Below are 144179 nucleotides of genomic sequence, written 5' to 3'. Positions count from 1 at the left end.
ATAAAGCAGTGAACAAGGTGGATGCAGTCCCAGCACTTGTGGAAGCTTCTGGTCTAATAGCCCAGCAGTGTATACAGAATGAAAGGAAGAGTGCCTTTGCTCATGATCAGCTCATTGCCCATGTCTTTGGCCTTGCATTTCTCCTGTCTAGAAAATCCAATATCTGACCTTTAACCACATCTTTTACCCATCCTTATCCCATTCTTTTTTCAAGGTCTGGGTCAAATAGCTTATTCTCCATTAAGCCTCATACACTAATAACAACAGTAATGGTAGCTAAACATTTATTGAGCAGGATGCCAACCTCTTCACTTGAATTACATCATTTATTTGTCACAATGCACTATGAGGTATTTATGTATGACTCTTTAGAAAACTAATTGATGGGAATATTAGGAAGATTTAAATTATCTAACTCGATGTTTTGTGACAACCTAGAGGGATGGGGTAGGGAGAGTGGGAGGGAGACGCAAGAGGGAGGGGATACGGGGACATACGTATACATATAGCTGATTCACTTTGTTGTACAGTAGAAACTAACACAGCATTGTAAAGCATTTATACTCCAATAAAGATGTGGAAAAAGAATAAAATATTGAATTCAGTATGCTCAGAATTATTGAGATCTTTATTTAGAATTACCTAGAATCTAAAATATAGGGTGGGAAGGAAACAGTTTTATATCTGACTGTGCCATCAGAATTGCCTTGGGGGACCTTTCAAAAAATAGAGATGCCTGACATTCTCAAAAATTCCCGTTTATTAAAAACACACAAGCACACAGACATAGAATACAGCACACAAAAAATCACCACAAATCCCATCTTTTTAAGATAATCGCAAAGAGCACTTGGTATGTTTCCATTAGGTCTTTGTTTTTTGTAGCTATAAACTTTTAAACATAACTTTGGAGTAAATGTTACCTTATCCTTGAGATCTTCACTGAGCACCTTATTTAAAAGTATAACCTACTTCCATTCCCTCCCCCATTATGCTTAAGTTTTTTTCATAGAATTTCTTACCTGTTACTTATTAAAGACATTTTAATTCATTTATTTTTCTCCCCCAGAGTATCTTATTTCCTCCTGCCCTTTCCACCCTTGCCACTAGAATGTGAGCTCCAAAAGGGCAGAGAGTTTTTGTCCGCTTTGTTCATTGCAGTGTCTACAGCCTCTAGAAGAGTGCCTGGCATGGAAAGAGGGCTTAATACGTCTTTGTCGAATGATGGATAAATGGATGAATGAAATTGCCAAATTGTTCTTCAGAAACGCTGCACTATTTCCACTCCTACAAGAAGTGTAAGGCAGTGTCCACGTTAGAGAAATAGTTTTGCTCAGTAGGACTCTGAGGCCTTGCTTGAATGCTTCCTAGGATCTCTGTGGAGGACATCAGGAGTCAGGAACCCTGCAGTACTAAAGCAGCAGGCGGTGCCTGGGGCCGCTTGGCCGACAGCAGGGGCTACGCACGGGGCAATGCCATGCGGAAGATCACCCGCCCTCAAACGAGTTCAATAGGAATATTTTTAAAAACATGTTCAGCCAGTTATTGGTTTCAGCATTGGAGAACATAACTTGTCCACATTATAAATTTTGAGACTTGCTCAGGACTATGTCCTGGTTCCTTTAGTTCACTTCTTTCTACCACCCAGATTGACTAATTTTTGAACTTTGGTGAGTAGAGTACTGCTTTCTGTGCTATTTAGTCATTTCCCACCACTCTCTGTCGCTTTAGAATAGCTTTTAAAGTCACTTGGGCCATTTCAGTAGAGTACGTTGGATGACTATTTTTGTGCAACTAAATAAATGGGAGGCTTCTTGGTATTAGTAATGTTCAAAACATGCAACCCACACTCATATTATTCAACTGGAGGCTGTTTTGAGGGCATTCTTTAATTACAGAATTTCCAAATCAGGATCTATATCTGAAAATAGAAATTTGGAACTAATTACACAGAAAATCATGAAGGGCTTTTTATAAGAATTAAGAGGGGTAGCAGAGTTTAGTGGAAAATCAGCAGGGCTAGGACTCAGGAGATCTGAGTTCCACAGGCATCTCTGCCCATTATTAGCCCTGCAAGTCCCCCCATTTGGTTGGGAAATGGGGCTGCTTATCCTAACTCGTGAGCTTTGTTGTGGGGGACTTTATAGTTCCCCATCCACATATTTATATATGTGAAACACATGAAAACTGTAAAATTATGTTACATCTGAAAGGCTGCACAAATTTTCTTAAACACTGGAGAATGATGGTAGGATGGTAGAAAGAGGAATTTTGAAGGGTGTTAGAGTTCATTTTCTCAAACTGCTTTGCATGGCACACTACTTTAGGGAGACGTGTTCAGTCAGCTTTTGCTGACTGCCAGCCTCAATATCACAGTGGCTTATCCTCCATGAACATTTATTTTTATGCTTACGGTCGGCAGTTCAACAACAGTTAGGCTGATCTAGACCGGGCTCCAACGGGTGGCTCTACTTCAGAGTTCCAGTCACCAAGGCTTCATTCCAAGCTACTGACTGGTTGGGTTCTGATCTTCTCTGTGTATCTGTCATCATTCTGGACAAGTGGCTAACCAGGACAGGTTCTCAGGGCAAAGGGAGAAGTGCAAGAGGGAAACTGATCTATGCAAGAACCATCTAAGGTCTCTGTTCTAATCATATCCCTAACATTGCATTGATCAAAGCAAGTCACATTTCCAAGCCCAACATCAATGGGTTTGGAAAGTATACTTTAGCTACAGTAGATGCAGAGGGAGTGACTGTTTGCTAAATATTAATCCAAACTTTCACGGATGTCCTTTGGAAAAAAAATGGGAGCGTGTTTGGGAATTTCTTAAATATTCCCAGTATACAATGGCATATTAAGTTTCTGAGGACTCCTGGTCTAAATAAACTTGTTTGCTTTTGCTTTGCATAGTGCTTCCCAAATTTATATGACCATAGTATCTTTCACCTGTACTTCACAAAGCCCATTTATAGTTCATGGACTAGATGTTTGCTGAATCACTTTGGGAAATGCTTTTCCCAAGTATGCAATTAAACAATTATCGAGTAAGCTAGCTTTGGATCAACTAGACCTTCCTTTGACTCCTGGCTCTGAAATTATTTCAAGTATCTGGAATTCTTGCAGTAGACAGTAGGTTGTAGTAGAGTTGAGGGGTTTGTTTTTGTTTTTGTTTTGGAACAGAGAAAGGTTTATTGCAGGGTTATGCAAGGAGAATGGGTAGCTTGTGCTCAAAAATCCCCAAATGCTTTCAGCAAAGCAATTTTAAAGGCAAGGTGAGGGAGTAGAATTGAGTTTTGATTCTGGGAAGTGAAGATGGCTGTGTAACCTGTGCTAAAGCAATGAAAAAGAAAAAAAAAAGAAGTTAGCTTTGGTAGTTTAGACCAGTGTTCTCATGATAGGTTCTGCACAACCCTAGTAAAAAATACTCTGCCATCATGGGGTTAGGTCCTGACTTAGGTAATATGGATGATAAAGCCTCATCTTGGTAGGAGAAATTATATATGTGTAACTTGTAAGATTATTTTGACCTCTTTCCATTCCCAAATTTCTTTCACACATATTTAATGATGCCTGAGATTCCTTTACCAGGAAGACAGAGCTCTAGATAGTATAGTGAATAAGAAAAATTTGATTTCATAGTATGACTAAAGCATTCATACTATATACTAAAATATAATTAGTCAATGAATTAATTGGTACAGGAACTAGCTCAATTTTGAGAAGAAAGAGTAGTGAGATGATAAGGAAAAGGATCCAGGAATTTGAAATGGAAGGTGCTATGGAGTAAATGTTTATGTGCCCCTGAAATTCATAAGTTGAAACCCTATGCCTCCAGTGTGATGGTATTATGGGGGTGGGGTCTAGGTAGGTAATTCGGATTTGCTGAGATCACGAGGGTGGAAACCTCATGAATGGGTTCAGTGTCTTTATAAGAGTCAGGAGAGAGCTTGATTCCCCTCTCTGCTCTCCTCCATGTAAGGATACAAGGAGAAGTTGGCAGTCTGTTGGCAGAAGTTGGCAATCCAGAAGAGGGCACTTAACCAGAACCTGACTATGCAGGCACCTGATCTCATACTTCCAGCCTCCAGAATTGTGAGAAATAAATTGCTGTTGTTTAAAAGCCACCCAGTTTATGTTATCTTGTTATAGTGCCCCAAGCTGACTAAGAGAGAGGGAAAGAACCTCAGAGAGGAGATAAGGAAGAAGTTGAAAAAGAAAGACGTACTGCAAAAGCATCATATGTTTGATCAGGGCCACTTGAAGACAAATAGGACTTTGTATTAAAGTACTTGTCCCAGGCCCAGTTCTGCTTCGTGGGATTTAAAGACAAGTTTGTTGAATACAGACTTCTTATAAAGGATCTCCGTTCCCAGAGGATGCATGAAACTAAGCGTTGCTATAGCTTCCACAGAATCTCAGTATGTCAGAGTAAGCAGGATTTTGAAGATTATGTATCCCAACACCATAATTTTACAAATGACAAAATTAAGGCACAGAGATGAAAATAAAGCTCAAAATAATAAGGTACAAACTTCCATTTATAAGATAAACAAGTACTAGGGATGTAATGTGCAACCTGACAAATGTAAGTATAATAACTTTAGACACATCCTTCAGGTATTTACTGCTACAAAAGAAAAACAAACAAACAGAAGGAAATAAACTAACAAGAAAAAGGGGAATGTAAGAATTATCAGGAAAGAGGGAAATTTTAATTATGAGGAATTTATAATTGGTACAGAATACAAATTCATTACTAAAATTGACTACAAGTTTAGATAAGCTGTTGGATAAAAATTAATATACAAAAATCTGTTGTGTTTCTGTACAATAGCAACAAAAACTTAGAAAAGGAGTTGAAATTAAAAGGTACGGTTCTATGGGGCTTCCCTGGTGGCGCAGTGGTTGAGAGTCCACCTGCCGATGCAGGGGACACGGGTTCGTGCCCCGGTCCGGGAGGATCCCACATGCCACAGAGCGGCTGGGCCCGTGAGCCATGGCCACCGAGCCTGCGCGTCCAGAGCCTGTGCTCCACAATGGGAGAGGCCACAACAGTGAGAGGCCCGCGTACTGCAAAAAAAAAAAAAAAGAAAAAAAAAGGTACGATTCTATTTGCAATAGCAATTTTACGCACAAACATATCCCTGGGAACTTTATTTTAAACAACTAAATGCTTACAACATTTAATTCCTTTCATAATATGAAAGAATTGATACAAGATTATTTGTGTCATAAAATGACCTGGGCTGCAAAAAATCACACTCACACACTGTTGTGGCAAATGTTGCGTGTTATATGTTATGTTATAGTAATGTGTAACTGCATGGTATGTATGTATATAGTTCATACACACATATATATATAGTTCATACATATATATGTTATGTTATGGTAATGTGTAACTGCACTATATATGCATGTATAGTTCACACACACATATATAGTTCATACATATATATGTTATGTTATAGTAATGTGTAACTGCGCTATATATGTATGTATGTAGTTCATACATACACATATATATAGTTCATACATATATATCACATGTATTTGTGTGTGTGTATCAGGCAATCAATTACATAATTAGTATTCTGTATTTCTACAGATCAATGAGAGAAAGACAAAACCATGAAAATGTACTCAAACTCATTAGTAATCTTGGGGATGCAAATTAAAACCACAATAAGATATTTTTTCAAGCAGAAGTCTGGTGTTAAAGATGCCAGGCAGAGAGAATACGCTTGATGTGGAGCTGTATTCAGTAGTCAGAAACTAGTCAACTTTAAACTCCTGGTTTAAAACTTCTTGGGTTGAAATTCCAGTTCTGTCACTCCCCATCTGACTTTGAACAATTTACTGAACACCTCTAAGTCTCAATTTTCTTATCTATAAAATAGAATAGAGCAATAAGAAAATGTAGGCAAAGCTGTCAGCACATTGCCCTGCACATAAAAAGAACACTCACTGCATGTTCACTATTATGTAAATTTTGTAACTAGAGTATGTTGAGTGCTTGCCATGGACCAGGCACTGCACTGGGCTAAGTGCCATAGATGTATTATTCTCTTTTAGTCATGTGATGTAATTATATCCATTCTACAGATGAGGAAACAGGCATAGAGTAGAGAAGAGGGAGCCAGGACTCAAACCCACATCTGGTGGCTCCGAAATCTGCGTGTAAAAATCTTGGCTTTTTGTGCCTTCCACTGTTGCCATAGAGAGCATTGCATCTTAGGGGTTACAGATGATCTCCAAGGTTGCTTACGTAAATCCTTTATTACCATCACATGCACGCCCGTGCACACACACACAGCCTATTTCCCTTTCTGGTTAGAAGTTGTGTCATTTTTCAGTATTGTTCTAAAAACAGATTACTGACAATAGATCCTATAGTGCTTCTATTACCAATTTGTAGAGTCAGCCTACAACATTACTCATAAAAATGTTGTTTTGGAGCCACTGTGGGTCTCTTTGAGCATATCTGCAATGCCGTCTGTACAGAGAGTACATCTGAGAAGAATGAGGATGGGGAATAACATAATTAAGCCTGTTGGGAAGCCCTCTCTCTGAGGTAAACTGGAGGTTCAGATGTGGGTATTATGATTGTGAACTCCGTTCCCTGATGCTCCATTTTGGAATTTTAGAGTTATAAGGGACTTTAGCAAGTATCTTAGCTCAACTTTTCTCCTCTGCCAGATCGCTTTGACAGTATTCCTGATAGTTATGTCACCACTTGTGATAGCTGGGGAGGGAGGTGCAATCTCATGGGATTTTTCATTTCATTTCTGGACTCCTCTGATGGTTAGATAGTTCATTCTTCTATCTTCATTTCTATAACTCTCACTCTCTGATGAGTTTTGCCTTCTAAAGCAGCATAGAATAACTATGTATTTTATACATGACAAACCTTTAAAATTTGAAGACAACAATCAGGTTTTGATCGTGAGGCAGGTTTCCTATGTGAGAAAGTTGGGTCTCATTTTGTGCTCCATTATAACCACAGCAACTAGAACAGTGTGGGAAATAAAGTAGGTAGGTACTCATGAAATTCCTTGATGAATGACTGAATGAGTTTTCTCTTTTCTACACTAACAGCCTCAGAGTCTTGAACAATTCTTCATGAGATATGGCTTCTAAATTTCTCATGGACTTAGTGATTCATTTATGAACATGGTCTACTTTCTTGACATCTATTTCTTTGAATGTGAAACATGAAATATGACCATTAACTCTTCTTAAATGTGAGCTCTACGTGGTGAGGGAACAGGTGAATGAGTGGTTGAATGAATAAATGCTTAAGGGCTCTAGGCAGTTATTGGGTAACTTTTAACCCTGCCATGCTTGGCCACAACTGGTTGAGATAATGGTAAATATCTAATTTTGTTTGGGCCAATTAGATTCCTTTCCTGGGAATTTGGAATAAAGACCTATCTCTAAGGAGAGGACCTGAAAGGCCTAGCATTGAGGCTGAAGTAGAGACATGACTAGTTACAGCCTCATGGAGCAGAACCAAGAGCAACAGTGCGGTTCGACAGGGAGAAACACAGGAGAGACACAGCCCTATTGAGAAAAGACCACATAGCTGCCTACAGACCACGTGGCTCCCCAGTGCCTGGCTCCAGTTTCCATGAGAGTCAGCTCTCTCCACTTTGTGAGATCTCTGAATTCTTGCAGTAATCACTGTCCCACTCTGACAGAGGGATACACACACACACACACACACACACACACACACACACACACACACACACACATGCATTTATTAAAGGTTGCTTAGGTTAATTCTATTCCTTCCAAACTAGCATGGAACAGTTTATTCAACCTAATATAACATGAATTCTTTTTTAAAAAATTTTTACTGGAGTATAGTTGATTTACAATGTTGTGTTAGTTTCAGGTGTACAGCAAAGAGAATCAGTTATACATATACATATGTCCACTCTTTTTTAGATTCTTTTCCCATATAGGCCACTGCAGAGTATTGAGTAGAGTTCCCTGTGCTATACAGTAGGTCCTTATTAGTTATCTGTTTTACATATAGTTGTGTGTACATGTCAATCCCAATCTCCCAATTTATCTCTCCCCTTCCTTTCCCCCCGGTAAACATAAGTTTGTATAACACTAATTCTTGATTCATATTCTGAACACAGATAACTAAAAGGTCCAGGTTTTTTCACATGAATTGCTGCTAAAATAATTGTGTATTTGATTTTTTGGGAAAGTTTGCTCATTCACCCATTCTTTCAGTAGCAGTATATTAAGCTATTTACTATATGCGAATGTACTCTTTATAGTTTAGCTATTTGCCTGTCAATTGTCACTTTTTGCCGCTGACAAGGACTGTTGCCTCTAATTATATTCCCTTTCTATTAACTTCTTATCGGCAGTGGAAAAACAAACAAACAGGTTACCAAATACCGAGGTCGTGAGCAGTAACGAGTAGGATAAGAGCTCTTAGTGTGGGCACGCGCAGGGATGACACAGTGCTCAAAGCACCTGATGTTTACTCTATTTATTTTGGGTGCAAAGAGAACATTTTGCCTACTTCCTGTTTTCCTTTTAGATTTTGGATTGTTGAAAGTGTAGTAAATAAATAGTGGATAACTGGAGTGTTATGTGAGATTTTATACATGCATATACATACACACATATTTCATATAAATGTCTACCTAAATGCATACACGTAGTTAGGGAAAAACTGAGTAAGGTTTCTACCAGAATCCAACAGTGAGGAAGTTTCAATCACATTTAAATAAATTAAAATGGTTACATTTATGGACCAGCAGATGTACTTGGGACTTTTCCTCTTTTTTTTTTTTTTTTGCGGTACGTGGGCCTCTCACTGTTGTGGCCTCTCCCGTTGCAGAGCACAGGCTCCGGACGCGCAGGCTCAGCGGCCATGGCTCACGGGCCCAGCAGCTCCGCGGCATGTGGGATCTTCCCGGACCGGGGCACGAACACGCGTCCCGTGCATCGGCAGGCGGACCCTCAACCACTGCGCCATCAGGGAAGCCCACTTTTCCTCTTTGATTATGCATCTTGAATAAAACTGAAAATTCAACTTGGCCCTTCATACCATTCTTTACTTCAGTCGAATTAACCAACATTGAAACACCCATTTCCAAGCTGCTTTTCAGCAATTCCAATTTGTATGGGACCCTCCTGGCCCCCATCACTTGTAGGTTCAGTTGTAGGGGTGAGAGGGACATGAGGAAGAAGTCTTTTTTTTTTGTAGCCCAAATGGCAGTGCAGTAGTCAAGCTTGTACTTGGTCCATCCTTCATTTTCATAGCAATGAAAACAGTACCGTGCTGAGATAAGAGATGAATCCTAGCTCTGTTATCTCTTAGCCATACAGCATTTCTGCAGTTCTCTTAATTTCTTCACACTTCAGTTTCTTTATATCTAAAATGGAGTTAACACTACCAACTTATAGGAACTGCTATGAGGGTTAAAAGACTTCATGTTTATAAAACACTTAACATACTACCTGGCACCAGCAAGTGTTCAATAGATGGTGAGAGTCTGCTGTCAGTGCCCCCAAAGATAAATATAGAAAACACCATGTGAGGTAGAGGACTAAGAGACACATTTTATAAGAGGATAGTACATTTTCTGATAGTCCTGATGTTAGTTTAGAAAATCTTAAAAATTTGTCAGTGGTAATACAATTTATTTAGAGGCCCGTCCTAGGGATAATGTGAATTCTCTTACGAGGACTGTCCCAGGCTTCTTCTTCTGTGAGAACAAATTCCCTTGTGCTTCTTAAATTTCTGTTTTTTGGTAGAGAGTCTGTTTTCCCTAATGCACCATGGGCTTTCTCAGTGTTTCTCTTTTCAATCTTAGTAGTTTCAGCCTGTGCTGTGGCAAGAATGATATTTAGAGGAAAGAGGAGAAATAGCAGCTCTTTACCATGAACACTGTCTTAAGACCCCACATCATTTTCTACTAATCTTTTATCCCTTCTTAGACATTTTGCAGGAAATGGCCTATCCTGTGTATTTTTAATCCTTGGATCTAAGAAAAAGTTCTTACCAGCTAATTGCTGTGCATTTCAAGGCTGAAGTGCTTGTATTTACGTTTGCACCCTCTTGGATGACTTGTGGAAGTATTTTCCAACCTCCTGACGGAGTGAGTTTCCTCAGACTTCAACTAAGAATCAGAAAGGACTGTGATGATGTAGTTGATTTCAGAAGTGTAAATAATTGATCAAGTTCTTGGAATATTGGACCAAACTTGTAGGGGAGGCTGAGGAATCTGGATGTCCCTCGACTTTTAATAATAGGATGGAACACTATTTGGAACGCAGGGGATTGGATAAACCAGATGACTACAAAGTTACCACTACAAGATAAAAACTGTTGGTTGAGCAATATACAATCATATATATGGGTGTATCATGTGCTTCTGTTCCCTTACTCCAAACAAGTCCTTGCTGCTGGCAGGGAGATCAGCCTGGTCATCAAAATTTGCTGCTGCTAATTCAGATGTGAAGTGGTTAATATTTGTTATGCACTTAAAATCGCTTTATGGTAAATGGTACAGGGAATTAATTTCCTATATACACAGAATGTATCAAGGAGATCAAAGAATTTCAGAAGAGGTCCCATTTCCAGCTAACAGGTCTGTATCTGTTTGTGCTTAGATTGTAAAACTTCAGAGAAACCTCAAATTTCTCATGTTACTCTGAAGCAAGAAATGTGCTTTCTTCGTGAATATCTCACTAAGTAACTCACTTTTGCTAAATAACAGACTCTTAAGATAACCTTCACCTGCCCTTTAGTTTAAGACTTCAAAGAGAAGTGTCGTCAGATTTATCAATGTGATTCATTCTCTAACATTTTCTCTGCTAGGAGAGAGCCCCATTTTCCTCTGACTGACTGCCTAGGGGGATCTCTGGTATAAAGAGCAAACATCCTTTTTAGCAAATAGCCAGATATGACGGTAATGAGTATGTAGATCATCTTGCTTATTTTGTCATCCATCAGGGCAGAGATGGAAACATTGTGAGCTGGGAACGTTGAGTTTCGTTTTTACCGGTATTCTTGCCTTTTAGAAGGTATCTGTTAGGAGTAGTTAAAGTAAAATGGATTGCTTCTAAAATTGTGAGATGAGCTATAGGGCAGCATTTCTATTTAATTAGCTTTTTTTCTTTTTGTATTTTCTGCTGAGAAAAATGGGGTGGGACCTAAGCTATCTATTCATTGAAACATCCAGGTTGCTTAGAATCCTTTTAGGTTAAAAGGTTAGGTTCTTAAGTCAGCTAGGAACACTGTTTATGGGCACTCTAAAAAGTGTAGCTAGACAATTTGTAAATTCAATTTCATGTCAATTATAATCTACTTTTATGCTTCTTTCTGTGCTGTAGGTATTTACCAAGCTCAACCAGAGTTTCTACCTCTAATGAGAAAGATTAGAGGTAAAAAATCTTTTCTACCCACAGGTGGAGATGGAAGACAGCATCTTCTCCCTTCCTTCTCAAAGCATCCAAGCTCCTAATTTATTTATTTATTTATTTATGGCTGCCTTGGGTCTTCATTGCTGCGTGTGAGCTTTCTTTAGTTGTGGCGAGCAGGGGCTACTCTTTGTTGTAGTGCTCTGTCTTCTCATCGCGGTGCCTTCTCTTGTTGCGGAGCACGGACCCTAGGTGCACGGGCTTCAGTAGTTGTGGCACGTGGACTCAGTAGTTGTGGCTCGCGGGCTCTAGAGCACAGGCTCAGTAGTTGTGGCGCACGGGCTTAGTTGCTCTGCGGCATGTGGGATCTTCCTGGACCAGGGCTTGAACCCATGTCCCCTGCATTGGCAGGCAGATTCTTAACCACTGCACCACCCGGGAAGTCCCCAGGCTCCTAATTTCAAAATCATATATTCTTTCTCCACTTCTAATCTAATATTAAATTACATTGATTTTGTCAATATTTTTTCTATTTGTTCCCCCACTTTCCATTACTATTGTCATTATCTTAACCCAAGCCCTCTTACTTCATCCATTAAATGTGTACTCTGCATTAATTTATTCATTCAACAAGTATTTATTATTTACATACTATGTACTAGGGATTAGAAACTGGAAATACCAGCAATAATCAAGATGAAACCTCATATCAGGTACAATCTTCTTAACTGAGTCACTGCAAAATCCTTCAGATAGGTCATTTATGTAGTCTCTCTCCCTACATTACATTAAAAATACTACTGCCAGTTTAATTTTGTGTAATGCTTCATTCTGGCTTGCAGGACCAAGAGTGTGTGGCCCTAGTGTTCTTTCCAGGGTAATCTGACATTATTCTCTTAATTTTCCTACATTTTGGGTAAATTCATCTGCTAGGTATGCCACCATGATCCGTGGCCTTTCCTGGTTTCAGCGGTTATGTTGTTCTTTTCATATGGATTTCCCCTCTCGCATCCCATACGACAAAATCCATCCACTTTTAAAGTTCACTTTAATGATCACTTTCTTCAGAAAGATTTTCCTGATCTCCTTCCTCCTTCCTCTTTGGCAGATCCTTGGGATTTGTTTTCCAGCATTGGTTTTTATTATCTAGCTACCTAAACTCTGTCCCGACACATTCTGAATTGCTTACGTAACAACCTAGAAAGGAAGCTAAACTTTCCCTAAGCAGTTGTCAGCGACTGCCCCAGCAGTTTTTCTCTTATTTCTGGAACACTCTTGTTCTCTGCCAGTTCTCCTCAGACTCTGCCAGTTCTTTGCCCATCTCTGTCCTCTTTTCTCTGCACCTCTGGTTTTTTTTTCTCTGGTTTTTAGGTATTTCTACTTGTTCTCTTGGCATTTGATAGTTGATTCCCCATACTAGATTTTGAACTAGTTTGTGTGTCATTTTTTTCTTAAAGTGGATACTCTTGGGTAAGATCCTCGTTGTCTTCCAATCTCTTCAAATTCCAATCTTCCTTGGAGCCAAACCAATGCTAACCTTCCCCTCTGTATTCCCCCAAGGTGGGGAGGTGGTCAATCAATTATCTTTTTCTTACACTCTTTTCCCTCTTTTAAAATCAAAAAAATTAATTGTGGGAAAATGCATGTAACATAAAATTTACCATCTTTATCATTTTTAAGTGTACAGTTCAGCAGTGTTAAGTACACTCACATTGTGCAACCAATGTTCAGAACTCTTTTCATCTTGCAAACTTACTTTGTATTTTTAAACAGCTATTTATTTGCTTGCTTTACCTCGCTTATTAGACTGGACATTTCTTGAGGACAAGGCTGTGTTACTGACTCTTGTATGCCTTATCAAACTACCTGTTATAATCAATAAATAACTGCTTCATAAAGTTGAATTGACCCAAGCTTCCCCTGTGTTCTCATCTAATGTGCTCTCCACAGGAACGTTGCTTTGCTAACAGACCTAGATTCTGCCATCAGTGAAATAGAGTGCATCTTGAAAACATTTCCACTTATGTAAGAAAGGGAGATGAACGTCAACAGAGTTAGAAGTTGGCCTAAGCGGTATTGCCTCTGCTTAGGAGGTTTTGCTTTTTGGCTTAACTGTTACATGGCGCTGTTGTGTTTGTTCTGGAAGATGGGAAGGCTGTTTTATTTATTTTAAGAAGGCAGAAAGCCAGGAACACATAATTGAAAGGAAGTTTCTGTGCTGACATCTTATTATTGTAACTAAGATGGTTACAAATAAATTGAAACTTCCTTTTGTTTGAAGTGGTTGATGTGAACTGGAGTTTAATATTTTACACTCGTGAAGTTGCCAAGTGACAAATACTTTCATGATTCCTGTTTTTTAAAAAAGCCTCTAAATTTACACTCTACTAGTAATGTGTTTCTTTACATAACAGCCTCACAGAATTATACTGTACACGTCACCCCTGTTCTCCAGACTTAGGGGAAACCCGTTATCTCCCTGCTTCCTGTCCATATCTTTGAAGGTACTCAGAGGGCTTATGTCTCACATAGTCACCTCTAGTTCCGTATTACTGCTTCTGGAATTCTTTTTTTAAAAAAATAAATTTATTTATTTATTTTTGCTTGCATTTGGTCTTTGTTGTTGGGTCTTCATTGCTGCATGAGGGCTTTCTCTAGTTGCGGTGAGTGGGGGCTACTCTTTGTTGCGGTGTGCGGGCTTCTCATTGCTTTGCCTTCTCTTGTTGCAGAGCCTGGGCTCTAGGCACACAGGTTTCAGTAGCTGTGGCACACAAGCTCAGTAGTTGTGGCTCGTGGGCTCTAGAGCGCAGGCTCAGTAGTTGTGGCACCTGGTCTTAGTTTCTCCACGGCATGTGGGATCTTCCCAGACCAGGGCTCGAACCCGTGTCCCCTGCATTGTCAGGTGGATTCTAAACCACTGTGCCACCAGGGAAGTCCCTGGAATTCTTTTTCTTGTCTGCATTTTGTCTCTTGTGGCTTTGTTCTCTTTCCTCTACCCAAAATGTGCCCCAAAGCATCCCATTTTCCTTGATTTCTCAAAAATACCAGGCAGCTGTCTAGAAGAGGTATTTAAATGGAGAAAGAGGTAGCACAGAGGTGGAGGTTACCTTACATAATAATGGTGCAAAACATTTTAAAATCAGATTTTAGGCACGATGTTCTTAAAATTCCTTAACCATTTTTACCACTGGAAATATTTTGGGGACTGGCTTCACCCTTCAATTTCCAGGGTCTCTTGAAATATCACTGATTTCTGTCCACTTCCTTTTTTGCTCACCTCTGGACCCCTAATCTCCTTCTGCAAGTTGGTTCTTGGAATATCACTCCCTCCAAATTTTGTCCTCTGTTTATCTTGCCCAAATTTCTATCTATCATGCCCTGGGACTATCATTCCATAATTATAGTGGCAAATATTTTTTGTTTGTTTTTACTAAAAAGATAATTATCTTCCTGAAAGGAATTTAGTTTTAAAAAACTTTTGTTTTAGAACAGTTTTAGATCTAAAGAAAAATTGCAAAGATAGTACAGAGAGTTTCCGTGTACCTTGCACCCAGTTTCCCTTATTATTAAGATCTTACATTAATATGGTTCCTTTGTCACAATTGATGTGCTGCTATTGATACATGATCATAACTTAAGTCCATACTTTATTCAGATTTCCTTAATATTTTCCTAATGTCCCCTTTCTGTTCCAGTATGCCATCTAGGATACCACATTACATTTAATTGTCACGTGTACTTAGACTCTTCACAGCTATGATAGTTTCTAAAACTTTATTTTTGATGACCTTGCCAGTTTTAAGAAGTACTGGTCAAGTATTTTGTAGAATGTCCCTCAACTGAGATTGTGTGATGTTTTTCCTCATGATCACACTGGAGTTATGTGTTTTTTGGGGGAAGACCACAAAGGTAAAGCGTGATTTTCATCAACGTGACTATCAGTGTGGATGTTGACCTTGATTACTTGGCTGAGGTAGTGTTTACTGGGTTTCTCCACAGTAAATGTACTCTTTTTCCCCCCTTTTCATATTGTACTCTTTGGAAGGAAGTCACTATGTGTAGCCTACACTTAAGAAGTGGGGAATTGTGCCCCACCTCTACAGAAATTATTTAGAGTCCTTCTGCATGGTAGATTTGTCTCTTCTCCCTCATTAATTTATTTATTCAATCATTTATTTATATCATTTGGACTCATGGATATTTATTTTATGCTCTGGGTTATAATCCAATGCTATTTTACTTATTTTATTTACAAAATTTTACTTATTTTGTTGCTTAAATTATTCCATTTTTAGCCATTGGGAGATTTTTCCATTGACTCCTGGGCTCCTGGTTCTCTTTGACATGCTCCTATCATTGTGGGGTTTTTGGTTTTTTATTTGTTTTAGGACTTCCTTACTTTCTGGTATTATAAGATGTTCTGCTACATCTTGTACATTTCCTGCTCCAGCTACAGAATCATTCATTTCTCCAAGGATTCTTGGTTCCTTTTATTGGATAATGGTATTAGAAACCTAGATCTAGGTGCTAGGTGAGTTCATTGCTACTGGGTTGTCATGGCTTCTAGGCCCTTTCAGCTGACAGAGCAAGGAAAAATATGTGTGTATACTAATACTTGTGTATACTTATATCTATAAATATTTATGTTTGTATCAACCTATATCTGTATTAAGCTAACCATGAGTTCATACTGATGTCTCCAGCTCTAATCCATTACCACATGGATCATTCTTGATCATAGATCATTCTTCTCCTCCCACTCTGATGGTGAGAAACCTGGCTCTTGCCATCTGCTGTACGTTTACTTAATTGTTCATGTATAGTAGTTTCAGAATTGTTAATCTGTTCCCCCATGGAATGCAACTTTATTAGCTAGAGTGCAATGTTTATGTTCAATTTCTTTTGCCTTTAGTATTAAGCCTCCTCTCACTTCCAAAGATACTTAAGGCTGTACCTTTCTCCCTAACTCCCTTCAGTGAGGTAGTTTCATATATTTGTAATATAGTTAGATTGTTTTTTCACATTCTGAATTCCTTTCTGAGATCACCTAAATAATTTTCTAAAATTTGCACACATAAAAGTTCACTCATCATGCTTAAAGTTCCATGGATTTTGACAAATGCATAATCCAAATGATATCCATGAGTACTATCATAAAGGATAATTTTAATGTCCTAAAAAGGTCCTTGTGTTTCACCTATCCATTTCTTGTCGCCTGCCTCTGAACCCTAGGAAACACAGATTTTTTACCATTTTATACTTTTGCCTTTTCCAGATGGCATATAATTGGTATATAGTATGTAAAATTTTCAGACTGACTTTTTTTACTGAGAAATATACATTTGACATTAGTCTATGTTTTTTTCATGACTTGATAGCTCATTTCTTTTTACTGTTGAGTAGTATTCCATTGAATGAGTGTATGTGTATCATTTGTCTTTTCCCCTGAAGAACTTGTTATAATATTTCTTGCATCTCTAGTTCTGCTGGAGATGAATTCATTCAGTTTTGTCCATTTGAAGTCTTTATTTCTCCTTCACTTTTGAAGTATAATTCCACTGGATATAGAATTCTAGGTTTTTGGTTTTTTTCTTTCAACACTGAACTATTTCATTCCACTTTTTTCTTGGTTGCATGATTTCTGATGAGAAGTCCTTTGTAATTCTTAACCTTGTTTCTCTATATAGGTACATTGTTTTGTCTCTTTTTGCTTTTTAAAGATTTTGTCTTTGTCTTTGCTTGTCTGTAGTTTGAATATGATATGCTTATTTTTTAAAAAAATGTTTTCTGCTTGATACACTCTGAGCTTCCTATGTTTTGGTCTGATGACCTTCATTAATTTTGGAAAATTTTTATCCTTTAGCAATTTCTTCTGTTCCATTATCTCTTTCTTCTCTCTCTGCCATTACAATTTCACAAATATTACCCTTTTGAGATTGTCTCATACGTCTCAAATGTTCTGCTCTGGTTTTTTATTCTTTTACCTCTTTGAATTTCAGTTTAGGGAGTTTCTATTGACCTGTATTCAAGCTCATTCTTTTCCTGGCTGTGTTAAGTCTGTTGATATGCCCTTTGAAGGCCTTCTTCATTTCTATTACAGTGTTTTTGATTTCTAGCCTTTAAAAAATTCTTTCTTAGATTTTCCATCTCCCTACTTATATTACCGACCTTTGCATGTTGTCTGCTTCTCTTTTTCCCATTATAGCTCTTAATATATTGTTCATAGTTGTTTTAAATTTCTGGTCTGATAATTTTAACATTTGTGTCATATTTGAGTCTGTTCCTGATAATTGTTTTCTCTCTTTAGACTGTGTTTTTCTTGCTATTTGTCATGTCTTGTAATTTTTTGTTGAAAGCTGGACATGTTATATTGGGCAATAAGAACTGAAATAAATAGGCCTTCAGTGTGAGGATTTATATTAACCTGGCTAAGATTAGGACTGTTTTCAATATTTGCCATAGCAACATGTACCAGAAACTTCAAATTCCTCTAGTATTCTTGTTTTTGTCTCCACACTTGATTTAGGGCTTCCCTAACTGCTGCTTCTCATAAAGAGTGTGTTGTGCAGCCATGCCTCTGGAAGACCAATCAGAGACTTGAAGCAAGTTGATTATATTGTACTTCATTCATCCTGGAAGGAGAGCAATTACATATTTACTGTAATTGACACATAGTCCAGGTATTGTTCTGTCTTTCCTACCTATAGTGTGTCAGTCAGCACCACTCCATGAGGGCTTAGAGAGTGTTTAATACACTGACATAGCAGCTAATAAAATACTGCATTGGATTAATGGACGCACTTTACAGCGAAGAAGAGGTGGCAGTGGGCACATGACCATGGGACCATTGGCTCTTTCATATTCTGTACCATTCAGAAACTGCTGGCCTGATGGAGTGTTGCAATGACCTTTGAAGGGGCAGCTGTGGTGACAGCTTAGAGATGATATCTTGCAACGATGGAGTGTTATCCTCCAGGATATCCTGGATATCCTCCAAAGTTCACTGATACACACCCTGCAGTAATTATTATTATATAGTGCTGTACTCTCAGTCAGTAGAATACGTGAGAAGCAAGGGGTAGAAGTAGGAATTTCCCTGTTTACCATCACTCCCAGTAATCCATTTGGTAAATTTATGCTTTTACAGGGCTAGAGTTCCTGGAGGTCACACAGGGAATAATTTCTCAGCAAGTCCCTTTAAATGTTATGCTTCAGTTTACTCTGGCCGCTTTAGGCTTCTCATACCAGGAGACAAGCAGCAAAAAAGAGACACCATCCTGGTAGGGATGATTAACTCCTGGAAGTGGTAGGACTGTTAATGGTGACGTCAGGGAAAAATATATTTAGCATCCAGATAAACCACTAGGTTTCCTCTTGATACTCTCCTGCCTAAGTTGATAGTAAATGTACAAGTGAAACAGCCATGGCCTGAGAAGGAGGTCATGGTAATCAGCGGCTCAGACATGTTAAGAATGCAAGTCTGGGTCACCCACGAGTTAAGCTACCTAGACTAACAGAGAGGCTAGCTGAGTAGAGGGAATTTAGAATGAGAAGTAGAGGAGGGTAATGATAAGAATCAACTGTGGTCCAGAAACCACCTGCAGTAGTGGAAGCTAGAGTCTGTCTCACAACCCTTCATCTTGAAAGTTTTTCCAAGAGAAAAGACTAACCAGAATTCTGGAAGAGCTCTTCCCAGGTGACGTAAATTTATTACATGAAGCAAATGGATTCAAGCAGCACAAGATGTGGACTGTAGCAGATGCTGTGTTATGTTGTGCAGATTATACCCTGAGAAACGAGACTCTCATCTCTCCAGCTGCCAGGGGTGCTGACATCACACAGCTGAGTCCAACCCTAAGACTAGCCATTGGAGAGAGGAAGCCAACCCAGCCAAGATTACACCTCCACCTCAGGAGCGACCGCATCCCATGGCTGATCGATGTGGACAGTATAAAGCCCTTTCCCCTCTCCTCTGTGAGGAACATCTCATATAGGTCACCCCAGCTTCACAGTTCCTTTTTTTTTTTTTTTTTTTTTTGCGGTACGCGGGCCTCTCACTGTTGTGGCCTCTCCCGTTGCACAGGCTCCGGACGTGCAGGCTCAGCGGCCATGGCTCACGGGCCCAGCCGCTCCGCGGCATGTGGGATCTTCCCGGACCGGGGCACGAACCCGTGTCCCCTGCATCGGCAGGCGGACTCTCAACCACTGCGCCACCAGGGAAGCCCCAGAGTTCCTTGTGAAGTTGTCTCAGGCATCTGTGGCAGCTGAGTTGCGCTTCTTTCCCAGCTGTCCAATCCTGTTTCCCTCATTCCTTTGCAGGCAGTGTTCTGTGGATCACTCCCCAGTAAATCACCTGCATATCAATCTCCATCTCTGGGTCTGTTTCCCAGGAAACCCAATCTTTGATACACAACGAGGGGACCTGAGAATATATAAAGATATTTCAGCTTACCTTAATCTTTTCTTTAATGAATGAGCTTAAATCTTATATGGTAGGAATGGTGGGTTGAAGGATAGAAAATAAAGATGATATAGGGAAATGACCAAAGTATTGGACCCTGTGGTAAGAATGAGACAAAATAAGAGGATATTAATCAAAAATGGGCCTAGTGGTACTGAGTCTAGAAACACAGATAAAATATGATGGAGATCATCCAGGGAATTATTGAAGGGATTGAAAAAGAGTAATAGTGAGGTGCTGTACAGACCAGATTGTTGAAGAAAGAAATTTCTGGGTTAACTTTACACCAAAACTGAACACACAAGTGATATCAGCCTGCAGTGTCTTCCCCTGAGGTCTGTCTGCCTATTTTTTGCTGTATGAAGGATTCTAAAGGGTCTAATGGGAAGTCTCTGTCCCATCTTACCAAGTGGGGGTGTGTGTGAAAAGGGTAGGTCAGCTGGTCGGGTAGTGAGTAGGTGGTGTTTTGAGAGTTTCTGTTTTGTTTGTAGACATTGGGGTGATTTAATTCTTGCTAATATCATACTTTCTTGGAGTGGGGTGAAAAGATAGCCTGTCAAAGTGTCAGGGTCATGCTGTCCATCCTAATGGAGCCAAAACTCCTTGGAAAATTCAGCAGTGCTCTTCTCTGCACTTGACACTTCAAATGATGGACAGTTTTCCCCACCTTTTCAATTTCACTGTCATTGTCATCAGTTTCTCCTGATCATAGAGTCTTTGTCTGATAACTCAATGGGCTAATAGAAAATGAGATTTATCACATGGGTGTGCTGTGTACTATTCAGCTCGACTGTAACCTTTGGAAAGCAGGAATCATGTCTGATTTGTTCATTGCTGGTTGTCCAACCCTAGGCCAGACCTTGGTTATGAGTAAGTGCTCAATAAATTCATTGTAGGACAGTGAATTTTGGGCAAGTCATTTAATGTCTAAGATCTTCTGTTTCCACATCTGTTGAAGTGAGAAGAAAAGACTCATTTTACTTTCTTCATTATCTATGTGCAGCATTTTAATATTTAAAAGAAACAACCACATGTAAATCAATTCTTTTATAAAAAGCCCTGAATCAAACCATTTAGATTTGAAAGGGAACATGTAGCCCACTCTCACATGTGGTGCAGAAATACTTTCTATTGTATTCCTGACAAATTGTTATTCAGCTTCTACTTAGTAAATTGTTCCAGTAACTGGCAACCCAGTCTGTCCTAATGAGCTCCACTGTCAGAGAATTCTAGAGCAGTGATACATGAGATGTGGTCCTAGGACCAGCAACACCAGCACAACCTGGGATCTCATTAGAAATCAAGAATCTTGGGCCCTACCCCAGGCCTGAGTCAGAATCTGCATTTAACAGGATCACCTGGTGATTCATCTGCACATTAAAATTCGAAAAGTATTGCCCCAGAGTTTTTGTTTATAATATCAATCTGCAAGTTTATTCTTTATAGTCTCCCCTCATTATCAGTCTCAATTTAGTTTCTCTTAACTTTATATAAATTGTCTATTCCTTATTCCACATGACAGCTGTTCAAATATTTGAAGGCAGAATTCAAATTGTCCTTGGGCTGGACTCTTCTCAGATTGTAAAGGCTGGAACCCTTCCTGTCCTGAGCTTTCCCATAGTACCTTTGTCCTGCAGGATTGTTTTAACAAGACTATCAGTCTGTAACTGAAGCATTTATGAAAGGAAAGGCAGGCTACCTCATCCCTTTGCCTTCAAGATTGGCGGAATGCAATGAACAAGAAAGAACATTTGAGCTGATTGTTTATACACTCAAGCTTCAGGGCATATAAACAGGATGAAACCACTTATCTCACCCTACCTCACCCGTACTGATTGTTTCCTACAGATTGTGGCATTTTCCTAAATTTACTATCTTTTCAGGGACAGTTGTTCGAGTTCAGTCTTCTCTTTTCTAAACTAAAAACACCCTGTTTATTTAAGTACCTCTTGTATAGCAGGATTGGAATGGAAACTTTTTGAGAGAAGGGATAAAGTCTTACTCATATTTATATTTTAAATTTCAAGTTAGATCAGTGCACTTAGCACATAATATGCTATTAATAAATATTTTTTGAATACACAAATGAATTAATGAATAGGGGAATAAATGTAGCTGTAGGCCTTTGTTACCATCTTGCAAAAACATGTTAGTGTGTTATGGCCGTGAAAAAATGTGGCATCATGAATTGGGCAGAATACTCCAATGTGTTGCATGATTATTTTAAAGTAGTGGTATTATTAATTCCCCTAATTTAGACTTTATGCTTTGATGAGCTCAGCCTAATAATGACGAAAGAGAATAACTGTGTTTAGAAAGCCCTAATAGACCGCTACAAAGTTGATTTAGCTTATCAACAAGGTGAAATTTGCTTTAAAGGGCATTTTTAGAGTTTTTTCCTTTTGGATCTGAGGGGGCTTTCCAAGATTAGGAATGCTTTTCTGGCTAAACAAACTGCTGAGATATTTCCCCTTACCTCCTTCTTTGCTTCCTGATTCCTCTGTCTGCAACCACTTCCTTCACCTGAGATCACTTCTTCACTAAGTATTAACTACGAAAAGAAACTGTGGGGAGAGTAGTAAGTGCAGAGCAGATGGGTAAACATAATGGTTCAAGAAAGGTGATGATGAAATATGACATTTTCTGGTGTTGGATATAATAAAGAGTAGAGACAGAGGAACGGGAAACAGACTGGCTCCTTTGCCATGGCAACAATAAGTGCATTTATTATATAAACAGAAGGAGGAAAGGCAGTTATTTGGTCCCTATGTTTTTCTTTCCTAATCCTGTGTTTCTCTGGTTTTTGGTTTAGTTTAGATTCTCGAAAGATAGCAGCCAGTTACCTTGCAATGACATTGATCATTTCCTTAAATGCCCAAGATGTGCAGGTATACACTTGACTTTAATATTTTACTATTAAAAATAAATAAAGATTTCTTTAAAAGCTCATCAAAGAATAGCTTGTGTCCTATGTTGTCAAGCACAGAAGAGTACCCTCTTTAAAAGTTTGTATCTTTATTTTGATACAATAAACTTACAAGCAGAAATCAAGGTACCTTTTTCTTTCCAATTCAACATCATTAGAAAATTGTCTGATTCATTCAAGTATGTCTCAAGGTTAAATGGTCATCAGTGAGTGTGCAACAGAGAAACACTAAGTGATTCTAGTTTAAAAGGAAAACCAATGTGCATTGAATAGCTGCACTTGATAGATAGTTCAAAAATGTACTTTCCTTTGCTATGTCAATATGCACCTGATGCTCTGTGGTACCAGTGGGAAAAGGAAAGCTATTAAATGTTTATGATAGTGAAACACTGTATTTTAGGAGATCGGATAAATGATGGGGACTGGGGGGTATACAGCAAACCAACTGCAATCCAAGAATACAGTACGTTTCCCAAAGAGAACTGGCATGTTTTCACAATATTCTTCCCTTCCTAGAAGGGGCTGTGCAAAATTGAAAAATGTAATAAGTTTTCTGAATAATTCAAAATTTGCAACATGAGCTGTAAGATAGATTGGGGTAAGTTTCTCACACAGCTAAATATAGTATTACCATATGATCCAGAAATTGATTCCTAGGGATTTACCCAGCTAATTTGAAAATTTATGTCCACACAGAAACCTGCCTGTGAAAGTTTATAGCAGTTCTACTCATAATCATCAAAACTTGGAAATAACCAAGATGTCCTCCAATAGGTAAATGGATAAACAAACTGGTATGTACATACAATGAGGTACTATTTGGCAATAAAAAGAATGAGCTATCAAGTCACACAAGATATGGATGAATGGTAACTGTATATTTCTAGGTGAAAGAAGCCAGTCTGAAAGGGCTACATACTCCATGACTTTATATTCTGGAAAGGCAAAACTATATAGACAATAAATAGATCAGTTATTACTGGAGTTTTGGTACGAGGGAAGGTTAAATAGGTGAAGTACAGAGAATAATGGTGGTGAAATCATTCTGTATGATACTGTAATTGCGGTACCTGACACAATGCATTTGTCAAAACTCATAGAACTCTACAGCACAAAGAGTGAGCCTTAATGTATTCAAATTTAAAAAAATATTTAGGAGGTCAAGGGATCTCAGGATGGAATTCAGACCATGACAAAATAATCTAACTATGTTATAAAAGTATGAATAAAACCTCAGTGTAAGGGGGTTAGGGGAAAAGTTTGCTGACCTAAAAAACTTTGGAAAAGAGTGGAGTAAAAAAACCAATTGTGCATAAGCACTGTACTCCAGTTGATAAAGTCTTCCATGGGGGAATGGGTTGACAATTCTGAAACTACTATGATTGTATAATGGAATTAAAAAATTAAGTAAATGGATGTCAGCTAGTAGGAGCCAGGTTTCTCACTGTTGGAGTGAGAGTTTATGGGCAAGCAAGGGGAGGAGGAAGGAATGATCCCTGTGAATATGGCTTAGATTTGGAGACATAAGTATGAATTCATGGTTACCTTACCATAGATACAGATGTTTACATATACATGTGGGGATTTTATATATGTGGATTAGCTATATACACATATATTTTATTTTTTTGTTCTGTCAGCTGAAAGGGCCTAGAAGCAAGGTCACGTGTATCACCCATATATTTGATTCTAATACTATTCTCCAATAAAAGGAACCAGGAATCCTTGGAGAAATGGCTGATTATAAGGAAATATACAAGATGAGTCAGAAGCATCTTAGAGTGCCAGAATGTGTAGACATGCCAACAAAAAAATTACCAAGAGTAATGGGGCATATCAAGGGAGACAAGAGCCAATGGAAGCAATTCCTAATGGCCAAAGATGGAACAATTTGAGTAATAAAATAAAGTAGTATTGGATTATAATCCAGAATATTAAATAAATATCCATGAGTCCATGCTAATGTAAATAAATGATTAACTAAATAATTGTGAGAGAATAGATAAATCTCCCAGGCAGAATTCCAAATAATTTATATAGATCCTCTGTCCTTAAGGAGGTGGAACAAAGCTCCCTAGTTCTTAAGTGTGGGTTATGCATATTGATTTCCTCCCTAAGAATGCAGTATGGAAAGGGGGAAAAAGAGAAATTTTATAGTGGAGAAACCTGATCAACACTATGTCAACCAGGTGCTCAGGATGGTAATGTCATGTTGATAGTATGTACTCCTGATATGATGTGATGAGGATAGCCCTTTACTTGTGATCTTCCCACATAACCTATAACCATGGTCTAAGCATGAGAAAAACATTAGACGGATCTAAGCATGAGAAAAACATTAAACAGAGGGATATTGTACAAAATAACTGACAAGTATTCCTCAGTACTGTCAAGGCCATCAAAAACAAGAAAATTTTGAGAATTTATCACAGCCAAGAGGAGCTTACAGAGATGTGGTGACTAATTGTAATGTCATACCCTGGGTGGAATCCTGGAACAAAAGAAGAACATGAATTAAATACTAATGAAAGCTGAATGAAGTATGGACTTTAGTTAAAATTGTCTATCAATATTCATTCATTGATTGTGACAAATGCATCGTACTAATGTAAGATGTTAATAACAGGGAAGTCTGAGTATGAGGTATATGGGAACTCTACTATCTTTACAACTTTTCTTTAAAATCTAAAACTGAAATAGAACATTTATTGAAAAATTCCTATTCCAAGTTTCACCCCATAGTGTTAAATCAGAATGTCTGGGGTGTGAGCTAGGCATCAGTATTTTATTTTTTAAGACCCCAAGTGATAACAGCGTGTAGCATAGTTTTGGAACCTCTGGGGTAGAAGTCTCTGAGGCATAGAGGCTGTATTTTGGCATTCCTTAATTTGCTCAAAATGTTCCAAACTAAATAAAAGTGTTGAGTGTTGCTTCTATTTTATACCTACATGAAATTGAATTTTTAATAATGAGTGTGGTAAAAATAAAGTACTGGAACAAGTTGCCCATTTGAGCACCACTTGATGTCACACTATTGACTATGGAGCCACTAATAGACAAATGTATCAAGCATATAATTACAAACAATATTATATCTTAAAATAAAATTTCTCTTGTAATTTTCCTGCAATTGAAGTGAAAAAAGAAATTCACATGTATACCCTTTCCTCTGTCTGGCCCCAGTCCCCCTCACCAGCGTATTATCATTATGCTCTAGTGGACCCATTTCCCACCCTTTTTTGACTTGTTCTGTGCTCCCTGAGGCTGACTCTATCGGTTGCAATAGGCAGGGCCCCTTGCCCTCTGATTTCCAGTTGGGTTCATGCAGGATGGAGGAGATGGATAGGTTATTGTGAGCCCCACTCTTTCCCTTCCTCATCATGGTTCTGGCAGTGGCTGCGTTTGTCCTAAGTCCAGTTTCTGTCATCTCCAGCTCTCACTTGGCTCTGGGGACACTGTCTTCTTTCTTCAGCCCTTCAGGCCCCAAGGAAGTAATGGCTTCCTGCTGTGGCTAGTCTCTGGGTAACTCATCATCTTTTGTTGGCTTTTTAAAAATTTTTGCCTGCACCTCAGTAAATAGTCTCTTCACTGAAATATTTTTAGTTTAACCCTTAGAAGATGCCATCTGTTCCCTGTCAGAATTATGATGGAAACAGTGCACAGTTGTCTACTCTTTGTACTTGGAAATGATGACCACTGCCCCCTTTTTTAAAAAAAGTTGGTATAATGTCCTGCATACTACTTTGGCCTTAAAATGTCCTTTATTTTGTGAAGGGATGTGAATAGGAGAGAACATTATTTTCCCTAAATCCTTACTTGGCAAAGAAAAAGTTGGCAAACCTATGCTGGTTCACCACACATTTTTGAAATTTCACTTTTGAAATCCAGAGTCTGGGAACCATTGATCTAAATGAGTATTTGACTTTGAAACATTCAGAGAATTCAGCTGTAACTCATCTTACCACAAGAATCTACAAATCTAGTGAAAGTTGCCAATGTGAGAGTTGTCATGGCAGGCACTCAAGTTACTGGGGTTCTGTTGTTTGCATATCTGATTGTCCCACTCCTGATAAAGAGGGAAACAGTATCAGGGGAAAATAGAAGGAACGATAAAAATTGAAGTGGTTATCTTCTGCATCTTTCAGTATCGCATGTCATTGGATATCTGATTGGGGAAGGGATAGAGGAAGAAGATATGGGTGCATCTGGAAGTTTTTGCGAGAAGTTGAAAATACTCTTCCATCAATTGTGGAGTTTTGGTGATAGTGACTTAGAACTTCTATCTTCACAGATCCAGAAACATTTGTATTTGTTTTATTATAAATAGTTATGGAGGCTCATTTATAAACGACTCCATCACTAAGCAAAACGCATTGGACATTTGTGTTTATTGGTGTTTCAAATGGAGTATGTTTCGTGATGTCAAGTACAGCCAGTATATAACTGAAACACGATCTTTGAAGTGCCCTGTGCTTGGGCTAAGTAGAGGAACATAGGGTATATATTTATCACAGTTCAGTCTCCTTAACTTTAAAATTATTCTATGTTGGGAATGTGATATCCTTCTTTGTTGTATTTTATTACATTTAATTTGGACTGCGAAGGCATTAACATGTGATTGGGGTTTCGTTTGCTTGTTTGTTTTCATCCATTTAAAAACATTCTTTTGTTTTTATTCTCATTACTTTCTTTTTTCATTTAACATAGGAAAAGACACAAAGCAACTTTTAAAATTCATTCTTTGCTTTATATACTTTTTAAAAATACATCTTTATTGGAGTATAATTGCTTCACAATGCCGTGTTAGTTTCTGTTGTACAACAAAGTGAATCAGCCATAGGCACACATATGTCCCCAAATCCCCTCCCTCTTGAGCCTGCCTCCCACCCTCCCTATCCCACCCCTCTAGGTCGTTGCAAAGCATCGAGCTGATCTCCCTGTGCTATGAGGCTGCTTCCCACTGCTTTATATACTTTTAAAAGGGAGCTTTAGAAGAACTTTGTCATAGAGAAGAATTTTTTCTTCCCACACAGTTAAAATCCAAACACAAGCTATTGTTCACATAACATGAAAGAAGAATTGTTAAACTCAAGGATTTTCTTTCTCTTTACATTTCTACCACTGAAACAAATGAATAGAAACTTTAACCCTTGATATATTTCCTCCTTCATCTGGTGGCAAAGACCAATAGATGCAAAGCCTGGAAATGTCAGTAACTATGCTTCCTACCTTGCAAAGAGATTTAGTCAGTAAGAGGGAGTGAAGCCCACCCCTGTTGGGAAGCAGAGATAAGACATAGAGAAATTACTGGTGGTTTTAGGGTTCTTGAAGACCAGCTACGTGTCTGCTCTTTCTATTATTTGACTGTTCAATTCTACCTGATTCCATGAAATAAAAATTCCCCTTCTTGGCTAAGCTATTGTGTTGGATTAGCTAATTTAGATTGAATTCGTGTAAGTAAAAAGAGAGACTTAAGGAAAGATCCTGAGGAAGTTCACAGAATTAAAAGAAAAGTTGATCAGCGAGGCTTCAGGAAGACAGGAGCTGGCACTCATGGCGGGGACCCAGTGCCTAGGGCCAGGAGTTAGGTACCATCAAGACTCACTTTTCCCTCATGTGGCCTCTGTGGAGGAATAGTTTGATATATTACCTGCCGTGTTTTTTCCCAGGTATTTACCCCTTAGCCCTCTTCCATTCATGGGCATTTTTGTGTCCATTGCCACAGAAGGAGATGTTATAGCAGGCTGTGTTTGAGTCTCAGAAACACTGACCAGGAACCAATTCAAGCTCTGAACATTAAGAGAGCTTTCCCAAGTTAGGGGGAAAAGAAGAAGAGGGAAGCAGGGAGAGCTAAGTCGGTGTACCCCTGAGAAAGAGGCCCTGCACCCAGTAGATGACTCCATCGCTAAGCAACACACAATGACAATTTGTGTTTATTGGTATTTTAAATCAAATATGTTTCATCCTATCAAGTACGGCCAATCTATAATTGAAACAAAGATTTTGAAGTACCCTATGAAGTTTATACCAGAGGATTGAACCCTAAGGAAGAGCAATAACAGACACTCCCAATGAATCTAGGGGGACTCCAAGAACGGAGGAATCACAGAGTAGGAAGAGCCATTGCCCTTTAACCTAGATAGAGCTGGGGGTGGAGAGAAGGCTGTAGGGCTCTTGGCAACTTGGGGCAGCATGGGGTAGTACATAGGAATTGCTGTGTGATAAGGCAGTCAAATCTAAAGCAGCCTCGTAGAGTTCCAACTTGACTCACTTAAGGTATAGGAGCAGTAGAATAATTCCTGAGAGTAGCATAGATAATGGTTCTGGGATTCGTAAAGCCTCACCTATAGCCCAGAGTGGTATTTGGTGAACACCTCTTAGTGTACTTCAGAAAGGCTTCAGGGGCAAAGCAAGGAGAGTCATTGATCCTGAAGTGACCTTTGGCATGGACCCACATAGATCAACACCTGACAAACAGACAGGATGACGATTCAACAGATGCCAAATTCAACAGATGACAAAGATCAGGACCTTTGCTTATCCTGGGTCCTGTTTTCCTTCCCCTCCAAATTGTCCCCTGCTTAGAAGTTAAGAAAAGGAAATAGGACCCGCAGTTTATTGGGGTTTAGCTTCTATTAGTTGGTAAAACAGGACTTCGTTGAAGAAATTAAGCTCACTGGCATAAAAAGAATGGACACACTTTCTCAACACCTGCTTATGTGGCTTCAAATTCAAATTCTGTCTTCTACTGTAGACTGTGTCCAGTCATAAGGCAGAGAACCTGGCTGCTGGCAGCTGCAGCTCACAACCACACAGATTCACCATCTGAGGCGAAAAAGCTCTCGAACACCCCTTTGACTCCCACCCCTGGAACCCCCATCCCAGCTCCTGTTGCAAAGCCTTAGAGAACAACATTGACTGCCCTTTCTCTAGTCATGTTCCCACCCCACTGACCAATTACAGAGCCAGGAGTGTAAGAGTCTATGATAGATCCAGCTTGGATGACATGCTATGTAGCCTCTGAAGCCAGGATGCTATGACTGGCAGCCCCAACTAGATGCACGTGTCTGGAGTCGGGGAAGAGCAGTTCCTCTGCCAAAAGGAAATACTTTGACCAGAAGAAGAGAAGGGGAGCTTGCTGATAAAATAGTGTGTCCTCTATAATCTGTTTGTATTGGGTATCTCTCTGGTGGGACCAGGCTAATAAAGGTTTCCTGACTGTTACATTGATATGATCAAGGCAAGTAACTAAAATAATGAACAGGATACTATGTCTTTTACAACCTAGTAGCTCAGAACTAGAATCTGGGCTCTGAAAAAAACAAACAAAAAATCCCACAACACTTAGTCTTTTTCATTGTAAATCTGTAAACTTTGCAACAGCTTAACTATGAGACTTGGTTTATAGGCCAGCGAATACCCTGGTGCTGTTTGCTCTTAAATCCCATTATACTCCTGCAGAGGACAAAGTGCTTTGTGCTATGTGAAAATTGGCCTATAGAATGTGAGTACCAATCATCAGGATTACCACATATATTGATCATTTTCCTTTAAGGTCCATAGGAACTTAAACTGAAATGCAATTCTATGAAAACGTCATTTAGTTGCATGATTCTGAAATGATTCTAGTCAACTGTTCATTCATAGCAGCCTCCCTCAGGCAACGGTCGAGGAGTAATTTCTCCACGTTTATTCTCTTAACTTTACTTCTTATTGTATTCTTTCAGATGCAAGGAAATAATTACTTTGGCTTAAGCATAGAATTTGGAGAACTTTGTAATTTCTCTTACACCCTGATGCCCACTTCTGGTAAAGAGGTAAATAGATAATAAATATGAAGATATAGCATGAAACACTGAAAAAATGTAAAAGATAAATTCCTTGAGGAAAAGTCATATTTTAGTCCAGGTTCTGGTACTAAGTTAAAGGTTGGAGTGAAATAAGTTTTATTCTTGGTAGTAAATTGTAAACAAATAATCCAATTGATTTGCCTTTCAACTCGTAATAGCTTTTAGGTCACAGTTTAAATAGCTGCTGTGAAACTATTGGGGTTTAGATAGGTGCAAGGATGTATTGTACAGAACAAGGAATATAGCCAATATTTTGTAATAACTGTAAATGTAAAGTAAATTTTAAAAAATGTATAAAAATTAAAAAAAATAAAAATAAATAGCTGCTGTGAGTTTCATTGGTGTTATATAGCTTTTTAGGTAGTTGGGGGTAATACAATTCTCCCTTATTTATGCTGGTAGCATTTTAAAGAGAAAAAAAAAATGTTCCAATAGATTAGGAGCCTAAAGGAGTTACAGATTGGGTCTGCTAGCCAGTGAACAGCACCTGACAGTAACTGGGCTACCCCAGGCCTTAAGGATCATCTGAATGGCTCTAGTTCTCAGGAATAGTTTTCAAAGAACACATGATCTTACATTTCCTCTGATCATATTATCCTTTTCAATAACTTGGAAAGGTACAAATAACTAAGAAAACAATCTCCTAAATTAGGTAATCTAAAGATAGCCACTGGAAACATTTCGGTGTATTTCTTGTCTTTTTTCCTATGCATATATAATTTAAAATCCATTGAGATCATGTTACATATATAATTCCTATAATATATATGCTTTGGAAATTTAGAATAAAAATCTCCCTCTGGTATGTGACTTTTAAACAGTGCAATAGGTCAATAATCATTGTAAAGTACTTATAAAAAAAATTTTTGTTTTTGTTCCTTTTAATTATGCAAATGAAAAACTACAAGATTTGCTTCTTATACTTCAGCCCAATGCATATTAATTGAGCAATTTCTACATCCAAGATAATGTGAAAAACACTTTGGGAGATTAAAAACAGAACAAAACATTTATAAGACACAACTTTTGCCCTCAAGGTATTTTATATAGATATATGCGCAACTAACCATTAGATGAATCAGAGAGTGTTTCTTTATAAAATAGAGACTAAATATGTTTCCAAATGATCATAGGCCATAGATAGAAGAGCTTCAGTTTGGGAGATTACAAAGATGGGTCAGTTGAGTTGGACCTTGGTATATGGCTAGGATTTCAACCCACAGATGGTGTTGATGGGTAATGGTTGAAGGAAGGGTGATGTGGAATGAAGGAAACATTCAGGATGGGATAGCATGAACAAAAGCAAGAAGTGAAAAAAAATGAGTTGACCTCTGTAGTAGAAGAAAACACTGGTAAAGTAAGTCTCAGACGATACACTAAAAACAAATTTGAATGCCAGACTGATTTTATATGTATGTTTTTCCTGTAGGCAGTGTAGAACCACAGATACTTTTGAAAAGGGGCATAAAATGATCAGGGCTATACCTTAAGAATATTATATGGGACATAAAATTCCTAGAAGGTATGATATGTCATTTGTGTGTAGGTTGGTGTTCATATAATGGTTTTCTAAATACCCTTTTAATTTTTTATTATAAATTGATATGTTTTTTTCTTTCTATACCCCAAAAAACTTTTTTAGAGCTACTTAAAAGAGCATAAGAATTGCCTAAAATATTTTAATGTCTAAACTTCCTTGTCATTAGTATTTGTTTTTTATAATTTGCAACTTAACGATGAAGTGTTCATTTTTTCTGTATATATTTATTCCCATTGTCTCTCTTTCATGAAATGCTTCATTCACTCAAAAAGCATTTTTGGACAACTATATGAATAGAATATTGTGTTACATAATGAGTATTACAGGAACTATGTGCCCTGGATAATTTGGGATAAATTCTGCCTGAAGATAGCATTTTAGTAAGGGGAATTTTGAATATCATTCATTTAAGGAAAATGCTAGCGCTTGAGATAACCAAACCTTATTAGTTGATACTAATTATCCTGGTTATTAAATATTTGGAAATTTAGATTTCTCTTATTTGTTCTTTAATTTCCTTTCTAAATTTTTAAAATGTTTTCTTTCATTGCTTGTTAACCACTTATGATGCATACACATCATAAGTTGTCAAATTACTTAGTGGTTCTTTGAATGCTGGACTGAACTGGTTAAAGGCAAAGCCTGAGTATGTATGTTTAAACAATCTGCATCAATTAATTTTCTTGTTTTAGGTTTACTGATTTACCCCAACTCAATTGAAAACAAGACAGATAGATAGATAAATGGATAGACCTAGATACAATGAAGAGCAGATGCTGGCGAAGTAAGTAAAGCAATCGTCACCTTTAGAGGGAAAAAATTGTTCATGCTTTGTGATTCAACTGTACTGTGGGTGGTAGGTAACACTTAAATTATGTAACATCATTTATACACAAAAACTTCTACATATAAATACTCTGAAGTTGCAGCTCCAAATCATAGATTATTTGGTGTGCTGGGGGCCTTAATTACCATCACTCTAGTCTAACCTCTTTCCCACCCAGTGTTGTCTTACAATATTTCTGATGGACAGTCTTTTAGTCTCTATTTAAAAATATCTAGTGATGAAGGGCTTAATGTCCCACCAGGTTGAGGGGCCACTAGGAGTTGGTGCTCAAGCCTCTCCTATTTTCTCCCCAGGTGGCACTGGAACCTCTCCTTGCCCTCAGCCTGGGCCTTCCCCAGTGGTGTTAAAGATAAGCATGATTCCTTATCTTCGGCTCTTTTCAGAGGCATTCTGCCCACAGTGCCCAGTCCTCAAGGGGCTCCAGTCAGGTGGCCAAGATTATCACTCATGCAGTTCATGGGGAACCAAAAACTAGCACTAAAATAAAGCTGAATGGTGGAAAAAAAATTTTTTTGAATGTTTGATGTTTTTATCATTCCTTTCATTACCATCCTGTTAAGCTCAGTTTACAACTGAAAAGAGAAAGATAAATATATATTATGCAGTTAACTTACTGAGCATTACCTACAGAATACGTATGTACCTGTATCTCACATAAGAAAAATGTGATTTCTCAGTATTCATATTGACAATTGTTCCATGTAGGAATAATAGTCAACATAAGTACAACTCTATTTTCAGGCCAATCATGCATATTCAGATCAGAGCACTCATGGGACATTGCCTCTTAATCCCTAAATTTGCAGTCAAAATGTTTTCAGAAATAAATACCATGAAATTGATAAGCTAAAATAAATTCTTAAGACAAATAGCTATGAAACCTGGACAGAAGTCTCCTTAGTTTCTCATCTTCTATAAACAGCTTCACAAATCACTAGGAAAATCAGCCTAGAGATAAACATAATAAACCACATTTCCCATCCATTCTTGAAGTTGATCTTTCCTGAGATGTGATCAAACAGTACTTCTTGTTGAAAACAGCAAGGAGGCCGGACCCTGATACTCAAGCTCTGATTCTGGATCAGTTTGTTGGCCTGCACTCACCAGGAAGCCCACTATCACTTCTAATGGCTGTGAGAACTAGAAAGTTATTTCTTTGATTTGGTTTAAATCTAGCTACCTATGCTTTCTATTCACTGATTTTAGTTTGATTCACAGGAGCTACATACAGAAAAATCTACCACATCTTTTGATGATTGTCTTTCCAGTGTTTGAGGTAAACTGTAATTCTTGCTTGCTTCTAAAAGCAAATTTTCTCTAGTTTCATTTGGCGTGCCTATTAAAATACAGAGTTCTGGGGACTTCCATAGTGGTCCAGTGTTAAGAATTTGCCTTCCAATTCAGGGAACGCAGGTTGATCCCTGGCTGGGGAGCTAAGATCCCACATGCTGCGGGGCAATTAAGCCCATGTGCCACAACTAGAGAGAGGCCTGGGCTGCAGTGAAGATCCCACGTACTGCAACTAAGACCCAATGCAGCCAAAAATAAATAAATAGATATTAAAAAAAAAAATACACAGTTCTGTTTCCCCATCTCAGGAGGCTTTTATTCATTAGGTCTGTGGTGGGCTCCAGGATTTTTGTATGAGCTGTGTTTGCAACTGAGTAGTTTTATCAGCCTGTTTCCTGAATGTAGTAATTTGGAGGTCCAACAGCTTTCTTCCATTTTGTATGCTGTCTCTTTAATTCCAAGCTGGTAGTGTTTCTACTGATATAAAATTGTCAAGAATCTATGAGGTCTCCTGCATATGTTAAAGGAATTCACTCCAGAAGAACAGAGGCTTGTCTATAGATGTTCCCCAGATAATCCCATCTCTATATTGGAGTTTTGAGGGGAGCTATGAGTCAATCTCTCCAGAGAGATATGTGGGACTGAATACTCTGATTTATTAATCTTTCTGAAGTATTAGCCAAAGGTTGACCAGCCACATTCTTGGCTTTTTTTCTGCAGAATGCTTTCCTGGTAGTGAATCTCTTAATTTTTGTGGTTTTTTTTTGAAACTGGATAAGCTGAGAACTTCTCAAATCAAGTCTTGGTTGCATTTTTTTTTTTTTTTTTTTTTTTTTTTGTGGTAGGTGGGCCTCTCACTGTTGTGGCCTCTCCTGTTGCAGAGCACAGGCTCCGGACGTGCAGGCTCAGCAGCCATGGCTCACGGGCCCAGCCGCTCTGCGGCATGTGGGATCTTCCCGGACCGGGGCACGAACCCGCGTCCCCTGCATCGGCAGGTGGACTCTCAACCACTGCGCCACCAGGGAAGCCCCCTGGTTCCTTTTTGTTTGAGTTCTTTCCTCAAGTTGGACAGCCACATGTAAATCAATGAAGTTAGAACACACCCTCACATCATACACAAAAATAAACTCAAGATGGCTTAAAGACTTAAACATAAGACATGACACCATAAAACTCCTAGAAGAGATCACAGGCAAAACATTCTCTGGCATAAATTGTACCAATGATTTCTTAGGTCAGTCTCCCAAGGCAATAGAAATAAAAACAAAAATAAACAAACGGGACCTAATCAAACTTAAAAGCTTTTGCACAGCAAAGGAAACCATAAACAAAATGAAAAGACAACCTACAGACTGGGAGAAAATATTTGTAAGCAATGTGACTGACAAGGGCCTAATTTCCAAAATATACAAACAGCTCATATGACTCAACAACAAAAAGGAAAACAAACAACCCAATCAAAAAATGGGAAAAAGGCCTAAATAGACATTTCTCAAAGAAGAAACACAAATGGCCAAGAGGCACATGAAAAGATGCTCCACATCACTAATTATTAGAGAAATGCAGATCAAAACTACAGTGAGGTATTACCTCACACTGGTCAGAATGGCTATCATTAAAAACTCTACAAATAGCAAATGCTGGAGAGGGTGTGGAGAAAAGGGGAATCTCCTACATTGTTGGTGGGAATGTAAGTTGGTGCAGCCATTATGGAAAACAGTAAGGAGGTTCCTCAGAAAACTAAAAATAGAATTATCATACGATCCAGCAATCCCACTCCTGGGCATATATCCAGACAAAACTGTAATCCAAAAAGATACATGCATCCCTATGTTCATAGCAACATTATTCACAATAGCCAAGACATGAAAACAATGTTAATGTCCATTAACAGATGAATGGATAAAGAAGATGTGGTACATATATACAACGGAATACTACCCAGCCATAAAAAAGAACAAAGTAATGCATTTGCAGCAACATGGATGCAGCTAGAGATTATCACACTAAGTGAAGTAAGTCAGAAAGAGAAAGACACAAACCATGTGATATCCTTTATATGTGGAACCTAAAATATGACACAAATGAACCTATTTACGAAACAGAAACAGACTCACGGACATAGAGAACATTCTTGTGGTTACCAATGGGGAGGGGATTGGGGGAGGATGGAGTGGGAGGTTGGCGTTAGTAGATGTAAGCTATTATATATGGAATGGATAAACAACAAGGTCCTACTTTATAGCATAGAGAACTATCTTCACTATCCTATGATAAACCATAATGGAAAAGAATGTTAAAAAAAGAATGTATATAAATGTATAACTGAATCACTTTGCTGTACAGCAGAAATTAACACATTATAAATCAACTATACTTCAATAAAATAAAAAAAGAGTTCTTTTCTCAATTCAGCTCTTTCTTTCTGCAATTTACTATAGGCAGTAAGAAAAAGCCAGGATGCATATTCAACACTTTGCTTGGAAAGCTCCTCAGTTGTATGTCCAATTTCATTGTATACAAGTTCTATTTTCCACATAACTGCAGGACACAATTCTGCTAAGCTTTCAGCCACTGTGTAAAAAGGATCCCCCTTCTTCAAATTTCCAATTACAAATTCCTCACTTCCTTCTTAGTCTTCACCAGCAGCCACTTTAACGTCCATATTTCTACCAACAGTCTATAAGTGATGATTTAGCTACTCTCTAAGGTGATATATGTTTTTTTCTGTCATTTTCCTCACTTCCTTTTGAGTTATCGCTAGCAGAGTTGTTAACATTCATGTTTCTACTAACAGCTTTTTTAAGGCAAGATAGGTTTTTTCCATCATATTCCTTGAAATTCCTCCAGTTTCCGCCCACTGCCCAATTCCCAAGCCATGTCTACATTTTCAGTCTTTTTAATAGCAGCACACTGCTTCCAGTTACCAAAATTTGTTAGGGTTCAGCTAGAGAAGCAGAAACAGTAGAAGATACATAGTAAGATATTTATTGCAAAGCTCATGTGGTTGCAGGGCCTGGCTAGGCAAGTCCAAAATCCATAGAGCAGACTGCCAGGAACAGCAAGCTAGAACTCTTGGTCATGGTCTGAAGCTTCTGAAGCTTCTGTCCACAGGTGGAAGTTTTTCTTCAAAAGGGAAGCCTCAGCTCTGCTTTTACGGCCTTTCAACTGACTGAACCAGGCCCATCTTGATTATTTAAGGTAACCTGTCTTACTTAAAGTCAACTGATTATGGACTTTAAACACATCTACAAAATATCTTTGTGGCAACACCTACATTAGAGTTTGATTGCGTAACTGGGGACTGTAGCCTTGCCAAGTTGACACATAAAGAAACCATTACAGTATACTGTATATACTGTATACACATATACCCTAGTAATTTTCATTTGGATATTCATGCTTTAAAAGGATTTATTCTCAGAGATATTTTAAGGATCAAAGTAAAACAATTCTACCTTATTAGCTTGTTGTACGTAATAGTTCTTCAATTGGCAGTTGTATAAGCTGCCAATTATTTCTCCATGAGGATTTAGAAGTTTGATGTCCATTACATATAAATTTCTTTTTGTTGGCAATGGCATTAGTGGTATTTAAGTAGTCTGTTGTCCTACTGGGGACTAGCAGTACTGACATCACCTGGATGCTTATTAGAAATATAGACTCCAGGGTCTCACCCCAGCACTCCTGCAGTAGAGTCTGTGTTTTAAATATCCCAAGTTTGATTCGGTTGTACATTGAAGTTTGAGAAGCACTAGTCTACTGCAATGGCTTAGTTTCTTCACTGTCATCCCTGGCTCTAGGCTTATCTTCTACCTTTTCCGCCATACTTAACACACCCGGGATGTGCTTTCCTTCCTACAAAACTGAAAACATAATTCCTAAGTCTAAAAGTTTCCAACATTTCATCATGCATAACAGTTAAAGTCCAGATGACCTTAAAAATCCACATGACCTTCAAAGTTCTTCCTATTAGACTTCTAAGTACTTTTCCAGGTCTACTTTTCTGAACATACCCTGAGGTCTCACTATACTGCTTCAATTTCCCTAAGGTACCATGCCTTTCCTCCTCTGTGCCTTTCTTTCCACACTCTGTTCCCCTGCATGGAGTGCCCTATACCAACCTGGTTGAACTCTGGGAATCCTCACTTTACTCTTTTTGGGATTAAAGGACACATGCTCTTTATCTTGGTAATTGTACCTGATACACAATAGATATTGATTATCTATTAAGGGAAAAATAAATTATCAACGTACAACAATGTACCAAAATGTTTTCCAGAGATGTTTGAAGACTAAATGAGATGACTAACAAGCAAGCATAATAGAGTACTAGGTAATAAGTACCATTCTAAAGGCATAGTGGCTATCTCATTACTTCTGATGACATTTCAGAGAGGTGGTTATTATCATCTCCATTTTACAAAAAAGGAAGCTGAGACAGAAAGAGGGTAAGGAACTTATTCAATGTCTCATAATATGTGTGCATAGAAACTTAGGCAATCAGATTCCAGAGCCCACGTGCTTGACTCTATGGCCTCCAATGCATATAAGAGCATTTTTCAAAGTCCTTGTAACTGTAAAATTTTAAGATTTGTGTGGTAATCAGACACATAATCAATAGTCACAATTGTCATTTCTTTAAAAATAACTTTCTATGAAACATTTAGAACACCATAAAAAGGGTGAAGTGCCAACTGTTTCAATTAAAACTATGTTCAGTTCACAGCAAAACTTTTTGAGTGTCTACTCTAGTGGATACGTATCTGTGCTTCTTTGCCCACTGCTCCTTCAGTAAGATCACCCTAATTTTATTTTGAGGTACCACTTTTCCCCCACTGTAAGTTATTTGGTTAGAGTGAGATCAATTCTCTTCCCATTTCTTGTTTTCCAGGAGTGCACAGGTGACTCACACCTGTACGGTCATCATATTCGAAGTTACTGGCCACCATGACTGATTCAGAGATGGGCTCATGACCCAAGTAAGCCAATGAGTGGGACTCAGTTTAGTAGATATTAACATATTGGTTGATGGTTTATAATTGTAAGAGTAGAAGAGTAAGAAGGAAACTCAAAGAGGAAAGAGGTGAACCAGAAGAGAGTGGAGTCATTGAGATCATTGTAAAGAGTTTCAAGAAGTAATGCATCGATATAATGAAGTTAATAGTTGAAACGATCAACCAAAATACTTGGACAAAATATTTTATTCACTTTCAGTAACCATAACTTCAGTTATGATTGATTGTTCCCAGCAGGATTTGTATCTGTGTAAATAGGCACATATTGATTTTTTTAAAAAAGAGAAGATAGGTGATCTCATTATTTTCTTTTTTAAATCAAAGGTTTCCTTTTAGGGATTTTTCCTTCACTCAGGAAAATACTGAATGAGTCACGGTGTTAATCTGTTTTGCTCTAATGAATCTTATCTTCTTATTATGGAGATGGTTTTCAGTGTGGTGATAATTGCCTAGTTGATGGGTAGTGATTTATTTGTACTCATCTCTTCATTCAATAACTCTTTATCAAGTTTCAGGTATGCATCAGACACTGTGCCAGAGGAAATGAGTTTCAAATGTGTCCCATAACCTAGAATGTAAGCTGCATAGGAGCCCATGACTCAGAGCCTGGTGCCTAGCAGACATTCAGTATTAGATCATACTATCAGAAATCCATACATATGGATGTGGAGTGTATGTCTGTATTAATTTAACAATGGTAGCTTCTGGCAAGCTATGCTTGGCCTTCAAATATTTCCTATGACTCAGATATGAATTAAAGGCTTGAGCCTCTGTACTTCTTTTCCTTATTACAGTTACTCCTCATAAGCCCAGGTTTAATGACACATTTTTAGAAGTTCACAATAAAATCATTAATTATGCTTAGTATCAGTACAATTTTGAATAGTGGTCCTGGAATGGCACCCTGATTCCACAGTAGGCAATGATTTTGGCCCCTATTAGTTTACTAGCTTTAGTGGGTTGAATGGTGGCTTCTTCCCAAAATATGTCCACATCCTAAACTCTAGAATCTGTGAATGTGACCTTATTTGGAAAAGGGGTCTTTGCAGATTTAATTAGTAAGGATTTCGAGCTGAGATCACCCTGGATTACCTGGATGGTTTCCAATTCCAATGACAAATGTCTTTAAAGGAGACAGAAGAGAAGAAGACACAGACACAGAGAGGAAGGCCATGTGAAGATGGAGGCAGAGGTTGGAGAGATTTAGCCATAAGCCGATGGAGTCCTGGAGCCGCCAGAAGCTGAATGAGGCAAGGAAGGATTGTCTCCTAGGCCTTGGGGAAGTCTATGGACCTGACGACATCTCGCCTTTGGACTTCTGGCCTCCAGAATAGTGAACAAATATATTTCTCTTGTATTAATTGTTGAGCCTGTGGTCATTTGTTAAGGCAACCCTAGAAAACTCATATGCTAGTTCATAGCAACTATCTAATTAAGGATTCTCTTGGGTTGTTTTATTTCACAATAATTTGAGGAAGTCAGTATTTCTACTCCAATTCTTATTTTCATCCATTGAAGACATCTGTCTCCATTAAAGTGACACTGACCCTGGGACAATATTCCTCTGGGGGAAAAGTTCCGTTTACAAAGCTCCACAGGTTGGCCAAGTGTCTGGGTCAGGGAGCAGGGAGACATTGCTTCTGGCTCTACCCATCTCTGGGCTAAGTTCTTTCTGTGTCTCTGATGCTTCTTCCTATGAGGATGTTAGGCAAGTTCCGTTGAAAATTAACCATTCACCCAATCCAGAGTACTCTACTCCCCTTTATTCTTTCTTCCTCACTCTGTTGGTTTCTTTCATATCATCCATCACAACTGGTAATTATATGATACTTGCTTGTCATAACTCCAAGTTCAAGGAACATAATAATTGCACCTAGCATATTGTGTGGCACTCAGTAGGGCCTCAACAAAAATGTATTAATGAATAAATCAGTGAGTGAACATGTTGAGTGGAGAGCAAGAAAATGATTATTGCTTTGGGGTCAGAATCAGACTGTTCAAGGACGGATTTTTTTTTTTTTTAACTTACTACGTCAAACGCCATTGAATTTCAAGATTGAAAAGAATCATGACTTCCTGACAAATATGACCAAAATGCTTGGCTGAAACATTCTCGGTGACAGGAAACTCACTACCTCACTACTTCTGGTCTTTTCCATTTCGCTTTCCTTTCCCACTCCTCCCGATTTTTACAATCTTTATTGCAGCATTTTGCACACCTGATGCACAGAGGCCTGTTAGTCTGTAAGTGGGAGGGACAGAGGGAACCCCAGGGCCCAGTGCAGGGCCTGAGACCCCCGGACTCAGAGTGGGCGCGCGGTAGCTGACAGTTGGGTAAGGTAGCGGCGCCACCTTTCTGCCGAGTTCGCCTCGAGTCTCGGCTTCCCTGCGGGCAGAGGGTCCTTCTCTCCGGACTCCTCGCTTTTCCTCCCCCAGGCCCGCCGCCACGCGCAGCCGCATCCCCGCCGCCGCCCCCGTCACCTGCTCGCCAGCCCTGACGGCTCGGGGGCCACTCCTGCCGCCCCGGGAGCGGTGGCGGAGGGCGCGGGGCGCGCGGGCGGCGACCCGACCTTTCCTCCCTTCTCTCCCCCAACTCCCGCCTCTCCCTCCGCTCCCCCTCAGCCCCTCCTTCCACACTCCGCTGCCTCCTCTCTCTTGACAGCTGCCCGGCACCTTCGGCAGGGAGTTTGGAGCCGCCCCACCGCAGAGCCTACAGCCGGCCGAGCCCCCGCGCCGCCGCCATCTCTGCCTCCGCCTGGGTGGGACCTGGGCCTCGAGGTGGGACCCAACTCTCTCTCTCCTCTACCCGCTTCTGCCACCTCTTCCGTCTCCCGGCCACGCGAGGAGCCGGGCGCCGGGGCGCGCGTGGCTGGCCGGAGCCCGCTGGCCAAGTGGGGACCGGGAGGCCGGGGCGGGTCAGCCGGCGCCACCGGAGGGGCCCGCGCCATGGGGGGAGGGGCGGCGGGGGCTCTCGTTCCCCCGGGGCAAGGCGCATCGGGGCGCGCGCCCGAGGGCAGCCAGCCCAGCCTGGGCGCGCACCTGCCGGGCGCCCCAGAAAGAACATGCCACCTGGCCAACTTCTTTTCCAGGTCTCCTTCCTACTTTGGAAACTGAAGGGACTGCGACGGAAACCAGTAAGCCCTGGGGCCCGGAGGAAGGATTTGTTGGTTTGGATGACAAAAGAAAAAAAAATGTGCTCTAGGAATGGTTTAGCCCGGAGCTTCTGTTTCCACCATCTCCGGCTTTCCCCAAGCAAATTAATAAAACAAAACAAAAACAACAAAACCCAATCCCAACCAAAGCACTTATTTAAAGGGACTTGTAGGGATGTGAAAAAGAGACCCAACCGAGGAATCATTTTGGAAACCCCAGGTAGGATGAGGCCATTTGAGAAAGTGGGAATTTGGGGGTGTTATTTCTAGGACTTGGGTTTGCAAGCAGAAGAGGAGACTGGCTCTTGTAAGCCTGAGGGAGTTCCTTATATTGAGGGACTGCCTGGAGTGCTCTCTGTTAACTTTCATTTCCTTAAGTATTAAAGTATGTTGAAACAAATAGCTCTTTCAGAGCTCTGGACTTGGAGTCAGAACATCTGGCTTTTGGTATGATTTGCCATTTATGGTGACAGCTGTGGTTAGTTTAATTTCTTTGGGCCTCAGTTTCCTCATCTGTCAAGTTCTGAGGGCCTTTTAATAATATCTAAGATGTTTCCCAACTTAAAAATTTATAATTCTTTAACTTTTTAACATGTTACAAACATTGCTAGATTCATAATTTCATGAAATTTTAAAAATCTATACTGATCTTGGGATTTTTGTTCATATGCATTTAAGACTTATGATTTTAGGGTTTTCCAACCAAAACTTAAAGAGAAAAACACTTATAAAAGAGCTCAGAAATATGTAGTTTATATGTAAATATTTAGATCATCTCTGAGTCTAGCTTGAAGAATCATGTTCAACTTGAAGTTAATATTTGCAACACTGCAACAAAAACATGTGGCTTTAGTATAAGTACTTATTCACTTTCAGTATTGTATATTTGGAGGAAATAAAAATTGTTTTGGAGGAAAACAAAAATTGCACCTTTCCTATCAATTTCTGCTCTTGAACAGTGTTACTTTTTAGCATGAAGTTGTGTGCAGGATATTAAAAAAATGGTTTCAGACCACTTTAGAGCCTCTCTGAAATTAAGTTCAGTAGCAGAGGTGCCAATTTTAGTAATGCATTTTAGTTGTCTTGGGATGAATCCTAGAAAAATAGCAGAGTTAACTAAACAGATAAACCAGAAATTAGGAATTGACACACAGACACTCACAAAGTTGTACAACAAGTATGTACTATAAAGTGTCAGCGAGATTTTTATTTCCTTTTGATAAAAAACAACAAACAACTGTTGACTTGTTTTAGCAGACAGAATGTTAGAATAGCTTTTGTTGTTCCTTGTAATTCAAAATTATTTGAGACTTAGTCATCAGTAGTTGGGATAGGTTTAGAAGTGTCTCTGGCTCTTTTTGGTGGCTTTGATCTAAAATAAAACAATGTGTTCCCACCTAGTATGTGCTTTGTATTCCATTTGGAAGAGTAGTATAGATTTGAAGTACTCTTTTATGAACACATTTAAATTTATTTTCATTGCCTTTTCACCTTTGGACTGGAAGTGTCATCAATTATTCAGGCATTTGTCTTCCATGATAGCCTCTGGTGACGTAGATGATCATCTCCTTTGAAAGAGATGCCCAGAATGTTAAAGAAATTGGTTGTTGAATGAACAGAGAGTAGTAGAACTCAAATATCCCGGCTTCTAGTCACTTGTTGGAAAACAACTGAAAACAGTGGATGGATCTGCGCATGGTCCAACTCATTCATGGCTTGGGAGAGCCATCATGGTTGGCAGAAGCTCTATTCCTCTTTTGTAATGAACTTACCGAGAAAAAAACAGTGTCTCTTCGCAGTTAGATCACTATTATATAACGAAAAGTTTTGTGTTTGTGAAGTGCAGTATCCCAAGGGGGTCTTAGCAATAAAACTTAAAAAATATCCAGAAAAAGAAAAGAATTGCCTTGGCAGATATTGCACTGCATTTTTCCTACTGAGAGCCAAACACATACTAAAAAACATGTCCTGTGGAGTTAAAAATGAAGAAAAGGGCTTACAGTCTGCCCTAATTCTTTTGAGATTTTTATGTGATTTACAAATTCCACTCTTAATTAAATCAGAAAGGCACAAGTGTTCGCCTCCTGGCCAGACCTAGTACATATAAACTTTTGGAGTTTCAGTTCAAATTTGGTCTGCTTATAATTTGAAATATTCCTCCTCAAATATTTTTTAAAACTTCTGTTAACTCCATAGTGATATTACACTATGTTGTCTTTTGGAGCACATGATCTTATTAATCTTTAAATTTTTTGAACTATGACATATACAGGGAGAAGAGTACATAAAACAAATGTACTGGTTGACAAATAATATAGCAAATCATCATAACAGATAATTACAAGGCAAATACCCATTATTTACCATACAAGTAAGAGAACATGCCAATACCCAGAAACCTCTTGCTTGTTCCTTCCTAATCACAATTTTCCTTTTACTTAAAAAAATTATACGAATATAGGAGGCACTCTTTCATAGATTCTTTTGCTTAACATTATGCTTATGAGACTAAGCCATATCCTCTCCATTTGAAAGCATAAACTTTTAAAAAGAGATGTCTATATTCCCTATCATTGATTCATTTCTTCACATTCTCTCTTAAACCTATTTCTATCACTCTTCTGTTTTCAGTACTCTGCCAAAACTGTTCCTGTCACTGTCACTGGTGACATCACCTCTCCCAAATCCAGTAGTCAGTTGTCACCTTTGATCTTACTTCACCTGTTGGTAGCATTGTCACAGTTATCACACTCTGCTCCTTGTAATATTTCTTTGTTGACCTCCAGGACACCATGTACTCTTTTTGATTTTTCCTCCTTCTTCACTAGCCATTGCTTTCTGTCCCCTTTGCTGATCTCTCTTCTGCTCTCAGAGGTTTTAACCTTAGAATATCTTAAGCTGTGGTCCTTGGGAGCTCATTCCTTTCTACGCTCTTTGATGATTTCATGCAATCTCTATATTTGTACACTGATGCCTCCAAAACGATAGCTCAAGCTTTGAGTTATCTCCTTGAACTTCAGACCGCTATGTCCACCTGCCTGCTCAACATTTCCATTTGAATGTCTAGTAGACACCTCCAGTTCAGCATGCTCCAAATGGAATCTTCATCTTGCCCAAGCCCACTCTATCTACAGCCTTCCCTACCTTCATCCTTCACGTTGCTCATGCCCCCAAACTTGGAGTCATCTTTGATATCTCCCATTCCCTCATACCTTAGATGTCATGTGTCAGGAAGTCCTCTTTGCTCTATCTTCAGAATAATTCCTGAATATAATTACTTTCATCACCTGCATGGCTGCCATCCTAGTCTGAGCTGACACTATCTCCCACGTGGATTATTGCAAGAACCTCCTAACTGGTCTCCCCATTTTCATTCTTTTCCCTCCATAATCCAGTCTCAAAATTGCAATTAGAGCTTTTTCTTGCAACATATGTCAGATCATGTCACTGTTTTCCTCCAAAATCTCCAGTGCCTTTCCAGTTCATACAGAGTAAAGTCTTAAAGGACCCAAATCCTTAGAATTACCTATAAGGTGCTACGTGTTTTTTTCTCTCCCATTTACCTATCTGATCTCATTTCTTGCTGTTTTTCTCATTCACTCAGTTCCAGCTACACTGATCTCCTTGGTATTCTTTGAGTATATCGGGGACCATCTTTCCTCTGGCTGGAACGCTCTTCTCCCAGATACCACAGGACTTACTCTGTTACTTTCACTTCTTTTAAATCTTTGTTCAGTTGTCTCCTTTTCAATGAAGGCTACTCTGATTATCACATTTAAAATTGTACATCTTACCTTGCAAAACACTTTCCCCTTTCCTTTGCTTTTCCGCATGTACTTACTACCTTTAAAAATACTGTATGACTTAATCATTTTTCCTGTCTCATTTCTATTAGAATGCAAACTCCATGAGGGTGGATTTTTTTTTTCCTGTTTTGCTCCAAAATAGAGCCTAGTACCTGAAATAGAGCCAAGCATATAAGGGGAGCTCAGTAATTTTTTTTGATGATTGAATGCTGTTGCTGACAGTGGATGTTGTTTGTTTGTTTTCATTATTGGATATATTTTATTATATGAATATAATACCTTTATTTTTTACTCATTCTGTTTCAGGATATTTGGGTCATTTCTGTCCTTCTCTCCTTCCCTTCCTCCCTTTTTCCTTTCTTCCTTCTTCTTCCCTCCCTCCCTTCCTCCCTCCCTCCCTCCTTCTGTCCCTTTCTTTCTTTCACTACCATAAATAAACCACCTATGATTCTTCTTCTACAAATGCCTTGGTGCTTAGATGCAGGAGTTTCTTTAGAGTATAAAACTGCTAGTCAAATTACTAGAACACAGGGCTTGCAGATATCAGCTTTATTAGATAATGCCACACTTTTCCAGCATGGTTCCACCAGTTTATATTCCTACTTTCATTCCTCTACATCCCTGCCAAAATTTAGTATTATCATGACCTTTAATTTTTGCCCATCTGGTAGGTATGTATTATATCATTACTGTTTGTTTCCTCAATAACTAGTGAGATCGAGCCTAGTATCTGTAAAAATAGGCTAGGTTATGCTGCGGTAACAGATTATCCCCAAATCTTATTGACTTAATGCAATAAAGGTTTATTTTTCATTCAAGAAAAGTTTCCTCTGGATTAAGGCAACTTTCCAGGGCAACTATTGTCAGGTCTAAATTCAGGGAACCTCCGTCATTCTGTAGCTGTACAATCTGGAACACAGGACTTTCCCAGTTGGTATAGTATGGGAAAAGAAAGTGGGGGTAATCATGAACTAGCTTTAAATGCCTCCATCTGGAAGTGACATGAATGATTTACACTCATACTTTAGACGCAAAAGAAGTCATATGGTATGCCTAACTTCAAGGAGGTGGGCAAGGTTAACCTCTGTTCTAAAAGAAAAAATAAATCTGAGAATACTGGTGAGCAGCAATGTATTAGTTACCCATTTCTGTGTAACAAGTTACCCCCAAATTTAGTGGCTTAAAACAACAAATACTTACTGTTTTCAAATATCAAGAGTTGATAATATGTTGGGTCTGTTTTTGGGCTCTGTATTTGTTCCTTTGACCTCTTTCTGTAATTACTACAGGTTTAAATTGTCTTGCTATCTGGTAGGTAGGGGAGTAAATCCTCCCACTTGGTGCAGTTTTTTCAGGAGTGCTATAGCATTCCTTGGCCCTTTACCTTTCCATATACATTTTTTCAATCAGTTTGTCAAGTTCTAAAAAATTGGTTAGGAATTTAATGGAGATTCTATTGAGATTGTTTTGAGTCTATAAACAATTAAAAGGAAATTGATACCTTGTAAATATTCAGTTCTAGAATCCATGACTGTCTCTCAATATATTTAGGTCTTCTCTAATATGATAAATGTAAACATAGTCTCATTTTTCCCTTAGGAGTCCTTGAACATCTTCTTGTTTGATTTATTCACAGGAACTGCATATTTTTGAAGTTATTTTAAATGAATCTTTTCAAAATATTCATTGTGTTTCTGTTACTGCCATAGAGAGATAAACTTGACCTTTAAAAGTATTTTAAAAATAATAGCTTTATTGGACTATAATTCACATATCATAAAATTCATCCTTTTATAGTGTACAAATCACTGGTTTTCAGTACGTTAACAGAGTTATATAACCATCACCACTATCTAATTTTATAGCATTTTTGTCACTCCCCAAAGAAACCCCATACCCCTTAGCATTCACTCCCCATGCCCCCTCTTCCGATCCCTGGAAACCACTGATGTACTTTCTGTGTCTAAGGATTTGCCTATTCTGGACATTCTGGACGAATAAAATCATGGGGACTTTAGTGAACAGATTCTTTCACTTAGCATGTTTTTAAGGTTTATCCATGCTGTATCATGGATCAGTACTTCATTCTTTTTATGGCCAAATAATATTCCGTTATATGGATATATCACATTTTGTTCATTCATTCGTTAGTTGATGGACATTTGGGTAGTTTTCACTTTTTGGCTATTATGAATAGTGCTGCTACTAACATTTGCATACAAGTTTTTGTGTGAATGTATGTTTTCATCTCTTTGGGGTATATACCTGGCAGTAGAATTGTTCAGTCATATGTAACATTATGTTTAACATTTGAAAATCTGCCAAACTATTTTCCAAAGCAGTTTTCATCATTTTACATTCCCACCAGCAAGGTACAAGGGTTCCAATTTCTCCACCTCCTTGTCAACATTTGTTACAGTTCAGAACCTTGATTAAGCTATCATAGTGGATGTGAAGTGATACTCATTATGGTTTTGATTTGCATTTTCTGATGACTGATGATATTGAGCACCTTTTCATGTGCTTATTGACCATTTATATATCTTTTTTTTTGAGAAATGTTCTTTGCTTATTTTTAATTGGATTGTTTGTCTTTTTATTGTTGTGAGAGTTCTTCATATAGTGTACAATTGCTTTTAAGATATAGGATTTCAAATATTTTCTCCCATTCTGTGAGTTTTCTCACTTTTTTGATGGTATCCTTTGAAGCCCAAGGGTTTTAACTTTGTCTAGTTTATCTATTTTTATACTTAATTTCAGTCTAAGAAGCCATTACCTAATTCAAGGTTGCAGAGCTTCATTTCTATGTTTTACTTATAAGAATATTAGAGTTTTAGCTTTTAGGATTAGGTTTTTGATTACTTTGAATATATGGAATGAAGGAAAGGACCAATTTCATTCTTTCACATTTGGGTATCTACTTGTCCCACCACCATTTGTTGAAAAGACCATTCTTTCCCCATATCTAAGTGTCTTGTCAAAAATCATTTTGCCAAAAATGTAAGGGTTTACTTCTGGAATCTCAACTCTGTTCCAATGACCTATACTTCTATCTTTATACCAGGTACCACACTGTCTTGATTACTGTAGCTTTGAAGCAAGTTTTGAAATCAGAAGTGAATCCTCCAAATTTGTTCTTCTTCTTCAATATTGTTTTAGCTATTCCCTTGCATATATCAATACATATGAATTTTAGAATCAGCTTGTCAATATATATACAAAATGTAGCTATAAATTTGGAGGGATTGCATTGAATCAATTTGGGAAATATTACAATCTTAATAAAATTGTTTTTCAGTCTATGAACGTGGGATGTTTTTCCATTTATTTAGGTATTCTTTAAGTTCTTTCAGTGATGTTTTATAGCATTCAGTGTACAAATAATTGCATTTCTTTTGTTGAAAATATTCCTGAGTATTTTATTATTTCTGATGCTATAGGAAATGGAATTATGTTTTAATTGTATTTCAGATTGTTCATTGCTCATGCACAGAAATAGAAATGATTCGTGTACATTGATCTTGTATTCTGCAACCTTGCAGAACTTACTTATTAGGTGCAATATAGTTTTTGTGAATTCCTTATTATTTTCTACATACAAGATCATGTCGTCTGAGAATAGAGATAGTTTTACTTCTTTGTTTCTAATCTGGATGCCTTCTATTTCTTTTTCTTGCTCAATTGCCCTGGCTAAAACCTCTAGTTGAATAGAAAGTGCAGGTGAATAACTTTGTCTTGTTCCTGATCTTATCAGGGAAGCAGCCAGTCTTTCACCATTAAGTATGATGTTAGCTATGGGTTATTCATATGCAGCTTTATCAAGTTGGAGAAGTTCTCTTCTATTCCTAGTTGAATGTTTTTGCCATGAAATGGCATTGGAATTTGTCAAACCCTTTTTCTATGGACATGTCATGTCTTTTATTCTATTATTATGATTGATTGATTTTCACATTTTAAATCAAACTTGCATTCCTGAGGTAAATCATATTTGGTCATAGTGTATAATCCTTTTTATACATTGCTGGATTTGGTTTGCTAGTATTTTTGCATCTATATTCATAAAGGATTTTGGTCAGTAGTTTTCTTTTATTGTGATGTCTTTGTCTGGTTTTGGTATCAGAGTAACACTGGCTTCATATAATAAGTTGGGAAGGGTTTAAAATGCTTGGTTTTAGGTAGTTATATTTTCCACCAGCAATCTTGCTAAGTTTTGTAATTAAGTTAAACAGCCTACTTCGGGATTTTCCACTTTTCTTGTCATTCATGAATAATGACAGTTTTGTTTCTTCCTTTATATTCCTTAAACCTTTTCCACTTCTCTTTCTGCCTTGCCTAGGACCTCAGGTATAATGTTGATTTGAAGTGCTCACAGGTGAAGTCATGTCACATTAAGAATGATGTTTCTTTCTTTGAATTTCCTCTCAGTACTGCTTTATCTGCATGAAATAATTTAAGTTTTGAGATGCTTTTTTCACTATCATCAGTTTAAAATATATTATATCTTTTTTGCCCAGTGGCTTACTTTTTTTCTTAATGTCCTAGTATATGGCATTTGTGTAGTTATATTTTTGCTATTTTTTCTGTTTTAAAAACACCGTGGACAGAGAACATGGTCTGTATGATTTTAGTCCTTTGGATTTGTTTGTAACATACCTATGGCTTTGTACGTGGTCAGTTTTTGTAAATGCCCCATTGGTGATTAAAAAATAATATGCAGTCTACAGTTTGGGGGAGGCAGAGTTCGATCTATGTCAAATTTGTTAATGTTTTTGTTCCAGTATCATTTGTTAGTATTATTTCAATCTCATATATCCTCATGTATTTGTGTCTGCTGTTCTATGCATTCTTTAGGAGAGTGTATTAAAATTTTCTACCATATATGTGGATATCTGTCTTTTTCCTTGTGGTACTCTGAATTTTCACCATATACATTTCAAAGCTACATTATAATAAATATATGTTATTTTGAGGTTATACTACATGTACACATTTAAAATTATTATGTATTCCTGCTGAATGGATGCTTTCATTAATTTGTAGTGATTCTCGAGTTATATTTCTGTTTTTGTAGGGTTTTATTAAAGGGATACTACTTTAAAATATGTATTTATATGTTTAACAACCTTTTTCAGTAGTTCTGACTTATGATTATCCTCATGCTTCCTGTTGGCTTTAAAATGAAAACCAGAAATATCCACTCTTGTAACCCTTCAATCCACATTGCTGATGTGCCAAACTTCAAGATGTGATTAATGCCATTGTAATATTTTTAAGTGAGATTCAGTAGATGTTTATAAGAAATATCAGACACAGAAATACTGGTTAGGTAGTAAAACATCCCTGTCAAATTTAAGTGCCATCAACTTGGAAGTTTAAAATCTTTTTTTTTAAAAAAATATTTATTTATTTATTTGGCTGCATCAGGTCTTTGTGGCGGCATGCGGGATCTTCACTGCAGCATGCAGGATCTTTCGTTGCGGTGCGTGGGCTTCTCTAGTTGCGGTGCGTGGGCTTCTCTCTAGTTGTGGTGCCCAGGCTCCAGAGCACTTGGGCTCAGTAGTTGCAACGCACAGGCTTAGTTGCCCCGTGGCATGTGGGATCCTAGTTCCCCGACCAGGGATTGAACCTGCGTCCCCTGCACTGGAAGGCAGATCCTTAACCACTGGGCCACAAGGGAAGTCCCTAAAATCTTTTCCAGAATGTGAACACTGAATATGTCTAAGGTAGGCTATGTGAAATTTTTGTGGATATTGATTCTCACTGAATGAAAGTCAGCAAGTCTCTTATTCTTCCATAGAATTGATAGGCTAGATTCTTCCCACTTATACAATTTTATCGTACCAATAAAGTGTCCTCCAAAGTGAATACAGCCCACTTTCAATTTTGCCTGGCATCAGCATCTTTAAGTGGTCCAGTCGGCTGGGTTAAAGCTGTGGCTTTGCTGAGCGTAGATGGAGACTCGCTGAGGAGAGAACAGAGCTGTGGGAACCATTGTCTGTGGATGGTCTTAAAGGAGAGAGTCACGCATATGAGAACTATTTTAATGAAATTTTCTGGTACCCTGTGGACCTACTTAAATCAGACTAGAGTACTATGGACTAGCAAATAAAAATGACCCAAATGGAGACACCCTAAAGGGGCATTGTGATGTTGATATTAATTTTTAAGTCTTTGCCAATTAGAGAGAAAATTCAGAAACAGTACAGACTTACAAATCTGTATATATATATGTGTGTATAACAGTGAATGAGAAAGATAAAGAGAGAAGGAGGAAGGGAGGGAATGGGGGGAAGAGAGAGAGACAGACAGATTGATGGACTGACTGACCGACTCTACTCTTGGGCTAATAATTTCTATAATGTTTATGGAAATGTATAAATGTTTTATCTAGTTGTACTAGATAATAGCTAAAGATGTGAGCCAAGTAAGGATTCTCAGCGGCGTCTATAATGGTATTATAATAGGCTTTAAAATGTGAACTCATGTTTAAGAACAGCTGTTACCAAATAGCTGTTTGGTGAAGGCATAGGACAACTTAGTTTTTCTCAGAATTATATTTTCTCATTTTACTTTAACTAGCACGTGTTATTTGGGTGTCTAAACCTATGAGATAATCAAATAATTAGACTTCTGTATGCACCAACAAAGTTTCTGAACCAAACTGGTCAGTGTGTAGGAGATGAAAGAGAAAATAAATTATACACACACATATATGTGTGTGTGTATATGTGTTTATGCATAAACAGAGAGAAAACATACTGGCACATACATAATAAGCACCTGATAATTGTAGTTGCTGTTATATTATGAAGATGTTATCTGTTAGGATCATGACCTACCCAGGAGGTAGCTGAGTATTTCTCTAGTGACCTGGGTGTCTTGCAGTAACACTGCTGGTTACAGGTCTGATCTGAGAGAACAAAAAGTTCTATAAGAAAACCTTTTAAAATAATACTTACGATATGCTTCACATTCCTCCCCATTCTTCAAGAGGCAGTTAAATCCTCACTCCTCTCTGAAATCTGTTATGATTTATCCAAATTAAAAATAATCTCTGATTCCTCCTAGTTACCGCTCTTTCTAGTTAGTTGTAATTCTTTAAGACATTGTGGATTTTTAAGATACACCACTGCTTTTGCACTGCTAAGAAAGAAAAAGCTCTGCCTATTTATTTTACAATGGTTTCTCATTGTTTAGAATTTTTGTTTTATGTCTACTGAAAGAGCTCTTTTAGAATTACTTAGGTAAAGATTTTTGTTTAAATCATATCACTCTCATAAGGAAAGTAAAAGTCAAAGAAATCCATTAAGGAATTCGTTTTCTTATTCAGAATCCGGTTTTTCTGAATCATTTTTCAACTCAGTGTTGTTGATGTCAGTATTTTCCCAAATGGTATCATACTCTGGGTTATCAAGACTATTTGTTATATAGCACTTCAAAAAAGAATGCTTCACTATGGTTTCTGAGATTTTCTTTTTTTTTTTTTTTTTCCATCGGTTCCCTTGGGAGAGGGGGACTGTGGCCCAGGGGAACGCTGTTTGTGGGCTCTTATTTTTTTTTGAATTTTGTTTTATTTATTTTTTTATACAGCAGGTTCTTATTAGTCATCCATTTTATACACATCAGTCTATACATGTCAATCCAAATCTCCCAATTCATCCCACCCCCACCCCCACCCCCCACCGCTTTCCCCCCTTGGTGTCCATACATTTGTGCTCTACATCTGTGTCTCAATTTCTGCCCTATAAACTGGTTCATCTGTACCATTTTTCTAGGTTCCATATATATGCATTAATATATGATATTTGTTTTTCTCTTTCTGACTTACTTCACTCTGTATGACAGTCTCTAGATCCATCCACGTCTCTACAAATGACCCAATTACGTTCCTTTTTATGGCTGAGTAATATTCCAGTGTATGTATGTACCACATCTTCTTTATCCATTCATCTGTTGACAGACACTTAGGTTGCTTCCATGTCCTGGAGATTGTAAATAGTGCTGCATTGAACACTGTGGTATATGACTCTTTTTGAATTATGGTTTTCTCAGGATATATGCCCAGTAGTGGGATTGCTGGGTCATATGGTAGTTCTATTTTTAGTTTTTTAAGGAACCTCCATACTGTTCTCCATAGTGGCTGTATCAATTTATATTCCCACCTACAGTGCAAGAGGGTTCCCTTTTCTCCACACCCTCTCCAGCATTTCTTGTTTGTAGATTTTTTGATGATGGCCACTCTGACTGGTGTGAGGTGATACCTCATTGTAGTTTTGATTTGCATTTCTCTCATGATTAGTGATGCTGAGCATTCTTTCATGTGTTTTTTGGCTATCTGTATATCTTCTTTGGAAATGTCTATTTAGGTGTTCTGTCCATTTTTGGATTGGGTTGTTTGTTTTTTTGATATTGAGTTGCATGAGCTGCTTGTAAATTTTGGAGGTGAATCCTTTGTCCGTTGATTCATTTGCAAATATTTTCTCCCATTCTGAGGGTTGTCTTTTCATCTTGTTTATGGTTTCCTTTGCTGTGCAAAAGCTTTTAAGTTTCATTAGGTCCCATTTGTTTATTTTTGTTTTTTTTTCCATTACTGTAGGAGGTGGGACAAAAAAGATCTTGCTGTGATTTATGTCAAAGCTTGTTCTTCCTGTTTTCCATTAAAAGTTTTATAGTGTCTGGTCTTACATTTAGGTCTCTAATCCATTTTGAATTTATTTTTGTGTATGGTGTTAGGAGTGTTCTAATTTCATTTTTTTTTTTGTGGTACGCGGGCCTCTCACTGCTGTGGCCTCTCCCGTTGCAGAGCACAGGCTCCGGATGCGCAGGCCCAGCGGCCATGGCTCACGGGCCCAGCTGCTCTATGGCACGTGGGATCCTCCCGGACTGGGGCACGAACCTGCGTCCCCTGCATCAGCAGGTGGACTCCCAACCACTGTGCCACCAGGGAAGCCCTCATTCTTTTACATGTAGCTGTCCAGTTTTCCCAACAGCACTTATTGAAGAGACTGTCTTTTCTCCATTGTGTATCCTTGCCTCCTTTGTCATCGACTAGTTGACTGTAGGTGTGTGGGTTTATCTCTGGGCTTTCTATCTTGTTCCATTGATCTATATTTTGTGCCAGTACCATATTGTCTTGGTGATTGTAACTTTGTAGTATAGTGTGAAGTCAGGGAGTCTGATTGCTCCAGCTCTGTTTTTTTCCCTCAAGACTGCTTTGGCTATTCGGGGTCTTTTAGGTCTCCATACAAATTTTAAGATTTTTTTGTTCTAGTTCTGTAAAAAATGCCATTGGTAATTTGATAGGGATTGCATTGAATCTGTAGATTGCTTTGGGTAGTATAGTCATTTTCACAATGTTGATTCTTCCAGTCCAAGAATTTGGTATATCTCTCCCTCTGTTGGTATCATCTTTAATTTCTTTCATCAGTGTCTTGTAGTTTTCTGCATATAGGTCTTTTGTCTCCCTAGGTAGGTTTATTCCTAGGTATTTTATTCTTTTTGTTGCAGCAGTAAATGGGAGTGTTTCCTTAATTTCTCTTTCAGATTTTTCATCATTAGTATATAGGAATGCAAGATATTTCTGTGCATTAATTTTGTATCCTGAAACTTTACCAAATTCATTGATTAGCTTTAGTAGTTTTCTGGTGGCATCTTTAGGATTCTCTATGTATAGTATCATGTCAAATGCCAACAGTGACAGTTTTACCTCTTCTTTTCCAATTTGTATTCCTTTTATTTCTTTTTCTTCTCTGATTGCCGTGGCTAGGACTTCCAAAACTATGTTGAATAATAGTGGTGATGGTGGACATCCTTGTCTTGTTCCTGAACTTAGAGGAATTGCTTACAGTTTTTCACTATTGAGAATGATGTTTGCTGTGGGTTTGTCATATATGCCCTTTGTTATGTTGAGGTAGGTTCCCTCTATGCCTACTTTCTGGAGAGTTTTTATCACAAATGGGTGTTGAATTTTGTCAAAAGCTTTTTTGCATCTATTGAGAGGATTGTATGGTTTTTCATCTTCAATTTGTTAATATGGTGTATCACATTGGTTGATTTGTGTATATTGAAGAATACTTGCATCCCTGGGTTAAGTCCCACTTGATCATGGTGTATGATCCTTTTAATATGTTGTTGGATTCTGTTTGCTAGTATTTTGTTGAGGATTTTTGCATCTATATTCATCAGTGATATTGGTCTGTAATTTTCTTTTTTTGTAGTATCTTTGTTTGTTTTTGGTATCAGGGTGATGGTGGCCTCATACAATGAGTTTGGGAGAGTTCCTTCCTCTGCAATTTTTGGAAGAGTTTGAGAAGGATGGGTGTTAGCTCTTCTCTAAATGTTTGATAGCATTCACTTGTGAAGCCCTCTGTTCCTGGACTTTTGTTTGTTGGAATATTTTTAATCACAGTTTCAATTTCATTACTTGTGATTGGTCTGTTCATATTTTCTACTTCTTCCTGGTTCAGTCTTGGAAGGTTATACCTTTCTAAGAATTTGTCCAGTTCTTCCAGGTTGTCCAGTTTATTGGCATAGAGTTGCTTGTAGTAGTCTCTTGAGATGCTTTGTATTTCTGTGGTGTCCGTTGTAACGTCTCCTTTTTTTTTCACTTTATTTTTTTTTTGTGGTACGCAGGCCTCTCACTGTTGTGGCCTCTCCCATTGCGGAGCACAGGCTCTGGACGTGCAGGCTCAAGCGGCCATGGCTGACGGGCCCAGCCACTCCGCGGCATGTGGGATCTTCCCGGACCGGGGCACGAACCCATGTCCCCTGCATCGGTAGGCGGACTCTCAACCACTGCGCCACCAGGGAAGCCCCGTAACTTCTCCTTTTTTATTTCTAATTTTATTGATTTGAGTCCTCTCCCTATTTTTCTTGATGAGTCTTGCTAATGGTTTTTCGATTTTGTTTATCTTCTCAAAGAACCAGTTTTTAGTTTTATTCATCTTTGCTATTGTTTTCTTTGTTTCTATTTCATTTATTTCTGCTCTGATCTTTATGATTTCTTTCCTTCTGCTAACTTAGGGTTTTGTTTGTTCTTTCTCTAGTTCCTTTAGATGTAAGGTTAGATTGTTTATTTGAGAGATTTTTCTTGTTTCTTGAGGTAGGCTTGTATAGCTATAAACTTCGCTCTTAGAACTTCTTTTGCTGCATTCCATAGGTTTTGGATCATCGTGTTTTCCTTGTCATTTGTCTCTAATATTTTTTGATATCGTTTTTGATTTCTTCAGTGATCTCTTGGTTATTTAGTAATGTGTTGTTTAGCCTCCATGTGTTTGTGTTTTTTACGTTTTTTTCCCTGTAATTCATTTCTAATCTCATAGCATTGTGGTCAGAAAAGATGCTTGATATAATTTCAATTTTCTTAAATTTACTGAGGCTTCTTTGTGACCCAAGATGTGATCTATCCTGGAGAATGTTCCGTGCGCACTTGAGAAGAAAGTGTAATCTGCTGTTTTTGGATGGAATGTCCTATAAATATCAATTATATCTCTCTGGTCTATTGTGTCATTTAAGGCTTGTGTTTCCTTATTAATTTTCTGTTTGGATGATCTGTCCATTGGTGTAAGTGAGATGTTAAATTCCCCCACTATTATTGTGTTAGTGTCGATTTCCTCTTCTATAGCTGTTAGCAGTTGCCTTATGTATTGATGTGCTCCTATGTTGGGTGCATATATATTTATAATTGTTATATCTTCTTCTTGGATTGATCCCTTGATCATTATGTAGCGTCCTTCCTTGTCTCTGTTAATAGTCTTTGTTTTAAAGTCTATTTTGTGTGATATGAGAATTGCTACTCCAGCTTTATTTTGATTTCCATTTGCATGGAATATCTTTTTTATCCCTTCACTTTCAGCCTGTATGTTTCCCTAGGTCGGAAGTGGGTCTCTTGTAGAGCATAGCATATATATGAGTCTTGTTTTTGTATCCATTCAGCAAGCCTGTGCCTTTTGGTTGGAGCATTTAATCCATTCACGTTTAATTATCAAAATGTATGTTCCTATGACCATTTCGTTAATTGTTTTGGGTTTGTTTTTGTAGGTCCTTTTCTTCTCTTGTGTTTCCCATTTAGAGAAGTTCCTTTAGCATTTGTTGTAGAGCTGGTTTGGTGGTGCTGAATTCTCTTAGCTTTTGCTTGTCTGTAAAGCCTTTGACTTCTTCATTGAATCTGAATGAGATCCTTGCCAGGTAGAGTAACCTTGGTTGTAGGTTCTTCCCTTTCATCACTTTAAGTATATCATGCTATTCCCTTCTGGCTTGTAGAGTTTCTGCTGAGAAATCAGCTATTAACCTCATGGGAGTTCCCTTGTATGTTATTTATCGTTTTTTCCTTGTTGCTTTCAATAATTTTTCTTTGGCTTTAATTTTTGCCAATTTGATTACTGTGTGTCTCGGCTTGCTTCTCCTTGGGCTTATCCTGTATGGGACTCTCTGCACTTCCTGGACTTGGGTGGCTATTTCCTTTTGCATGTTAGGAAAGTTTTTGACTATAATCTCTTTAAATATTTTCTCCGGTCCTTTCTCTCTCTCTTCTCCTTCTGGGACCCCTATAATGTGAATGTTGTTGCATTTAATGTTATCCCAGAGGTCTCTTAGGCTGTCTTCATTTCTTTTCATTCCTTTTTCTTTATTCTGTTCCGCAGCGGTGAATTCCACCATTCTGTCCTCCAGGTCACTTATCCATTCTTCTGCCTCAGTTTTTCTACTATTGATTCCTTCTAGTGTAGTTTTCATTTCAGTTATTGTATTGTTCATCTCTGTTTGTTTGTTACCTTAATTCTTGTAGATCTTTGTTAAACATTTCTTGCATCTTCTTGATCTTTGCCTCCATTCTGTTTCTGAGGTCCTGGATCATCTTCACTATCATTATTCTGAATTCTTTTTCTGGAAGGTTGCCTGTCTCCACTTCATTTAGTTGTTTTTCTGGGGTTTTATCTTGTTCCTCCATCTGTTACATAGCCCTCTGCCTTTTCATCTTGTCTATCTTTCTGTGAATGTGGTTTTTGTTCCACAGGCTGCATGATTGTAGTTCTTCTTGCTTCTGCTGTCTGCCCTCTGGTGGATGAGGCTATTTACGGGGCTTGTGCAAGTTTCCTGATGGGAGGGAGTGGTGCTGGCTACAGCTGGCTGTTGCTCTGGTGAGCAGAGCTCAGTAAAACTTTAATCCACTTGACTGCTGATGGGTGGGGCTGGGTCCCCTCCCTGTTGGTTGTTTGGCCTGAGGCGACCCAACACTGTAGCCTACCCAGGCTCTTTGGTGGGGCTAATTGCTGACTCTGAGAGGGCTCCCGCCAAGGAGTACTTCCCAGAACTTCTGCTGCCAGTGTCCTTGTCCTCACGATGAGATAGAGCCACCCCCTGCCTCTGCAGGAGACCCTCCAACACTAGCAGGTAGGTCTGTTTTGGTCTCCTATGGGGTCACTGATCCTTCCCCTGGGTCCTGATGTGCACACTACTTTGTGTGTGCCCTCCAAGAGTGGAGTCTCTGTTTCCCCCAGTCCTGTTGAAGTCCTGCAATCAAATCCCACTAGCCTTCAAAGTCTGATTCTCTTGGAATTCCCCCTCCGTTGCCGGACCCCCAGGTTCGGAGGCCTGACGTGAGGCTCAGATCCTTCACTCCAGTGGGTGGACTTCTGTGGTATAAGTGTTCTCCAGTTTGTGAATCACCCACCCAGCAGTTATGAGATTTGATTTTATTGTGATTTTGCCCCTCCTACTGTCTCATTATGGCTTCTCCTTTGTCTTTGGATGTGGGGTATCTTTTTTGGTGAGTTCCAGTGTCTTCCTGTTGATGATTTTCAGCAGTTAGTTGTGATTCTGGTGTTCTCGCAGGAGGGAGTGAGAGCACATCCTTCTTCTCCGCCATCTTGAACCAATCTCCGAAATTTTCTTTTAAGTTGGTTCATTTTGCAAATTTTATGCTGGCTCTATATTGATCTTAGCAAAAGATGTCCACAGAAGGTTTTCAGATAGCACACAGGGCTCATATTCCTTCCTTCCTCAAATGGTCTTTCAATAGTTTGTTAACCGAAATATTGATGGATTAAAATTGTCCTGTCTGTCATTAGAAAAGCACCCCAGGTTTCTGTGTATGCAATCAATGACAACGAGATCACAGCTGCTACCAGGCCATCAGTGGTTGTAAGATGACATCGATTTTAACAAGGATACTGGTGTCAGAGGTGTTAAAATATTGTGAATCTTAGAATAGAGGAAATACAATACTACTCTCTCCCTTTGTATTGTATTTCTTGGAGTTCAACTAATATGTCATTTCTGTGAACTTTTAATTAGCTCCTAGGACTTTGTTAGTAGCTACTTTCTTTGAAATCCATTAGCACTTAATTTAATTAAAAGGACAAAATAATAATTCTGCATGAAAAGAATCCATGCACGTGGTTACAAAAACCTACTGTAATAAAACACAGTGGTTCCGTTGCCCCACTCCCTTCATTTTTTATTCCTGACTTTGAGAACAACTAACTTTAATCATTTCTGGGTTTGTTTCCTCCATTGGCTACCTCTGTAGGGCTAAATAATATGCTTATATTGACTTTTTTTCCTTTTATTTTCATTTATCAACTTTAAACAGGTACCATAGTAGGAAAGAATTTAGCTTACTAATTTCACCTTCTTTCTCTGACCCTCTTCTACATATAATTATATTAATTTTCTGACCTCTTTTATTGGTTCCGTTTATAATTCCATGACCATTTCTTGTTCCATTCAGTACAGATGGTTTCTCTTGACTCCCTACTTTATGAGGTTGGGATATTTCACCCTTTGCCTTCTCACCATCTCTCCTTTTATAATTATACTACTCCAATTTTGACAGCTGTACAGTGAGAATATTGATAATATTTTATGCTAAATATTTGCAATTAAATTTTTCATTTTTGTCTATTGGTTAGGCCAAAAAGTTGAAAAATAAATAAATAGCAACATTAATGTTATTGTGACTTTTTAAGTATTACTCATTGCAGAACTAGGAAGAGTTCTAGGATTATTTCATTCAATGTGACTTCTCAGCCACCCAAAGGAGAATGTTCCTAGAATCAAGGTTAAGGGGATTCTTTCTTCTTTCAAATGGATTTTTTAATTTCAGCATTTGCTCAAAATTGTGCCATATTTTATTTCAATTCGTATTTAGATCAGGACTTTTTAATAAGGCTTTTTCCATTAAGCTGAATTTTTTCTTATTGTGAGAAGATATGTGAGCCTTGTTCATTATGTCTTTAATTTTAAGTTTTTTCCTCATTTCCTTTATTTTTTGGAATCCATTTCATTCTTCTTTTTGAAGCTTATTGAATGCATATTCTTATTTGGACTAGTGGCTTCAATTTTGAACTAAGGCTTCCTTTTTTCCCTCATGTTATTCTGGTTTTTTGTTTGTTTTATTTTCAAATTTTTGCAGCTTCAGAATCATATTATGCATTAAGTTGCCTTCTGTCCTCACCTTTTTCTTGGCCATTTCCTTTCAGTGGTCATCTGTACCCCATCTACTATCTGGACAGTTCATTCTCAAGCCTGCAGAGTCATCAACTGAGTCGTAGTCAAGCTTTCCTGTATCCTGAGTCCCTGAATCCCTCTTTGTTGGTTTATTCCTCATTTTGCTGGAATACGTCATAAAATTACCTCTGAGAAAGAGATTCACGGGATATAAATTTTCTAAATCATTGCATTATTGAAAATATATTTGTTTTGCTCTGATACTTGCTTGATTGGCTAATAGAATTTTAAACTATAATTTTCCATCAGCCATTACTGGATTGTTTTCTAGAATTCAGTGTTTTGAGATGAAACTGGAAACTCTTCCTATCTTCTCTTCTTCTTTGCTCTTCTGCAATTTCTTAATGATATGCTTAGGAATGTATTTTTTTTTCCATTCCTCTTTCTTGGAAGTTGGTAGAATTTTTTTTTTTTTTTTTTTTCAGTTTGAAGACTTATGTCTCTTATCAGCCCTGGGAAATTTTCTTATATTATTTCGCCGATCATTTTCTCTTTATTCTTTTTTTCTGTAAATGCTATTGGTTGGATATGAATCACTTGACTTTATTCCCCTCCCCCCACCTTGGGGAGGAATTAATTATGCAAATATGTTTTCTAATCTTTCCATTGGAAAAACTTTTTCGCAACTCTTCCTTTTTTTTTCCCCAAAGCTCTTTCTTCCTCTGATATTCCTTTGTCAGAACAATCTTTGAGTTTATGGGTGCAAAGTCTTTTGACACGTCCTCTTTAGCATTTGTTAAAGCTACTTTTTTTCCTCTGATTTATCTCTGTGTCCCCTGTGGTAGGTTTTCTTTTTTCTGTCTTTCTTTATTCAAAATTTTTCCATTATACTGAAGACTTTCTTCATGTCTTAGCTCATGTCTCCATTCAGGGTGGCTTTACGTGAAGAAATAAGAATGTGAATTCTGTGTGTATGGGCATTGTTTGCCATCTGACAGGCTTCATTTTAGGCCCTTGAGTAAGGAGCTGCCATTTATGCTGAAGGCTTATCCCCTTAAGTATCAGGATGTGTAAAGTCTTTATCATGTTGGTGCCAAGCCTATACTAGAAGCCCAAGTTCTCCTCAGATAACTTGTATTTCCCCCCCTTTATCATATAGGAGTATAAAGGACAATTATTTATTTTCTTTGGCCATTTGACACCTTTGAATATTTTGCTTGTCTTTGGGAATTCCCCACATTATAGATCCATATTTTACCAAGTTTTCTGGCTGTCTGAAGGTAGATTGTGAATTAGGTTTTACCACTTAGAGGCATTCATGCCAGATTTTAGTTGAGAAGTGTGGGACATGAAGGGGCACATGAGCTCAGAAGAACTCAGAGGTAGTAGGCACTATGGTTTCAGTCATAACATACAGTGTCCTGTTGTGGTGTCAGGGCTGTCTTTTCTAGAGCAATTCTACATTAGATGTTGGGTATGGTTCTTGACTGTGTGCTTTACTGGCTGGGTTCTCTGGTCCTCACTGAGGTTCTGTGAGGTACCCAGTAATCTTTAGTAAGTTCCTTTTCTACTGTTGACTAAAAAAAATGCACAATGTGAGAGTTGTAAGTTAAGTTTTATTTGGGGCAAAATGAGGACTATAGCCCGGGAGAGAGCCTCTCAGACAGCTCTAAGAAACTGCTCTGAAGAGGTGTGGGGGGCAGTATATATGTGATTTTGGTGAAGAGGGTACATGCAATCAAGCACACATTTTGGCAGAGGGTAGCTGCTAGTCACGAGGATCAGATGTCTCTGTTAGTGACTGTGCTTTTCTAGATGTGAGAAGATGCAAGAAATTGGGCTCATAAAGTCTTCTGAAAATATCTAACTATCTGAAGGCCTGTTCTGCCAGGTTTTCCCAGAGCACAGAGTGCCTCATTCCTGATCTCCACCCTGAACTCACTTCAGGGTGTGTTGAAGGTCAGCGACTACAGTGGCTAATGACTTCATTCCAGATGGCAAGTGACAATTTTCAGTTGGCACTACTTAAACTAGGCAGAGTTGATTTTGGTTGTTTGTAAACCACTCCACTGACAGTTACAGAGAGCTGGATTTTGCTGTTTATGAGGGGATAAAAAAGTCAAACATTACATATAGAGACCAAACTATCCAACATCCAGGGTTCTCCCAAGCAAGTTTGTTTCCTCATTGATGACAGAGCCTTACCCAAATGTCCTAGGTAGTTCCTTCCTTCATTCTACTTTGTTAGTCTTTGTTTCATCTTCCAGAAGTTTGTTTAAATCTCTTTTTTGCTGCTGGTCCCGTCATTCTCTCGTTTTAAGTGGATTGACTTTACTATAATTCTAAAGGCATCTCAGGAGGAAAAGAAGATCAATTTGTTTAGTTTGCCATCTTGAATCTGAAGTCCCATGGCACTTTATTCATACTGGAATTATAGTACTTTGACATGTAAAATAATAAAATAAAAATTAAAAAATAATATTATTTCTTAAAGTAAATGATGATTTCTTCTTAATTTCTGTATATGTAGCACCCCATGTAATAACTTACATTTTACCAAGTATTCAACTAATATTTAAATGAGTTGATTTATGTACAGATTTTAAGTTACTTTGTATATTGGTAAGATGCCTATTTTGACTCAGCTGTGTTGACTTTGGTACCTAGGTTAATAAATCATAGCTTATTACTCTAATTTCAAGGAATCAATTTGCAACAAGAACACACAGTTAGAGTCATATCAGGAATTAAACTCAAAATTATGTCTTCAAAGGGACAAATGCTTATACCAGGATGAAGGAAGAAATTTATTGTTTAATTAAAAAACTAATTTAAGTCTATAACAGCTACTTAATGGGAATAACATGACCAATTTCCTTCCTAAGTGAAGAAATAAAAGTAAACATACTTAAAATAATGAGGTTAATAGAAATAGACCAGGGTATATTTGCTAAATTTTGACACTTTAAGAGTGTTTTTCATTTATATTTAAATAAAATGCTTAAATGTTGTTATTTAGGTGAAAGATACATGGCTGCTTCTTTAGCAGAAAGTAAAAGCAAAAATTAGTGGCAGATGGAGCTCATTGAGTTTGTTCATCAAAACAACAGTATTGCCAGAATTGCTTTTCTTACTTGTAAAATTTTCTACAAATCTAGAGACTTTTTGAGATCATTGGAGAAAGTTGTAGTTAATTTCTTTTCTGCCCAGAGATTCATTCAAACACTAATTGAGACTATTCTGTTTATATATAAGTAGAATTTGATACATAAAAATAACACAAAAATTCTCTACAATAGATATTAAAGTCTGATAAAATAATTTATGTAGAGTACAGATTTTAATTTTTCCTTTTGTTTTAAGTTTAGTAATAACTGAAGAGTTAGTGATATGTTTAATATGCTTTACTATGTTTGGTATATTATGCAAATTGAATTAGTGCCTGTACATCCAGATATAATGGATGTGTCGTTTAGATCAGACTATGGGTGAATCTTTGTATAGTTTACTAAAGATTTCTTCAGATATTTCAGATAAGACACATTACTCCTTTTAACTATCAACGTAGAATGATTATATTCCAGGAGAAATGCTAGGCCGTATCATCTCAAGCTCCTCATAACTTGATGTCTATCAATGACTCAATTCATGGAGCTATAATTATAGAGGGATGTGCACTTCATTTACCTACATTAGGAATTCTTAATCTGGGAGCTTTGGATAAATTTCAGAGAGTTTATTAACCCCTTGAAATTATAGCCCTAATTTTAGGTATAGTGCCTCCTCCTGCCAGTTGGTACATTGCTCTCACCAAATTCTCAACAAGGTCAATGATCCAGAAGTAGTTAGGAATCACCATTCTGAAATTCTCTCTTATATTACGACAGTTTCTCAAAGAGCTGTATCTGGATGATTTAGAATGCCTCTTTTAAAGATTGCTTTTATTCAATTTTGTCTTGGTGTGATACCACCAGCCTATTTCGAAGGCTATTTCAAGAAAGAGTCTTATCTTGACACTCATTTATTTATTTCTTCACTCATTCATTCAGTTACTACATATGGAGCACCTTCTGTATGAGAGGCAGGCTTCTATGTGGGAAGGATATCATGAAAAGGACACAGTCAAAAAATCCCTTGGTCTAGAGGAGTTTACATTCTAGCAGGAAGAGTTAGAAAATAAGCAAGAAAAATAATGAACCATATTCATGTTAGATAGTGTTAAGTAATAAGGAGAAAAAAAGTAAACAGAACAGCAGATATGACATGATGGGGTGGGGAAGGTGTTGGAATTTTAGGTAGGCTGTTCAGGGAAGGCTCCTCTGAGAAGGTGACTCGAGCAAAGGGGAGAGCAGCAGTTGATGAGATCAGAGGGGCACTAGAGATCCAGGACCTTGTAGTGTTGCACAGGACTGGGACTTTTACTCTGAGTGAAAAGGTGAGCACTGCAGTGTTTTGTAAAAGAGACATGGGCTGACCCATATGTTACCAAGACCATTCTGGCTGCTGCAGTGGAAACAGACTTAATTGGGGAGCAAGGGCTGCAGCCAGCAGACCAGTTAGGAGGCCCTTCTCAAGAGACAATCGTGGCCTGGAGCAGGGTTTTGGCAGTGGAGGGAGGGAGAAATGATTGAATTTTGAACTTCCCGTGAAACTAGGTGCTGTTAGGATACCTATGAGGATGTTACTTGTTATCTTATGAAGTTACTCAGGCAAAATTTCTTTCTGTTCTTAGTGTTAGACTATTTTCCTAGATTATTCGTACTTTCCCCCTAAACTGTTGGTTTCACTTTTTCTCTGAATTTAAAAAAAAACTTAAAACAAATTAAAAGCTCATCTGTAGGAAGTGAATTTCAATTAATGGCGTTTGTATATTATACTCATTTTGGTCACCTTACCATTAATTTTTCCCTTTGCTTGATTTTTTTCCTCACAGTTTTGAGATATGTCATTTTTTCCCTATTATTTACGTTTTTATAAACCTCCTCGTATATTCCTTTCTGGTACAATTTAGGGTGGATATAAATATTTCTTTCTTTGTGTCTATGTAAATATCACCTTTCACAGTCTCTTCAATGTTACGGCTATGCCCTCTTGACGCTTGTGATTGTTACTCTGTTATAGAAGAGTGAAACCTGATTGCAGGAATTCAAACCTAAGAGTAGTTTGTGTTTCGCCTGGAACATTAAATAAAAGAATGGTTGTCTTATGTAAGGAAGAACAATATGATGTATTGTTGATCCACTTGACTCAGTAGAACAGTTGAGTTAACAGTGAGTCAAATCAGTTGTTGGACTGAATTACTTAGTCATTAGTCACTTCAGTCGAAACACTTAGTCTAGTGATATGTTGCATTTATGACACATCCTGATTATGCAATTGACCTTGGGTTTGTTTATGAGACAATGTTGTATCAGAAACAGATAGCATAAAAAACCTGGGAGGACTTTGCACACATTTAATACCATTAGATAATTAAGATTGCACACTGAACTGATTTCTAGAAACCGTAAAGATACATTCTGATGTCAAATGTGTAAAGAATCAAAATCCTGGTGAAAAACTCAGTCTGACAAACAAATTTACGAGACTACAAAATGGTCATACTCATCCATCTTTTTCCTAAGAGTCATGTAAGTTGTGAACTAAACAAACACGTTTTTCTGTTTGCTCATCACATGCTACCAGTTCTCAAATATGACTTATGAGACATGTTTCTCACTCAATACTTTATAATATTCTTTGTGCTCAAGCTGTGATTACTGTTTTAAACCAAAGTCTCCCCAGAATCATAGGCAGCTCTGAAAGGGATTGTAGAGATCGTCCTTCAGTCTGATTTGTAGATGAGGAACCTGAGGTCTAGAGTGGTGACGTCCCAAGTCCTATAGCTGATTAGTCAAAGAGCCTTGATTGACACCCAACATTCCTGACACTTAATTCAGGGTGTTTTACCTCAGATTAATTTTCATATAGTGAACTGAATTCCAAATATGAGATAATGAAAAAGACTCGGACATCAAAAGCCTTTAGTGTTTCCTTACAAATCTAAGTCCAATATGTTAACATAGTAGTACAAATAATCTTATTCATAATATATTCAAATTGAATAGAACTCATGGGAAAGTTTGTCTCTGAAGTCATCCCTATCATCTGCATATGTGAAGCCATCAGACTTTCCTTCAACTACTGATAACTCGCCAATGTGAATGAATATTACCTCATTTACAAATGAACGGGGGTTTCTAAAAGCATATGGGAAAATGTCCTCATCTTTATTGGAAATAAATGTGCAGTGCATTACCTATGCTATAATCATTTGGCTTTGTAGTATCATAGTGAAGATAAAGGCTTTAGGAAATAAGAGAAATTTAAGAACTGAGCACACACAGAAAATGAAGAGTGTGATACTTACAATGTTAGATCAGCTGTACATATTTAATTAACATTGTGAGCACTTTTCTTTAGTTAAAAATTCAATCTCATCTGTGATACCTGTCCTGGTTTGTCATGTCATAAAGGAACATGGCCATTTTTTTAATTAAGCCATGTGTGAATGTATCGCTTATATTTTAACTATGTAAAATAGCATGTGCGTAGGAATGAATCTATAACTTACAGTTTTACGTTAATGTTAAACACTGATACTGATCCAGAGTATTGTAGAGGATTACAATTTAAAGAATTCTTAATTATAATCCTTTTCCTTTTATATTTTTCCACAGACGGCTTGTGTATATGTCAGTTTTTTTATGTGCGTGTGTATTTGTTTTAGATTTACTGTTTTTCAGGCGCACTTCTCTGAAGTAAGATGAGTTGTCAAAAATTCTTTGTGGCTTTTTTACATTGGGGTAAGTTATTTGCTTTTTAAATATCCATATATGAGGTAGAGATTTTGCCCTTAGAGATGCTGTTTCCTTTAATGGCTAATCAAATTTCCCGTTTCCAGTTAGGAATTCTCTTGCTCATGGTTAAAAATGCAAACCAAACAAATGTATAAGTGTGAAAATGAGAACTCTTCCCAACCTCCTGGAAACAATGTGATGTGTATCCTCCCAGGAACATAACACACACACACACACACACACACACACACATTCATATCTCTAGTTGCAAAAATAGAACTGGTCTATACATTCTGCATTTTTCTTTCTTCCACTTAACAGCTTTTCAATTTATCATGACAACTATTTTGCCAGTGTTTACTGATTTACTTATTTGTTTAATGGTTGCATGACAATGAACTGTGTGAATGTACCTTAAATTATAAATTTATTTGAACAACTCCCATTGATAGACAATTCTTTTTCCATAACAGATAATGCTACATTGAAATTCGTATACATATATCTTTGTGTATTTAGAAGAGTATTTCTATAGATTAATTCCTAACGAGGAATTTCTGTGTTGAGTAGTAAGCACATGTTTGAATTTGATAGATACTGTGAAATCTTCTCCACAAAGCTCTGTGCCTTTTGCAGTCCCAACATGAGTATATGAGTGGTATTCCATTGTATTCCTGCCAAAGATGCATGTTATCATTCTTTTACCTTTTTGCCCTGTCAAAGCAAAATACAACATCTCACTTTAATTTTATTTATTTGGTTATTTGTGAGATTGAGTACTGTTTAGTGACCATTTCTATTTTTTTATGTGATTTTCTAATTCACATACTTTGACTATTTTGTTGTTGGATTTTATTTGTCTCAATTGATTTTTAGAAATTTCTAAAATGTAGATATTTAGCTCTGTATTAGTCAAGGTTCTCCAGAGAAGCAGGACCAATAGGATTTATATATATCTAGGATGAGGTTTATTATAAGGAATTGTCTCGCATGATTATGGAGGCTGAGAAGTCCCAAGATTTGCAGTTGGCAAGCTGGAGACCCAGGAGAGCTGATGGTGTAAGTTCCTGTCCAAACAATGGCAGGTTTGGGACCCAGGAAGAGTAAAGCTTCAGTTTGAGCCCAAAGGAAGGAAAAGACTGACGTTCCAGTTCACCTGTCAAACAGGAGGAGTTCCCTCTTACCCAGTCATTTTTGTTCTATTTAGGTCTTCAATTGATTGGATGAGGCCCACCCACATCAGGGATGGCATCTGCTTTACTCAGTCTACTGGTTCATCCAGGAACAGCCTCACAGACACACTCAGATTAACGTTTGACCAAATGTCTGAGCACCCCATGGGCCTAGTGAAGTTGACACATAGCATTAAACATCACAAGCCCTAAGAATTTATTATGTTTTGCAAATTTTTTTTCCTTGCCCATCATTTATTTTCTAACTTGGTTTTCTTTTACAGTTCAGAATATTTATACATACACATTAACAGCCTTATACATACTTGGAAACAAGATATCATGACATTTAAATATTTTAATTTTATTTAGCAAATGCAGCATTATTAAATTATGAATACATATATCAGATGATAGTCAAAACTTTAATTGTCTGTATCCAGGAGCAGTTTACTTGGTGATAATATTTAAAATAAATGGCTACCATACAGAATAACAGATTTGTTCTAAAATGGAAAGGAAATGTCATTTTAAATGGTATTCCCCATTATGACTAGTAAACAATGACAAGATAATGTTATAAGGGGATATTATCAAGGGATGGTGTATACCTTGGGAATTCCCACCTTGACTATCACCAGAAGAATGCTTTCAAAAATTAAATGTATACTAGTCTTCCTCCTACCTATTCCTATCTCTCGAATATCCTCGAGAGAAAGCTTAATAGACATTTTTTTAGAATCTTGTGTTTTAAATTTCTGTGAAGCATAGCAGGCTTCTGTTGGAAAGTAGTCACACAATGCCAGTGACTTTTGAGTATATAGTTGACCCTCGAAGAGCATGGGTTTTCGCAGGTCCACTTATACTCAGATTTTTTTCAATAGTAAATACTGCAGTACTGCACGATCCAAGGTTAGTTGAATCTGCAGATGCAGAAGAACTGTGTATACAGAGGAACCGTGTATAGGGAGGGCCAACTATAAGTTATATGCAAATTTTCCACTGCTCGGAGGGTCAGTGCCCTTAACCTCCGCATTGTACTATTCTCAGTTGTTTCTTACAGCATTCTAGAGATATTTTGATTTTTTTTAACTCAACTCATTTATTTAGACTGTGTTCCAAGTTTTTGAAATTAAAGTCAAGCCATCTTTAACAAAACCTGTTTTCTCTGGCAACGATTACCTGTGTGTCAGCTAGTTCTGGGCATCTTTTTGGCTAGTCTAATCTTTTTTTTTTTTAATTTTTATTTTATATTGGAGTATAGTTTATTAACAATGATGTGTTAGTTTCAGGTGTACAGCAAAGAGATTCAGTTATACATATACATGTATCTATTCTTTTTCAAATTCTTTTTCCATTTAGATTATTTCAGAGTATTGAGTAGAGTTCCCTGTGCTGTACAGTAGGTCCTTGTTGGTTATCTGTATTAAATATAGCAGTGTGTACATGTCAATCCCAAACTTCCAATCTTTAAAAGTGCTCTTGGAGCTTTCCTTGTTATATATACTGTTCTTTGTCATTTTAGCCGTATATATATTTACTGAAAATATCCAGGATAATTCCACTGTTACAGATTTCAGAAAAACTAGACCACAGGGGGCTATCAAAGAGTGGTAACATTCTCTCTTACATTCTCTATCTAATTTTTATTAGGCTCCATGCTAATGTTTCACATTGGCTTTCCAAAAGGTTTGTGGTTTTGTCAAGCTTTGTGAATTGGAAGAGGTCTGGGGCCTTGTATAACATATGATAGGATGATAACAGGTGTCATATGATAACATGATAACATAAGCCTCCAGGTGAATATATATTTCCCTCTTTGGAGGGAAAGAAATATCATTTGCAAAGGAAGCATGTAAACAAAATAGAATCATCTTTTAATTAAACTGATTCAGTAGTTACTATGTCTAAGACATTCATTATTACATTTTAAGTTTTAAATAGTTCTTTGAGGATTTTAGGCTAATTTCAATTCAGCCAACCAAATCTTCCATGTGCAGCTATAAAATATAATGCTTTTAATTAGTACCAATACATATTCTTGGTTTTGTAAAATGGAAGAAATACCCAGTTCTCTTTTTAGTGAGTTCTAATTTCAGAAATAAATGTTAGAAGGATTGAAGTCCAAAGGAACATAGTTGCAGTGAGGATTCACTTTTGGTGATGTTATAATACCTAATTGTTATCAGTGTGGGAAAAATAATGCTAGTTGTGTTAATCATTTTTGCCTTAAATTTTGCATCTGATACATGTTTATATTAATTAACATTAATAGAAAGTTCTAGAAACCAAATTGTTAACAGTCATTACTTGTGTATTTGAATATTTTTACATGTATTACTTTTGTAATTTAGAACAATACTTTTGTGAATTTTAAAAAAAATTTCTATTTTCTTACATTTTTATGTTTACCATAATCCTTCAAAAGTCTCATTCTATACAAAACCATGAAAAATTCTTAGAATTTTCATTCTTCATTACTTTGTATATGAGGAAACACAGCTGTTGGATCGTTAGGGTAACTTATAAAAGAAAGAATTATGGAGAATTCATTATTTTATTATCAAACAACTACTCATTAAAATACAAGTATCACTTCTGAGGATTTTTGCGGGGGGTACAGGATTATAAAATTGTTCTTAATTTTATGTGTCTAAAAAGTGATAAATTGTCTTTAATCAGCAGTGGACGTTTCCTGTAAGAAGTCTGTCATTGTGCATCAATTATTGGAGAATGCATTAAGGACATGTCTTATATGATGTCATATATCTGGAGAACCATGGGCAGATTCAGGAAATCATCCAGCTGTCCTGATGTTGAAGACAAACCCTTTCTAAAAGCACTCAGTGAAAGTAGTGTTAACATTTTGGTGTTATTAAGAAATATTAAAACAGCACGTTAATGTTTGCTTATATAATTGCACATCCAGATACTTACCATTTATGCTGGAAGTTCATTAGAATAATTTATTTTTTACAAAAGGAAATTGGAATATTTAGCTATAATTTCCTATCATTAAAATTTAATTATGAGATGTTAGATTAATGAGGAAAATGAATTGTGAATTTCCAAAAAAGGGGTGCTAAGGAGTGAAGTTACCTCTATAAATAAATGCACCCTCTTAAGTGTAACACTTTGTTCAGTGGAAGCACAGAGCTATGCATTAGGCACTGATTGAGCACTTAGAAAGTTAAGTAATTACTATTGAGCACTACATGGCTTAATCTTAGATACTTCCTATTTATGTCTAGTCAAAATGATTAATTGCTTTTCTGTGTGTCTTTTAAATGTCCTAACAGAATTTATTTATGTGATAACTGCATTTAACTTGGCATATCCAATTACTCCCTGGAAATTTAAGTTGTCTTGCATGCCACGAAATACAACATATGACTACCTCTTGCCTGCTGGAATCTCAAAGAACACTTCAAATTTGAGTGGACATTATGAGGCACTTGTTGAAACTAAACTTAATTCAAGTGGTACCTACTTATCTAACTTATCATCCAGAACAACTTTCCACTGTTGCTTTTGGAGCGAGGAAGACAAAAACTGCTCTGTACATGCAGACAACATTGAAGGGAAGGCATTTGTTTCAACAGTAAATTCTTTAGTTTTTCAACAAACAGGTAAGTATTTTACTGTTCCAAACATTACCTCTTACTTAACTGTATTGAACAAAATGGTTCTGTTCTCTGAAACCTGTGTGAAATAGATGTATTATGGATGTGATTCTGAGCACACATTATTATTTTATATTAGTAATAAAATTAGGACCAAACTAATAAGTCCCCAATTATTTTCTATCCCCTAAAAATAAAATAAAAATGTAATGAGGGAACTTTTTAACCTTAACATACATTTCTTGTAGTCTTCTAAATTGGCTTTAAAATAGAAAAAGTACAACTTATTTTTGTTAAGTAGATAAAATATCAAATGGCAGATAATACTGTTGAGCTAGTTAAAGCAAGCAAGGAATCTCTCCGTAACCAAGGAGAGATCAAAAAAACCAAATCAAGGTTTTTTTTGTTGTTTAAGTATAATGCATACTAAGTGTAGCTCATGTCGTTAATAATTCTGCATGTGGAAATCTAAACAACAAAATTATCTCCAAGCCTCTGGAAAAGCTAAATAGAGCAGAGACAATTGACTTAACATTGTAGAGACCTACAGTATGAAAATAAAGACGTACATAATATAACACTCCTATGTAGGGTTAGTCAGAATTTCTCAACCTCAAAATTATTGACGTTGTGGGCCAGATAATTCTTGGTTATGGGGGACTGTTCTGTGCATCGTGGGATGTTCGAAGCATCCCCGCCTTCTGCCCACTTAATGTCTGTTAACACTCACTCCCCAGTTGTGACAATCAAAACATATCTCTAGACTTTGCCAGATGTCCCTTGGAGGGCCAAAGCACCACTGATTAGATGGAAGAAACACTCAGTTTGTTGAAATCAGGTTAGGAGTAAGGATAAAGCATAATTGTGCAATAAAATCAGAGTTTTTTTTTTGTTTGTTTTGTTTTTTGCGGTACGCGGGCCTCTCACTGTTGTGGCCCCTCCTGCTGCGGAGCACAGGCTCCGGACGCGCAGGCCCAGCGGCCATGGCTCACGGGCCCAGCCGCTCCGCGGCATGTGGGATCCTCCCGGATCGGGACACGAACACGTGTCCCCTGCATCGGTAGGCGGACTGTCAACCACTGCGCCACCAGGGAAGCCCCTAAAATCAGAGTTTTAAAACAAGTTAGAAATAATAACTCCCAGTGTCTCCAACTGACTCTATAAGCATTTAAGTTAATTTTAAATGACACAGTTCTTTAATTTGTAAGGGAACTTAACTTAGCCATTCCAATGATTATTAAATATATTAAGAATGAACTTAAAATGTTAGGGTCCCTGTGATGAGCTGTAAAATGATCAAAAAATGTTAGCACTTTTTTCGATTATCAAGTGAAATGATTTTGATGCAGATTTAAATTTTACGTATATATATAAAGGCTAATAATTCATTATTTTTAAATGAGTTTAAGTTTTTGTAACTAAAATTACTAGGTTAAGTGGTGGTTATTCAGGATTTCCATTTAATATTCTGCCATATGGGCTGTTTACTTCATAGGGCTCAACCTATGCAAAGTCCCTACTAGCTAGAAATCCTTCAAATGGGGAAATATGTTAGTGGTGCTTAAAGATAAGTATTAGTGTTGTCTTAAGTTAGTCATGATTTTCAACTATTGCTATTCTTGCTCTCTAAATTACAAATCACTAATAGTTTATCATTGTCAGGTGAGTTTTTCAGTGTACAGTGAAATATACTCATATAAGTTGTATGTGGGGTCTATAATATTACAATAACAAGAATTTGAGGGCTTCCCTGGTGGCGCAGTGGTTGAGAGTCCGCCTGCCGATGCAGGGGACACGGGTTCGTGCCCCGGTCCGGGAAGATCCCACATGCCGTGGAGCGGCTGGGCCCGTGAGCCATGGCTGCTGAGCCTGCGCGTCTGGAGCCTGCGCGTCTGGAGCCTGTGCTCCGCAACGGGAGAGGCCACAACAGTGAGAGGCCCGGGTATCGAAAAAAAAAAAAAAAATTTAAGATGTGCATCTTAGTTCCAATGTGAATCACCATGCTTTATTGCTAAAGCAGACACTTAAATACTGCCCCAAATGTGCTTGTACCTTGATATTTCATGTTCTCTTGTCTCTTGGAAAGTGAGGATGAACTGAGCTAGGTGAGTTTTGGGGTCTTCTGTCCTACTTAAGTGGTTCAGGATTTTAAAAATGTTTGAGAAACAATAATTGAATTTAATTATCTTACTTTCTGAAAAAGGAAACTGAAGGCCAAAGGGACTAAATGGGCAAACACACACGATCAGTTAGAGCCTGTTCTTTTTCTTTCAGAATGGGCAGTGAAAGTTGTATTGGAACACTGGTAAATTTAATTTAGCTCTTCTCTTTCACTGAGTTGTTCAGAATGTTTTTCTCGGGTTTCATTTAGTTATTTTTAATTCAGGTGCAAACTGGAACATACAGTGCTGGATGAAAGAGGACTTGAAATTATTCATCTGTTATATGGAGTCATTATTTAAGAGTCCTTTCAAGAATTATGACCTTAAGGTCCATCTTTTATATCTTCTGTAAGTACCAAATAAATAAATTTGGACATTTCCATGACACAAGTTTTTTTGAAATGCAGGAGTTTCCATATACAGAAGTAGATTATGAAAGCTCTTCTATCTCTGCATTTCCTTTTATATCAATGTACATTTCTGTACTTTTTATACAACCTTCTTCTCCATTAGGTTTCCTCTTTTCTCCTCATGTTGGTTCAGGTAGCAAAGCATTGCAGATGTGGATGGGCATATATTCTCAAAGAAGCGTGAACTCAATTCAGTAGTGTTAGATATTTGAGTGGAGAAGGGGAAATAGTTTATATTTATTTTTCTGGTGGATTTTTCTCTCATATTTGATCTTTTTATTATCTTAAAATGTAAGTGCTTTTTATTTATTTGTGCTAGGTAGAGAGCCATGATGGTGGTTTCAAACAGCCATACACTTATGATTCTAACAGCTAATATGTCATTCAAGTTTTCTAATAATTCCAGTGATAATACATACCATTTCTATTTGAATTTTAACTCTTTAAAATTCATTCTCATTTGTTCTTTTATTTGATGCTTGAGAAGAATGTCACTCACCTCCCTCAGGTCTGCAGTTATTGAGGTCATATAATTAAGGGGCAGTGTGCTAGAAACTGTCCATATAAAGATGAATAGAGACAGAAAGTAGAATGATGGCTACCAGGGACTAGGGGAGGGGTAATGAAGAGTTCTTGTTTAAATGGGTTCAGAGTTTCAGTTTGGGGAGATGAAAAAAGTTCTGAAGTTGAATGGTAGGGATTGTTACCCAACAATGTGAATGTACTTAATATCATGAACTGTACACTTAAAATGGTAAATGTTATGTTATGTATATTTTACCACAGTAAAAAAATTTTAAAGAAACAAAGATGTCAAGAAAAAGGTGTATTCATAGACTTTACTAAATGTGTATTTTTTTAATCAATTTATTTATTTATTTTTGGCTGTGTTGGGTCTTCGTTTCTGTGCGAGGACTTTCTCTAGTTGTGGCGAGCAGGGGCCACTCTTCATCGCGGTGTGCGGGCCTCTCACTGTCGCTGCCTCTCTTGTTGCAGAGCATAGGCTCCAGACGTGCAGGCTCAGTAACTGTGGCTCACAGGCCCAGTTGCTCCGCAGTATGTGGGATCCTCCCAGACCAGGGCTCGAACCCGTGTCCCCTGCATTGGCAGGCAGATTCTCAACCACTGCGCCACCAGGGAAGCCCCACTAGTTGTGTATTTTACATCAACTTTTTAAAATAACTGCAATGGTTGATTTATGTATTTATTCTCACTGTTTTGCTGTATGTTGTTCTATGTATTTTTAGACTATATTGTTGGGTGGATCTATGTTCTTAGTTGTTACATCTTCTTGATGTATTTTCCCATTAACCTTTATACAACATTCTTCTTTGTTTTGTATCTTGCCTTTAGTTTTAAAAATATATTTTGTCTTATATATATTTTTTAAATTATTTTTGTTCATTTATTTATTTATTTTTCGGTACGCGGGCCTCTCACTGTTGTGGCCTCTCCCGTTGCAGAGCAACAGGCTCCGGACGCACAGGCTCAGCGGCCATGGCCCACGGGCCCAGCCGCTCTGTGGCATGTGGGATCTTCCCGGACCGGGGCACGAACCCGTGTCCCCTGCATCGGCAGGCGGACTCTCAACTGCTGCGCCACCAGGGAAGCCCGTCTTATATTTTTTTTAAAAAAGAATAGTTATGATCTCTGCTCTTGAGCCACTCACAGGCTAGTGGTTGGGACAGATATGTACAAATATGTATCAAAATAGGGCTTCAGTTTTAGTGGTTACTGATGTGCACTTGGTAGGCACATGAAGGTGTGGGAGCGCAAGACTGGTGTGAGAGCCTTATGTGGGGATGTCTAGAGCACTGGTGGCAAGAGGAGTGAAGGTTTCCCAAGGAAGGAGATAGCTAAGTTGAAACTTCAGGAATGAATAAGAGCTAATAACAAAAATATGTGGGCAGGTAGCATTGAGAAGCATATCAACATCACCTGGAAATATTTTAGAAATTTAAATTTGATAACTCTGTCCCAGAACTAGAATCAGAAATTTTGGGGGTGAGGCCCATCAATCTGTATTTTATCAAGCCCTTTAGATGAATCTGATGGAACTAAAATTTGAAAATTTCTGGTGTAAAGGTAAATAAGACAAATTTTAGAAGAAAATTTGCATAGCTGCTACCATCCTCATTATGTACTGATTATCAGACTGTAGTTAATATTTATAACTTATGTTAGACTGCTGGACTAATTTTTTTTTTGGCCTCACTGCAAGGCTTGTGGAATCTTAGTTCCCCACCAAGGGATTGAACCCGGGCCTCCAGCAGTGAAAGTGCTGAGTCCTAACCATTGGACCTCCAGGAAATTCCCTGGACTAATTCTTAAAGTCACCCCACAGGAGTAGCCCAGATAGGGTGCCCTTGCTGTCACATCTGGTCATTGAGTGTCTCTGTGATGATTTCCACCTCTAATGCTGGTCACTAGATGAATCTAGAAGCCCCTGCTAGCTCCTGCTGCTTTAATGAGTGCAGTTCTCATTAGGGCCAGTGTCTTGAATGGGAGTATCCGATTGGTGAGAATGTGCCGTAGCTGCTAGTGTTTCAGCCTAACAGAAGAGTAGATTTCCCAGGCAGATGCTGGGCAGCCGGGTGGATAAATGTCCACAACAGAATGACTGGGCTATAAATCTCTAGAGGCCCAAGAAGCCTGCTGAAGTAGTAAAGTGAGAAGGTAGAGGAGTAATTGGGCAAATGCACAGCCAAAGGTGAACATGTAAAGGATGGGAAAGAATGAGCTCGTTTCTAGTCTATAGAAAATGACCCAGCAGGGAGAGAAAAATTGAAGATGTGGTAGAAGGGGACCCATTGAAGATACATGACAGAGAGTGAATGGTTCAATAGGCAAGTTCCAGAAAAAGAGCACAGATGAAGGGTTGGTCTTAAAACGTATTGAGAGAAGAAAGGAAGCACTGTGGTGGATGAGGATATATTTGACGTCTGGGCAGAAAGTTTCCTGCTTTATTAACCAAGACAGATTTTAGCTCAGAGAAAAGAATTCCTTTGCAATGTAGTACATTTTTGTGATGACCTGAATACTTTGGGTGATGATTAAAATCTCACTAGGTGCCTATTCAAGAGAATTTCAAGTATTATCAGTGGGCTAGGGTAATGTGCTCAGTTTTAAAGCTCTGTGACTATGTGTAAGGATTTATATTTTATAATTTTTATAATGTATAGGCCATAGTTATGTCTGAGGTCTGCATTTTCTGAAAAAGATATTACATATGAATATGTCAGAACATTACAAAATTGCATAGTAAGTTAGCTACAGCTGTGAATTTGAACTTCAGTCAGTTAAGTAGTCATTGGTCTGTTCATCTAAAAGGTAAGACCCAGAAAAATGAGAAAATTATGATAAACTAAATAGATTTTTCAACTTGCTTATATGATGAATTTAGTAGATTCTTTTGACCTGCTTTTATTTGAACTCAGGTTTCTGAAAAATATTAATACAGGAAAACCTAATTGCATGCAATTTGAGAAGCATTTTCTTTTCTTTTCCTTTTTTCTTGCCACTTTAATTGTTCTCTCCATTGTATGATTTGGTTAGTTTTACCAATTGTCACATACTATTTCCACCTTGAATTCTATTTTTGTGTGCATCTTTGAGCAATATATCTCCAAAAATTTAAATAAGACTTCAGATCAGGAGGAAGAGCTGGCCCATATAACAAACGAAACCTCTGTGGAAGAGGAAATCCATAAGGATGGTTACTATAGAAAAGTTTTCATCAAAATCACCTCCCCAAGACATTAGAGAATTCATGAGAGAAGTCTTTCAAATGCTTCCATGTGTAAATAAGTATGTATTTAAAAGGAACTAAAACCTAATGTTTATAAGGGACTTAAAGCCCTATAAATATGTCCCTTAAGGGGAAGCATTGTTTAAGGTCAGATATTAATGTTTGTCCGAGAAACTGAAGGAGAGATACCGTACAAATGTGTTATTTTTGAATTTTCTCTTAGACCTAGGAAGAAAATCCTCTTCTTCCTTTGTGAGGTGCCTATGTGTACATCAGACACTGAGCTGAGTGTTAAACAGCTCAGACTCAACCCTTGCCTTCTTGGAGCTGACAGTAAAGACAAAGAACATAATAAAGTTTGAAAATGCTGTGATGTAATAAATATGGGGACTTTGAGAAACATATGCTAGAAGTATCTGCCTAGATTATAAGGGGGCAGAGAAGAATGAGCCAGAGAGAGTGAAGAGCATTTGCAAAGGAACACAATCACATATAGACATTTGAGGACTTGAAAAGTTCTGTGGTTGGGAAGCTGGGGAATGATGAGAAATCAAGGTGGATGAATAAGCAAGGGTTGTCCAGGGAGTTTGGACTTTTGTAAGTGCTAATACCTAGTTTACTTTGTCTCTTCACTGTCACTCTTGTCAGCATTCTTGGTGATTTCAGCATCAATCTGGATGATCTTCAATTTCTTGAAAGCTTTACTTTTACTCTTCTCTTTTTCATCCAACCTAGCTTACCCATTCTCATGGCTCTTGTCATTAGCTGATAAGCTTGCTCTTTCTCTAATCTCAGTTTCAAGGATCCCACTCTTTGACCTTCTCTCCCCCTACCCGTCATGTCAGGCCTAGTCCCTCTGTCACCTCAGCCTCAGGAGTAAATCTCCATGCCCTTGGCTCTGCTCTCTGGGCCCTTGCTTCTGCCCTCTGATTCGCCTTCCATTTTTTTAATGAAAAGTTACACATCTCTGCAGCTGAGTAGTTTTCTCAGCATGCTTCCGGTTGGCACAATTTTGGGAATCCAGTGGCTTTGTTTCATTTTGTACTCCTTCAGTCTAAGCTAGCAGTGTTTCTGCTACTGTAATTCTCTCACAAGCTCACACAGCCTCCTGGGAATCTTACTGGGGTTCACTCCATTAGATAAAAGCCCGCAGGTCTCTTAGAAATAAGCTCTTCTCTTTGCTTAGAAGCCATTTCAAACATCCTTAGCCATCTGGAGAGGCTGGGAATTTTACAACTTTCAAGTCCTAGTTCCTTTGTTTAACAGCCCTTTTGTCAATGAATATCTCTCCTCTTGAAACAGTAAGGAACCAAGAGGCATTTTCAGCACTTGTTTGGAGATCTCCTGAAATAGATCACCAGATCAGTAGGCACATTCTACACTGTCCACAGAACTGCCGATGTGTTACTTAGCTTTTGACCACTATGTAAGAAAGATTCCCTTTCTTCCAGTTTCCAATATCATGTTCCTCACTTCTTTTTGTGTCCTCGCTGGCAGTGTCCTCAAACTGTAGATTTCTACTAAGTCTGTTCAAGGTGTTTTAGGCTTTCTCCATCATGCCTCTTCAAATGCTTCCAGCCTGTGTCCATCACCTAGCTCCAAAGCCACACCCACATTTTTAGGTATTTGTTATGGCAGCATCCCACTTCCAGGTACCAATATCTTCCTTGGCTATCTATGCCATATGATAAATTACCCAAAATTTAGTGGCTTAAAACAACAGTTATTCATCATTTCACAGTTTCTGTGGGTCAGGAATCTAGGTGCAGCTTAGCTGGGACATCTGCCTTAAGGTCTTTCACAAGGTTGCACTGCAGATGTCAGGTAGGAGTGCAGTTATTTCAAGGTTCAACTTCAGGAGGATCTGTTTCCAAGCTCACTGCCTAGGCTTCCAAATTCCTCATGGGCCACTAGACAGAAAGCCTTAGTTCCTCCCAGGCTGTGACTGGAGGCCTTCTTCAGTTCTTTGTCCTGTGTATTCTCCATAGAGCATCTTACAACATGGGAGCTGGCTTCCCTTAGAGAGAGCCAGAGAGACCCACTGATGACCTTGTTTTTGATTTTCACTGGGAAAGCAGGAGGTGGAGGGGGCGGGTTCAAGTTTTTGCTTTTCTCACCAAAATCTACCAGCCTGCTCATGTCAGTGCCTATGCAGTTTCCTTGTTTTCTTTAGTTGCTGATGAATTCTCTGGGTTCCAATATAAAATGAACCCTTTCTTCTGTGTTTTGAGTCCCATCCCCTGTTGTCACTCAAGGACTTTGTTCTGGCAATTATCCCCTCTCTCTCCTGCATCATCAAGTTTTCCTCTCAGCCGATACACATGCTGCAGTAACTCCCACTTAAAACATAGATTTCCTTGATCACACATTTCCATCAAGTCATCACCCCATTTCACTACTCCCTTTAAAGAAAACCAAGTTTTGAACTATGTGAATACATATCTTCAGAAGTTAATATAAAAAGTCAGCAAAAGTGACTTCTGGCCATGAGGGAATAATAAGTTCTAGGATTACTCTTCTGTCATAAACAACTAGAAAAGTCGATAAAAGTAGAAAACATCTATTTTCAGATATTGGACAAAGGCAGAACAGAACGTGATTCCTGAGAGGAGGAAACAAAGTAAGTTCTATTTTACTCAGGTTTTCCGGGCTGGAGGCAATTTCCAGGACATGGCACAAGGCTGGGGAACTCAAGCAGAGCCCAGCAATATTGCTGAATTGAGGAGACAGAGAGAAGAGTTCAGAGGGTAAAAGGGGGCTTGATGCATAGGGCAGGGTACCTGAAGCAGGGAGGTACACAGGAGTTAGCACTGGGGTCCCCTTGATTCTTTGGCTGAATACCCATCTGTCTATGATCTTGGGCAAGAAAACTTCTAGGAAGAGAACAACTACCGGGAGCTGTAATCTAAGCAATTCCCAGAGGTCACACAGGGCCAGGAATAATGAAAGTTTCCAACAGGGAGACTTGGAGAGACCTTGTTGAATATCACTGACATTCAGTAGAAACCCCATAATAGCCACACTTTAAAAGTGGGGCCAGATTAGCCCTAGAGTCAAGGCTATTCTATACTCCCCCCAAAAAAGCTTAAAAGAAGCTTAAAAGGTTCACACTTAAGTCACCCAAGTAACTTAGCTGATTGCCAAAACAAAATCCAGCATTCTTTAAGGCAAAACAACATAATCCAACACTCAATTGTAATATTCACAATGTCTGGCATCCAGTAAAAAATGATACATATATGAAGGAAGAGGAAAATATAACCCCAAAAGAAAAAATAGACAATAGAAGCAGACCCAGAAATGGCAGAGATAATAGAATTAGCAGACAGTTAGTTTTAGCATGCTCCACATGCTCAAGGATATAAAGGAAAACATGAACATAATGAGAGAAATTGACAATATAAAAATGAACAACTGAAATTTTTAGAGAAGAAAGATGCATTATTTGTAAACAAACGTGCTCAATGTTAATTGGGACATTTTAGGCATAGTGTTATTTAATTAAGAAACAGTGTGTGCAGGCCACAGTGCTAGGCTCTGTGAGAAGTACACTTTCCATTCTTTCTCTCTTACCTTTTTTATTTCCTTCCCCCTCCTTTTTTCCTCTTCCCTCGCTCCCTCCCTTCCTTCCTTCCTTTCTTCCTTCCTATCAAGATGGACTCATGGATTATTATTTTATTTTGTGAGCTATATTTAGTTACTATCATTATTTATTTTATTGCTCACACTGTCCCATATTTGGCAGTGGGTGCTTATGTAAACTGGCCTCTGTGTCCTTTTGATGTGTTAGATCTTTTTTTTTTTTTTTTTAAATAGGACTCCTTACTTTCTAGCACTACAAGATGTTTCAGGTTGATTTTATACTTTTCCTGCTCTGACACTGGTATCAGCCATTTTTCCAAGGAGCCCTGATTCCTTTCTGTTGGAGAATGATGTTTACAAAGTGGTATCGGGGGGGCTAGATGCTCACTGTTACTTGGGTGGTATTGTTTCTAGGCCCACTCAGCTACATAGTTATATGTATACATACACACAGTACACACATAATGTGTATATATAATACTCACAAGTCTATATTTTTATATCTCTCTGTATATACACATATTAAAAGCATATTAAAACCCAAAGAATGTTGGATTTTGTTCTGGCAATACTAATGTCTCTTGTTCTAGTTCAAAACCACAGGATCTATCCTAGCCTTTCTTTTCTTTCTTTTTTTTTGTAACTCCTTTTTCTAGCAGTGAGAAATCTTGCTTCCCTTTCCAACAATATATTACCTAGTTGCTCAGTCCTAGAATACACACAAAGTAGTTTTGGAATAGCTAAGCCATACCACCATAAAAAACAAATAGGGTAACTAGAGTGCAATGTTTGTTTAGACTCATTTTGCCTTTGCTAAAATTCTGTGTTCTGAAGTTAATTAGGATATCCCCTCCCCTTCTGCCTCAGGTGGTTGTATTGTTAACTTGATGTACATTTAGGTCTATTTGTTTTCGTTTGCATTCCTTTTTTATTTTCTTTCTTTTTTCTTCCTCCCTCTCATCCTTGTTGATTTTCTATTTGTTTGGTGATATTGTACATCTGATGAGTACTTTGTGTTTTACAGAATGCTTCTTAAATTTGTCTCCTTGATGAAATACATCTAAGTCAACTTCTCACCTGGGCCTAATTCATGAGGTCTGGACAGGATTTGCATTTCTATCAATTTCCAGATGATGCTGATGTTACTGGCTTGGGGACCATACTTTGAGAACCGCTGGTCTATGACACTTATTAAAAACAGATTCCTTGGCCCCAGACCTACTGAATTCTCCATGGAGGGTCCAGGAATCTATTATGATGAGACTAGTCTGGGACACTAACCTGTTCTTTGAAATTACTTGGGATTGGTAAACTAGATTTTGGGGAGTAACATTTGTATAGGTTACCAGTCTGAGATTTAAAATGTGACTTGATTAAATTATACACAAAGCTAATGCTAAATTTTCCAATTCATGTTTATTGGTTTGCCCACTATGTTTTGCTCTCAGTTTATGTCACAATCAAGAACACTCATTTGGTGTTATTCCTATAATAATTTAGTATAGATCTTTGCTTAGAGAAACATTAATATATTCACAGAAAAATTTGAGGGGAACAAGTAATTTGATCAAAGGTCAGATGATAGAATGTGCTTTCTATAAACCATTTGTGGCTAAAAGATGAAATTTCAGTACTAATTATATATCTAATTTTTGAGTAGAAATATTGCCAAAATTGTGAAATTTGCAAAGAAGCCAAATTTAAAATTTATTTGACCATTTTTTTCACTATTTTCACTTGCAAGTAAAGTTTACTCACATATAGAGAAATTAAATAGTGACACTGAATTTGTGTGTGTGTGTGTTGGCAACGCATAAAATATTTTGCTGCATAAACATTTTTCAAGAATTTCAGAAATTCTTAAGTTTTGGTTATTTTAAGCCAGTGTATCTCTTTCTTATTTTAAAAATTTGATCACCATTTTAACTTATACTACTTTAAAATTTTGATGGTTTAAAAGTAGCATTATCAAAATTTTAAAGTATCATTTGATGTTCATAAATACTTAAAACTTTTTTTTTTTTTGCGGTACACGGGCCTCTCACTGTTGTGGTCTCTCCCGTTGTGGAGCACAGGCTCCGGATGTGCAGGCTCAGCGGCCATGGCTCACGGGCCCAGCCGCTCCATGGCATGTGGGATCTTACCGGACCGGGGCATGAACCCGTGTCCCCCGAATCGGCAGGTGGACTCTCAACCACTGCACCACCAGGGAAGCCCGTGATGTTCATAAATACTTAAAACTTTAAAAAATCTTTTGGAAGGTAATAGAAGTTCTTATGCTGACTTTGGCAAGTAACAAGGCTGGTGTATTACAGGTTTCACACAAACTTGGAAAAACTTCTGCTGTCATAAACATGAGAAATATTTAATGTTTTCCTCAAGGAAAAAATAATTTGAAATAATTCTGTAATTCTCTAATATTATGATTTATAGAAATATTAACATAATTCAGATTATAATTATTCTTTAGTTGTGGCCATTAAAGTTTTTATCAATCCCCTAAATAAAATGACAATGGTAAAAGTGAAACTTATCTTGTAATGACAAGACAGCTTGTAATGATAAGACAGCTTGGGTGTGATGAAACAAGCACTGAACATGGAAGTATGAGACTTAAGATGAATTCCAGGTCTACGTTCTTTTTGAGCTCAGTTTTTTACTTGTAAAGTAGGTGTTATTAGTTCCCTCATAAGGGAACTAATAAGGTGGTTTGAAAAATTGAATTAGTGATCCTCAAGGTGTTTCGTGTACATTGCAAATATGTTATATAATGAAATTTGATGATATATTTAATGTGGTTTCCTTATTTTTGTGTCTTTTGCCCATCAAATACCCACCTGTAGGGAGTACAAAATGTTTTTGGCGTATAGCTGGGATTAAAAATTTTTTTCTTAAAAGTCTAGAGAGTAAATATTTTAGACTTTGCCCACCATACTGTCTCTATCACAACCTTGTAGTCACAATTAATATGTAAATGAATGAGCACGACTGTGTTTATGGACACTGAAATTTGAATTTCATATAATTTACATGAATCATGGAATATTCTTCCTCTTTTCTTTGTATTGTTTTAAACCATTGGTTAATGTAAGAAGTCCTTCTAAAAATGGGTGTTATTTGGGCTGCAGGTTTCTCACCCCTGTTTAGAGCATTTGAAAACTAGGTTTAGGTTCATTCTTAGACTTTCATGATGGGGTTATCTGTTGGAGTGGTTTGGGAAATTACTGAATGGAGTTTGTTTTTTTTTAAAAAAACACAAATTATGAAATACTACAATATATGTTGTATATATACATACTATATAATATATAATCATTGTATATAGTCATTATTATTAATATATATATTTGCATATATTTAAATTGTAAAGAAAATGAAAATAGATTGATTAAATAGAACACAACAGTGAAGTGGTAGAGAAACCACAGAGTTAATTTCATTGGTAATCAGCCATATTCTACAAATGTCCACTGTATTTAGAAAAAGATGGCATTGGTGAGACCGTGTAAAGTAAGACAGTGTAATTCTAACTTTTCTTTTTGTTTTAAAAAAGAAAAATATCACCAGAATTTCCTATCCTTTAAAAAATATTACTGGAGTATATGTGTCTTGTTTTCTGTTCAGTTCTATTTGTGGCTTAAAATTTGGGAGTTCTTCAGTCAAAGCATAATACAAGCTGCAAGTGTATTTCTGACATAAATAACCACAATTCATTTAATTTGTTCCATACTCTTCTGATAAAAGCTTTTATTTTAATATTTGAAAAACACATAAAAGCCATGGTGTGATATTTTTAAAAATAACATTTCATTGGATTTGTTTAAAGATTTAGATAAAGTTGAAAGTGCTAAGTCATTCCACCTCCAATTCAAAATGGAATTTCATGGGTGTATAGCCCTTTAAAGTTTTTAAAAATACTTTTATGGGGCTTCCCTGGTGGTACAGTGGTTTAGAGTCCGCCTGCCGATGCGGGGGATGCAGGTTCATGCCCCGGTCTGGGAAGATCCCACGTGCCGCGGAGTGGCTGGGCCCGTGGGCCATGGCCTCTGAGCCTGCGCGTCTGGAGCCTGTGCTCCGCAACGGGTGAGGCCACAACAGTGAGAGGCCCGCGTACTGCAAAAAAAAAAAAAAAACTTTTATGTAATTGTCTTTTATATTCACAAAAACTTAATAAAGACAGATGGTTCAGGCATTTTCTCTGTTTTACTGTTTAAGGAGACCAAGGCTCACAAAGATGAACTTACTTGTCTATGGTCTTATGGTTCATAAGCAAACAGAAAAACCTGATTTAGGTCTCAATGTTAATTTAGTGTGCTTCTTACAATAACAGTATCCCTTCCACAGTGCCCAGGATATTGCTTTGCACATTAAAATGTCTTGTAAATGTTGTTTCCTGATTGATGTTTTTTCTTTAGGACTAAAGGAATACTAAAGTCTAGCTCAGGAAACTTGAAAACATCTATCATAATTCAAAACACTTAATAATTCGTGGGGTGTGTTTGGAAAGGTTAGGGTCCGTTTCTCTCATGTGTTTATATCTGAATACTCGTGTATAGGCTAGTTAGCACAGTTTCTAAAGCAACACTTTCTCCACGTTGAATTTTTAGTTAGTATATTTATCTCTTACAGCTTTTTCCTCCAAAAGGACTGAGGTCTTTTCTGAGGGCAGTGATCATGCCTAAATATTAATACTCTCTCCCTGTCCCCAGGTTCTTTAAAAAGCGTGCAGTGGCTTGGATACGAGGCAGCAGGTGTTTATGGACAGAATGGGGGTAGCTCAAGCAAGACAGGGAATATGAGGCATGGATACCCCCCGCCCCTGCCATGAACTTCCACCCTAAAGACTTCTCATTTATACCAAGGCTTAGAACTCTTCATGGGATGAGGCAGATGAAAAAAACAAACACGAAAAAATCAGAAATAACAACTGTCTGTGTCTTGATTGCAGGCTGTTATTCTCTATGCCTTGAGTTGGGTAACCCTATAAGATAATTACAGTTATTTTTTAAAGTTAACCCATTCATTTGTAGGTTTACAGTGATAGGCAAAGTATTGCTTAAAAACTTTTCCCTAGATTTCCTTTTTTTTGTAAACAGCTTTTTTGACATATAAGAATATAAAATAAACTGTACATATTTAGTGTAAACTTATAAGTTTTGATATATGAAACCACTCATAAAGTCTTCACCATAATAAAGAAAATGAATCTATTGTCAATCACAAAATTTCTTCTTGCCCCTTTGTAATCCCACCCTCTACTCCTACCTGTGGTACCCTACCACCAGCCCCACCTCCCATCCTCCACCGTCCCCAGGCAATGACTGATCTGACCCTTTCTGTAACCAAAGGTTTCTTTGCATTTTCTAGAATTTTATATAAATGCATTCCTACAGAACTTTTGTCTTGCTTTCACATGGCATGATTATTTTGAGATTCATTAATGCTGTGTGAATCTACTGGCAGTCCATTCCTTTTCATTGCTGAGTAGCATTCCATTATATGAATATACCACAGTTCGTTTGTCTACTCACCTATTGACTGATAAATGAGTTGTTTACAGGTTTTGGCTCTTACAAAGAAAGCTGCTACAATTCTCTGTACTTGTTTGTGCACATATCTCTGTAAGGATATATGCTTTTACTTCTCCTGGATGAATACCTGGGAATGGAATATGTAAATTATATAGTAGGTGTATGTTTAACAACTTAAGAAATTGCAAAACTGTTTTCCAAAGTTGTATCATTTTACATTCCTACCAGCAGTGTATTAGAGTTCCAGTTCCTGCATACCTCTTCAATATGTGATATGATGAATCTTTTCAATTTTGACCATTCTAATATGTGGATAGTAGTATTGGGGTTTTAATTTGCATTTCCTGAATAACTAGTGATTTGGGGCTTCTTTTCACATGTTTCTTTTCATTCTATGTATTCTGTGGAGAAGTGACTATTGACATTTTGGCCTATTTTTAATTGGATTTTTTAATATTATTATTGAGTTATGAAAGTTCTTTATATCTTCTGGGTTCAAGTCCTTTATCAGAGAGATGACTGGCAAATGTATTCTCTCAGTCTGTGACTTGTCTTTTGTTATTTTTTATCTTTCACAGTGTCTTTTGAAGAACAGAAGTTTTCAATCTTGATAGAAGTCCAATTATCAATTTGTTCTTTTTCTTTTTTAACATCTTTATTGGAGTATAATTGCTTTACAGTGGTGTGTTAGTTTCTACTTTATAACAATATCAATTTGTTCTTTTATGGATCATGCTTTTGTGTTTCATCTAAGAAATTCTTATCTAAACCAAGGCCACAAAAACTTTTTCCCATATTTTCTTCTAAAAGATTCATAGCTTTAGACTTGACATTTGGATTGATGATCCATTTTGAATTAATTTTTAGGTGTGGTGGGGGGTATGGATTAAAGTTGCTTTTTGGGGTGGGGAGCATGTAGATATCCCACTGTTCCAGCACAATTTATTGAAAAGATTACTTTTTCTCCACAGAACTGCTTGTACCTTTGTAGAAAATTGATTGTACATATAGGTGCTGGTCCCTCTTCTGTTCCATTAATCTATTTTCCTATCTTTACACTCATACTCCAATGGCTGATTATCGTAGCTTATTAGCTGTAACTTCTTGTTTTATGACTTTAGTGGTGGCTTTAGGATTTAGAATATAGGTCTTTGACTTATTGTAGTCGAACTGATATTATACCTCTAGCTGCTATGACACCACTTTGTGTATAGTAGAATAACATTACAACTGTGTACTTACAGATCTCCCCCTTCCCCAAGTTTGGTACTAATGTCATACAGTTTACTTCTACCTATGTTATAAACCCAACACTACACGGTTATTATTTTTGCTTTAATCAGTCAATAAATATCTACCCTTTTAGTTAAATTTCATTTCTTTGTGTGGAACCAGACTTCTATCTACTATCATTTTCTTTTTGCCTGAAGGACTTCCTTTAGCATTTTTTATAATGCAGGTCTGATGATAATGAGTTATTTCCATTTTGGCGTGTCTGAAAAAGCCTTTATTGCATGTTTATTTTGAAAGATATTGTTACTGCATTTAGGGTTTAGGATCACAATTTTTCTTTCCTTTCAGTACTTCACTGTCTTCTTGTTTATATTATTTCTTTTTTTCTTTTTTTTTTGTGGTACGCGGGCCTCTCAACTGTTGTGGCCTCTCCTGCTGCGGAGCACAGGCTCCGGACGCGCAGGCCCAGAGGCCATGGCTCACGGGCCCAGCCGCTCTGCGGGATGTGGGATCCTCCCGGACCGGGGCACAAACCTGTGTCCCCTGCATCGGCAGGCAGACTCTCAACCACTGCGCTGCCAGCGAAGCCCATTGTTTATATTATTTCTGATAGCTAACCTGCTTTAACCCCTGTCTTTGTATCCTTGTTATAATGTATCTTTTTTCCCCAGATGCTCTTTAAGCTGAGTGTGCAGAATAGCTGCCCTCAATTTGGATGTTGTGTCCTACATTTTAAATATATCCAGTGCTTTCACATCTGTGTTAATATTTAGCTCTTCTTTTTCCATATAGGCTTGAAGTATTAGAAGAGTCACCTCTGCTCCCCCAGAAAAGCAGTTTTCAGATTGTTCAGTGCAACTGCAGTGTTCATGAATGTTGTGAATGTCATGTGCCTGTGCCAACAGTCAAAATCAATTACACCCTTCTTATGTATTTGAAAATCACATCTGGTGGAGTAATTTTTCACTCACCTCCAATGTCAGTTCAGCCCATTAATGTTGGTAAGTTGTGCATAAAAAAGATAATAGATATCAACATCAGTCATACAAACAGGTTGAAGATTGCTTACAAAATTTTTCACTAGCTTATCTTGCTTTGACCGACACTCTAAAGATGGTAAGTGTAGTTCTAGGGAGTATTAAAAGCAGCTTCTGGAATGATTTAACAGCAGTATAGATATCTCTGCAATTGTAACTTAAATTCTTTTTGAAAACAGTTTGATTTCTTTAAATCCTGGATCCATCTAATGGATATTTATTGCTTGATTATTACTTTTTCACATCTTGGATAACTATTTCTGAAAATAATTGAAAGCTTGTTATTATCTGAATTTATGCCTTCAGTAAGCATTTCTTAGAGGCTCATGCGTGTCAGCCACTGACCTAGGAGCTGGGGAGACAATGGTGAATGCCTCACAGAACAGGGGCAGACAGTAGTGGGCAGAGAGAAACAGTAAAAACATAAATAATTTGCTGTACAAATCTGACCTTAAGAAAAACTCAAATAATAGGCAAAGGCCCATATTTTCAGTGCAAAGATTCTCCAAATTTATTTGATCAACTGGAATGTATAATTACATATATTCAGTGTATTCAGTTATTCAGTGTGAATAATATAGGCAAATGTTAAACTATTTAATTTATTAACTCAGTTTCGTATGTGTATGTTAAATTATGTATTACGTATGATACATAATTTAATGGTGTTACTATTTTACATTTACATTTCCTGAAACGATTGTATACAAACAATTTTTTTTTTTTTTTTGCGATACACGGGCCTCTCACTGTTGTGGCCTCTCCCGTTGCGGAGCACAGGCTCCAGACACGCTGGCTCAGCGGCCATGGCTCACGGGCCCAGCCGCTCCGCGGCACATGGGATCCTCCCGGACCAGGGCACGAACCCGTGTCCCCTGCATCGGCAGGCGGACTCTCAACCACTGCGCCACCAGGGAAGCCCTTAAATTCTTGTTATTGTAATATTATAGACCTGTATACAAACTCTTTATATGCATCTCTGCATCATTGATTTTGACATCACTAGAGCCACTTTTCCAAGTACCTGACACACTTTCCCACACAGCTTTACCTTCACTTCTAAGTTACTGAGGAAATAGCACTTTTTGAATCTGCATATGACATCATATTTAACATTAGGACTTTAAAATAACTTGTCCTCTAGGGATATATTTGTGATCTCCACAATGTAATTACAGTGATATCCAAGGAATTCAGTCATGACGTTATACCACAGGGAAAAATACAAAATCTATAAAGTATCATCATTTTCTCTTTTTAAAACCAGTTCTATCAGGTGATTTTTAGAAATATTTAGAACCAGCATTGAATTAAATTGTTTTTAAAAGTAAAGTAGTTAAGAGAAGTTGCTGCGATAGACTTTATAAGAACCTTAAAAATGATTTTGTCTTATTTCGGATAATTTTGGGGAAAAAAATCTTTCCTCGTATTGAGATATATGTGATAATATTTTTAAAAGTGCTATGAAAGAAATAAGAGAAGTTGTGTGATGGAGAATGTCAGGTGTAGGGGCTATTATTTCAGTTATAGATGTCCTCTTTTAGAAGATAGCATTTAAGCTGAAAGAAAAGAGATAGCCATGCGAAAACAAAAGGTGCTCCAAGCAGGAAGAATAGCACTCATAAAAATTCCTGGGATGGAATGAGCTTAGAAGTTGGAAGAACGAAATACAAGACTCTTTTGCATGGAATGAATGAAGTAGGAGAATATTTAGAGATGTGGTTAGAGAGTCATCTGGGTCCAGGTCATACCATAAACCAGGGTTACAACTTTTGGATTTTATTCTAATTGCAGTGGAGGCATTTGAACCAGGAGAATGATATGATCAAGGGTGTGTGTGTGTGTGTGTGTGTGTGTGCATGTGTGCGTGTGTAAGCATGCATATGTTTAAGATTTATGCTGCATGTGAAGAAGGAAATTGATGAGGAAGGAAGGAAGAATAGTTGCAAGAGTAGAAGCAGAGGAATCAGATAGGAAGCTGTTGGAATTGTCCCATTGGCTTAGGGTTGTTGCAGTGGAGAAGTAAAGAAATGATCAGGCTTGGGATCTATTTAGGAGATGGTGCTGACTGAACGTTCTAGTGGATTGGGTATGGAGTGTGAAGGACAGAGAGGAATCAAGGATAATAGTTAGGCTTGGACCTGGGTGGTACCAGAATAGTGGTACCAGATGCTGAGATGGGGATATTAGAGAGTGTGACATATTATGGTTGAGATGCTTATTAGAAACCGAAGAGATGTTGAGTATGTAGTTGGATATATGAGCCTGGAGTTCAGGGGAAATATATATTTGGGAGTCTGTAGCATACAGATGTTTATGAGATTGTATGAGATCACATATTTAGAGTTCAGTGAGAGAAAGACTGAGGGATGATCAGAAAGAAAAGAGGAGTAAAGGAGTGTGGTGGCCTGGAAGCCAAGTGAAAAAAGTATTTCAGCTACTCACGGAACAAGCAGTAGGAATACTGCTGAGAGATGGAGTAAAATGAATCAGACAGTTGACATTGGATTTGGCAAAGTGTAGTGACCTTGGTAAGAGTAGTTTCAGTGGACTAGTGAGAAGAAAGACCTGATCAGAATAGGTTGCTCAGGAAAATGGGATGCAAAGTGGAGAAAGTGAGTATGCCAGCTCTTTGGAGGAATTCTCCTCTGAAAGAATGCTTCCTCTGAAAGAAGCAGGTAGATGAGGTCTGGGACTGAGTACATAGGGGGTCCAGGGAAAGATTTATTTTTAGATTTCTAATATGAAGACATATATGTATGCAAATAGGAAATGTAAAATAGTTTATAATTTTGTGATTTCACTTCTGTTTGGTGTCTTTGTTTTCTGTCTTATTGGTCACGAGAACTCAGTGAATTTCACCTGTTGTTTCTGGACTTTACGGTTTAGATACACCTGCTTTAAAGTAACTAAAATTTGTAATATGTCACAGAAAGTAAAAACTTCATTAATTTTGACTCAAGGAAAGAAAAAAAACTATGACTAAATTCATGAAAATATGGAATGTGTAAAGAATGTGCCATTTTTTTTCTTGAAAATAAAAGTCAGTAAATATTCCAGTGTAATGGTGATTTCTGTGTTCATGAATAATTCCTGTTAATCACAAAAATCTTGAAAGCATAGAGATGCACAAAGAAGAAAAATTATTTTATTCATTTATTATCTACTATTTTGGCATTTATTTCTATTTTAATATGTATTTACAAATATCCTTTAATTTGTAAATTTTAATAAATCAGGAATCCAACTATAGATGTTGTTTAATAAACTTTTAAAACTAACAGTATTAAACATTTTCAATATTATTCTCTAATATGATTTTTAAAGGCTGTATAGATTTCCCTTAAAGGGATGAATCATTATTTATTCAATCAATCCTTTATTGTAAGATGTTTGCATTGTTTCTACAAATGATTTAAAGGTTATATTCTATGTTTAAAGCCACACACACACAAATCTCCATGTATCAATATACACAAATGCATAGGTGTACATAAAAACACATATACACATGAACTCAGAAATTATAAACTGAGTTAAATACCCCATTAGGATAAGAAACTCCATCCCCATTTCTGGTGACAAGCCAGGGCCTGCTAATGCTGTGTTTACTGCGTGTAAACTGTGCATGGTTTGGGCTATTTGAATGGGTATATCTGGATTTGTTGTATTTTAAAAGTAATAAATATACTGAATATGCATGCATATTTACATGAATTTGCATGAATATGTGCATTGATTTTTGCATGCAAAATTTATATGCATTTTCCAAATAGTGCTCTGTAATATACTTTTTCCACTTGTCATTTGCTAAAACAGTGGGTTTTGTCAGGGGAGGATTCAAATAAGCATAGCAAAAGCTAGGTTAAATAAAGTAAGGCAGGCTTTTTTACAGCAGGAATTCACATTTATCAAAATAACATCATTTACTGATTTATAGTTTTTACCATGTAGGGAAAAGGAAATGAAGATACATGGATTGCTATAGTAAGGTACAGGAGTAGAACCAATATTTTGGATCTGTAAGTAGCCTTTGAATAAAGACACTTTAGTTGAAAGAATAGGATATGCTAAAAACTCATTTTGACTTCACTTTATGATTATCATGAAAATGACATGACTTAAAAGTGTTCTTTTTTTTTCCTTAAGTGAAGCCTGATCCACCATTAGGTTTGTGTATGAAAATCACAGATACTGGTAATTTAAAGATTTCTTGGTCCAGCCCAACCTTGGTACCATTTCAACTTCAATATCAAGTGAAATATTCAGAGAATTCTACAAAAAATATGAGAAAAGTAAGTATATTTTAGTAAATAAAATGAAAAGTTGAGAAGCAATGAAGGAAAGGTGAGACCCCCTACAAATTCCATACAGAACACTTCTGCATACCAAATGTGCATCCTGCTCCTGGAGCAGAATCAGGCATAATTTAAGGTCATACCATTGGCTTTCATTCAGGAGCAGCATAAGAAATGAGCGTATATACAGCATTTCTGCATCTTCCATAAAATGATTTTAGAAGAATTGTTTGATGTTACTCAATATGTCTTACATGTAGATCCCTGTTATATTTTGAGGAGCATGACAAATTCCTCCCAGAATTTACTGCGAGGAAAAGTTTCTTTTCCAAAAGTTTATGTATATTAGATTAATTCTCTGTGTGTCTCTCTCTCTCTTCTTCTCACCCTTCCTCTCACTCTCCTTCTCCCTCTCCCTCTCATTAACACCACACACACACACCACACACACACACACACGCACGCACAACTAATGGCTACAAGAAGTCCAGATACAGAATTATTGAATTCATAACTATAATATTTTCACCTAAAGACCTTCTCTGGTTTCTGATTTTACATGTCATCCTTATTTTTTCTTATTGCTCAATGTATTTGTTTACATGCAGTACAAACATGTATAGTGTGTCAAATCCTTTTTTCGTTCTTTCAGTAAGTATTGAGCGCCTACTACGTGCCAAGAACTCAGGATCCATTGTGTAGTAGAACAGGATGAGGGGAGCTTGGGAATGCTAGCGGGAGAGGGTGGGTTGAAATATTAATAATATTAAATATTGGTAATAATAATTAATATTTTAATTAAATAATAATATTTAATTAATATTAAATAAATATTAATAATATCAAGGAGAGCTTCCCCTTGAAAAGGTGATATTTGAGCAGGGATTTGAAGGAAATGGTGATGTAGATATCTGGGAGAATTGGAGTCTAAATAGGGAAAATAGCAATTCAGAGGCCCTAAGCTGGATGAGAAGCTGGAGGCCAGGGTGGTGAGTGAGGGCAATAGTATTAGTGGATGATCAAAGAGGGGGAGGGGAGGAGGAGGTCATAAAGAGCCTTGTGAGCCATGCAAAGACTTCGGCACTATAATTTGTGAAACTGATTGTTATCTAATTTAGAGGTAAAAATCTGTCTTTTTAGATCTGGGCTAATTTTTTAAGACTTTATATTCATAAAGAACAGAATGAGAATCCAGTGTCATGTATGGAAAAAGCAGTTGAGGCTTCTCTGGGCTTTAGCTTTCTCATCTGTAAAATGGAGATAATAGGATTTTAACTACAGGTGATCTGAAATTGTTTAATGCATTTCTGATGCTTTTCGCCATTTTTAGTCTGCGGTGCTCCACAGTCTTAATGAGCCAGGGAGTTCAATATCTTTGGAGTACATCATTGGTTGTCTCATGCAGTTAGGTCTCTTAGATATTTTGATTCACTATAGCTGATCATCAGCCTTGGGTCCTTAAAATTATTCATGCCCTCCTTCTGTGACACTTTGCTCTAGGAATGCTTATAGTTCTCTGTCCACCCCTGTGCATCATCTTCTACCATGTGTGTTACAGATGTCAGCAGAGGCTTGAAGCTTCCCACTGACTTTAGCTGTATCTCTTAAATTCTGAGAGGTCAACATTCAGTTAAATGCTGATTATCATTGTGATTTCTTTCCTTGGACTTACAGGCTATTTAAAATTTTATTGACTATTGTCAGTCAAACATTTGTTATTGGGTTATTGATCTCTTTTAAATTCCACTGTGGCCAGCTAACTACTCTGCAAGATTTTAATTCTGTGAGATTAGTTGAGACCTGCTTGTGATCAATTTTGGTAAAGGCTTCACACCGACCTGATGCTCTGATGTTTTCAAATAATATTTAACAGGCTGATGAGATTGTCTCAGCTACATCTCTGCTAGTAGACAGTGTGCTTCCTGGGTCTTCTTATGAGGTTCAGGTGAGGAGCAAGAGACTGGATGGCCCAGGAATCTGGAGTGACTGGAGCACCCCCCTTACCTTTACCACACAAGGTAGGTTTTATAAGAGTCACTTCTAGTGACAGGGGAATATGGTTCTTGAATTTGCCTTTGGCATATTATATGCATCTTAAATTTTGTGGCAGTAAACCTAAAGGAGGAACACCATATTAACTTTTAATTTAAATTTTGAACAATTTAAATTTTTAACCTGTTAATGAAAACTTGTGTGAGAGCTCCCACATTTATGTGCACCCATAGCAGTATCTTGCTGAATTACTCTTTCTTACCCAAAAGATAGAGTTAATATAATAGTTCCAAATTTACAAATTCAGAACACTACTTGTATTGACAGTTCCTGAATTTACACTTGAAAATCAGGTATATTTATTTGGCAGAGATTTTTAAGTATTAAAATTTTATTTGAGTATTACATATATAATTAAGCAATTCTTTTCACTCCAGATGCTTGCTTTTCAGAGTTTTTACTTTCAATTTTCTTTTCTTTTTTTTTTTTTGTGGTACGCGGGCCTGTCACTGTTGTGGCCTCTCCCGTTGCGGAGCACAGGCTCCGGACGCACAGGCTCAGCGGCCATGGCTCACGGGCCCAGCCGCTCCGCGGCATGTGGGATCTTCCCGGACCGGGGCATAAACCCGTGTCCCCTGCATCGGCAGGTGGACTCTCACCACTGCGCCACCAAGAAAGCCCCAGTTTTCATATTTTTAAAGGTATCTTTAACATCAGAAAAACTGCAATTTATTCACAGCTTCCTCGTGGAGTTGAGGTGCAATATTTTACATAGAGGTCCAGGAGTCTAATGGTGCTAGCCCTGGCACAAACCAGGTTGTGACTATAGGAAGACAGTTCATGGTCCTTTGACTAGTTGTCTGATCTGTCAAATGTGCAAAAATTATTCCTACTCAAACTCACTCAGGTTGATTATGGATATATGGAGATAGCAAGTACCATGTAAAACACTCAGCAGATATTCAACACATTTAACTTGTGCAATATCCAACAATATTACCATTAACAGCTAGCCTTTTACTTATTCAACACAGGTGTGTCCCTCTAGTGACTGTAGACATCCCAAACAGAAAAACCGGAAAATAAGTGAGAAGTAAATCCAGACAGTGAGCAAACGGCTGCTCCAAAGGGCAGAATTTGTTGATTTAGCAATGAGCGTAAGGTTAAGCTTACTAATTTAACAAACTTGGATAGCTCCTATGCCACAAAGTGGTACCATGCGATTATTAAGGGAAAGACAGAAACTTGCCAAATAGAAAGTAGACTAGGACACCAAGAGTGGGGAGAAAATCTTATACATTTTAGTATCTCCCAAGCACATTTCTCTATCACAGTATTGTCTACTGTAATGATGTAATGCGTATTGAATCACAAATAAAAGGTAGAAGTAGATTGATAATTCCTTATTGATTAATAATAATAATATTGACAATTATAGGGTGCCTCCTGTGTTTAGGCACTGTTCTAAGTGCTTTGCACGTACTATCATTTTATCCTTTCAACAACCCTGTGAGATAGGTACTGTTATTCCTGTTTCATAGACAAAGAAATTGAGAGTTAGATAGGGTTAAATAACTTGTAAAAGTTAATGCAGTTAGAAAGTAGCCTAATTCCAAAGTTCATGTTTGTAACCACTAGTAAAACAATTAAGTGCATAAATGTATAATTATGCAAGATTTCTGGTGGCACTAAAAATTGATTCTTAGGGCTTCCCTGGTGGCGCAGTGGTTGAGAGTCCGCCTGCCGATGCAGGGGACGCGGGTTCGTGCCCCGGTCCGGGAGGATCCCACATGCCACGGAGCTGCTGGGCCCGTGAGCCATGGCCGCAGGGCCTGTGCGTCCGGAGCCTGTGCTCCGCAGCGGGAGAGGCCACAACAGTGAGAGGCCCGCGTACCGCAAAAAAATAAATAAATAAAAAATAAAATTGATTCTTAAAGCTAGTAAGCAGTAAGCTTAATTACATAGAGCATTTTAGTGGAACACCTCATTTCCTTCATGATTCCTGGTAAATGAGGTTTTAGTGCTGCTTAGGTTTTTTAGGTTTAGGTTTGCTGAGTTACGTTGGCTGCAATGTCTGCACTTCACAGTGCTGACCACACTTGAGGTTTATTCCCTGAAAGGTGTGCAACAGCAAAGTATGTCTCCGAACTCGGGGACTTCCTGTTCTTGTGTAAAGGATTTTGAATCCTTGTCCCTTAAGTCTAGTTACCTAATATTATTAGATTCATCTCCATTGTTCACTAATAGGTGCTGTAATGGCATCCACCAAACAGAAACATTCTGTAAGATTGAGGTGTTAATTTGTTTAGAATGAATTAGCACACCCACCTTATCATTTTCAAACAGTTTGGGTTTGTTTTTTTAAAAAAAAACAGAGGTTACTTGATGTATTACTGCAGACAGAATGCTAATTCTCAGTACCTTTGTACCTACTACTTTTTATTCATTAATATATTAAAAGTGAACCTACCAAGTTCACAGTTAATGAAGCATTGACTATTCCTAGTCAAGGAATGATTATGAATTCTTTTATTTATTTTTAAATGGGGTATGAATCCCTTTATTTTCTAATTTTGTAGGTCTTATGTCTTTTTTTAAAAAAGTTAGTTTGTTTTTTTGGTCACCCGCCATGTGGGACCTTAGTTCCCCAACCAGGGATGGAACCCGTGCCCCCTGCATTAGAAGTGTGGAGTCTTAACCACTGGACCGCCAGGGAAGTTGCATCTTATGGATTCTTTTAAAATGAATTGGATAGGTTCTTTCTCTATAGCTGTTGGGAGATCTTGGGCTTGTAGAGGAAAACTCAGGACCTTCCCAGAACTTATAAAGTACAAGAATATTGCAATTTACATACTAAAAACAACTTTAGAATTGCTGAATTCTTGTAGTACCTTTATTAACTGCATTCTTGTTGCTGTGAAAGAAGAGGAGAAACAGATATTAGATAATTTCTACACTTCCTGTGCAGCTCTTATACCAGGTTAAAGAAAATATTTTGTCCTTAAAGAAAGATAGGTAATCTTCTCCAAGAATTTAAAAAAAAGCTATTTTCTGGAGCTATGATAACACATTTTAAAATAACTTATCTAAAATGTTTTGATCCATGGTTTATGTTCTTTTGAGTAATTCACTAGTATTTATCAATAGAATTTCCTTTTTTAATAAAATTTATTAATGTAGATCCTGTAAAGGTATTGATACTTGGTCATGAGAAGAAAATCATTATTGTTTCCTTATTTTACAATAAAGAAATAAATTTTTTCCTGTTTATGCTTGACTGTAGACCTACAAGATGCAAATATCTTACATGGATTATAAATATAAAGGCATTGGAGTTTAGCATGCTATTACTGAAAAGAGAAAAATAATAAAAACTAGTCAAGGTCTTTTTGGACTTGTTTTGAGGGTAATCCAAATACGTATGAAAACAGATATTCATATTCTATCAGCAGAAAATAGCTTACCTTAAATTGTACAACTGAAATACCCTGTCTTTGTAATACACTATGGCAGAAATAATTCCGTCCTATGTAAACATTCATTTATTTTTATTGTTTCTAATAAAACATAGAGACAAACTATGTTTCCAACAATAGGAGACTGAAAGAGTAGTATGGAATAGTGTATAGGCATTAACAATGATATTTTAGAAAAATACGGATTCCCCTTGTCCTCAACCACAGGGTACTGGCACTAAATAACTTAAAATGATACTACAGAACAGTATTTACAGTTTTGCCTGCTTTGTTTACTGGTGCATCATTGATTTTACATTTCCTAACAAGTTTTCTTATTTAAAGCTTATTTCTCTACCTGCTTACTTGAAATTTTCATGTGTCCAAACGAGACAGTGGCTATCACCATTTATTCTTCAGGATTTTGTTTTGTAGGGATTTGACTTAAGAACTTGCGCTAAGGTCCACTGATTCTGAAAGCAGAGTCTGATGGAAGACATACCATTGTGGAATTAGACTACATTTCATTTTCATTAATTTCCTGCCTATCAGTTAGCAAGTGACAATTACTGTCTAAAACGTATTTTATAATGCATAAGTCTCTGTGTTTAGAAAATACTGAGGACATTTATGGAGGCTCAAGTCACTTGGGAATGGGAATGCTTGGGACACTTACTAACTGTACACGAACAGGCAGCTACAGTTCTGCAGTGTCTCAGCGCACTCATTTTATTTTGGGCAGTATAATCCTGAATGCCTTGTGAATCTTTTTTACATGGTATCAATTGCTTACGTGATGTTTTCTGTCTTCATCTAACATCCTGCCTTTTTTTTCCCCATTACAGATGTCATATACTTTCCACCTAAAATTCTGACAACCGTTGGGTCTAACGTTTCTTTTCACTGCATCTATAAAAATGAAAACAAGATAGTTTCCTCAAAAAAGATTGTTTGGTGGATGAATTTAGCTGAGAAAATTCCCCAAAGCCAGTATGATGTTGTGGGTGACCATGTTAGCAAAGTTACTTTTCCTAATTTGAATGCAACCAAACCCCGAGGAAAGTTCACCTATGACGCAGTGTACTGCTGCAATGAGCATGAGTGCCACCATCGCTATGCTGAGTTATATGTGATTGGTAAGAATCCCGGGATTTTCTTCATTTTATTCCATGAGATACATTTTTATTATGGACTCTATCTTAGAGTCCCATTGAAGATGTTAAGGAAATTTTATTTTCATTAAAAATGTTTTGGTGCTTTTGCTTTATAGTAATATTTTAATGTGTTTTAAATAGATGTCAATATCAATATATCATGTGAAACTGATGGGTACTTAACTAAAATGACTTGCAGATGGTCACCCAGTGCAATCCAATCACTTGTGGGAAGCACTTTGCAGTTGAGGTATCAGAGGTATGTATATTTTTGCTGTTTTATTTTTCTGTGGATATGGTGAGATAAACATCTCCTGTAGAATATCACCATAGCAGTAGTCTTGTAGATTTATTCCCAAAAGAGGAAGGTAGAATATTCTTAATTAGGAAATTTTTAGAGGGTTAAATAAATTGGTGATTCTTGAAAAAATTCACACACAAAAAGATTGTAATTTGTTTTTGCTTCAGATTATTTTTTTCTGATGATCAGTTAATTCTCCACAGTTGCATTTTAGTTAGTAAATGAAATCCAAAAAATTAATGTCTATACATTTTAATTTGACTTGGAGAATTAGCTAGAGGAGAATATCAAGGATTATAGAAGCCTCGTATCATTTGCTGAAGATTAATGTTTTAGAAAAAGGTTGGAGGTAGTGGTACAGATATTGTAAGAGATAATATGAATGGTCTTTAGAAATAGGTAATATTATTATTATTTTTTAATTGAAATATAGTTGATTTACAATGTTCAGGTGTACAGCAAAGTGATTCAGTTATATATATATATATATATTCTTTTTCAAATTCTTTTCATTATAGGTTATTATAAGATACTGAATATAATTCTCTGTGCTATATAGTAAATCCTTGTTGTTTATCTATTATATATATAATACTGGGTATCTGTTAATCCCAAACTCCTAAATTATCCCTCCCTCCCCGCCCTTTCCCCTTTGGTAACTATAACTTTGTTTACTTAATAAGGATTAAACAATTCTAGTAAAGAGTAATTTGCGTGGCTTTTTTTTTTTTTTTACCATTCTCTGATTTGAAAAGAATTAAAGTCATCGTCTTCCTATAGTATTCTTCTCTCTACAGAGACCTTTATCTAAAATAATAACACTCTTGATTAGGACAATTTTTATAACATTCTTTAGTAGTTTTCAAGTGTGTGTACTACTCTTAAACACCCTGTCTCAGTTTGTACTGGGACTTTCAATTTGTATAGCCTGTGCTCATTTATTCTTAAAATCTAAAATTTCTGCTTGAAAAACAAATCCATTTCCTCAAATACTGTGTTCTGATTCCTATTCCTAATGCTCCCAGTCTATTCTTAAGTAATATTAGAAAAAAATGAGGCAATTTCTTTGTTTCTCACGTGGGAATCATAGCTGTCTTCATCTTACCTGATATGAGAACTTTAAAATCAATAGAATATTCATGGCATACCATTTTACTTTTGTAATCTGTCTTTACTTTCTTTTCATGGCATTTTCACATTAAAAATGGTGTTTGTGGACAACTATTCCATAAGCATTTGGACTCATTTATCTTCCTAATATTTATAGAAGAACCATGAAACTAGCTGAATGTATGTGTTCAAGTTTTTTTAACCTCTCTAAGGCCTCAATTTCCTTGTCTGTAAAATGGAATGAATAATAGGACTTGCAGGGTTTCTGTGAGAATTAATGACATTTTATTTAATTATAGTTAAGTGATATGATTTCTGCTGGTAAACATTCAATAAATGGTTATATCTGTCGTGACGATAATGATGCTAACCTTTGGATTCCAAGTGGACTATTAGTGTGCTTCTGTACAAGGTCATGGTTCTTATTTTTTATGCACAGATGACTCTTTATCCCTCTTTCTCATTTAACCCCACCCACCACACTGATTCACACACACACACACACACACACACACACACACACAAACAGTTGTAATTTTGAGGAAATAGGAAGAAAAAGGAGTCACAAAAAATGGAAAATGGAAGACAGAAAAATATAGATTTTTCATTTTCTTGTAACCTCCTTACTCTCATTCTTATAGAAACAGTAACTGCTACTTTAGCCGCTTAAATACCATATTTAAAGCAAATAATGGCAGAAGGGCTATTGCAAAGAAGAGGAGAAATGCTTTGTATTCTCTGAGGTGGAGTGTTGATTGGGATGTAGTGATAAAAAAATATTTTCTTAATTTTCTTCTCTGAGAAAATAAGTGATATACCTGACTATATGATCCATATAGAAGTCAATAATTGATATTATTTTAATTATATTGCTTTGAACTAGAAAAGATTAGGACAATGTCAAGTAAGCTACAATCTACTATCATTATGTTTTCAATTTGTTTTGTGGAATTTAAAGTGCAAGGAATTTATCTTCCTTTCCATATCAGGAATTCCCCATTACCACTTGTGATCTTTATTTTAAAAATTCGATCACTTCGGTATATTAGCGTAGCTTCCAAAGTGTTGTAAGTTCTATCTCCAATTGGATCCCTACCTCCCTGTTAGAACATTGCCATTTATTTCATTTGCATACCCACTTACTGTCTAGTGAAATATTTAAGAAGGGTTATTTTCTCTTTTCATGGAAAGATTGTGATATAGCTGAGAATTCAAAAATGCCTTTCTAATAAGAACAACTACTTTTAGATGGAGCAAAAACTGTCTATTTTAAACAACAAAGCAGAATCCTCAAATATTGCTTTCATCAGTGTTGTATATTTATTGATTATTTTTGTATCTTTTAAGGAGCAGCCTTTACTGTTCTGATGTTCCATCTATTCATCCCATATCTGAACCCAAAGATTGCCACTTGCAGAGAGATGGTTTTTATGAATGCCTATTTCAGCCAATCTTTCTATTATCCGGCTATACCATGTGGATTAGAATTAATCACTCCTTGGGTTCACTGGACTCTCCACCAACATGTGTCATTCCTGATTCCGTGGGTATGTCAAAAACTATATGTATGTCTTCATTTTTATTAGCATATTTGGATTCAGGTTGGTTCAGGGTAACTGTTGAATTTTCTGATCACACTAGATTAAAAAATTTTTTTTCTGCTTACAGTGGAATTGAAAAGACAGTTAGCCTTAGAAAGTTTTATACTTTTGGTTTTATTTTAAATCAATAATAGGAAGATTTTCAGCATATAATTTGATGAATTATATTGATTACTGGGTATAAATTTAGTAGTAATATTATTCTAAATAATGCACTATTTTATGTTTTTTTCCCAATGTACTTATGAAAACATTTGATGCTTTTAATCTAAAAGTTTAATTTGGATATTCTGACGGTTTTTGTAATCTGAGTAGTCATAGCTCAAGGCTTTAATTTGTAAGGCTGGGTAGGAAGCAGAAGGATTCACAATAACTCAAGTGAAATAAAGAGAAAATAGACAAGGATGATGACATCCATTATAACATTTTAAACATTCTTTTAAAAGGATATTTTGATTTCAAAGGAATAAGAGACCCCTTGGAAATTTTGATATGTTACTCTAAGTATCACTGTGAAATCTTTTTTTTTTTTTTTTTTTTTTTTGCGGTACGCGGGCCTCTCACTGTTGTGGCCTCTCCCGTTGCGGAGCACAGGCTCCGGATGCGCAGGCTCAGCGGCCATGGCTCATTAGGCTCAGCTGCTCCGCGGCATGTGGGATCTTCCCGGACTGGAGCCCGAACCCGTGTCCCCTGCATCGGCAGGCGGACTCTCAACCACTGCGCCACCAGGGAAGCCCCACTGTGAAATCTTTGGGAAATGATCCATTTATGATTTTGCAGCAAATGTAGAAGAGTATCTTTTGATGCTATATAATATTTTGTTGGGGAATTGTACCAGAAATTAACATTTGATCCATTGTATTTTCAAATAATTAGTACACATCTGAATTCAAATCTATATTTTGTTAAATATAGCATAAAGTTGTCATAATTAAAAAAAGTTTTTCAATATGAAGTCCCAGTTAATTGATCTGCCCTCTCACCGCCCCTTCCTATTTAGTTTGGTTCCATTTTAAATGAGTTTACTGTAAGCAATACTTCTCTGTACTAAATATCCTAAGATAGCAAGGAACTGTCCTACTTCCCTACCCTACAGACATGCACAGATATACCCTCACATATATTATACGACAACTGCAACATGGATTCAGTTCGATATCTGAACAATTTTTGATGTTATTCTTTTCAGTACTAACATAAGGCATTTAAATTGCACTTATATTGCCTACCGAGTACTAGAAAACAATGTGAAAATTCAACTTTGGAATCCAAATGCCAGCTCCACTTATTACTAGCTTTGTAAATGTGGGCTGGTCACTTAAGTGCTCTGTGACTATTTTGTCACCTATAGAATGTGGAAAGCTCCTTTTACCTCCCTAATGTGGGTATTGTGGGGATCACATAAACCATTGTACTTCAAAGCATTCTTTCTATAAACTAGATATTCATGGAATATATACATGTGATAGCCATATGATTCCGTCAAGTGCAATCACAGCTTTAATGTGTTTGGGTCTCTTGAATACTCATACTTCCTTTCCTGAAGAGGAATTATCTTTTCAAGAGATGAAATATATGTCATCTTACTGGTTGGTGAAGAACGTCTTCTTGGCATATGAGGAATTGAATAAGCATGAGATACTGTATAGTAATTAAAAAGTTTAGGTGTTTTGGTCATCAGTAGTCTAAGGAAGTATTGTTGATGAAGTCTGTAGCTTAGAGGTTCACACTGTTGTGCTTGAGCTGTGAGATGTTAGTTCCCAAATACGTTGAGTTTTCATGTTGCCTTTTATTATTTTTTAAAGCCCTTGCTGTTCTGTTCATCTTTGCCTCTATTTCTACCCTTTAAAAAGCTTATTTTCCTCAGATTGTAGAGAACCAAGGCTTTACTCTGGAAGACTTCCTCTGACCTTGACCTAGAAATACCTAACAACAGACAGTAGAAGATTTTGAAAATCACACATGTGGAAATGAATGTGGTGTATAGTTTTTTGCTTTTAATGAAAGCTCTATATAGAACAGAGTTTGCTACTGATATTCCTCATATGATCAGTATGGTATCTTTTGCATGCAGAGCCAATGGTTCCATTTCTAATTGGGTCTTACAGTTAACGTGCAGAGTGACCTGGACGATGCATTGATCTTTTTTCAATCAACCTCTCTATTTTCAAAATAGAGATAATCCCTTTCTTATGTATCACATAAAGTTGTAGGCGATCAAATGAGATAATGAAGGAGAAGGTTTTGAGAAAGAGATGTTACTTTACAAATAGAAGATATGGAATATTATAACATCATAATAACATTTTAAAAGTATTGTTACTGTTTAAATTACTGTTATATAATACTTAAAAAAAATTTTCTAGTGAAACCACTGCCTCCATCTAGTGTGAAAGCAGAAATTACTGTAAAAATCGGATTATTGAAAATATCTTGGGAGAAGCCAGTCTTTCCAGAGAATAATCTTCAGTTCCAGATTCGCTATGGTTTAAGTGGAAAAAAAGTACAATGGAAGGTACCTTTTACCTGGAAATTTCTTCAGCTTGCCTCACTAAATATTATTTCTTATAACTGTTTAAGAATTTTATTGCATAAGGTTTATTTTATTGGCATAAAAGTACATCCTCCTGTATTCCATAGCTCTTTTTATTAAATAGATCTAATTCTAACCCTTTTAAGAAATGAACTTTCCTGCTATTTATCATTTCCCAAAATGTGTTTTATAGTACATTGGTCCCATACAATGTTTCTTGAAGAAAGATCACATGGCTTAATAAAGTTTAAGAAACCCTGAATCACCATATGTCCCTAGTGTAGAATCATGGTATATTACATATTAAAGGTTTAGAGAAGTCCTGAATTTAAGAAACATTTGTAACTTTATTTCATCCTATGTTTCTCAAACTCATTTTACCAAGGAATCTTTTTCCCTTTAACAATGTTCTTTAGTACACACATGTTCAGTGGGACACATTTTGGAAGAAGCTGCTTTATCAAACAACCAGAATCACACCCATAGTGGCAAGTGTGCATATGATGCCTTCCTGTGTCAGTTTTCTGATGGCAGCCTGCAAAGACCTAGAAATAGCAGGAACCCTAGAATAGAATTAGATCACAGTGAGTTCAGCTGTAATAAATGTGACAGTTTACTTGCTTATTGAGGAGACTGAATATCAGAGATTCTCTGCAGCAGGTCCTATCTAACCACTAGGTTAAAATTCTTAAAAGTCTTTGTGTATGGAGGATTAGTGGACAGAGATTAGTAATAGGGTAAAAGAGTGATTGGGAAGTGAGGTTGCAAGTGGGCCAGTCCAAATCTTGTCACGAGATGGAAATGACAAGATGACTGAGGCAATCCTTAACTTGAAGGAGCTCATGATTCAAGCCTAATAAGAGTATTTATAAAGCCAGAAAACACAGTCAGTTCTCTCTTAATTTTGGAATAGTGTTAGGGTTTAAAATAAAATGCGCTTCAGGGCCCTTTAGCTACATATGTGTTAGTAATGATCAATCTAATAGTTTGACTTATTTTATAGGTATTTGAGGTGTATGATGCAAAATTAAAATCTGCCAGTTTCCCGGTGCCAGACCTGTGTGCAGTCTATGCTGTCCAGGTGCGCTGTAAGAGGCTGGATGGACTGGGATATTGGAGTAATTGGAGTACTCCAGCCTACACAACTGTCACGGATATAAAAGGTTTGCAAAGATTTTGTGAACGTGTCTTAAAAATGCACAAGTATGTGGTTCCAATGTGACTGAAAAGTAATCCTTCCAAGAACACATATACAACTTGGGCTCCTTGTTATTTTGCAGTTCCTATCAGAGGACCTGAATTTTGGAGAATAATTAATGAAGACAACACTAAAAAAGAGAGAAATGTCACTTTGCTTTGGAAGGTATTCCTGACTTTTATGTTATTCTTAAATTTTACTTCTATACTCTTGAAAGATTTGTTTCATTGTAAAAAAGACTTCATTGTAAAAAAGACTTACTTAATAATTCTATCATTTTTAGTCTCTGCAATCCCAAGTTTATTTCAATTTGGAGAAGTGATTACAGAGAGCCAAGGTGTAGAATGGAGGGAGCACTGGCCTGGAGTTTGGAGACTTTAATTCTATTCTTGGCTTGACATAGTATAGTTACTCAGTGCTATTTTGACAAGGTCACTTAGACCCTTCAACCTCAGTTTCCTCATCTGTGTCAACATAAGATTGGACTGGATGATATCTAGTGTTCCTTCAAGTCCAAAAATTCCATTTGTATTTAATTCTAAACAGAGTCAACGTGGCCTTCCCTACATATCTCAAGGGCATTTAGATTATTCTTTTTTTTTTTTTTTTTGCGGTACACGGGCCTCTCACTGTTGTGGACTCTCCCGTTGCGGAGCACAGGCTCCGGACGCGCAGGCTCAGCGGCCACGGCTCACGGGCCCAGCTGCTCCGCGGCATGTGGGATCCTCCCGGACCGGGGCACGAACCCGTGTCCCCTGCATCGGCAGGCGGACTCTCAACCACTGCGCCACCAGGGAAGCCCGATTATTCTTTTTGTATGATGGCAAATACACAATGGATATTTCCAAAAACAATGAGTATACAGCTTAGAAATTTTCAAAGCGTTCTCTCCCACAAATGAATTGATTTCTATCCCAAGTGAATGTATTTTTTTTTGGTCCGAATTTTAGGGAGACACAAACATTCAATCCATAGCAAACATCATTTGTCATTAGGGAAATACATATTAGAACAACAATGAGATACCACTACACACTTATTAGAATGGTTAAAATCCAAAAAAACTGACAATAAATTGCTGGCTAGCATGCAAAGCAACAGGAACTTTTATTCTCTGCTGGTGGGAATGGAAAATGGTATAGCCACTTTTGAATATAGTTTGGTAGCTTCTTACAAAAAACTTTGGTACTTTCATACAATGGAATATTATTCAGCGATAAAAAGAACCTGCTCTAAAGCCACAAAAAGATATGGATGACTGTTAAATGAATGTTGTTAAGAGCTAGAAGGCTGCCTAAAGGGCTACATTATGATTCCATTTACAGGACATTCAAGAAAAGGCATAATTGTAGAGATGGCAAAAAGATCAATGGTTTCCAGGGGTTTGGTTGATGGGGAAAGGTTTGAATGGGTGAAGAACAGGGGATTTTTTATGATGGTGAAACTATTCTGTATAATATTGTCCTGGTGAGTACATAGCATTATGCATTTGCCAAAACTCATAAAACCTTATACCACAAAGAAAACACCTTAGTGTATACAAATTAAAGATAAATCGTTAGGAGGTTGGAGAATCCCAGGATGGAATCCAGACTGCAGTAAGAGAAACTAACTGTATTACAAGTGTATGGAACAGTCTTACTGAAGGAGTTGGGAGAAAAAGGTTCAGGCCTAGGTAACCTTGTTAATGAGTAGATTCTTAAGACTAAAGGCAAAAGAAACTGTACATAACCACTGTGTCCTAGCTGATAAAGTCATTTCTCTCACGAGGTATGGGTTAACTGTTCTTGTATCATTAGATATGCAAACTGGAATTGAACAATTAAGCATAGGATGATGGATGGTAGGAAGGACCCAGGTTTCTCACTGTCGAATTGGTTACAGACAAGCAAGGAGAAGACCGGAATGATCCATGTGGTAATGGATTAGGGTTGGAGACATCAGTATGAACTCATGTTTAGCTTAATATGGATACAGATGGATTCATTTAGAAATTTTCATAGATATGTGTGTATACAGATGTAGTATACACAGACATATTTCCTTGATCTGTAAGCTGAGAAATCCATATTCTGGTAGTAAGGAGTATTCCCAGATTTGTTTCTAATACTATTCTCCAATGAAAGGAACTAGGGCTCTGTGAAAAAATGCTGGGTTATAGGGCTGGGGCAGGAAATAACACAAGATGAGCCTAGAACAGCTTGTAGGACTAGAAAGTAAGGACTTTATCATCAATTTTACTTGATGGTTATGAAAGTAAATATTTGTATATGAAAACTGACATAGATTTTTTAAAAAAACAAAATGCAAAATTTGCATGATTTTTCAGACATTTATTTGTTGCAGAGGCTGCTAAAATCTTACTCACCACCTACCCAGGTTCTTCCACGCCCTGCAGGGACATATTTATGTTTGTTTGTATTTATGTTTCTCAATTTCTGACTTAGAAGAATCTCAATGACAAAAATTCGGAAGCACTGTTCTAGTCTATTGTACAGAGTTAAGCTTTCTAAGGGTTTAAGTGGTAGCACTTAAATCTTACCTGAAACAGGTGAAGGTGATGGGGGAAGTGGGACATATTGTTATATTCTGTAGAACGGATGAATACAATTGGACTAATTATATATTTTACACTGAATCATCAGTGACCTGGTATGATATTTTTTTAACTAAAGACACAAATTCTGGGGTTCCATGTACACTGTCCTGATAGCCTCTGTTACTGGAAGGGGCAGCATATCAAGGGAAGAAAAAAAATGAGTGACCAGTCTCACCAGGATTAATAGAAGTGATGATTAATATCTTTTCAACTCTCTCTAGTTGTTGCTTTATGAAAACAGAGGGTTATTCCTTTTTTGCTTTTTAGATGAAGAAACTCTCAACTCTCTTTCAGTCTTTCTTTTCTCTAGCATTAGAGTGAAACTTCCAGGTGGAAAAGTGTCCTATTTGTATCCATACTTCATTATCTTCAAATGATTTAGTCTTTGAGTCTTAAAAAAAAAAAAACCAAAAGGGGGGAGATAAGTTTCCCATGCTCCATAGCCACCCAGACGGCTTCAGGGAGACTGTGGTCAGAGCCCCATACCTCAGCCTTGAATTCAGCAGTGCTTGCTCTGGCCTGGCCCCTGCTTACCAATGGGAAATGTTTAATAGGAGTTCCGTGAGCTCAGTCAGTATAAAAAGCACTGTAGCCCTTGAGCTAATCAATTTTTATGTTTACCGCAGCCCCTGATGAAAAATGACTCATTGTGCAGTGTGAGAAGATATGTGGTGAAACATCATACTTCCCGCAATGGAACATGGTCAGAAGATGTAGGAAATCACACTAAATTCACTTTCCTTTGGACAGAGCAAGCACACTCTGTTACCGTTCTGGCCGTCAATTCAATTGGTGCTTCTTCTGCAAATTTTAATTTAACATTCTCATGGCCCATGAGCAAAGGTAAGAAAAGGTACACCTCACTTTGCATTCACAGAGTCCAATAGATGAGACAAACATGAATCAAATAATCATGCAAGTTAATGCCTATTTACAAACTGAGAAGAGTGTTCCCAGGAAAAGAGTATAATTTTATAAAAGAAAAGAAAATAAGAGCCTAACCTGGTATTGAGTTTCAGAGAAGCTTTCTTGAGGGTACAGTAGAGGAATTAAACTTCCCCAGAAGGTCGGGGAAAGTGCTCCCGCGAGAGGAAAAATCTGACCAAAAGTTCTGTAGTCCAGGAGAGGGTATGAAGGAAGACCTGGTTGGCGCTGGTGCAAAAAAAGTCCAGAAAGGCCGACAGAGGCTCTGAGGCATGGCCCTCAGGGAATTGTAGGCATGATAGGAATTTTGTTCTCACGTGCGGAAGTCTGGAGGCTTTTAAGTGGGACTCTGAGGAGAGTGTGTTAAAATGATCAGATTTGTGCTTTGAAAGCACTGACTCCATCAGCGGGAGAGAAGATTTGGAGGGAATTAGAATGATTAATAGGCTTGTACAGTATTACAGTAGAGAACACCTTTTGACCATATCCAAAAATCTCTTTTTTGGATTTTAGGTAGAATCTTATTTCTCCTCATAGCATATATTCCCACACCTCTCTGCTTATATGACTCTTGTGATACAAAAATAATTGCCATGTATAAATGTCTGCTTTATTTATTTGTATAAATGTCTGCTTTCTCTTCCTTCTCCCCTTTTCAGTAGGTTATATGTTCCTAAAGGCAATTAGGAGATCTTCATTAATTTTGAATTTAAAAATAAATTTCCTTGTTTTCCCCACAGTAAATATCGTGCAGTCACTCAGTGCATATCCTTTAAACAGCAGTTGTGTAATTCTTTCCTGGATGCTATCACCCAGTGATTACAATCTGATGTATTTTATTCTTGAGTGGAAAATTCTTCATGAAGACAATGAAATTAAATGGCTTAGAATCCCTTCCTCTGTTAAGAAGTATTATGTCCACGGTAAGCTTACTGTACTTTAATTAAGTTTCTCCTATGGATTAGTATGACGCTACAGATTATTAATTCAAATAAGATAGTTGATGAAAACTTCAAAAATATAGATGATATATCTTGCTGCCTAAATTGTCATCCTATTACAAACATTTAATACTATTTCATTTGATCCTTTTCCATTTAAATATTTTATGTAGTTGTAATCATATCATCTACCACTTTTCTTATGGTTTGTTCCTTTGATATATTACAAGCATGTTTCTATTTTGTTCACAATCCTTATAACTATTTTTTAAATGATTGTATAGCATTTTATTCCAGAATCTACATAAACCATTTATTTATTTGAGAACATTTATGTTGCTTCCAGCTTAACCTTTTTTTAAAACCATTTTAATGGCTTTGGATAGCTACTGACAAATTGTTTTCCCAAATTGTGTACCAACTTACGATGCCACTAGCAGTGAGTGGGAGGGCCAGGCTGAAGGTCTGAGGATCATAAGCCAGCATAATATTCCCAAAGTAGACCAGTTACCCCACAAGGTGATTAAAATACAAAATATTAGTGCACAATACAGAGTCTCCAAGTCTGAGTAAGGTTTAAGCAGGGAAGCTAAGGATTGCCATGTTCTTATTTACAACATCATCCCAAAGGCACATACTTCTATTTCATTGCAAAGACCCTAGAATTTAGCATCAAGGTAGATAGAAACAAATTATTGATAGAGAACTAAATCCAGTTCATTACTATACTGTTGTCTAGGTGGTTGCTCTCTGTGCTTCAAAGAGATTTATCTCTTGTGGAATAATATTTATATCTTACTAGCATTTGTAAAAATGATAGATCACTGATAGATCCATTTTGAGCTTTGCTATGAAGGTGATCATCCTCCGTAGATCTAGACGTCTGGATATATAAGGTAATTCCTGGTCCCCACTCCCATCTTCTCTGCATGGGATTTCATGAGACTTTAGTCTCCCAGCTGCCTTGAATGGGGAGGCTAAGTAAACTAAATTCTTATGAAAAGGGAATATTGCTGGCTTTGGTCTTAGGAGGTAGAGTGTATTGTCCTGGAAAGGGAAACAAAACAACTCCTACACCCTGAACTTGAACAAACTGGCTATCACTGGAACATGCCTTTGAAAAATTGCAATCTTCTATCTTTGGGTAAGATTTTAAAACATTATTTGTGAAATTATTGTCATTACAGTAGAATTGGTAGTGCTTAGATTGTCTTTGAAACTCCCTAATTATCAGTTTCAATCCATAGGTAATCATCAGTTTTTAATCCATCAGTTTCAACCCATAAGTCATCAATTTTACATCCATGGAAATATAAGAGTCACTTAACATTTTTTTTACATAGATTTTACTCATTTATATTAATTCAGTGGGAATGACTCTTTAAAATATTTTTTCTCCTCAGATCATTTTATCCCCATTGAGAAGTATCAGTTCAGTCTTTACCCGATATTTATGGAGGGAGTGGGGAAACCGAAGATAATTGATAGTTTCACCCAAGGTAAAAATGTTTACTTTTAGTTTCTTTTTACACAGATTTGTGGTTTCCTCCTTAGCTAGCAGTAATGCTGCCATCTGATTCTTTTCTTTCTGATGGAATCATGGAATAGCCCAGAGTCTTATGTAGATGCCTCATGGGTGACTGCAGTAAGGGTACATGGTTCCATGGTGGTGGTAAGAATAATAATCAGGCGTGGTATTGTATTCTTGTATTGGTAAGTAAAAATTTCAGTCTAAAAGTTGATGGAAACAAAATAAAGGGAAGTATCCAGCTATACAATAAAATACATCATCATAAAGATTAATTGGAAAAATATTAATTTTCTGTACAATTAATATAAATACACCTACCCCAAACAATATGTTTTGACTCATATTTATGAGTCTTTAAATTTTAATCATCTTCTAAAGGAAATCTTTTTCTAAAAATAAAACTGTAGCAATAATTATAGAAAAAAGTTCACAGGGTGTCTTATATTTCTGATTCACCTTACTGTACTTGAAGTGGGAACATTTTGATTCTGCTGTTACTTTTCAGATTGTCTTCAAATCCAAGCAACCCAATAATGAAGTTTCAAGAGAGAAACATTTCACCTGGTTTTAGAATTAAAATAATTATAAAGCTTCATTCATGTATTGTTCAACAAATATACACTGAACACTGTTCTAAGCACTAGGGATTGAACAGTGAACATAAGTCTGTGCCCTAAATGGAGCTTAAACTCCAGTACTCTAATAAGAATGACAGACAATAAACAAATCATGTATAATATAATGTCAGATAGAAATAAGTGCATGAAGCAAAATAAAATGAAGGGATAGAGTTAAAATGTGGTGCTTTAGTAAGGATGGCCCAAAACGGTCTTTTTCTCTGTGAAGGTGATATTTGGGTAAAGCCCTGCAAGAACAAAGGGGAAGAGCATTTCAGCAAGGGGATAGTAAGTGCAAAGGCCCTGAAGAGTGAGCGTGCTTTGTGGTTCAAGAAACAGTAAGGAGGTCAATGTGTCTGGAGTGAGCAAGATAGAGGTTGGTGGGTGTTGTAGGTTGCCTTCTCTAAAAGCAGATGCTGAAACAAAGAGTCATCATAACAACTTTTATTGACACTTGGACTCATATAATCTAAAAGTGACCAGATGGAGAGAGCTGGCAAATAAATAATTTTGAAAAAATGTTTTGCTAAATTACAAGAAGCATAATTCTGACCAAAATAATAATTTTATTCATGTGATCAAAGCTATACTTTTATCTTCCTCTTTCTGATTTTTATATCTTTAAAGGTCATTCAGATTTATGTTGAAATCAGAAAAAAAGTCTATTATAATTTCTGATTCAGAAAGATGTTATTTCCTCAAGCTTCAGAGTTGTGTGAATTTTTTCTTTTTCAGATGATGAAAAACACCAGCATGATGCAGGTCTATATGTAATTGTGCCAATAATTATTTCCTCTTCCATCTTATTGCTTGGAACATTGTTAATATCACACCAAAGGTATTGTACTTGGTGTTAAAATCTTGAACATATTTAAACCTTGATTTTAGATCCAAATCAGAAACACTGAAGTGTTCTAAATATTTTTATATGTATTTGATGGCAATGAGATGGCGTAAAAAGAAAAAACCTGATTTCAGGAAACCACACTCGGTTTTGCTAGTACACATAAGCCTCAGGAAAGAAATTAGTTTTTTTTTTTTCTTTACTGTATATACGTTCATGAAATAACAAGCTTATAATAGGAAATCCTAGGCAGTATGTTCTTAGAGGTGAGAAGAATGGCTTTCAAAGTTGTACAATCTAGGTTGAGAACCTTTAGTGGTGAAGATTTATCTGAAGCCGTCAGTTCACTTATGGTCAGTAGGCATTCCGCTTTTTAAACGTCAGCGCTGAGTGGCTCCATTCTGTTTGGTTTGGCAAATGGCCTTGAATTTCTTGGATGGTTCTTTGGGTGCCCCATTACTCTGTGCTGAGAGGTCCGGACCATTGAGGTTATTTCACACATGCCAAATCTCTACAGAAAATTTTGTCTTCTAGCAGTGAAGAGGGAAAAGTAATTTTACAATCCGAATTTACCTTTCAGTCAAGTGAGCTGATCGGGCCATATCCAGTAGAATTGTTTCTGAAACTCAATTGATGGCCATATTTAATATTTAATTTTCTCTGAGAAAAACCTGTGCAAAGCATTTATTAGCACAGTGCCTGGCAAACAGTTTTTAATAAGAGTTGGCTATGTTTATTATAGTGATCATTAACTTTGGTCTAGACAGAAAGTTGGTGGAGATCTTCATGGTAGAGCATGTGAAAGTGAATCTGATCCTACTGAGGGATAACCAGTCTGGTAGATAAATTTCTAGTTTGTACATTTATTAACTGTTAACATTTTCAATGTGAACGTTTTTCGTTACTTCTAATGCCTTGTTTATCTTTTGTAGGATGAAAAAGCTGTTTTGGGAAGATGTTCCAAACCCCAAGAATTGTTCCTGGGCACAAGGACTTAATTTTCAGAAGGTCCCTTTTTCAGTTTTTTAAACCCCAGAATATATAAGATCGCATTTGAGATGCTATATGCCTTCTAGAGCTTCAAACATTTTTAAGGTTTAAAACATTTTAAGGATAAGGTTTAAATCTTATTTTATTCAATTCATCTTAATATGAGTCTATTTAATCTGTTATTTGTTTTCAAGAATAGCAAGATGCAGGAATTTGAAACCAGGACAAAAAAAATTCAATAGGTAGTTTATCATCTGAGTTAACAAATACATATCTTTCTTCTGTGTCACAGTATATAATAAAATAAATATTAGAATATTAGAGTCAAATCTGGTGGAGAACAAATATTTGTATATACTTTTTTGGTATAAATTGATTGTCCTTAGGAAAAGGCTGGAATCAATATTTTTTAGCCCTTGTAACTATCTCCATAATTACTTAAATCAATTAAAAACTATACAAATAATCCTTTCCTCAAATACTACAATCTGAAAAATGCAATTATCATAATAAAACTTACATTTATGAAGATAGTTCCTTTCAAGCTACTTTATGAAACAATTAGTCAACTCTAATAAAATAATTTGCACTTTATAATAGAATTTCTCAGAAAACTCTAGAGTTTAACAAATGTATCATTAATTCCCATAATTTCCCTTGAAGCAAGGTTGGTTTTCCACCCATAAAACTGGGAAAATAGAATTCAATTTTCATGGCAAAATATCTTCATGCTGTTTTGAACAATAATCATATGGAGGTTATTATGCAATCTCAGTAATTGTGTCATCATTAGTCACTGTTACCAGTCTTCAGTGGTTTTCTTTTAGTTACAAGATCAAGTACTCAATGACTTCTCTCTACAATCTGTTATCAACCTACAGATTTCATTTTTTCTGTCCGTGGGCCTTAGTCATGCCTATACTATTCTCATCTCTACAGACCCTTCCACGTCAATGAAGACCTTGCTCTAAGCTCTTCTTTCCCCAAGCCTTTTGTGAACAAATGTAGTTCAGAAGAATTTCTGCCCCCTTTATTTTCCTGGAGCATTTTATTTTTTATTGTGAAGAGTGTTCCGAGTTCAAGGGCTGTGTTTTACCAATCACAACTATTGTTGAGCTTCTCCTGCTAAAGGCAAAGTACTAGGGTCAGGATTTATTAATGACTTGCTGCTATCTTATAATAATGTCCATTTATTTATGTGCAAATGACTGAGATACATATTCTTACACTCATTAAGATTTTTACTTCAATTCTCAGTATCTCTGTTTCCTCTCCTGTAAAATGAGGTTTAATAGAACTTACCTCATTGGGTTGTTTGGGGAACTAAAGAAGATAGTACTTCTAACATAGTATTGTCTCAACAAATATTAGTTATCATTATTTTACATATTTACATGTTTTATGTTATTCTTTCAGTTACCCTGTGGGATAAGTATTATAATCTCCATTTTATAGAAGAAAAAACCTAAAGCTTATAATGGTTAGGTAACTTGTTTTAGAGTCTGGCTTAGTTTTCTAATTTGTCTGACTTTGGAGCCTGTTCTATTAGTAAGTGTTCTCTCTGGCTTTCGATTTTTTTTTTTTTTTTTTTTGACCATGACCCACAGTGAGAAAAATGCTTTACCTTGCAACCTAGTAAATGAGTAGATGTAGATAATATGCAAAACTGAAACAAAAGATGCTCAAAACAGTTTTACTATTTGCAACACCCTCTGTTTTCAAAATTCTGTTTCATTTCAAAAATACTGGTTACAACCCTCTATATTCATTCACATACTAACAGATATGATTTGCGGTTAGAAAACACTGCTCTACAGTTTACCGATGAATGAATTAGTGAACAGATATGTAATAATGTGGGCAAAATAATGCAGACATTTAAATTGTAATCTTTCAGTGGAAGAGACAGTGCCATATCTTCAGACATGGTAGCAGTGTAGTTTTACATATGGTCATTCTCGTTATAGAAACTTCACTTAGCCTGAATCTAACCAGCCCCACACCCATACACTTCTCAGCTATGCCCTTACTCACTGTAAGACACGGAGTCTCCTTTCATTAAAGCAGAGCTGATGGTTTTTTCAATTAGTATTTATTCCTCTTCTTTCTCTTCCGTTATGAATTCTTACAGTGACGTTTATTGTAGTGATAGTGATATTTCAGCCATATGTATTTGTTTGTCATTCATTCAGCAAGCACAAAATGAGAATAAGTATTTACATGTAAGTCTAGGATGTTGCTAGGCTCTGGGAAAACAATTTGTAAGAGATGTTCCTTACCATCTAGGCAGTAAGACAGTGAGGTCATAGAGGAGTGACTTGGTTAAAAGCAGAATAGAAAGAACTTTTCTTTTCTCTCTCTGAAATGTTTTATTTTAAAATTCATTAATTCATTCCATCCATTCATTCAAGGGGTATTTATTGAATAGTTATCCTATGCCAGTCACTATGCTAGGCCTTAGGGTTAAAATGGTCAGAAAACAGGAACTCTTGGAGTGTGCAGTCTATGGGGAAGATAAGCATTAATCAATTTATAACTGAAATAACAAATAATATACATTATATATGTTATATGTAATATATATTATGATAATATTACAGACACTAATAATGATAAACTACGTATTGTGAAAGAAAGGGCCCAGTGTGCTGAGTGTCGTGTATGGGATGGGGGTGAGCTGAGATCTGGAAAATGAGCAGTCATTAACTAAGATTTGTGGTGGAGGGTAGAGCCCAGCAAGTCCGCTGGTGAATACAAAGCCCTGTGGTAGGAAGTACCTTAGCACATTTGCAAGCTGAAAGCAGGGAGATTAAAAGACAAAGAGTAAGGAGATTATTTTTCTTAAATATTGGGTTTTTTTCATGTGAGAGGAGTTTTGTCTAAAAAATCTAAATACCTATCTAAATAAAAAATTAAAAGCTTCACCATGTCAGTACATATAAATGTAGGGAATAACCATTTTACTGTCTCTTTCAGAGAAGCTCAAACACTCTGTCTTCAATATGTTAAGCTCTGAAATCTCCTCTATGAACCACCAGGAAAATGGTTTCTAAGTGTTTACCAGGGCAGGGAAATGATTAGGCCCACCTAAGCAAAATGCAGTTTGAACCTGCACCAAATGGCTTTTCCCTTTTCCAGAAAATGCCCGACACAAAGGAACCACTTGGTGGATGTAGGTTCAGTCAGTGACCGTTTTTAGCCTATGCACTACCCCGCTGAGCTCCCTGAGGAGGAGTGTAATGCCACAGCAGATCATCTGGCAGACATATACAATAGATGGAAATATCATCACATTTCCCCAGGTGCTGGTAAACTGAGGAAGTGTGAAGAATTTTTTAAGTACAGTAGGTGTGAATGTCCTTATTTGTAAGACTGGTTTTTTTTTTTTTTTTTTTTTACTTTTGCCAGTGTTAGACTTCATAATCTTGTTAAGATATTCTTTAAGCATAACTAGCCCTCAAGATGCTTAGTTTATTACTAGGGTTTAACAGGTACACAATTAGGAATAAATCAGTTTTTGGAATATTTGAAGAGTAAAGAAGAATATAATTTCAAAGGTTTTACTAATGATAAAAATCTAATCTTCTAAAATTCAATAACTTCTTAAAATTTCATCTTCTACTTTAATCTCCTAAATAACTAAAATATATTTTTTTAGGGAAAAATAATATAGTATAGTTCACATTATATTTCTAAAGAGGACAAGACAAATTTACTATCTGCTCCATACTTTCATATTCATATTATTTTATTTAATTATCTCATAGACCTAATAGCCTTATATTTTCTGATGACAAAACTGAGGCACAGAGTGGTTCTGTAGCTTGTCTTGATCATCCAGCCTGTAGGTGTGAAAATCTTGGTTAACCTCAGGTCCATTGGACTCACATTGATACCCTAGCCATCGATTCCATATTAACAATGTATTGCTTAATGTACTAATGCCCCTAAATTGTACACTTAAAAATAGTTGAAATGGTCAATTTTATGTTACGCATATCAACACGCAAAAGAATTGGCAAAGGAACTGAATAGACATTTCTGCAAAGAAGATGTACCAATAGCCATAAGCACAAATGAATATATATGTGCTCAACATCATTAGCGATTAGGGGAATGCAAACCAAAAACACAAGGTAGCACTTTACACTAGCTAGGATGGCTATAATTAAAATGACAGATAATAAGTGTTGGTGAGAATGTGGAGAAATTGTAACTCTCCTACACTGCTGATGGGAATGTGAAAATGGTGCAGCGCTTTTGGAAAATAGTCTGACAGTTCTCCAACAGTTAAACATAGAATTACCATATGACCCAACAATCCACTGCTAGGTATATATCCAATAGAAATGAAGTCATATATCTACACAGAAGCTTGTATATGAATGTTCATAGCAACAGTGTTCATAATGGTCAAAACATGGAAACAACCCAAATACCCATCAAATGATGAAATGGATAAGCAAAATTTGAGATTTCCAATTCTAAAACAAAAGGAAACACAAAAAACCCACAACGCATCGCAAAGCAAACGGACTATGGGAGCCCATTGTTTTTAAAAACAATTCAAATACAGTATTGTTTAAAAGGAGGTAATAATTTTTGTATAAACTGTTTCCCTTAATTTGTTCTTCAAATTCGGATCTTTTTGAACATTGATTTTTATCTATACCTGTAATTTCTAGACAATAAAACCTGATTTCTAAAATGTCCCCTAAAATTAATTAATTAATTTCTTCCACTTTTTAAGCTATCATTCTCCTTCCCTTTATAGTAAATCAAAATCCATACTAAACCTGTAAGTATTCAAATTAAAGATGAAAAAAACCAGTATTCTGAGGTATTTCCCAAAAAACCCACATTTGTTTAAAACAACGTCAGTATAGGATGATACCATATGTGATGAAAATTCTCTCACATAATTTCCCCTTGATTTTCTTTCTTTTGTATGTTCCATTTCCTTTTACCCTTTAAAATTATTTTAAGAATATAAGTACATAAAATGGAGTAATATAAAAACGTCTGTATACTAACACAATATCTTAAAATTTTCTCATATTTGCCTCATACATTTTTATTAATAAAAATTATAGATAAAGTTTGTCCTGCTTGTTGCCCTTACTAGTTTTAGTCTCTCCTTCCCTTCCTAGGGCACCCACTTTCAAGAATATAGTATGTATTTGTCTAGTTCATGCTTTTATACAACACCTTTTTTCTTACATCTGCATGTATGTATCCATGACCAATGAACAATAATACATTTGGTTATTGTTAATATTAACACATCTCCCATATCATTCAAAAATTATTATTTTCTCAGCATTCTTTTTTTTTCAGCATTCTTTTTGAGATATCTTCATGTTGATATATTTCATTTAGTTTAATAATTTGATCCATAATATTTCATCCTATGAATATATACCACAATTCATATATCCATTCCCCTGCTGATGGATAGAAAACTATTTTCTATTTATTATAAACAATGCTACAGGACACATGGTTGTATATGCCTCTTTGTTCTCTGGGAGTATATGCCTTGATATGTCCCATTATTTTAAAAAATCATTTTGCATTACGGTATGCCTAGTGTGCATGGTTTAATAGTGAAATAGTATGGAAAAACATTTATTGGACAGTATAGTCTCTTCTGCACCCTTCTCTACCTTTAGTCTTGCTTCCTTAGTGCCATTACTTTAAACTGGTTTGCTTTTAATTTTTCTGGCAGGTCACCTTTATATTTCTAAAAATAATATGCTTATGGCATTATGAAATGTAGACATTATTTACTGATTTCTGGCTATAAAGAGGATTTACTTATACATATACTTTTTCTCCCCTTCTTTCCCCATGCTCCTACCATATATAGTTTGTCACTTTTTTCAGTTCCTTCAGTAATCACTCTGCAACCTCAGAAGAATCTTCTTAAACTCCATTTCTTGTTCAACGAAATAGAGACTGTTTCTTGGAGCTCCCCTTCCCCCATTTTTTCTTTTTAATAAAATAAAGACATTAGCACTCTTACCCTTCCCTCCATTTCTCCCTCCACTTCCCAATCTCTGTCAACTGTAACTTTACACTTTTACTTAAGTCAGGGTTGATAATATGTTCTGTGCTATAATTTGTCTATGGGTTCATTTTAAAAAATAAAAAACCCAGTAAACTGCATTTGCATTTTTATGAGTATGTAAATATTGTTCCTTGCAGAAGCAAGTAATATGTGATTATATTACCACACTTTTTGGTGGTTCCAGTGTCACAGGAGAATGTTTTTCAAAAAAATTTTAGAAACATTCCACCCTGTTGATTTAAATTGTGCCAAATTTTACTTGGCTTCATTTTTAGTTTTTATGTTTTGTTTTGTGTTTGTTTTGCTTTTTCTGGAGTTTCTAATTGCTTCTTTAAAAAAAAATTTTTTTTAACCTTCTGTGTGCTGCTATTATATAAGCTTCTTCACTGAGACCTGTTCCCAGGGCACCCTGTCCAGGAAACCCTTTATCCTCCTGCTGCAATCTGGATTAGGCCTTTTCTAAAATTGCTGCAAGCCATCACTCTGAATTTTCCCTTAACTGGTTTCTAACGGATACTGTTTTCTAGATATTTTTCCCTTCCTCCTTATTGATTAACTAATTCCTTATATGACCTGCCAGGAAATATTGTGTAAGTCGGAATCTGTGCATGCCTGAAATTCTTTTTATTGTGCATTCCTCGCTTGATAGATTGGTGGAATATCAATTTCCAGGTCGACGAGCCTTTCCAATAAAACTTTGAGACAATTCCTGCCTTATCATTTAGCATCAGTATCACTTCTGAGAAGTCAGATGCCATTCTGATTTTTACTCCTCACTGGTTACTTGCAGATTTCTGACTTTTAAAATATCCTCCCCATTATTGATGTTCTAAAATTTTAGAGATAGGTCTAAATCTATTTAGGGGGGTTCTTTTTCATGTAACTTTGTCCTCATTTGAAGACACTTTTGATTCCATGTCTCCTGTCAACTCTAAGCAATTATATTATTTCTTTGATAACTTCCTCTCCTCTTATTTTTTTGGATCTCTTTCTAGAATCTGTATTAGATGGATGTTGAACCCTCTGCATAGATCTTCTATATTTCTTATCACTTCACTAATATGTTTGTTTTACGTTTGAGACCTTGCCGTACCCTGTTTTTTCAGTGCTTCTATTAAACATTTATTTGCTATTTATATTTGTAAATTTCCAAATATTCATTTTCATTGTATTCTGTTCTGGTTTTATGCATGCAATATTTTCTTAAGTCTTACTAGAAATACAAATTTAGAGGATCATTGTTTGTTTTAGAAATTCTCTTTTCTTTTATTCCCTGAATTCTCTGTTTCTGCTAGGATCATGTTCTCCTCCTATTTATCTTGGCTTTATTTTTTTTTAATCTCACAATTTCCCCATATATCTAGAAACCCTTTGTTTTTCTTTCATGTTTAAGAATAAAATAATAGACAGGCTGACTGGGAAAGCATGATGCACATAAGCAGGGATTGTTGGCCTAAATGGGTGGACAGGGCTCTGGCTAGATGAGGAGAGATATGGTCATAGACACCAGTACCTCACAGCTGCTAGATTCCTCCCCAGATAATGTCCTTTTTTTTTTTTTTTGTATTTATTTATTTAACATCTTTATTGGAGTATAATTGTTTTAAAATGGTGTTCTAGTTTCTGCCTTACAGCAAAGTGAATCAGCTATACATACACACACATCCCCATATCTCCCCCTTCATGTGTCTCCCCCCAACGCTCCCTATCCCACCCCTCCAGGCAGTCACAAAGCACCAAGGTGATCTCGCTGTGCCATGCGGCCGCCTCCCACTCGCTGTCTATTTTACATTTTGTAGTGTATATATGTCCATGCCAATCTCTGACTTTGTCCCAGCTTATCCTTCCCCCTCCCTGTGTACTCAAGTCCATTCTCTACATCTGGGTCGTTATGCTTGTCCTGCCCCTAGGTTCTTCAGAACCTTATTTATTTTTTATTTAATTCCATATATATTGTTAGCATACGGTATTTGTTTATCTCTTTCTGACTTACTTCACTGTATATGACAGACTATAGGTCCGTCCACTTCACTACAAATAAATCAATTTTGTTTCTTTTTATGGCTGAGTAATATTCCATTGCATATATGTGCCACATCTTCTTTATCCATTCATCTGTAAATGGACACTTAGGTTGCTTCCATGTCCTGGCTATTGTGAATAGAGCTGCAATGAACATTGTGGTACATGACTCTTTTTGAATTATGGTTTTTGCAGGTTATATGCCCAGTAGTGGGATTGCTGGGTCATATGGTAGTTCTATTTGTAGTTTTTTAAGGAACCTCCATACTGTTCTCCATAGTGGCTGTACCAATTCACATTCCCACCAGCAGTGCAGGAGTGTTCCATTTTCTCCACACCCTCTCCAGCATTTATTGTTTGCAGATTTTTTGATGATGGCCATTCTGACTGGTTTGAGATGATATCTCATTGTAGTTTTGATTTGCATTTCCCTAATGATTAGTGATGTTGAGCATTCTTTCATGTGTTTGTTGGCAGTCTGTATATCTTCTTTGCAGAAATGTCTATTTAGGTCTTCTGCCCAGTTTTGGATTGGGTTGTTTGTTTTTTTGATATTGAGCTGCATGAGCTGCTTGTAAATTTTGGAAATTAATCCTTTGTCAGTTGCTTCATTTGCAAATATTTTCTCCCATTCTGAGGGTTGTCTTTTGGTCTTATTTATGGTTTCCTTTGCTGTGCAAAAGCTTTGAAGTTTCATTAGGTCCCATTTGTTTTTGTTTTTATTTCCATTTCTCTAGGAGGTTGGTCAAAAAGGATCTTGCTGTGATTTGTCATAGAGTGTTCTGCCTATGTTTTCTTCTAAGAGTTTGATAGTTTCTGGCCTTACATTTAGGTCTTTAATCCATTTTCAGCTTATTTTTGTGTACAGTGTTAGGGAGTGATATAATCTCATACTTTTACATGTACCTGTCCAGTTTTCCAGGCACCAGTTATTAAAGAGGCTGTCCTTTCTCCACTGTACATTCCTGCCTCCTTTATCAAAGATAAGGTGACCATATGTGCATGGGTTTATCTCTGGAATATCTATCCTGTTCCATTGATCTATCTTTCTGTTTTTGTGCCAGTACCATATTGTCTTGATTACTGTAGCTTTGTAGTATAGTCTGAAGTCAGGGAGCCTGATTCCTCCAGCTCCGTTTTTCTTTCTCAAGATCGCTTTGGCTATTCGGGGTCTTTTGTGTTTCCATACAAATTGTGAAATTTTTTGTTCTAGTTCTGTGAAAAATGACAGTGGTAGTTTGATAGGGATTGCATTGAATCTGTAGATTGCTTTGGGTAGTAGAGTCATTTTCACAATGTTGATTCTTCCCATCCAAGAACATGGTATATCTCTCCATCTATTTGTATCAGCTTTAATTTCTTTCATCAGTGTCTTATAATTTTCTGCATACAAGTCTTTTGTCTCCTTAGGTAGGTTTATTCCTAGATATTTTATTCTTTTTGTTGCAGTGGTAAATGGGAGTCTTTTCTGGTTTTCACTTTCAGATTTTTCATCATTAGTATATAGGAATGCAAGAGATTTCTGAGCATTAATTTTGTATCCTGCAATTTTTCCAGATTCATTGATTAGCTCTAGTAATTTTCTGGTAACATCTTTAGGATTCTCTATGTATAGTATCATGTCATCTGCAAACAGTGACAGCTTTACTTCTTCTTTTCCAATTTGGATTCCTTTTATTTCCTTTTCTTCTCTGATTGCTGTGGCTAAAACTTCCAAAACTATATTGAATAAGAGTGGTGAAAGTGGGCAACCTTGTCTTGTTCCTGATCTTAGTGGAAATGCTTTCAGTTTTTCACCATTGAGGATGATGTTGGCTGTGGGTTTGTCATATATGGCCTTTATTATGTTGAGGAAAGTTCCCTCTATGCCTACTTTCTGGAGGGTTTTTATCATAAATGCGTGTTGAATTTTGTCAAAAGCTTTCTCTGCATCTATTGAGATGATCATATGGTTTTTCTCCTTCAATTTGTTAATATGGTTTATCACATTGATTGATTTGTGTATATTGAAGAATCCTTGCATTGCTGGCATAAACCCCACTTGATCATGGTGTATGATCCTTTTAATGTGCTGTTGGATTCTGTTTGCTAATATTTTGTTGAGGATTTTTGCATCTATGTTCATCAGTGATATTGGCCTGTAGTTTTCTTTCTTTGTGACATTCTTGTCTGGTTTTGGTATCAAGGTGATGGTGGCCTCGTAGAATGAATTTGGGAGTGTTATTCCCTCTGCTATATTTTGGAAGAGTTTGAGAAGGATAGGTGTTAGCTCTTCTCTAAATGTTTGATAGAATTTGCCTGTGAAGCCATCTAGTCCTGGGCTTTTGTTTGTTGGAATATTTTTAATCACAGTTTCAATTTCAGTGCTTGTGATTGGTCTGTTCATATTTTTTATTTCTTCCTGATTCAGTCTTGGCAGGTTGTGCATTTCTAAGAATTTGTCCATATCTTCCCAGTTGTCCATTTTATTGGCATAGAGTTGCTTGTAGTAATCTCTTATGATCTTTTGTATTTCTGCAGTGTCAGTTGTTACTTCTCCTTTTCCATTTCTAATTGTATTGATTTGAGTCTTCTCCCTTTTTTTCTTGATGAGTCTGGCTAATGGTTTATCTATTTTGTTTATCTTCTCAAAGAACCAGCTTTTAGTTTCATTGATCTTTGCTATTGTTTCCTTCATTTCTTTTTCATTTATTTCTGATCTGATTTTTATGATTTCTTTCCTTCTGCTAACTTTGGGGGTTTTTTGTTCTTTCTCTAATTGCTTTAGGTGCAAGGTTAGGTTGTTTATTCGAGATGTTTCCTGTTTCTTAAGGTGGGCTTGTATTGCTATAAACTTCCCTCTTAGAACTGCTTTTGCTGCATCCCATAGGTTTTGGGTCGTTGTGTCTCCATTGTCATTTGTTTCTAGGTATTTTTTTATTTCCTCTTTGATTTCTGCAGTGATCACTTCGTTATTAAGTAGTGTATTGTTTAGCCTCCATGTGTTTGTATTTTTTACACATCTTTTCCTGTAATTGATATCTAGTCTTAGGGTGTTGTGGTCAGAAAAGATACTTGATACAATTTAAGTTTTCTTATTTTTGCCAAGGCTTGATTTGTGACCCAAGATATCATCTATCCTGGAGAATGTTCCATGAGCACTTGAGAAGAAAGTGTATTCTGTTGTTTTGGGATGGAATGTCCTATAAATATCAATTAAGTCCATCTTGTTTAATGTATCATTTAAAGCTCATGTTTCCTTATTTATTTTCATTTTGGATGATGTGTCCATGGGTGAAAGTGGGGTGTTAAAGTCCCCTACTATGAATGTGTTACTGTCGATTTCCCCTTTTATGGCTGTTAGTATTTGCCTTATGTATTGAGGTGCTCCTATGTTGGGTGCATAAATATTTACAATTGTTATATCTTCTTCTTGGATCGATCCCTTGATCGTTATGTGGTGTCCTTCTTTGTCTCTTGTAATAGTCTTTCTTTTAAAGTCTATGTTTTTGATATGCGAATTGCTACTCCAGCTTTCTTTTGATTTCCATTTGCATGGAATATCTTTTTCCATCCCCTCACTTTCAGTCTGTATGTGTCCTTAGGCCTGCAGTGGGTCTCTTTTAGACAGCATATATATGGGTCCTGTTTCTGTATCTATTCAGCCAGTCTGTGTCTTTTGGTGGGAGCATTTAATCCATTTACATTTAAGGTAATTATCAATATGTATGTTCCTATTACCATTTTATTAATTGTTTGGGGTTTGTTTTTGTAGGTCTTTTCCTTCTCTTGTGTTTCCTGCCCAGAGAAGTTCCTTTAGCATTTGTTGTAAAGCTGGTTTGGTGGTGCTGAATTCTCTTAGCTTTTGCTTGTCTGTAAAGGTTTTAATTTCTCTGCTGTATCTGAATGAGATCCTTGCTGGGTAGAGTAATCTTGGTTGTAGGTTTTTCCCTTTCATCATTTTAAATATGTCCTACCACTCCCTTCTGGCTTGCAGAGTTTCTGCTGAAATTTCAGTTGTTAGCCTTATGGAGATTCCCTTGTATGTTATTTGTTGTTTTTCCCTTGCTGCTTTTAATATTTTTCTTTGTATTTAATTTTTGAAGTTTGATTAATAAGTGTCTTGGTGTTTTTCTCCTTGCATTTATCCTGTATGGGACTCGCTGTGCTTCCTGTACTGGATTAACTATTTCCTTTCCCATATTAGGGAAGTTTTCAACTATAATCTCTTCAAATATTTTCTCAGTCCCTTTCTTTTTCTCTTCTTCTTCTGGCACCCCTATAATTTGAATATTGGTGCATTTAATGTTGTCCCAGAGGTCTCTAAGACTGTCCTCAATTCTTTTCATTCTGTTTTCTTTATTCTGCTCTGCAGTAGTTATTTCCACTATTTTATCTTCCAGGTCACTTATCCGTTCTTTTGCCTCAGTTATTCTGCTATTGATTCCTTCTAGAGAATTTTATTTTCATTTTTTGTGTTGTTCATCATTGTTTGTTTGCTCTTTAGTTCTTCTAGGTCCTTGTTAAATGTTTCTTGTATTTTCTCTATTCTATTTCCAAGATTTTGGATCATCTTAGTATCATTATTCTGAATTCTTTTTCAGGTAGACTGGCTATTTCCTCTTCATGTGTTAGGTCTGGTGGGTTTTTATCTTGCTCCTTCATCTGCTGTGTGTTTTTCTGTCTTCTCATTTTGCTTATCTTACTGTGTTTGGGGTCTCCTTTTTGCAGGCTGCAGGTTCGTAGTTCCCATTGTTTTTGGTGTCTGCCCCCAGTGGCTAAGGTTGGTTCAGTGGGTTGTGTAGGCTTCCTGGTGGAGGGGACTAGTGCCTGTGTTGTGGTGGATGAGTCTGGATCTTGTCTCTCTGGTGGGCAGGTCCATGTCTGGTGGTGTGTTTTGGGGTGTCTGTGGACTTATTATGATTTTAGGCAGCCTCTCTGCTAATGGGTGGGGTTGTGTTCCTGTTTTGCTGGTTGTTTGGCATATGGTGTCCAGCACTGTAGCTTGCTGGTCATTGAGTGAAGCTGGGTGCTGGTGTTGAGATAGAGATCCCTGGGAGATTTTCACCTTTTGATATTATGTGGAGCTGGGAGGTCTCTTTTTCACCAGTGTCCTGAAGTTGGCTCTCCCGCCTCAGAGGCACAGCACTGACTCCTGGCTGCAGCACCAAGAGCCTTTCATCCACACAGCTCAGAATAAAAGGGAGAAAAAGTAGAGAGAAAGAATTAGTAGAAGTAGGAAGAAAGAAAGAAAGGAGGGAAGGAAGGAGGGAAGGAAAGAAGGAGGGAAAAAAGAAAGGAGGAAAGAAAAAAGGAAAGAAAGAAAGGAGGGAGGGAAGGATGGTGGGAGAAAGGAAGGAAGGAGGGAAGGAAGGAGGGAAGGAAGGAGGGAAGGAAGAAAAAGAGAAATAAGATAAAGTAAAATAAAATAAAGTAAAATATAATAAAGTTATTAAATTAAAAAATAATTAGTAAAAAAATAAAAATAAAAAAAACGGACAGATAGAACCTTAGGACAAATGGTGGAATCAAAGCTATACAGACAAAATCTCACAGAGAAGCATATACATACACACTCACAAAAAGAGAAAAAGGGGAAAAAAATCATAAATCTTGCTCTCAAAGTCCACCTTCTGGAGGGAAGGAAGGAAAGAGAGACAGAGAAAGAAGGAAGATAAAGTAAAATTAAAGTTATTAAAATTAATTATTAAGAAAAAATAAATTAAGAAAAAACAAACAAAAAAAAACAGATGGATATAACCCTAGGACAAATGGTGGAAGCAAAGCTATACAGACAAAATCTCACACAGAAGCATACACATACACACTCATAATAAGAGGAAAAGGGGAAAATATCATAGATCTTGCTCTCAAAGCCCACCTCCTCAATTTGGAATGACTCGTTGTCTATTCATGTATTCCACAGATGCAGGGTACATCAAGTTGATTGTGGAGCTTTAATCCGCTGCTTCTGAGGCTGCTGGGAGATATTTCCCTTTCTCTTCTTTGTTCTCACAGCTTCCAGGGGCTCAGCTTTGGATTTGGCCCCGCCTCTGTGTGTAGGTCGCTGGAGGGCGTCTGTTTTTTGTTCAGACAGGACGGGGTTAAAGGAGCCACTGATTCGGGGCTCTGGCTCACTCAGGCCAGGGGGAAGGGAGGGGCACGGAGTGATGGGCGAGCCTGTGGCGGCAGAGGCCGGCATGACGTTGGACCAGCCTGAGTCCCGCCATGCGTTCTCCCGGGGAAGTTGTCCTTGGATCCCGGGAACCTGGCAGTGGCGGGCTGCACAGGCTCCCCTGAAGAGGGGTGTGGATAGTGACCTGTGCTTGCACACAGGCCCCTTGGTGGCGGCAGCAGCAGCCTTAGCGTCTCCCACCCGTCTCTGGGGTCCGTGGTTTTAGCCGCGGCTCGTGCCCGTCTCTGTAGCTCCTTTTCTCCCATTCTGAGGGTTGTCTTTTGGTCTTGTTTATGGTGTGCTTTGCTGTGTGAAAGCTTTTAAGTTTCATTAGGTCCCATTTGGGTTTTTTTGTTTCTATTTCCATTACACTAGGAGGTGGGTCAAAAAGGATCTTGCTATGATTTATGTCATAGAGTGTTCTGCCTGTGTTTTCCTCTAAGAGTTTGATAGTGTCTGGCCTTACATTTAGGTCTTTAATCCATTTTGTGTTGATTTTGTGTACGGTGTTAGAGAGTGTTCTAATTTCATTCTTTTACATGTAGCTGTCCAGTTTTCCCAGCACCACTTATTGAAGAGGCTGTCCTTTCTCCACTGTACATTCCTGCCTCCTTTATCAAAGATAAGGTGACCATATGTGCGTGGGTTTATCTATGGGCTTTCTATCCTGTTCCATTGATCTATATTCCTGTTTTTGTGCCAGTACCATACTGTCTTGATTACTGTAGCTTTGTAGTACAGTCTGAAGTCAGGGAGCCTGATTCCTCCAGCTCCGTTTTTCTTTCTCAAGATTGCTTTGGCTATTCGGGGTCTTTTGTGTTTCCAAACAAATTGTGAAATTTTTTGTTCTAGTTCATTGAAAAATGCCATTGGTAGTTTGATAAGGAATGCATTGAATCTGTAGATTGCTTTGGTTAGTAGAGTCATTTTCACAATGTTGATTCTTCCAATCCAAGAACATGGTATATCTCTCCATCTGTTTGTATCATCTTTAATTTCTTTCATCAGTGTCTTAGAGTTTTCTACATACTGGTCTTTTGTCTCCTTAGGTAAGTTTATTCCTAGGTATTTTGTTCTTTTTGTAGCAATGGTAAATGTGAGTGTTTGCTTAATTTCTGTTTCAGATTTTTCATAATTAGTGTATAGGAATGCAAGAGATTTCTGTGCATTAATTTTGTATCCTGCTACTTTACCAAATTCACTGATTAGCTTTAGTAGTTTTCTGATAGCATCTTTAGGATTCTCTATGTATAGTATCATGTTATCTGCAAACAGTGACTGTTTTACTTCTTCTTTTCCGATTTGGATTCCTTTATTTCTTTTTCTTGTCTGATTACTGTAGCTAAAACTTCCAAAACTATGTTGAATAAGAGTGGTGACAGTGGACAGCCTTGTCTTGTTCCTAATCTTAGAGGAAATGGTTTCAGTTTTTCACCATTGAGAACGATGTTGACTGTGGGTTTGTCATATATGGCCTTTATTATGTTGAGGTAAGTTCCCTGCATGCCTACTTTCTGGAGAGTTTTTATTATAAATGGGTGTTGAATTTTGTCGAAAGCTTTCTCTGCATCTATTGAGATGATCATATGGTTTTTCTCCTTCAATTTGTTAATATGGTTTATCGCATTGATTGATTTGCGTATATTGAAGAATCCTTGCATTCCTTGGATAAACCCCACTTGATCATGGTGTATGATCCTTTTAATGTGCTGTTGGATTCTCTTTACTAGTATTTTGTTGAGGATTTTGCATCTATGTTCAACAGTGATATTGGCCTGTAGTTTTCTTTCTTTGTGACATCCTTGTCTGGTTTTGGTATCAGGGTGATGGTGGCCTTGTCGAATGAGTTTTGGATTGTTCCTCCCTCTGCTCTATTTCGGAAGAATTTGAGAAGGATTAGTGTTGGCTCTTCTCTAAATGTTTGATAGAATTCGCCTGTGAAGCCATCTGGTCCTGGGCTTTTGTTTGTTGGAAGATTTTTAATCACAATCTCAATTTCAGTGCTTGTGATTGGTCTGTTTATGTTTTCGATGTCTTCCTGATTCAGTCTCGGAAGGTTGTGCTTTTCTAAGAATTTGTCCATTTCTTCCAGGTTGTCCATTTTATTGGCATATAGTTGCTTGTAGTAATCTCTCATAATCCTTTGTGTTTCTGCAGTGTTGGTTGTTATTTCTCCTTTTTCATTTCTAATTCTGTTGACTTGAGTCTTCTCCCTTTTTTTCTCGATGCGTCTGGCTAATGGTTTATCAATTTTGTTTATCTTCTCAAAGAACCAGCTTTTAGTTTCATTGATCTTTGCTGTCGTTTCCTTCATTTCTTTATCATTTATTTCAGATCTGATCTTTATGATTTCTTTCCTTCTGCTAACTTTGGGGGTGTTTTGTTCTTCTTTCTCTTAGGTGTAGGGTTAGGTTGTTTATTTGAGATGTTTGTTGTTTCTTGAGGTAGGGTTGTATTGCTACAAACTTCCCAGTTAGAACTGTTTTTGCTGCATCACATAGGTTTTGGGTCGTTGTGTCTCCATTGTCATTTGTTTCTAGGTATTTTTTGATTTTCTCTTTGATTTCTTCAGTGATCTCTTGGTTATTTAGTAGTGTATTGTTTAGCCTCCATGTTTTTGTATTTTGTATGGATTTTTTTCCTGTAATTGATATCTAGTCTCATAGCATTGTGGTTGGAAAAGATACTTGATATGATTTCAATTTTCTTAAATTTACCAAGGCTTGATTTATGACCCAAATATCATCTATCCTGGAGAATGTTCCATGAGCACTTGAGAAGAAAGTGTATTCTGTTGTTTTGGGATGGAATGTCCTATAAATATCAATTAAGTCCATCTTGTTTAATGTATCATTTAAAGCTCATGTTTCCTTATTTATTTTCATTTTGGATGATGTGTCCATGGGTGAAAGTGGGGTGTTAAAGTCCCCTACTATGAATGTGTTACTGTCGATTTCCCCTTTTATGGCTGTTAGTATTTGCCTTATGTATTGAGGTGCTCCTATGTTGGGTGCATAAATATTTACAATTGTTATATCTTCTTCTTGGATCGATCCCTTGATCGTTATGTGGTGTCCTTCTTTGTCTCTTGTAATAGTCTTTCTTTTAAAGTCTATGTTTTTGATATGCGAATTGCTACTCCAGCTTTCTTTTGATTTCCATTTGCATGGAATATCTTTTTCCATCCCCTCACTTTCAGTCTGTATGTGTCCTTAGGCCTGCAGTGGGTCTCTTTTAGACAGCATATATATGGGTCCTGTTTCTGTATCTATTCAGCCAGTCTGTGTCTTTTGGTGGGAGCATTTAATCCATTTACATTTAAGGTAATTATCAATATGTATGTTCCTATTACCATTTTATTAATTGTTTGGGGTTTGTTTTTGTAGGTCTTTTCCTTCTCTTGTGTTTCCTGCCCAGAGAAGTTCCTTTAGCATTTGTTGTAAAGCTGGTTTGGTGGTGCTGAATTCTCTTAGCTTTTGCTTGTCTGTAAAGGTTTTAATTTCTCTGCTGTATCTGAATGAGATCCTTGCTGGGTAGAGTAATCTTGGTTGTAGGTTTTTCCCTTTCATCATTTTAAATATGTCCTACCACTCCCTTCTGGCTTGCAGAGTTTCTGCTGAAATTTCAGTTGTTAGCCTTATGGAGATTCCCTTGTATGTTATTTGTTGTTTTTCCCTTGCTGCTTTTAATATTTTTCTTTGTATTTAATTTTTGAAGTTTGATTAATAAGTGTCTTGGTGTTTTTCTCCTTGCATTTATCCTGTATGGGACTCGCTGTGCTTCCTGTACTGGATTAACTATTTCCTTTCCCATATTAGGGAAGTTTTCAACTATAATCTCTTCAAATATTTTCTCAGTCCCTTTCTTTTTCTCTTCTTCTTCTGGCACCCCTATAATTTGAATATTGGTGCATTTAATGTTGTCCCAGAGGTCTCTAAGACTGTCCTCAATTCTTTTCATTCTGTTTTCTTTATTCTGCTCTGCAGTAGTTATTTCCACTATTTTATCTTCCAGGTCACTTATCCGTTCTTTTGCCTCAGTTATTCTGCTATTGATTCCTTCTAGAGAATTTTATTTTCATTTTTTGTGTTGTTCATCATTGTTTGTTTGCTCTTTAGTTCTTCTAGGTCCTTGTTAAATGTTTCTTGTATTTTCTCTATTCTATTTCCAAGATTTTGGTTCATCTTTACTATCATTACTCTGAATTATTTTTCAGGCAGACTACCTACTTCCTCTACATTTGTTTGGTCTGGTGGGTTTTTACGTTGCTCCTTCATCTGCTGTGTATTTCTCTGTCTTCTCATTTTGCTTTACTTACTGTGTTTGGCATCTCCTTTTCACAGGCTGCAGGTTTGTAGTTCCCGTTGTTTTTGGTGTCTGCCTCCAGTGGCTAAGGCTGGTTCAGTGGGTTGTGTAGGCTTCCTGGTGGAGGGGACTAGTGCCTGTGTTCTGGTGGATGAGGCTGTATCTTGTCTTTCTGGTGGGCAGTTCCATGTCTAGTGGTGTGTTTTGGGGTGTCTGTGACCTTATTATTATTTTAGGCAGCCTCTCTGATAATGGGTGGGATTGTGTTCCTGTCTTGCTAGTTGTTTGGCATATGGTGTCCAGCACTGTAGCTTGCTGGTCGTTGAGTGGGGCTGGGTCTTAACGTTTAGATAGAGATCTCTGGGAGAGCTTTTGCCATTTGATATTACGTGGAGCCAGGAGGTCTCTGGTGGACCCATGTCCTGAGCTCGTCTCTCCCACCTCAGAGGCACAGGCCTGTCCCCCGGCCAGAGCACCAAGACCCTGTCAGCCTCATGGCTCAGAAGAAAAGGAAGAAAAAAAGAAAGAAAATAAAGTTATTAAAATAAAAAATAATTATTAAAATAAAAAAATTAAAAAGTAATTTAAAAAAGAGAAAAAAAAAAAAGAGAAGAGAGCAACCAAACCAAAAAACCAATCCACCAATTATAACAAGTGCTAAAATCTATACTTAAAAAAAAAAAAAAAAAAAAAACGGGCTGAACACTAGGACAAATGGTAAAAGCAAAGATATACAGACAAAATCACACAAAGAAGCATACACATACACAGTCACAAACAGAGAAAAAGGAAAAAATATATATAAACTATATTAAAAAAAAGGAGGGAGAGAGCAACCAAATCAATAAAGAAATCTACCAATGATAATAAATTCGAAATAGTACACCAAGTTAAATATAAAACCAGAAATAGATTAGATGCAGAAAGCAAACCCCAAATCTACAGTTGCTCCCAAAGTCCACTGCCTCAATTTTGGAGTGATTCATTGTCTATTCAGGTATTCCACAGATGCAGGGTACATCAAGTTGATTGTGGAGATTTAATCCACTACTCCTGAGGCTGGGGAGAGATTTCCCTTTCTGTTTTTTGTTCGCACAGCTCCCATGGGCTCAGCTTTAGATTTGACCTCACCTCTGCATGTAGGTCGCCTGAGGGCGTGTGTTCTTCGCTCAGACAGGACGGGGTTAAAGGAGCAGCTGATTCGGGGGCTCTGGCTCACTCAGGATTAGGGGAGGGAGAGGTACGGAATGCGGGGCAAGCCTGCGGCCGCAGACACTGACATAACATTGCCCTAGCCTGAGGCGTGCCGTGTGTTCTGCCGGGGAAGTTGTGACTGGATCACGGGACCCCGGCAGTGGCGGGCTGCACAGGCTCCCCGGAAGGGAGGTGTGGATAGTGACCTGTGCTTGCACACAGGCTTCTTGGTGGCGGCAGCAGCAGCCTTATCGTCTCATGCCCGTCTCTGGGGTCTGCGCTGATGGCCGCAGCTCGAGCCCGTCTCTGGAGCTCGTTTAGGCGGTCCTCTGAATCCCCTCTCCTCGTGCACCCTGAAACTATTGTCTCTTGCCTCTTCGGCAGGTCCAGACCTTTTCCTGTACTTCCTCCCAGCTAGCTGTGGTGCACTAGCCCCCTTCAGGCTGTGTTCACGCCACCAACCCCAGTCCTTTCCCTGGGATCCGACCTCCGAAGCCCGAGCCTAACCTTCCAGCCCCCATCCGCCCCGGCGGGTGAGCAGACAAGCCTCTCGGGCTGGTGAGTGCTGGTCGGCACCGATCCTCTGTGCGGGAATCTCTCCGCTTTACCCTCCGCATCCCTGTTGCTGCGCTCTCCTCCATGGCTCTGAAGCTTCCCCCCCCCACCCCCCCACCCCCCCGACCCCCCCGTCTCCGCCAGTGAAGGGGCTTCTAGTGTGTGGAAAACTTTCCCCCTTCACAGCTCCCTCCCACTGGTGCAGGTCCCATCCCTATCCTTTTGTCTGCTTTTTTCTTTTTTGTTTTGCCCTATCCCAGTGCGTGGGGAGTTTCTTGCCTTTTGGGAAGTCTGAGGTCTTCTGCCAGCGTTCAATAGGTGTTCTGTAGGAGTTGTTCCACATGTAGATGTATTTCTGATGTATTTGTGGGGAGGAAGGTGATCTCCACATCTTACTCTTCTGCTATCTTGAAGGTCTCCTCCCCAGATAATTTCTTAATTACTTTTGAGAATAAAACCTCAATTTGGGTGTGGAGAGTGTGAAGGCTCTTCCATGTGCAGCAGAGTTAGAAGAGCCCCATTCATATGCAGAGTTTCCAGTTTTCAGCCAAAGGTCTCATTTCTTCCTGTGTTTTTACCTTCCATTTTTTCACCCCCCCCCCCACTGCCCTCCCTCCCATCTCCACTGTATTCAACAGGGCAAACTGTCTTTTTTCAGCTATAGCCCACTCTGGAGATATTCTGCTCTGCAGCTTCCTTTGTTCATCTCCTTCGGTTTTCCATCTTTTAGAAATTCAAAATCTCATAACCTCTTAACCTTCTCAGACTATCTTCTTTGTTGTGGGTATACATTTGATTTATTCATGTACTTTCATCCTAACAGAGTCTCTACAGAGATAAGAGAGAAATATATATGCTCAAACTGCCAGCTTGAGCCAGAATACTTCTCTACACCATTTCTCATGATACTTTAGAAATCAGAATCTTTAACAACATTGTAAATCAATTATACTTCAATAAAATAAATGAAAAAATCAGAATCTCTTAAAAAGTTTTTAAAGAGGATAAAAATAAAAATTTTAAACAAAGGTTGAATTCTTGTGGTAGGAAAATGTATTGCAGTGAGTCAATAACCTTGCTTTTCTTCTAATTCATATTTCACAGTGTTTAAAAGACTGTAGCCAATTTGTTTTTGTTTTACCTTTTTCTTTAGCATTTTTGCCTAAAATATTACTTTCTTCCTCTAAATCCAAGCCATCTATATTTGAGGTGGGGGGAGTCTATCCCTGCTCCTTTGTTGTCTACATTTATGACTATTTCCATAAGAGTGTACTCCACTTAACACCCTACTTTAGAGTGTTAAATCTAAAAACAAATGGATATTTTTTTTGTGGTTCAAAGACCATCCTAGATTCCTCAGCCTGTTCTAGCTCTCCAAATAAGAAGCTCAGCAACCCACAAGCTCCCAGAACACCATTCTCATGGATCTGAGGCAGAGCATCCCTGAAATTGCTAGAATGGCTTTACAGAAGTGTAGAAGAGCTGGTGCAGCTTTGAGTAAGAAGTTCTTTCTAGAAGGGCACATGACTGGGCTTAGAAGTATATATTTCACTTCCCTAAAATATGACTTCAGTTTTCTCTATTTTCTTGTTCTTCTTAATATCTATATATATGCCCTTGGGTTATAAGGAACCAGAAGAGAGGATGAATTTAATCAGCTCAAATCTATGACAACAAATAGAAAAAGCAAAACAACATGTTCTCCTCCCTACTTGTGTTTGGAGTATCTTTTCATCTTCCATTGTATTATAGAAAGCTTGTTGGAGTAGAAAAAAAGTCAGGGGCCTCACTCTGCTATAATTAGCTGTGCAACTTTAAGCCTTGATTGCTTTGTCTATAAAAAGGGAGAAATGTGGACCAGATGATTTCTTAGAACATTTCTCTAGATTTAAAAAATCATGATAATGATTCTGTCATTCTATTCTTCTTCACTATTTCAACTCTTCTTTCTTTTAATGTTTAAATATTTGTTTTCAGAGATACACTCTTTTACTCTTTCTTCTTCCAAACTCTTTAATAGTGCTGTTCCTCTACTTCCTTTTTATTTTTCCAGCTCTTTGTTTTTCCTCATTCTACTTATTCTGTTATTCCTCTATAGTTTTTCCTTTTCTGGGATCATTAAGGCTGTCCTTAGAGTGTGATATTAGGGCATGCATTAAGAAAACGCAAGAGGCCACCTTAATTCAGAATTTTATCTTTTCCTAAAAACATGCATTACTGTAGTATAACACAAGAATTTATAATCCAGAACTCATGCTTGACAGAACATCTTTTTGAAATCTTTTATCTTTTGCTTTCTGAGTGATTTTTTTATTTTTCTTTCTTATTTTGTTTTATTTTATCTGAACAGAGAATGGACATTCTTTGAAGTCTAATCATGATCACTACAGATGAACCCAATCTACCAACTTCCCAACATTCTATAGAGTATTAGAAGATTTTTACATTTTGAAGAAGGGGAGACAATCTAAAAAATTTTGGTGGAACTATTGAGAACTAAAATATGGTGGATTATGTTGATTTAGAACTTAAAATAGATGGGTAAATTTGGGGTCAAGGTATACGTCTGAGTCTAATTCAGTTTGGATGTATGATTACTTTTCAAGTCATCTAAAGTTTAACAAGTAATATTTACGATATCTAGCTTTTGATTTGTCATTTGGTCATAAAACATTAAAGAATTATGACTGTTGCTCTTACCACAGATTTATTAGACATCATCAAATATATAGTAGACTATGCTGTGACTAGGTGAAAACTGCAACTTCTGACACATAGCTTTGCAAATACAATGGCTCTAAATATAGAATGCAGTCAAAATATTTAGTTCATATTTTATGTCCAAAATTTTCCATTTTATATTCTTTTAGACACTTCAGCCTATAAACTGACCCATTTGGGTATTCTTTTGAATGTCTTATATTGATAGCTTTTATGTATATCTAACTTTGATCAATATGGGAATTTTCATTTTCAATAGCCTTAAAAATGGCTTAAGTGCTAACTTCCATTTCAGTTCAAAGAAAGACAGTTTGTTCTGGTCAAAGGCCAGTAGAAGTTACAGTTTGTACCAGGATGACCTGACATATCCAGGTCAGACTGACCAGATCAGAAAACACATCAGCCTCCAATTCAACCTCCTCATGAAATTCTTTACTAAATTTAATTTATTTGCACTGAACCACCCAAAGCTTCTGGCAGTCAGGTAAGTGGGCAGTGATGCAAAAAAGGAGACTCTCTGGAGTTTTTAGAACTAGTCCAAGGCAAACATAGGACTTTTCTACCTGAAAAAAAGACCACCTGCTATTTCTATGAATTTAACTTGTGTGGTATATTGCTCACATTCAGAATAAACCAAAGCCTCTGTTTGATGAACCCAAATAACTCAGATTTTGGCTACATATATATTACTTACATTTAGATTTCATTCATAGTTTGATTTGAATCTAAAAAAAAACCCCAAAAATCAGGAAGAATGTGTCCTTTCCCCCTTCACTGACTTTTAGTAGACATCATTGTAATGTAAAATTGAAGTGTGAAAATATGAAAGGATATTCTTTGATTCTTACCAGCTGAATACATATTCAATATGCTTCCAGACTGTTCTAAAATCTTGAAAAGTTAGATGCATATGGTGATTGAAATGATTTTTTAATAAGCATACTTTTAATAAATGTTTGTGACCCATTTATAAAATATACTTTAATAATATATGGATATGTGATTTCTTAATTATTAGTGAAATCTTTCATCAAATGCATTTGAAGACATGTAAATTATTTGACATAATAATTAGTTACCAATTATGAAGTTTTAGAGGGCATGAAATATGCCAAACACGTCATTTGAAGAACAGCTGTGAGTTTGACTGTATGCTATGTGCTATTTGTATTTTTTGTTTTCATGTTGATAGCATGACATTCCTTTATTTGGAGATCTTAATTTCTAGGTTACTTTAAATTTTAAGAAATTCTATACATATGTAGTCATAACCTTAAGAAACACAAAATAAGCAAGAAAATATTTGAAGGAAATTATAAATCTAATAGATTTCTGTCAGAAAGAAAATAGGCACAGGAACAGTTTTCTCTTCACATACTATGTTCATAGAATACGAGAAAAGGTTGTGTTAATATAGTATTTGTTATTATGCAGTATTTTAATATCTGTATAAGTCTATTCCATTATATTTGGTGTTTCATATATTTATTCCCTTATGGCTATAATCACCAATATATTTCATTTAAGAGTTCAAAACTATGTTAAATGAGTTGTGTTTTTATATGGAATATATTTGCCATTATGAAGAATAGTTGGTTATATTATTTCAAGCAATAAATCTGAATTCATTCTATTAGTTTAAAAATTGTAAAATTCAAAAGTTTAATTATATGTGTAACAAAACTTGAGCACATTTTCTATAGCACTTCATTTAGTTGTGTTAATTTTTTAATGTGATGTGTCTACAGTATTTTTTATTTTGCATTTATTTTTTCAACGTGTTTACATTGTATGAGTTGAGCTTTTTTTATGCACAGATTCTCGCTTGTAGCTGCTTGGCAGAATTTTTTGTTGTGCTGTAACCACTGTTCTTATAAAAAATATGATGTGCATTTGTTTTGCATCTTTGTCTTCATTCCACATGTCCTATAGTTTGTATTTTTATATGAAGTTATTTATAAGGAATGGTAATTTAAAAGGCTATGATCATCTCTTTCACCTTCATTGTTTTCACAAACAGATATTCTTAGTTCTTACTTTCTGATAGTCATAAACAGATTTTTAGTATGATGTAAGGCAGATAAGGCCACATATAGTTTACCTTCATATCATATCTTATGTCATGGAGTACTTATTTTAGCTATCTTTGGACAAGTTGTTTTGCTCATTCAATTTTATATCAATTTACTTTTTAAACTTGGGTTAAATTTTCTAGTTCATGGAAGTGTAATTTGCTATAAAATATTAGGAATTCTTCTGAAGATAGCACTTTCTAATTACAGTAACCAATCTTTATTGAGAGCTAAGCAATTTCAGACACTATCTAATTTATTCCTTGCACAACACCATGAAGTAAATATTGAACACAATTTTACAGATGAGGAAACTGAAAGGCAGAGAGGTTGATGTACTTGTCCGTGGTCATAGAAACAGAATGACTCACGTCTGTCTCATCCCACTTTTAAACACTATCTTATACTGCCTCTCCCTTATGATTTTTGATCTGTTTATTTCAGACCAAAACCAGTTAATTTGTGCTTGACTTATATCCTTTAGTATTAACCTTTCACACTTCTATTTCTTCCATGATATCACAGTGAAGCAAAAAGAAAAAAAATGAACACAATTGAGTATTAAAATATGTCTTTTCTTTTAGCCAGAAACATTTGAGCATCTTTTTATCAAGCATACAGAATCAGTGACATTTGGTCCTCTTCTTTTGGAGCCTGAAACCATTTCAGAAGATATCAGTGTTGATACATCATGGAAAAATAAAGATGAGATGGTACCACCAACTACAGTCTCTCTACTTTTGATGACTCGGGATCTTGAAAAGGGTTCTATTTGTATTAGTGACCAATGGAACAGTGCTCACTTCTCTGAGGTTGAGAGCACAGAGATAACCTGTGAGGAGGAAAGTAGGAGACAACCCTCTGTTAAATATGCCACCCTGCTCAGCAACTCTAAATCAGGTGAAACTGAGGAAGAGCAAAGGCTTGTAAATAGCGCAGTCAGCAAATGCTTCTCTAGCAACAATTCTCTACCTAAGGATTCTTTCTCTAATAACTCATGGGAGATAGAAACCCAGGCATTTTTTATATTATCAGATCAGCATCCCAATATAATTTCACCACACCTTCCATTCTCAGGAGGATTGGATGAACTTTTGAAACTCGAGGGAAATTTCCCTGAAGAAAATCATGACGAAAGGTCTGTCTATTATTTAGGAGTCACTTCAATCAAAAAGAGAGAGAGTGATGTGCTTTTGACTGATGAGTCAAGAGTGTTGTCCCCATTCCCATCCCACTGTTTATTCACCGACATCAGAATCCTCCAGGACAGTTGCTCACACCTTGTAGAAAATAACTTCAATTTAGGAACTTCTGATCAGAAGACTTTTGTGTCTTACATACCTCAATTTCAGACTTGTTCTACTCGGACTCAGAAAATAGTGGAAAACAAGATGTGTGACCTAACTGTCTAATTTCATTCCAGACACATCTCAGATTTATGATGTAATGAGTCATATGAAGGGTAATATATTCCACTATAGTGTTGGTTAGGGGAGAGAAAAGAAAACTGTCAGAGGCAAATTTGAAAATGATTGTTTCAAAACTAATGGTATCTGTTTGTCCTCACTCAGTAATATAGACAAAAAATGTGAGAAAGCCTTCAAGAACCTAGCAGTGTAGACCGACTCTTCTAATGATTAATCAGCACCTTGGGAAGGTCTCCAGTGGCTTGTGTCTAGCTAGCCATAAACCCAACAGTAGTATTTTCTTTGAACATTGAACCCATGTGGAAAGAGCTAGTCATCTGAATTACACTCACATCTGAAAGAACACTTCACACTAACACTTGTGAAATGTAACTGTATTTTCAAGGGTGTGGTTATTTTACCTTGAGTTGTCTTTTCTGTGCACTAATTTACACATACACACAATTATACCTAATAGGCATCCTTGTGCATTTTAAAAGTGTGCAATGTATTTGTAT

At 37.1% G+C, this 144179-nt stretch overlaps 1 protein-coding gene and 2 long non-coding RNA genes across 4 annotated transcripts; all 3 read left to right on the top strand.

The window, feature by feature from the left end:
• Window positions 1–30512: 30512 nt before the first annotated feature.
• LOC132514719 (uncharacterized) lies at window positions 30513–40624 on the top strand. The gene is made up of 4 exons (XR_009538909.1): window positions 30513–30604; window positions 32870–32961; window positions 39209–39296; window positions 40464–40624. It is a non-coding gene; the product is annotated as an uncharacterized LOC132514719 (long non-coding RNA).
• Window positions 40625–41879: 1255 nt separating this feature from the next.
• On the top strand, window positions 41880–68492 carry LOC132516139 (uncharacterized). Its single transcript, XR_009539267.1, has 3 exons — window positions 41880–42110; window positions 42422–42466; window positions 68457–68492. It is a non-coding gene; the product is annotated as an uncharacterized LOC132516139 (long non-coding RNA).
• Window positions 68493–68506: 14 nt separating this feature from the next.
• LEPR (leptin receptor) lies at window positions 68507–143746 on the top strand. Of its 2 annotated transcripts, XM_060142548.1 has the most exons (19): window positions 68507–68582; window positions 72431–72600; window positions 73048–73377; window positions 75758–75881; window positions 90830–91038; window positions 95224–95369; window positions 97246–97390; window positions 101665–101955; window positions 102115–102232; window positions 104732–104931; window positions 107352–107500; window positions 108522–108681; window positions 108799–108881; window positions 111942–112158; window positions 112980–113162; window positions 114584–114679; window positions 116064–116166; window positions 117105–117180; window positions 142840–143746. In XM_060142548.1, the coding sequence occupies exons 2-19, from the start codon at window positions 72495–72497 to the stop codon at window positions 143665–143667; spliced, it is 3564 nt and encodes a 1187-aa protein (XP_059998531.1). In that variant the 5' UTR covers window positions 68507–68582; window positions 72431–72494; the 3' UTR covers window positions 143668–143746. The 2 variants fall into 2 exon arrangements, with proteins under 2 accessions (XP_059998531.1, XP_059998532.1); XM_060142549.1 differs by lacking the exon at window positions 72431–72600 and having other exon boundaries at window positions 68543–68582.
• The last annotated feature ends 433 nt before the right edge of the window (window positions 143747–144179 follow it).

This window comes from Lagenorhynchus albirostris, chromosome 2 (genome assembly GCF_949774975.1).
Source record: "Lagenorhynchus albirostris chromosome 2, mLagAlb1.1, whole genome shotgun sequence".
In the NCBI taxonomy this organism is placed as follows: Eukaryota; Metazoa; Chordata; class Mammalia; order Artiodactyla; family Delphinidae; genus Lagenorhynchus; species Lagenorhynchus albirostris.
The sequence above is the reverse complement of the archived record's forward strand: the minus strand, read 5'-3'. Positions and strand labels throughout refer to the sequence as shown.

What these genes read in the sequence shown, in the direction of transcription:
- LEPR (XM_060142548.1), top strand. Translation starts at nt 72,495, where the DNA reads ATGTCTTATATGATGTCATATATCTGGAGAACCATGGGCAGATTCAGG. An exon ending in GTCCATCTTTTATATCTTCT is followed by an intron (nt 75,882 to 90,829) that starts GTAAGTACCAAA and finishes TTTTCCATATAG; the next exon opens with GCTTGAAGTATTAGAAGAGT. An exon ending in TGCTGAGTTATATGTGATTG is followed by an intron (nt 101,956 to 102,114) that starts GTAAGAATCCCG and finishes TGTTTTAAATAG; the next exon opens with ATGTCAATATCAATATATCA.